This window comes from Boleophthalmus pectinirostris, unplaced genomic scaffold, assembly GCF_026225935.1.
Source record: "Boleophthalmus pectinirostris isolate CB_2022bp ecotype Guang Dong unplaced genomic scaffold, ASM2622593v1 HiC_scaffold_13, whole genome shotgun sequence".
In the NCBI taxonomy this organism is placed as follows: Eukaryota; Metazoa; Chordata; class Actinopteri; order Gobiiformes; family Gobiidae; genus Boleophthalmus; species Boleophthalmus pectinirostris.
This window is the reverse complement of record NW_026571036.1, coordinates 25,655,317-25,777,212: the sequence shown is the minus strand read 5'-3', so window position 1 is coordinate 25,777,212 and position 121,896 is coordinate 25,655,317. Positions and strand designations below refer to the sequence as shown.

General features: G+C 38.8%; 3 protein-coding genes across 4 annotated transcripts; 2 read left to right on the top strand and 1 right to left on the bottom strand.

The window, feature by feature from the left end:
- Positions 1 to 1,039: 1,039 nt before the first annotated feature.
- phip (pleckstrin homology domain interacting protein) lies at positions 1,040 to 95,931 on the top strand. Of its 2 annotated transcripts, none has more exons than XM_020939928.2 (40): positions 1,040 to 1,174; positions 1,287 to 1,345; positions 1,431 to 1,460; positions 1,604 to 1,663; positions 9,071 to 9,221; positions 11,078 to 11,176; positions 12,150 to 12,310; positions 28,148 to 28,369; positions 31,458 to 31,558; positions 33,372 to 33,442; positions 34,063 to 34,163; positions 35,030 to 35,070; positions 38,887 to 38,985; positions 41,831 to 41,987; positions 42,680 to 42,814; positions 45,596 to 45,724; positions 47,337 to 47,562; positions 48,242 to 48,415; positions 49,905 to 50,088; positions 51,239 to 51,341; positions 53,532 to 53,660; positions 55,154 to 55,251; positions 55,875 to 56,082; positions 57,977 to 58,090; positions 59,468 to 59,575; positions 61,483 to 61,607; positions 66,153 to 66,235; positions 66,776 to 66,887; positions 72,392 to 72,453; positions 75,196 to 75,351; positions 81,168 to 81,288; positions 83,049 to 83,174; positions 83,380 to 83,455; positions 83,544 to 83,600; positions 85,443 to 85,595; positions 86,870 to 87,022; positions 88,987 to 89,195; positions 91,126 to 91,379; positions 93,081 to 93,224; positions 94,304 to 95,931. In XM_020939928.2, exons 1-40 carry the CDS (start codon positions 1,135 to 1,137, stop codon positions 94,960 to 94,962), a joined length of 5,490 nt encoding a protein of 1,829 aa, XP_020795587.2. In that variant the 5' UTR covers positions 1,040 to 1,134; the 3' UTR covers positions 94,963 to 95,931. The 2 variants fall into 2 exon arrangements, with proteins under 2 accessions (XP_020795587.2, XP_020795586.2); XM_020939927.2 differs by having other exon boundaries at positions 53,532 to 53,717.
- Positions 95,932 to 104,931: 9,000 nt separating this feature from the next.
- On the top strand, positions 104,932 to 112,050 carry si:dkey-261l7.2 (uncharacterized protein LOC569751 homolog). Its single transcript, XM_020939966.2, has 7 exons — positions 104,932 to 105,114; positions 105,252 to 105,423; positions 106,948 to 107,037; positions 107,120 to 107,214; positions 108,383 to 108,543; positions 109,236 to 109,352; positions 111,498 to 112,050. Exons 2-7 carry the CDS (start codon positions 105,299 to 105,301, stop codon positions 111,618 to 111,620), a joined length of 711 nt encoding a protein of 236 aa, XP_020795625.1. The 5' UTR covers positions 104,932 to 105,114; positions 105,252 to 105,298; the 3' UTR covers positions 111,621 to 112,050.
- Positions 112,051 to 114,658: 2,608 nt separating this feature from the next.
- irak1bp1 (interleukin-1 receptor-associated kinase 1 binding protein 1) lies at positions 114,659 to 119,367 on the bottom strand. Its single transcript, XM_020939971.2, has 4 exons — positions 119,079 to 119,367; positions 118,297 to 118,378; positions 117,393 to 117,523; positions 114,659 to 115,826 (listed from the first exon to the last, which is right to left on the bottom strand). Exons 1-4 carry the CDS (start codon positions 119,336 to 119,338, stop codon positions 115,580 to 115,582), a joined length of 720 nt encoding a protein of 239 aa, XP_020795630.2. The 5' UTR covers positions 119,339 to 119,367; the 3' UTR covers positions 114,659 to 115,579.
- Between the last annotated feature and the right edge of the window lie 2,529 nt (positions 119,368 to 121,896).

The window sequence follows — 121,896 nt, the reverse complement described above, 5'->3', positions numbered from 1 at the left end:
ATTTTGGACAACTTTGTACTTTGAACTGGGGACATGAGGCCTACAGGTGTGTTTAGCAAAAATGAAACAGGTTTTGCTCATAACATCAAGATAACGTACTTTCTCTAATCCTTTTACGCACGGGACGCAGCACTTAAATCTAATTCCGAACGACCTTTATGTACACTGTTTACACTTTAAATATCTTTGCTTCCCTCGTGGGCCAGAGTGCACACAGGATGCTTGGTGTCACTTCTTTGATAATGTCTGTGATAGCGTGTATCTACGCCCGATCTCCGTTATATTCCTGTAACTCACGAGGTTTCATTCATTAGGCCGCATTCCCCTCTGTCCCGAGCCCTTCCCCCATTTTACTGCCTGCCTGCCTGCCACTATTTGGAAGAGAGAAATGGACGACTTCCCCACCAAACGGCTTCCAGAGAAAGTGGGTGTGTTTGCCTGACGTCTTGTTACACAATAACGACACCGTTGTAGCGACCGTAGCCAAGAAGGACGCGCAAAACGGGGCACATATGTTATTTTCTGGGACTAAAAACGCGCAGAGGTTCGTCGTAGCCAATCCTTCTGCAAAGCGAATCTTGTTTTGACTCCGAACATAAAATAAAGAATTATTTTTGCGCAGTGGCCGAGCGAGTTTATCAATCTCTGCGCACGAAAAGCGAAAAATATCGGGTTTTAACGCCTGTTTCTGATGGAAAAACACATTCTTGCAATAAAGTTTTAGTAATTCTGCAGCAGTGTGTCCTCTTCCAGTAAGCTGCCATTTCTACCTCCCTCCCCGAGTGGACTTGTATTCGTAGTCCTCCGCAGAGGGCTTGCGTTTTAGAGGGGGAGGGGATTAACGCAAACGCGGTTCCAAAGCTATCCAACCCGCATAGAAAAACGCAACACTCGCCATCACGGTAAATTAGCTCAAAAAGTGTTCGTTATTCGCGTGGTTAAAGCGGGTAAATCTTCCTCGAGGACGCGCACTAGTTGTCGTAGCGCGGAGGAGGACGTGGTTACGCAGGCGGGGCTTTACGCGAGCGCTGGGTGAATGGAGGCGCCTCTTCCTGGTGGAGAAACAGTGACAGCTACAGGGCAGCCACACAGACCCAGCACCCAGGCTCCGCTGCCCTGCCAAAACACCCCAAAATGGCTTCGGATAGCACGCACATCGCGCAGTTGACTTCGGGTAAGTAAATACACGTCTGGAAATGCGTCACGTTTGTTTAAATCCCCCCCTGTTTTCTCCGCGTCCGCTTCTAACGCAGCTCCCGTGCTCCTCTCCCCCTTCTCTTCACCAGAACTGTACTTCCTAATCGCCCGTTTTTTAGAGGCAGGACCGTGTCAAGATTCGGCACAGGTTTGTTTTTTGGTATTATAAGACATTAATAAACACATCCGAACAATTCACGAGGTCTGATTTTGCCTTTTTATGCTATTTTCAGAGCCTGATACGGGAGGTGGAGGAGAAGGAGGTAAGCACTCAGCAGCACTATGATGCTTCCCTGTGCACTGTATTCCAGTTACTACGCTTTAAATCTCCTATTACTGTTTCTAAATAACACTTTTGGCATTTATGGGCTTGATCATGACAACACACATTATTTTTTCCATTCAGCTGCTGCCCAGAAGAGTAGATTGGACGGGGCAAGAACACCCTGGGACATACGAGAATTTGGTAAGCCTGCACTATAACTGAGGAAAAAGTTTGTACAGAGCAAAATAAGAATTGAATTTCCCGCAATTTTTAAATCAGGTGGCAAAGTTAAAAGGTTGTAAGGGTTCGTGGGGGGCTTTGGCTGCTACTTAGTGAAGGTTTGGGGCACCAAGGGGTTGTGTGCCACCCTTCTGTGCACTTTGGGTACATTTTAGACCATGCACGTCCTGATGGTTTTAATAGTTGATGGTAAAATGTGAGAGAAAAGTTGATACGTCATGAGTGTTGTGGTGTAGCAGCGCGAGGATCCGGAGGAGGGACTCCCTGCGCCACAAGGCTGAGAATGGAGGCGCTCTTGTCCTGCCATAATATGAGTGCATGAAAACACAGGGGGCAAAGAGTTACAAAACAGGACTTTTGGGAAGAAATATAAACATTAAATCGACTAAAGGAGCTCTGGCAGATTCCTGGTTGTGCTACGGTCGCTGCTAGGTTTTTGGTTGTTTTTTTGTCGGACTGCTTCCCACTTTGCTCGCATCTCAACACGGATTCCTACTTTTTGGAAAGATGAGAGGTAACACTATGCTCATATCTGATTATCGCTACATTAATTGACATGCTAATTGTGATGTAAACAAACGGGCTCGTCTCTAAGCGTCTTTTACGCATGGGGGCGTGGAAGGAATTCATCATGGCTTTCTCTTTCGTGTTTTCGAGTATTCTATTCAATCGCTCTGCATCCCAAATGTTGAACTATTATTATTATTTTTAAACGAAGCAATTATTTAATGAATAATAAATAAATACTAAAACACCAAGCAGGAAGAGCCCGGTTTTTGGCACAGGGCTGTTTTACGCACAGATCGTGACAGTTGCATCGAGCTTGATATGAAGCATGCTTTGACCGCGTAGTAAAAGTACACGTTTAAGATATTATTGACAGAGGCGGGCGGTGTGTGTGTGTATTTTTTCTCTCTCTTTCTGCGTGGCTGTAGCACGCCGCGCCTCCTCCTCCTCCCAGCTCATGTCGTTCAGACTGCATGCTATCTTTTGTGCATGAAATTCGCGTATTTAAAAACACCACGGATGGCTGTATTTTTAATTACTCCAGACGAATTCAGACACATCCTCCTGACCGCTGGCTGCATTTAGCTGCATTCTTTTAAGTCTGTGTTTTTTAGAGACAAGGCTTTGGACTGCAGTGGGATCTACGTTGCTTCCTCTAATCATTTTGTGATACTTAATTGTATTAATTGCGATTAGTTAATTAAGACGCGTAATTACGCACGTTGTTTTTTGCTTCATAAACACAGAAGCATTTAACCATTAACATCACATTACATTTTTCAACAGAAATCAAACTGAAATCTTTGTGTTTACACCAAATTTTTATATAGTTTGGATTTTTTTCAGAATACAGCAACTCTAAAAACATCATATGGTCAAGTCCAGATTTCTGGGCCTTTTTACAGCTGTGTTTCAAATCTAATATTTTGTAACGTGTCCGTTCCACTAATACAAATCAGTTGGAGGGTTGTCGTTGGTTAAGGCTCTGACTCAAATGGTGTGTTATCCATTACACTCACAGCGTTGCAAATTGAAGCCAGTTGTTATTACGCATGACTTTGTTTTTCACACAGCGCTGTTCGCCCCTGATAAACCGCCTTATAGGAACACTGATCACGTCTCGGATCCAGTGGTGTTGAAAGCAATTAATGCTTCGTTAATTGTGTACGTGCGCGCGCGTGGGTAAGTGACAGGTAAAGACACAGAGGCTGCGCGCGTGTGTGAGTGTGTGTGTGTGTGTGTGAGTGTGTGTGCGTCTACGTCCTCTCGTTTCGGGCATATTTGAACGTGTTGAGACGTTTAATAACCTGGAGATGATACTAAGCAGATTCCCCCTCAAAGCGCGCGTCCCAAAATACTCTTACGCATTTTCATTTGTCAGCTGGCGGTGCGTGTCTGTTCGCGATGCTCCACTTCTCTTTATTTATTTATTTGTTGGTTTGGTGTGTTGAAGTAGGCCAGCGCTCGCGTGTTGGCTCTGGCGGAGTGTCAGCGGACCGGGCGACATGCGGTTCGCTCGGAGCAGCGTGGGTTTTTGGTGCGTCGCTGCCACGCCCCCCTCCGCAGCTCCTCTGTCTGATCCACATGAACGTGACAGGCTCTTTGTCGCGTTTGGCCCGTTTTCTCTCCAAGATGTAATTTGTCAACTATAATAGGGAGGTTTAGGAGAGGATGTTTGATGCGGATTTTGTCTATAACGGTGTAATTAGTGCTGAGAGGTAATCAGAGAACGTGCTTTATTCTAGGGCTAATTATGTCAAATGAGAACAGATCATATAGAGAAATACCAGAAAATGTCAGTCTAGACACATTCTGTTCTTTATGGTGAAAGAACTAATTTCTACAATCTTAATTAAAAAGTGGATTAGTGTGAATAGTGTTTGTACTTAGGTCTATAGGTTAAGTGTAGAGGTTAAGTGATTCATTGAGTTGATTAATTTAATTGTGAATATTAAAAATAATATACCAAACGAATATTTCTGTACACACAATTAAGTAACTGTTATGTGCAGCTCGCTGGAGTCAGGGAAGTCACAAAAAACCAAGGTGGAAAATGGTATAAATTAAGTCATGTTTAATTAACACGAATGTAAAAGGGTAAATTAACAAACATGCTAAAATATGTACATAAAATAACCTAAACTAAGAAACAAAATAACAGGATTAACATGTGAGTCATGTAGTGCCAAAAACGAGTCACGTAGGCTTATACAAAAATGAGTGACTAAACTTGTGACTTGTTTTATACATTGTACAGTTACATAATTGTAGCCTGTATTTATTTTTAATTTGAAAGTAAAAAAAAAAAAGATCAATAATAAAGTGTTTTTCTTTTTAGAGAGAAGTGCGGAATAAATGCATCATTTTACTAAAAAAATAATTGTGATTTCAATAATGATCGAGCTGCCCTAACAATGAAGCAATAATTTTCAAGTTAACAGCTCCTTTTATGTTACAGGGGAGCTGCGGGGTCTTAAAAGTCTTAAAAAGGTCTTAAATTTCATGTTCCTAAATTAAGGCCTTAAAAAGTCTTAAATTCTGTTGTCCAAGTGTTTTTTTTTTTCACAAAGGTCTTAAATTTCATTAGTATTAGTATATTACTACTTTTTTGTTTACTCAACCAGGCTGCAGTGCAAAGTTAAACGGAGGGAGGAAAAAAAAAACAACGTGAAATAACGTAACGTGAATGAATGTTTAATTTGGAGTATGTGCAAACAATACTTTGGTTTCTGGCGCTGGCGGAAATGAGTAAAATCGGTAGAGTGGAGGAAGACGCTGGATGGATCATGGTGATGTGTAGGTTTAATCCACAGTGGGTCTTAGATTCTAGATACAGTATTTGGTTGGTCATTATTCGAATTGGATCTGGTGTTTTTCACTGCATAGTAGGTGCAATGTTGGTCTTAATTTTCATTTAAGTGTCTTAAAAAGGTCTTTAAAAAGTCTTAAATGTGGGGTAGTCAAACCTGGGGATACTCTGTGTTAAATTCAGTAGAGATTGACAATTCCAGAGCTGAAATGATCCAAATGATTCTAATGAAGCTGTTTGGAGTTTAAAAACACAGTGATGCACTTCTTGTATTATCACATGACATCACAAGGTGGAACAGAGTGTTTGTGAGTTAAACATGGTTGAATGAAACAAAACACAAATCCAGGTCTGTTTGTGATGAAGAAACTACATTATACCTTACTCTAAATCAGAAAATGATGTAATATGGGCCCTTTAATGCAGGTCACGAGTCACGTAGGCTTATACAAAAATTTGTGACTAAACTAAGGGACTCACAACAAAACAAAATCACAAATGTCCCAAAGTAAAATCACATAAACCTACAAACAGGATTGACTAATTAAGTAATTAACTAGTTTAATTAGTTTAGCGTAAAAATTTGTAACTGATCCATAATTCCAAGTTGTTGCCCATTCGTACAGTTCACCACATTGAATAGATAGACTTCGTATTCTCTGTAGGTTTCAGATTAATAAAAAAAAAGAGCTCAGTTGACATAGTAATTAACAATTGATAATGAAAGTAGTAGGTGTGTAACGATATCCAAGTCTCGCATCACAATATCGTCACCGTATGAACCTCACTGTACGATATTTATTGCGATATCATGGGAAAGTTCACGATATGGAGGTGAGGCTCACGATTAGAGATGTAACAATATCCAAATCTCTCTGTATGATATTTTCATGATATACATCTCACTGTACGATATTTATTGCGATATTTTGTGGAAGCTGAACTGAAAATGCTACTTTTTCTTCTTAAAATGCCTCGACAAAACCCAAAGAACAAAGACTTAATTAAAAATGCTTGTCTACACTGAATTGGAGCAAAGGATCATGGTCTATGTAGTTCCCTCTGTGTTTTTTTTTTTTATTTATTGCTGCACCATAACTTTTCATTTTAGCAAATAAACTTGTAATTCGATATATTGTGATGGTCCATGATATTATTGTGAGAACTTTGACGATACGATAGCACGATATTTTGGTTATTGTTACATCCCTAGAAATTTGTCTATATTTTGAATATATACTGAAGTGCTCAAAATGGCACTTATAAACTCACACAGTTCACCACATTAAATAGATAATATAAAAGCTATTAATGGGTTTCAGAGTAATTAAAAATGTGCACTGTTGCCATAGCAATTAACAATTCAAAACAACATTTTCGATCTTTTGAATGATGGAAAGTGCTCAAAATGGCGCCTATAAACTCATACAATTCACCCAAAGATAATATAAAAGCATATCTATAGATTTGAAGGCGATTAAACATGTGCAGTGTTGCCATAGAAATTAACAATTCAAAATAAAGTAGTCAAGCTTTTGAATGATGAAAAGTGAAAATGGCGCCTAAAACAGGTCTCACTGAAACTATAAAACTACTGAATTAAATGTGAATATTTCTGAAAGTGACAGTGCGAGAGAGAGCGTCAGCATCTGGAACGAGGAGGAGGAGTTTCCGCTTGTTTCTGCTGCTCCTTTTTCAGCTCAAATCTACTACTGCATCATTATGTATGTACATATGTTTGTAGTATTGGGAGGTAACTGAATATATGTACTGACAATACACATTCTGAATATTTATTTTAGTTTAGTTTAGTCTTTATTTGAATGCACAATGTACAGCAACATTATGCTCATAAAAACAGATGTTCCACACCAGATTAGAGCTGAGCAGCTAGTTTCCATCTGCAGGCCCAGATTTACAGAAATAAATTATACAATGCAATTATAGTCAACAATAAGAACAATACACTCAGACATGCACACAAATCACACTCACACCATATCACACACTAACAGAGCAAAACATTAGATATTTACAACGTCACAAATTCCATCTTATAAAATACATATTATCCTACTATTTCTAATCATCTATATATACACACCTATATCATCCAAAAATATTGTAACTATTTTCAGGTATAGTTGATTTTTTATTTGGTGATATTCAGAATATAGTTACTTTTCTAAAATCTTAGGAATACATTACATTATTTGCTCAAACTGCACACAATGAATGAGAAAAACCGAAACTTAAGCAGCTCTTGTGGTGAGGCATGTGTGATTTTTGCATCAGAAATTTGTGACAGGAAATGCTTTAAAAATAGTGAAACAAATACAACTGTTTCTTTGTCGCGTTTCTAGACAATAATTGAAACGCAACTCGATGTAAAATATTCCAAGTGTTCAGAATCCAGTACTCTGATTGGACCACGTATCAGAATATATTTCAGAATACATTTTAAAGGCCGTGTATTACGCACAATTGACTCTTGTTCTAATGTTGTTGTCTCATCAAAAACACACTTGGAGTTGTGTTTTGTTTCATTCACACATGCTTGAGTAATCCTGCATTATTAGTCTGTCTACATCTCCAAAGCTCAAAATGTCACCCAAGCAATTTGTTTGTTTGAACTGGAATTTTGTAGTATTGCACTAAAGCTTAACGAAGTTTATTTTGGGATATTCCTTATATAAATAAGGATATTGTTCTAATATTTGAATATAGAGATTGTAGAACAGCTGGATATATAGTTTATTTTTATATAGTTAATGTTGATGTTCAAAGTATATTTTATTCATTTTATGTTTTATACATCATACAGGTACATATTTGTAGCCTATATTTATTTTCATTTTGAAAGTTTTAAAAAATGATCAATAACAAAGTGTTTTTCTTTTGAGAGAGAAATGCGAAATAAATGCATCATGTTCCTAAAAAAATATTGTTCTAATAATTGTGATTTCAATATTGACCAAAATAATTGTGATTTTTTTTTTTTCCATAATCAAGCAGCTCTAATCATGAAGCAATAGTTTTCAAGTTTACAGCTCCTTTTATATTAAATTCAGTAAAGATTGACAATTCCAAGGCTGAAATTATTCAAATGATTCTAGTGAAGGAGTTTGGAGTTTAAAAACGCAGTGGAGCGCTTCTTGTATAACCACAATATCACAAAGAGGAACAGAGTTTTCTGTTTGAGAGAAGAACTCGGCCTAAATGTGCAGGTTTGTGTGTTAAACATGTGAATGAAACAAAACACAACTGCAGGTCTGTTTGTGATGAGGAAACAACATTAGAACATATGGCATCAGAAAATTGTGCAATTGCAAATGCACATATTTAGTATTGTGTAACTATATAAATTTGCATTTTTTCATTTCATTATTACATTATATCATTCTATATCATTATCATACATTATATCAAAATTGCTGGATTTCAGGTGACATCACAACATTCTATAGGCCAATATTATTTAATACAAATGGGGTCTTGGGTCTAGTCAGTAATAGAAATAATGAGGTTCAACATTTGGGAATTTACCTTTTGGATATTTCATGTTAAAGTACAGTGTAATTAGGAGGTGGGATAAGACACAGTTTCCACAAAACAAGATGAGATATGAGATTGAGTCCAGGAGAATGAGACAAGGCGAGATTTTAACATAATTCCTAATATATAAATTTTGCGATTCAGTTTCAAATTATGGCCATTTATTTTTTTAGTTAAATTTTTTTGTTTCCTTTCTAGCTGTTTTTTGGAACTGTAAGAGATGTAACTCAACTAATATGTAACCCCTTTTTGTCCAATCCAAATGTAAACATTGACTAAAAACTCTCACGAGATAATTTTTTTCATGTGTGCACCATCTTAAAGCAGTTTTGTCTCTTAAGATCTTGCGGCCCGAGATCTTGTCCCATCCCTAAATGTTATCGATCGGGAAAACTGTCCCTTGCCCCCCATCTGGGAGTATGACCTTATCACATTGTAGAATCTGAAAACCCCAAATTGAAGTGAGCTGATGTTGTTTGTTTGTTGTTATTGTCCAGGTGAAGCTTTACCGTCACATCCGCTCGGACCACCTGCTCCAGATCTGCTCCAGAGTGTGTCCTCTTCTGGAGAAGGAGGTACCAGCCAGTGTCCCGGGGCTCTGCAGTCTGCTCGGGGCCGGGAGACAGAACCTACTGCGCACAGACAAGAGTGAGTGACCATTGTATAAGACTGTGTGTGTGTGTGAGAGCCGTGCAGTGAATCGAGATTGAGACTTGAGAATCATTTCTAATTGTCAATAATGAGCGAGGGTTTTTTGAAAGGAGAGGTTCACAGCAGGAGACTTCATATAGATGGTACGGATGTAACGATATTTAAATCACATGGTACGAAACAATTACAATTCTGATTTCACAACACAATATTTATTGCGATATTGTGATGCCAACAGATTTGAAGAAAACTACTTTTTCCCTTTAAAAAACCTTTGACTTGGGGCTGTATTAATGCCTTATAGTCCAAAAAATTACTGTGTTTTGTGGACTATAATTCTTGAATTTTCTCAAAAATCACCTTATAATCCGGTGCACCTTATGTATTAATTCTGGTTGTGCTTACTGACCTCAAACTGATTTAATGTGGTACACGGCATTCCAAAAATCTGTCAAAATGTTTAGTACGACTTTGGTAACCTACAAAGCCGCACTGCTTGATGGATAGTCGGGGCATTACAGCTGCTGTAGTCAGGAGCCTCCCGGAGTAAAAGGCAAAGTATAGTTCTGCGTCGACTCAATGAACACAGCCGCCATGCTGTCGTTTTTGATTTATGGATCTATGTCGAGGTCTGTGCGCCGCGAAATAATTCATCGCCACAACGCAGGAGGCGAGGATTTAAACCTGGGGTTCTTGTATACCAGGGGTCGGCAACCTTAAATACTCAAAGAGCCATTTGGACTGACTAACCCTAACCCCCTTTTGACATCTAAAATGAGGATAACACTGCTTATATTTTTTTTTACCTGTCTGCTCTGTATAAAAGACGAGTGTGTTGCATTCATAAAATCAATGAAATACTACGGATAATATCTGTCCAGTCATATATACACTCTGTGTGTATGACCGGCAGACGTATAATCTCTGAAAAGTTTCACATGAACCATCTCAAAGATAGAAAAGCTCTTTATAACACTTATTTCTTCATGTTTTCTACATTGAAATGGAATTAAAAGATCACAGTCTGTGTAGTGTAGTAGTTTCCTCCATTTTTTTTAGCTGTTACTGCAAGAATACAATGCATTTTAAGCAAGGAGCTCATAATTTGATATATTGTGACAGCACATGATATTATTGTGAGAACTTTGATGGTACAATATCACGATATTGTCACATCCCGTAAATGGATGTATACACACACGCACACACACCCACACGCACTACGGAAACAACAACATGATCCTCTTCCTTGAAACAAAACAAAGTCATAAACAAGACTTTTGTTACTTCACTTTTTTATTTTTAGTTGTGTGGGGGATTTTTCTGTCTGTCACTATGCACCAAGTAAATACTGCGATACATAGATTTACATGCAGTGCTGTTTTACTGTACCATTATCTGACTTTGCAGCCGATGTCAATAACACTCTCCGGGGGGTGATGCTATCTGTAGGCTCTGCTCTGTCTCAAGCTCTTTTATTCAAGCTAGACTTTAATCTGAGTTTTGTTTCAACACAATGTGACCAAAAAGAGCTGACTTAACCAGAACTACAACAGGTGAAGATTTGTGCTGTTAAATCTCTCACACATACACAATTTTCAGTTCGTCACTCTCACCTTTTTGTTGAAAATCAAACTCCCGTATCGATCATAAGCTCCTGAAAATGTGCTTTTTCTTGAGTTTTCCGACAATCTTCAAACTTTTTTGGCAGTCTTTACTACCGTGTGCAGTGTTTGTGTGGTAACTGCTGAACATAGGCATACAGGCAGAACACCCCCAGTACGGTGTCACCACAAAGTCTCAAGAGTTTGTGTAGATAAATTATGTTAAAATTAAAATGTGACGTTTTCCAGGTTGCAAGCATGTGGTGTGGAAGGGCTCGGCTCTGGCTGCGCTTCACTGTGGGAGACCCCCAGAGCCCCCCATTATCTTTGGGAGCCCCCCTAATATCGGTAAGATACTATATACTTTACACTTTACACACATTTATACTGTAGATAATGTTTTAAATCTACATGTTGAGATCTGTTCCTCCATGTAAGTCTTGCTTTCACCTCTGCCATATTAAACACAATGAAGTACAATAGTTATTAATAGTTTCTTTTTTTACTTTGTGGGGATTCTGAAATGAATATCTGGTTTGTTTTTGCACCTTTTGTGGCAGTGGGTGAACTTTCCTCAGCTTGTTATATTATTAGCACAAAACAAGTTCATGTCAAACTGTATTATGTGTTATGTGCTAATTAAAAATGTTCTATATATAATTTTTCTCATGTTAAGATGACGCCTGTAATGCCCCACAGTATGGCATTAAATAGATCTTAAATATTTTTTTCATTCACAGCATTAAAACCACAGTAAACATGTATTATTACAGTGTCACATATTTGACGTTTTACTTGGCTCAACTCAAAACGCTCTAATTTGGTGTTTAAGGTGCAGTTGTTTTTCAGGGGTTGCTATGACTACCATATTGCTGTATTGTCTCTATTGTAATTGTGGGTTTTTTATGCGTTTTAACTTGTTGTTGTGAAGATCGTGGTGACTTCCTTGTCTGTGAGAGGTGTTATATAAATAAATTATACTTGCTTGCTGTTAGTGCTATCTGCTTTTCTCCATGTAGATAACTTAAGTACCATTTTGTGCAAAATTACACCTCAATGGAGACATAAAAATAATGCATTTAATTTGTAAGCGCCTTTCACAACACCAAGGACACCGTACAGTTTTTGAGTTGGAAAAAAAAGTAAAAACAGGCGAATAAAACATAAAACATATACAATACAAACCTGAAGGACTGTATGGAGAGACAAGTGTAGACTACCTTCCACCAGAAAAGCTCCTCACTGCACCTTTAAGCAGAAACTCCCCTCACACCTGTCTTTATCTTTACGCGTCCCCTCTCCGTCTCTGTCCTGTGTCCAGTGGAGACGAGCCACAGCAGACGTCTGAACGGATCTTACCGCCTGAAGCAGCTGGTGCCCACAGCGGTGTACCAGCACATGAAGATGCACAAGAGGATTCTGGGACACCTGTCATCAGTCTACTGTGTGACGTTTGACAGGACCGGCAGGCGCGTCTTCACGGTAAAGTCCCGCTCATCTGTAATCTGCATGCTCTGGTACAGCAGGAGGAGGGGCTTCGTTTTAAGGGGAGAGTTGTAGTTCAGAAAAGAGTTGTGTTCTAATCTGGAGCGTGGTGGTTAAAGGTGGACTATATAACAGTAATTTACAGTATTTGTTTGGACTATAAACCGCACAGGAGTATAAGGCACAATATCAATTAAAACCGCAAGCGATGTCAAATGGCCCTCGCCCAATGCACGCCGCGCCCACAAATGTCGCACCTGCAAATGAAAAAATGACATAGTGCACTTTTAAATGTTCTTTGCTCCCCCTGCTGGCCAACCATGAAAAATACTCAAGTCAGTAATAAATGTTTTTGCTTCTAGTCAGTACAAATCCAATAATGTTGGAGTTGCGTTCCAGGTGGCGCAGTGTCACCATTTTTTAATGCCCATGCATGAAACCTATATTTTATCAAATTTTTCGCTACTTCTGAATATTCGGCGAAGTTTGGTGAGTTTTTGAACGTGTTTAGGGGGTCAAATTAGAGCTCGTTGTTGCCCATTCACTCTTCGTAGCGAAAGCAATAGGCCCTACGCCCTGTTGGGGCTCGGGCCTAATAATGTTGAATTGTCTTGTCTGTTTTCATACATAAGGCGCATTAAGTGAAACAAAACAGTCAGATAATTCAAACTTTATTCAACTCATTCACAATAACTCAGCCCAGGCTAGAGTGTGGATCGGGCCGAGTTTTTCTGTCCGAGCCCGGCCCGCGTCCGACAGAACAGCGATCGAATCCGACCTGAGACCGACAGACAGACATTGTTTGTGTGACCTCTAACGGACACAGAAGCGCAAAATACAAACTCAGGATGTAGCGAAAATAGTGAGAAGACTTTATTATTCACCTCTCGTAAAGTGGTAAATTTAAACTGCAGCATCTCATCCACATTATCCATAGAATTTGTCCTCTGCAAATAATGACCCCAGTCCACAAAACGGCACTGTGAATCCAGTTTGAGGTGTTCTTCAAAAGTAAAAAGGCGAAAATAGTTCCACGTGTGTCTGTTTACATCCACACAGAGCACGGATCGAGGTGAAGCTGCAGATTAGTGACAGTGACTCTACTTCCTGTGGATTTTATCTCCAATCTTTTATGCTTTAAAAATCCTATATCTGAAGTTTTGCACCACATTTCACAAATAATAATCACACAGTTTTGACTTTTTGACTTGAATAGAAGTGCAGAGCTCTGATCTTTTGAACACTTCAGAATCTCAAAGCGAGTGGTTTTACTGTAGACAGGAAACAGCTGACGCCATCATGTGCCCGAGTCCGACCCGAGCCTGAACATACTGTAATAATAATGCATTGTGTGTGTATTAAGGGTGGGATGAGACAGAATTTTGAAATAATTTGCAATAATGGGTCACATGAATTTTATTTGGTTCTTTTTTATATATTGTGTTGTAAATACATTTTATGTGTTTATATAGTTCATTTACTTCATTTTTATTATTTAAATCGCTCCATCTCCTCCCTCCTTTCCCTGCCCTAACATGTACGGTGCAGAGGGACACAGACAGAGGAGGAGCACTTCTCTCTCCTTTCTCATTTTAAACTAAATTGTGGATGAAGAGGGCCTAAATATGTCTTCCTGGATCTTCTTCAAATAATGTTTATGTGTGAAAAATGCTGCATGTGTTTTTCACGCACAGTCCCATATTTGATCACATGATTTCGTGATGTCTTCTAACTAATTTTAGCACTGATTATCTGCATTAATATTGGTCTTTTAGCTACAGCTGCTTAAAGACATGCAACTTTCCAGAGCTTGAGCGAGACTAAGATGATACAGTCTCGCGCGTGAGAGTTTTTCCATGTGCCCACGGACTCATGGCAGTTTGATCTTGCACAAGTTCTCCTCACATCCGTAGTTTGTATGAGGCCTATCAAGACATCAACATCGCTTTCGTTATTGATAGTTTGCAGTGACACAGCGCTGGGGGTGTTCTACATGTATCTCTATTTGCAGAATGTTCAACAGCTACCATAGATATAGCTGAAAATGTTTTAATATAACCTGAAAATAGATTTGAACAGCATTTTCAGGAGGCTATGTACAAACAAGCGTTCACGGTCCTGTTTGTTTGATTTTTGACAAAAGGGCTAACTAAAACTAAATGAAAAACTGTAAAGAACAGCTCGTCTGTAATCTCCAAGCTCTGATACAGCAGGAGAAGTGTTTTGTAGAGCTTCACAGTATTGGAAAAAAGTATTGCAATTGAGAATAAATTTGAAACATGTGTTTAAAAAGTAGAATTATGTTCGGATTGCATATCGTTATCAACTCCAGGAGCATTAAAGGTCACTTATTGCGCAAAATTTAGTCACGGTGGAATGTCGTTCCCTCCTAAAACATATCTAGAGTTCTGTTTTGTTTCATTCACACATGCTTGAGTAACTTTTTATTATTAGTCTGGGTACATCTCCAAAGCTCAAAAGGCTCCGTTCCACCTTGTGATGTCATGACACTGTAGTTTTCAAGTTAACGGCTCCTTTCACCTTTAGTTGAAGTTGTTTAGGCTGAAATGATCCAAATGATTCTAGTGAAGTTGTGTGGAGTTTAAAACACAGTGAAGCACAAATTTGAGAGAAGAATTCAGCCTAAATTTAGAGGGTTTGTGTGTTAAACATGTGTGAATGAAACAAAACACAACTGCAGGTGTGTTTGTGCTGAGGAAATGACATTAGAACAGATCAGAACACAGTGTATTAATATGGGCTGTTAAACATTTGAGAGACTGAAACATGAACTGCAAAACTACAAGAACAAGAACAAGAAATACAGGCATTTGAGAACACTTTTGTAGAGGTGATATGGATTTTTTTTTTGCTGTTACCGATACCTGACATTTGGCGTACTGCTGTGGTCGATATCCAACATGTGCAGATACTGATATTTCACTTTTAGAATCCACAGTAAGACAAATCTGATGCACTGAGGACAAACTGGGGATGGATGACACATCGGGGGCAGATGTCGATACCGGCTGATACCGCTATAGACAAACAACAAATGATATCGGCCAAAACAGATACTGATGTCCGATATATTGATATAGCTGTCTGTTATTTGTGAATGTTATTGTATCCTCTAGAACAGGGGTGGGCAAACTCCTATCGATTTAATCCGGCCCGCCAAACTTGAATAATAATAATAATAATCATCTTCAGTCATTTCAATAAACAGTAAATACCTTGGGATTTGAAAGACAGATATTTTGTTGTGATGCTTCGTAATGATTTAACAAGAACATGGGATATGTTTTCTACATATTATTTTCTATATTTTTTTCTCTTATGAGGTGGATTACCAAAAAACTCCACCCATCTGCTCCTGGTCCGGCCCTTCTGTCAAATTTTAGAACCCTTTGTGGCCCCCAAGTCCAAAAGTTTGCCCACCCCTGCTCAAGAATGTACAGTGCCTATAGTCAATGTGTGTTTACCTCTTCACTGGCCTCTTAAAAGGTGCACTGCGTAACATTTCTCGTGGAGGGTGCACCACTCTGCCACTCGCTTGTGTCTGTGAAAATGTTTTTGCTTTGTATAGAATGTTCCACAGTATAGATTAAACCTGTCTGTCACAGCAGACATGCAGGTTACAGCACTACGCTACATTACAGGTGAGATCTGTGGAGAGGCGCCCCTATTCACAAGAGTAAATATTGTATTTTTGAGCAATAGAAACTAGGGCCCGACTGATATGGATTTTGCGGCTGGTATGATACCGATAAAATGGGAGCTGGACCTGCCGATAGTCGATATAAAAGCTGATATATTTAGTGAAATTCACTGTAAATCTTCGGTTGATTATAAAACTTAGGTCTGGCTCTACTGGATTTTAAATGGGGTTTATTTAGGCGACATTTATTGTTATTCTGCCACTTTACGTCATATTTAAAGACAGGAGGTCGACCTAATGGTATTTTTGCATCAGATTCTAGCCTGTAAACAAAGTAAACTAAGTAAACTACTGCTATCAGCCTTTAGCAGTAAATGCTTGTGTGCTCTGGTAATTATTTATATGTGTAAATTTGGATCATTCACACTTCTATTCACAGCTCATTTACATATCAGTGCAGGTCCAGTAATTTATACAGACGCTGTAGTCACTTTACACTAGAACAATGGAAGAAAACAGACTGTTTATGTGGGAGCTACAGCAGCTAAGAGCTAAACAATGAGAAAGAACCAGAAGTATCTTAAAAACCAACACATTTGTAACAGTCACCTCTCACGCAGGCTCCTCTCAGATCAGAAGTCTGCACTAACAAGTGTCCTTTTAATTCTGACTCAAAACGAACGTCCGTAAAAAGAATATAATCCAGCATGTTGACATCAGCTGTGTGTGTGTCCCGTCTGTGGGACAGTCCTCCGTCTGCGGGACAGTCCTCCGTCTGCGGGACAGTCCTCCGTCTGTGGGACTCGCACTTTGATAAAAACAGCAGTAGTTTGTTTCTGGTCTAAACTGAGCTGAAGTTCACTTTTATTTCTCTTCAGTGTCATGGATCAGACACAAGAGAGTTTAAAGCAGAGCCTCAGTGTTGTTTACGTGGATCTATGGCTGTGCACGTGTGTAAACAAAAACAAATCAAAACTCAAATCAAATTTAAACCGATAGCCAATATGTCTCCAAGTGTCCATATCGGGTCCTAATAGAAACACCTGTAATGAATAAATGCTAGATGGAAATGTTGAATGTCATACCATGGAACATTCCAGGGAACGTAGTAACATCTCCATGGAGACAAGCAGGTGACGGACCTTCCACCACAAAATTTGCGTAGTGCAGCTTTAAAGACAACAGTATTTTCTCTAGATTCATTGAATATTGACTGAGCAGTCCCATCAGGCCACTTTACCGCTTTAGTGTAATTCATCTATTGTCAGTATTATTATCTCTGGCATTTCTTTCTTTTGAAATGTCACTCATGTTTACACACACACGTTTACTCTCTAAAACGAAATGATTAAGAAAATACTAAGTCTGTCTGTTGAAATATGAACTTAAAAAAACTGGTTGACCTTTGGCCCCGGGGGTCCTGTGTTAGCGCCGTTGCCGTGGCGATTGTAAAATGACATGATTGTTTTGATGTCGTGTCCTGTTTATAATTCTGCGCGTAACTGTGCTGCCTGCTGCTCTACACCATTTTCACTATTCACTTCTTAAATCGCAAAAAATGGCTGTCGTGGGGAGCAGATTTACTCTCTCTCTCTCTCTTTCACTCTCTCACTCTTCTTCTTTCTCCCTCCCTCCCTCCTTCTGTCTGTGTCTGTCCTCCACTGTCACTCCGCTCTTCCTCCTTCCTCTCCCTCTCTCTCTCTCTGTCTCCTCTCCCTTTCGTTTTCTCTTTCCCTTTCCTCTCTCTCTTTAGGTCTCTTCCCCTCAGTCTATCTCTCTCTATCTCCCTGTCTGTCACTCTTCCCCTCTCTCTCTCTTTCCCTCACTCTCTTCCCTCCTCTCTCCTTCTTCTATCCTCTCTCTTTCTCTCCCTCCTTCCCTCCCTCCCTTCCTCTCTCTCTCTCTCTTTCTGCTCCTTTCTCCTCTGTCTCCTCTCCTCTCTGCCTCTCTCTCTCCTTCTCTCTTCTCTTTTCTTCTCTCTCTCTCTCTTTCTCTCTCTCCTTTCTCTGTGCACCTACCTCCCTTTCTCCCTCTGCTCTCTCTCTCTCTCTCTCTTTCTCCTGTCTCTATCTCTCTCTCTTTCTCCATCTCCTCTCTCTCTGTGTCTGCTTCCTTCTCTTTCTCCCTCTTCTCTCTCTCTCTCTCTCTCCTCTCTCTCCTCTTATCTCTCCCTTCACCCTGCGCCCCTCCTTTGTTCCTTCCGTCCTCTCCTCTGTCTATCCCTCATCATAACACAAGAAAACGTTTTCCTCCGAGGCTCTGGCTAAGTGCCAAAATTAAAATTCACCATCACTTCTCCTCCTCTACCCCTCCGCAGTGTCCCTCTCTCCTTTTTTTTTTTTTTTTTTCCCCCCCGCTTTCTCCGTCTCTCCTTTCATCACAAGATCATTCTTATTTATATATTTGTTATTTTGGGATTTTGCTGCAGTGGTGAGTGCCAACTGTTTTGTAATGGCTAAGTACATTCCAACATGGCGCCTTTGATTGTTGGCGATCTATATTCAAGTTTGTGAAGGTTTATGTGGGCCATTGATTCAGCAGTTACTCCATTGATTTGTATTCTATAGCCTTGAAATGCTCATTATCAGCGGCCAGGAAGCTCAAACTACACCGCGAGTATGGACTTTGGCATTACAGAGTTTAAATACATGAACTGACAGCTTAGTTAAAGAGCCATATCACACTACCGTATTTTCCGGGCTGTTAGGCGCTCTGGATTATAAGACGCGCTGTCATTAAATGGTCTATTTTCAAACTTTTTTCACAAATAAACCGTACTGTGTCACGTAGAAACAGAAGGAGGACCCAAAACGCTGGACTGCTTCAAAGTATTTAATGACCAATCCCAAAAAAAAAATCCAAAACTTGAAATAAACTGCCATGACACGAGACAAGGAGAAACTTTGACAGAGACAATGGACCAACCACAGGGTATAAATGCACACAGACACAGGTGAAACACATTAGGGCGGGGCAAACAATCAAGACAGGAAGTAAAACTCAAAACTACAAGCTGACGGGACAAATGTCAAAATAAAACACTAAAGGCACACTACACTACAGGAAAAAGATATCAAAATAAGCAAAAACAGCGACTACAAGACAAGAACCATGACACACCGGACTTTAAACGAAACACAACATTTGTGGGTCAGTGGTAGGGACGGGCATTCGATTAAATTTTCTTAATCGATCGTCGGGAGAATTAAGGATCGATTATCAATTAATCGTTAACGTTTTTTATATTAAAATGTATCATCATTATTCTATCTGCACTACTAATCTGCATAAAATAAATTCAACTTTACGACATATAAACCGTAACCACTCTAGAGCCACATCAGCCCTGTTTGACATTATAAGCTTTGTGCAAGTCTCACAGAAACGAAACTTAAACCACATGGCTAATTTGCATAAACTAAGCGAAAGAAAAAAAAACAGCTCTTGTGTCGCTGATGTGGTCAACTTCTGTTGGATTGAAGGACACGACTCAGTGGAATACAGGTTAGTGTGACCGTATTTGTGTTTGTCAAAACCAGGACACCAGACGGGGGGTGGGAGGTGGGGACTCGTCATCGATATTGAGCGACTCTCACCTGGCAAAGCTTTTTCATGTTTTCGGTGTCCTGGTGAGCTTTTTTCCAACTGGACACCGAAACAAACATATCTGCCTGCTTTGTACACTGTGCACATGGCCTCACACTTGTCCCAACCGGAACGGAAAGCGTGGAATGTTTTGTACAAGTCATCGTTAAGTACGCGTTTGTGCTTCGGCGTGTTGCAGACTGACCAACTGTTTGTGTCTTGCTCCTTCCGAGTGCAGAGATCTACATGTACGGACCCCCCGTTTGGTCACGCTACACTACGCACAGCAACCTGCATTCAGTTTGTCAATGAAAATGAACGTAATCGATGAAATTCTTAATGATCAATTATCGATTAATCGACTAATCATGCCCATCCCTAGTCAGTGGGACTTTGTTTGTGGCGTTCACGGTGACTTTGGGCTTTGTTCAGTTGTGGCGTGTAGGCGCTCTGGATTGTGGGGCGCGTGGTCGTTTTTTGATGGGGTTGGAGGTGTAAGAGCGCGTCCTGTAGTGCGGAAAAAATGGTAATTCTTGATCTATGCTATAATGTAGTTTCCTCATCACAAACACATTGTACCTGGAGTTGTGTTTTGTTTCATTCACACATGTTTAACTCAAAAACCCTCTTCTCTCAAACTGAAAACACTCATACAGGATAATACAGGAAGTGCTCCACTGTGTTTTTAGACTCCACATACCTTCATTAGAGTCATTTGGATGATTTCAGTCCTGGAATTGCCAATCTCTACGAGGGCTGGGTATCATTAAGAAGTTGCCGATACATCGACACATACCTCGATACACAAGTCAGGATACGATATATATCTCAATACAGTGAGCTTTTGATTTGATACGGTTTAATAAAAAATGATGGCTGTGATACTAAAAGTCTTTGTTAAACCACTTCTTGTGTAAAGTTCATATGAAACACAAACATTTTAATCCTCAAAACAGTGAAAATGTCAAATGTGTCACATAAACAGGTTTCCTTCCACTAAACAAGCAACAAAACTGTAGCTGTAACAAAAGAATTTAGTAAAATAAACCAAAATATACTCTTGGCGATATATCGATACAGCAGCTCATGATATCAATACTGTATCATCACATTAAACAATATGATATATCGATATTTTGATAATTTTGCACATCCCTAATCTCTACTGAACTGAAGGTAAAAGATAGTTTCTTTCTACTTTACTTTCTAAGTAAAAGTTAGTTAATTTGAAAACTACATTATGACATCACAAGGTGGAACAGAGCATTTGGAGCTTTGGAGATGTAGACAGACTAATAGTAATAAAGAATTGCCCAAACATGTATGAATGAAACAAAACACAACTCCAGTTCTGTTTTTGAGGAGGGAACAACATTATAACACGACTTACAGCAGGGGTCGACTCTGGCCCCCGAGCCCCTCTGCCCCTCTGCTCCCCACCACCTAAACTGACCCTGTGAGGAAACCCTCAAAAATTGCCATGGATTGTTTTTTTAAACTACTTCTTGGCAAATAATAATACGTCTTTATCTTGTATTTTGTTGATTTTTTTGTGCCAATAAAAACTGATATTTATATGAAGTATTTATGTTTATTATATAACATTTAAATTTGTTGCTGAATTTTCATCACCCGACAAGCTCAAGACCAAACAGTGACCGTCAGCGCACGCACAGAGTTCTGTAGTGCAGTTAAATAGTAGTTAAGGACCATTAGTAACGATAAACAAATATTTGCCAGGAATAATGAGTGCTGACATACTCTACCGGTCTGAAGTTTTAGAACACCATGCTTTACCATTTTTTAACTGTTTACTTTTTCCTGTTGACCAAAACATATTCTAAACTTTTGATTGATGTGTGTGTTTACCTTTGTCAGATAGAACAGCTGAACACACTCGTGGCTCATTCTTTTTACAACAGAAATCAAATATTGTTGAGAAAGTTCTTCCCAAGTCTGTTGCAGAAGTTTCCATAAATGTGTGGCACTTGTCGGCTACTTCACTCTTCTGTCCAGTTCATCCCAAACCAGCTCCATGGGGTTTAAGTCTGGACACTGTGCTGCTGCTGGACACTCCAGGTTTTCAAGTTTACCATCTTGTTCTTTTTTCCTGAGAGAGTTTTGGCAGAGCTTGGACTTGTGTTTTGTTCTTTTATCTCTTTTTTTAACCTCTGTCTGTTCAGTTTTTACCTTTGTACCATTTCAAGCGACTCATTGGACTTGCACGACTTGAATTGCAATAAATAAGTGGAAAAATAGTGTGTTCTAAAGCTTTCAAGCAATCCACGATACTTTGGACCGGTAGTATCGTGGATTGCTGTGCCAGACTGGTCATTTCTACTACACACGGAGTCCTGCTGGTGATCATTTTGGTCTGGGTCATACAATTCTGTTCAACAAAACTGACAAAGTTAAGCGACCCCTGGCTTAAAGAGTCCATTTTGCGTATTTCCATATTTCTTCTTACACAAGGAATCCAATTGTGTTATATAACTTATTTATTCTTCACATAACAGAGCAGCTTTGTATAAATAAAAATTCAAACATTAGGAGACATTTTAGGCCAAAATCAGCCTGAAAATAGTTTTATTACATCCAGTAAAAGACCTTCCAATATTGTGAAACGATTCCTGATTCAGATAATTCTTCAGTATTGGTATCGGTGCATCCCTACTTATACTAGTCAAATAATTGTAATTCTTGTGATTTGCTAATTGTGACTATTCAGATTGAGATTTTGTTTTGATTGCGATAGAGTTTATAGGCAGCTCGAACACAAGGAAATTTTAAGTTTAGTTATACAAATGCCCATATTACACTGTTTTCTGATCTGTTCTAATTTAGTTTTATCATCACAAACAGACCTGGAGCTGTGTTTTGTTGCAGTCACACATTTTTAACACACAAACCCTGCAGATTTAGGCTGAGTTCTCTTTGCGATTACGATAGTTTCAGTTTTTTTTTAAGATAATAATTTTATATAGTTAATAACATGGCACACACTAGAGTAAATACTTAAAAGGTCCATATTATGCTTTACACTACAGGCCTGGAGTTGTGTTTTTCTTACAATCACACATTTTTAACACAAAAACCTTCTCTCAAACTGAAAACACTCCTTCCTCCTTGTGATGTCATGTGGTAATACAGGAAGTACTTCGGTGTGTTTTTAAACTCCACACACCTTCAGTAGAATCATTCGAGTAATGAGCCCTGGAATGTCTAATCTCTAAGGAACTAAAGGTAAAAAAAAAAAATTATGTTAACTTGGTGGACCATTTTGAGCTTTGGAGATGCAAACAGAACTAATAATAAAGTGTTACTCAAACATGTGAAGGAAAAAAAAAAAACTCCGCGTCTGTTTTATGAGGAGGAAAGGGCATTATAACATGATTTAAAGCTCACAAGAGTCCATTTTGCCTAATATAGGACCTTTTAAAACAAATAATATTGATAATCCAAAATGAAAAAACAGTTAGACAATGTGAATGTATTTAATAAAGAAATAGAAATGAACAAATACATGTTGCTACTTGTTGTTAAAATCACAATATTTGCTCTCACATTGCAGCTTTGAGTTTCGACACGGTGACATGTCTATTCAAAGGGGATAGTGGAGAATTCTCACAGTTCTCTTCATTTACACTGCAGCTCAGAACAGGCTCAGTCTCACTAAAGCTCCACGCATAAAAAGGACACAAGATTTTCTCCCATGTTCAGCCTCTGTCTGCTGTCTCCCCTCTGCCTCTTTTTAAACACACACTCACAACACGAGGGCTGTTTCTTACATTACACTGACTTCACTCCTCAACCCCAGTCACTTTTAGTGTGAAGTAATCTGAGCTCTTAGCTCTGTTGCTTTTTATTATTTAAAGGGCCCATATGACGCTATTTGCTGATCTGTGTTATAATGTTGTTTCCTCATCACAAACAGAACTGGAGTTAGGGCTGGACCATATGGGAAAAAATATTTCTCAGTTTCTATTTTCAATTCCATTTTCCATCTTATTGAAAACATAGACATGTGGACTTCAGGCATAGAGGCCAGAGTGTCAGAATCACAACAGTTTTTATTTCGTGTTGAAAGGACCAATAATTCCTGAGAAATTCACATTTAAACTGTGTGATGAGTTTGTACAATATATGAAACCTAAAAGTGTGTACATTATCTTTAACAGCAGAAACACGAGCGCGTGTGCACTGCTGCTATCAACAGAAACATGTGCGATGTCCGTGCACTAACTGTGGTCTTAAGTTTCACTCATAAATTGTGAGAAAATAGTCATTTAATTTCGTAACTTAGATGATAAAGATGAGCAGCACCAGAGGAGAGGAAGAGGAGAAAAGGTGAGGGGCTGCAGCTGGAACAGAGAGAGGGAGGAGGAGAGAGAGGCAGAGACGGAGACACTGGACTTTTAGTCACATTGTGCAGATGTATCCCCCTAGGACCTGGCGTCCATGTATGTGTGGACATACATGTCCAACACATTTTGGGTTGTTCAGACACTTAATTTGCAAATCATGATTCAGTTGTGACTTTATTCTGTTCCATTAAAATGATTAAAATATAAAATTTATATTTTATATATCATATGTGGACTTTTAAATATTAAAATATAAATATATTATAACAATATAATTCTTTATTATTGCACTCATCAGATCCCAATCAGCTCAAATAACAAAGAGAAATCAATAAACCATGCAAGAGATTGGGTCCTAGGAGGTTAAGTTAAAACTTGTGAACACGTAAGGAAACAAAGAAGAGTTGTGGCACAAGGGCACATGAATCCTCATCAGCACCACGTGCTCTTACTGCCAAAATTATTCTTACTGCCACATGATTGGATGTAGAAATGATTAAAATACACATGTCATATCATCAAGATCGACCTAAAGTAGAGCTCATGATCTATCGACCTTTCAATTCTTGGCACAGCCGTACTACGCTATTTCCTGTCCTCAGCAAAAACAGACTTAGAGTTGTGGTTAGTTTCATTCACACATGTTTGAGTAACACTTTATTATTAGTCTGTCTACATCTGCAAAACTCAAAATGCTCTGCTCCACCTTCTGATGTCGTGTAGTGGTAGAAGTTACCTTTTACCTCAGTAGAGATCAACAAATTCAGAGCTGAAATCATCAAAATGATTCTAGTGAAGGTGTGTGGAGTTTAAAAACACAGTGGAGCACATCCTGTATTACCACATGACATCACAAAGTGGAACACAGTGTTCAGTCTGAGAGAAGAACTCAACCTAAATATTCCGGGTTTGTGTGTTAAAAATGTGTGAATGAAACAAAACACAACTCCAGGTTGTTTTTTGCTGAATTAAACTGAATTGTCTGGTTTGGTCTCCATGACGATAATGCCATACTGTGAAACATTCCAGACAAAGCAATAACATCTCCATTGAAAAAAGCATTTGAAGGACCCTCCACCAGAAAGCATTCACCAACAGTGACTAACTGTGACTCTAGAAAGTGATTTTGTTGTGTCCATACTGGAAACTGGCAAATATTCTTTCAGTATAAACACACGTGTGACATCTTTTCCACTAAAGTCAAATCAGCATAAATACAAAACTGGTCACGGTGCAGGGTATACAGTACACAGTACACAGTACGCAGTACACAGTACACAGTGCGTCATTATAAGAAAATATGGGACAGAGTGTTAGGGCTGTGAGCTCTGCCAAGACACAACCCAAGAGTTTGTCCACAAGCAGAGATGAGTTCATTTGTACTGAATCTACAGCTGCTGGGCTCAGTTTAGAAGAGACAGAGACCGAGAGAGAGGAGGAGGAGAAAGAGGGAGGAGGAGAGAGACTGAGAGAGAGAAAAAGGAGAGGGGGGGTGATGGGGAGAGAGACAGGGAACAGGGTGAGAAAGCAATAGAGAGAGAAAGATGGAAGAAGAGAGAGAGGAAGAGAGTAGGAGGGAGTGAGGAGGAGAAAGTGAGGAAAATAGAAGGGAGAGAGGAGGAGAGGATGGAGAGAGAGGAGAGAAAGAGGAGAGAAAAAGAGAAAAGAAGGGGTGAGAGAGAGAGAGAGAGAGGAAGAGTAAGACTGGAAGAGAGGGAGAGAGAAGAGAGAGAAACGGGGGGTGTCAGGGGAGTGAGAGGAGGCAGACGGAGAGAGAGAAAGGAGAGAGGGGAGGGAGGAGAGCGAGAGAGGAGAGAAAGAAGAGAGAAGATAGAAGAGAAAGAGAGAAAAAGAAGAGAGGGAGTGAAAGGCAGACATGGAGAGAGAGAGAGATTTTGTGTTTTTATGCTTGTTCTGTGTGATGTCTTGACTTTGTCTTTTGTAATTGTCTGATTGGACTTTTTTTTTTCTGTCGCTAATGGAGATCCAAATAAATTCAATCATAAAGCATAATAAACATGAGAAGAGAGAGAAAACAAGAGATGAGGAGAGTGGATAGTAAGAGAGAGAGAGAAAGAGAAATCAGCACATGAGGAGAGGATGAGTGAGAGAAAGAGAGGTACTTGTATAGCAGAGGCGACTGTCTCAGTGCTGGGAAAATCTGTTGAGATCCTGAGTGAGGCTGAGAGTCGCTTCATTAAATCCAGTGAATAATGTGTAAAAATAACTCTGCTCAGGCTCCATCACATGTTCCACTTGTCTTCCTCTGCACTGTTCTCTCCACACGAGCCTGACACTCCAACACACCATGTACACTTCATCCATTTCTAAACAACACCCCATATTTTCTCATGTGCATTCATTTATTTACAACTGAGTGATTTGAAGTAGCTGGAAAAATCACACTTAAGCTGCTCGTGAGACAGACAGGATTATGAAAATATTAAAGGGAACATATGACTCTGTTTTCTGATCTGTGTTCCAATGTTGTTTCCTCATCACAAACAGAGCTGGAGTTGTGTTTTTGTTTCATTCACACATGTTTAACACACATCATTGAATCTAACACAGTTAAACGTTAACGTTTGTATTTGTGTTACCTGCACAAAGAGGACAGATTTAGTCCTTATGCAGTTAACTCCAAATAAAAACAGTGAGAGATGAGAAAGAGGTGCACGGTGTCCTGTGTGCACGAAGCAGACACTTTATGAATATTTTTATAACTATAGACAATGATGCCCCAGTGTGAACAAGACAGCTCACGAATCATACACACAAATCAAACACAGAGGACAGAGACATCCAGAGCATCCAGAGCACGTACACGCTGCTGTGTCAGGTGCTCCTCGCTCCATGGTCCAGGTGCTTTAGTCCCAAACTCCACTAAAAGCTTTTATGTGTGTTTTGTCCAATAAGTACCTAGGTTATTTCAAACATCTCCTAAACCCTGCACTTTAGTGTCAATAGTAACATAAAGGGTCATTTTAACACAATGTGCAAACAAAACCTCATGTTCACAAGGTGCTCCCCCGCAGATACCACGGCCAGCTGCAGTGACGCACCACACATTAGCCTTAATGTGCACAGGTTCAGGTCCCAGTATTTGAACCATTTGCTCAGAGCCACGTCAACATGAATTTGTTCATAGTAGAACAGTAATATTCTGCCGGGCATGTGCATGGAGCCTCATTAACATGCAAAATACAGCTACCATGGTCACATGGACCCTCATATGGTGTGACTGATCATACGGTGGTATTGCAATTGCTGTTACCACGACAGCGCTGCACACACCTTCACTAGAATCATTTGGATCATTTCAGCCCTGGATTTGCCAATCTCTACTGAACAAAAGGGAAAAGGAGCTGTTAACATGAAAACTATAACTACATGACATCACAAGGTGGAACGGAGCATTTTGAGCTTTGAAGATGTAGACTAACTAATACAGAATTACTCAAACATTTGCGAATGAAACAAACCACAACTCCGGGTGTGTTTTTAAGGAGGGAACAGCATTCTAACGTGACTAAAAGCTCAAAGAGTACACTTTGCATAATATAAGGACCTTTAACTGTGTAGCTATTTCTTTCCAGAACAATTAATCTCTTATAGTTATATAGTCCACCACCCTCATCTTAAAGCTGCACTGCGTAACTTTTCTGGGTGCGCTACCTGCTTACCTCCATGGAGATGTTATTGCTTTCTGTGGCATTTTCCATGTAGCATTTATTCATTACAAGTGTTTGTATTGCTCAAAAATACAATAATTCCTTCTGTCAATAGCGGCGCCTCTCCACAGATCTGACCTGTAATGTAATGCCGTCAAATACTTTTCTTTTTCTTTTTTTTTTTTGAGATGTTATTGCTTTGTCTGGAATGTTTCACAGTATGGCATTAAACCTTTCTGTTTTCATGGAGACCAAACCAGACCAAGTCACAGGTCACATCTGTGGAGAGGCGACCCCTCTCACAGTCAGAATGCTTGTTCTTCTAAGTATTTTTGAGCTCTAAATCTACTTGTGATTGAATAAATGTAAAGTAGATCTGTTTAATGTCACAGTGTGGAACATTCCAGACAGAGCAATGACATCTCCATGGAAATAAGAAGATGATTGATCCTCACCAAAACATTAGATGATGCACCTTTTGAATGATGTCATGAGTTTGTCCAGAGTCATAACTCCAGCGTGTCCTGTGTGTGTCTGTGTGTATTTCGCTCAGGGTTCAGACGACTGCCTGGTGAAGATCTGGGCCACAGACGACGGGCGTCTCCTGGCCACTCTCCGGGGTCACGCGGCCGAGATCTCGGACATGGCCGTGAGTCATGAGAACACTATGATCGCCGCCGGATCCTGCGATAAAACCATCCGAGTCTGGTGTCTGCAGACGTGCGCTCCCCTGGCCGTGCTGGAGGGACACGCCGCCTCCATCACATCACTACAGGTCAGAGAGGCGCCCGCTTTGTTTACGGTCTCTAGGGAGATGTTTTATTTATTTATTTATTGTATTTTTGTGGTGGATTTGATCTAGTCCATAAAAAGGATTACATCAGGTTAGGAAGAACGTTTTAAATGGCCCGTGTTACGCTGTTAGATTTAGGGAGTGAGGACAGAGGAGAAGAGAGAAAAAGAGAAGAGGGAGATTGAGAAGGAGGGGAGGTGGTGGAGAGAGAAGGAGGTGGAAGTGTGAGAGAGAAAAGGAAGGAGGAAAAGAGAGAGAAGAGAGAAGGAGGAGAGGGGAAGAGAAAGAGGGGAGGTGGCGGGGAGAGGAGAGAGAGAAGAAGGGGAGAGGGTGAGAGAAAAAAGGAGGGAGGACAAGAGAGAGAGGAAGAGCAAGAGGCAGAGAGAGAGAGTGAAGAGAGAAAGAGTAGAGGGAAAGAGAAAGAGCAGAAGTGGCAGGGAGAGAAGAGAGAGAGAGGAGGGAGGAAAAGAGAGAGAGGAAGAGCAAGAGGGGGAGAGAGAGGAAGGTGTGGAAGAGAGAGAGAGAGAGGGGAGAGAGAGGAAAAGCAAGAGGGAGAGGAAAGAGGTGAGGGACAGAGAGAAGGAGGGAGAAAAAAGGAGAAGAAGAGCATGAGGTGGAGAGAGAGAGAGGAGGAGAAAGGGGGAGAGAAGAGAAAAAGACGAGAGGGAAAGAGAGAGAGGGGAGAGAAGGAGGGGAGAGGGAGAATGAGAGGCAAGGGTGAGAGAAAGAGATCAAGAGAAGTAGGGAGGGGGAGAGAGAAAAGAAGAGCAAGAGGGGGTATGAGAAAAAAGGAGAGAGGGGGAGAGGAAAGAGAAGGAGGAGAGGGAGAGAAAGGGGGTGGCAGGGAGAGACGAGAGAGAGGAGGGGAGGGGGTGAGAGAAAGAGAGAAGGAGGGAGGACGAGAGAGAGAAAGAGCAAGAGGCAGAGAGAGAGTGAAGAGAGAAAGAGGAGAGGGAAAGAGAAAGAGAGGAGGTGGCGGGGAGGGGATGAGAGAGAGAGAGAGAAGGCGGGAGAAAAAGAGAGAAGAAGAGCAAGGGGTGGAGAGAGAGGTCGAGAGAAGAGAGAAAGAGGGGAGGTGGCTGGGAGAGAGGATAGAGAGAAGGAGGGGAGAGGGTGAGGGAGAGAGAGAAGGTGGGAGAAAAAGAAGAAGAGCAAGAGGTGGAGAGAGAGCGGGAGAGAAGAGAAAAAGAGAGGGAAAGAGAAAGAGGGGAGGTGGCTGGGAGAGAGGAGAGAGAGAAGGAGGGGAGAGGGTGAGAGAAAGAGATCAAGAGAAGTAGGGAGGGGGAGAGAGAGAGGAAGAGCAAGAGGGGTGTGAGAAAGAGGAGGAGAGAGGAAGAGAGGAAAAGAGAAGGAGGAGAGGGAGTGAAAGCCAGATACGAGAGAGAGGATTTTTTGTTTTCTAATCTCTGTTCTAATATAGTTTCTTCATCACAAACAGACCTGGAGTTGTGTTTTTGTTTCATTCACACATGTTTAACACACAAACTCTGCACATTGAGACTCTGTTCCACCTTGCGATGTCACGTGATAAAACAGGAAGTGCTCCACATTGTTCTTAAAGTCCAAACACCTTCACTAGAATCATGTGGATAATTTCAGCCCTCGAAGTAAAAGTTTACCTCCGGCCCTGCAGCCTGGTGTTTGAATCAGAAACACCTGGTTGTGATCAGGGTCAGTCTTGTGTAATGTCACATAGAACTTGAAATTGCCAAATTGGACTTAGAACAGTAGAAAATGCTCTTAACACACCATACACATTTTAGTAGCGAAAAAGTTGATTCAGCGTTTAGTTCCATTTTAGCTAATGGTAATAAACACATACTGCAGTTAGATTTTTGTTCATGCTTCTTTATTTTTCATGGTTTATTCTGCATGACTGCATTCAGCAACTATTTAACCATTAACATTTTTTTCCTCCCTTAATCGTTTTTTGTATCATATGGATGTTATTAGAAATGATCAGAACACGGTCAGTCCCTCCGCAGTAACTACTTCCTCTGATTTCAACAGTCTGTGAAACTATTAACTGCTGTGCTGGAATGTGGCAAAGTAAACGCAGTTAAACATAAAAAAAAAAAGGTATCTGTACATTTTAAAGGTGATACTTTTTACCCTTGCTTAACTACATTTGAGAGCAGGTATCTGTACTTTCTACTCCACTACATTTTTGAACAGGACTGGAAAGTATTTTGAAAAAGCCGAGGGTTTATTTATTTTTTATCAAGGTCATAGTTTGAGCAAATTAAATAATTAAATATACAAATACAAATGTATCTGTTGAACAAAATTCAGCACAAATCTGTATGAAAAGCTTTATTAGACCTCATACTTTACACTACGCACCTTACTTTTGACTCTTTAAATACATTTTTAAACAGGTACTTTAATACTTTTGCTTAAAGGTGCATTGTGTAACTTTTCTGGTGGAGGGTCCGCAACCTGCTTTTCTCCATGGAGATGTTATTGCTTTGTCAAAAATGTTTCAGTGTGTGCTTTAAACCTTTCTATCGTCACTGACACCAAGCCACGGCAGGTTACAGGTCAGATCTGTGGAGAGGCGACCCTGCTCACAGTTAGAATGTTTGTTTTTCTAGGTATTTTTAAGCTGTAAAACCACCTGGAATTGAATAAATGTTTAACGTCACACTGTGGAACATTCCAGGCAGAGGAATGACATCTCCATAGAAACAAGAAGCTGACGGACTGCAAACCAAAAAGTTGCATAGTTACACCTTTTAAGTAGATTTTTTTCAAGCAATACTTTTACTTTTATTTGAGTATTTTTTTTGCTTTGGTATCTGTACTTTAAATTAACAAAATTGAATACTTCTTCCACCTCTGATGTATTATAAAATCTGTAAAAGCGCTCGAGATGAATTATGGTTGGCCTATTTGTACAATATTTTTTGACAGAAGTAGGTTTCGAACGGAGGTGATCTTGACCCATTTAACTTGACCACAAAGTGAACAGCGGCCAAACTAAGAATCAATATCCTTTCTATAATCCTGATACTCTTACACATGATCCACACATGCAAACACAGAACAGCTCTTTGTGTTTGTGTTTCAGTTTTCTCCCCTGTGCAGCGGCTCAAAGCGCTTTCTCTCCTCCACCGGAGCAGACGGCACCATCTGTTTTTGGCAGTGGGACTCTCGCTCGCTCAAGTTTGGGTGAGGCTCAGTCCATTCCTCTCCTCTCTCTTCTCTCTGTTCATACTTCTGACACTGCGCACTAGGGAGGTAACAATAACCAAAATATCCTATCGTCAAATGTCTCAATAATATCGGAGGACATTTCTTTACTTATTTAATTAATACTTATCATGATTCTATTGTCTTCCTTTGTTATTCTAATGTATTTTTTATTCTGTAAAGCACAGAATCACTTTGTGTGTACTTTGTCTTGCCATGGTGCAGCAGTACTGTATTTTCTGGAGTATAAGTCGCACAATCCAAAAAATGCGCAATGAAGAAGAAAAAAACATATATAAGTCACACTGGACTATAAGACGCTCTTTTTGGGGAAATGTATTTTATAAAATCAGAGACCAGGAACCGACATTTTATCATGAAAGGTGAGTTATAGTAAAAACAATAAAATAAAGAACAACAGACTGAATAGGCTTTAATATGTTAACGTAACATATTAACAGTTATTCAGATAATTATACCATAAACAACAGAACATAAGTTTACCAAACTCACAATCTCACTCCAAATCGCTAAATCCATTCAATTCTTCATTGTCTGTGTCGCTTCTGCGCGACCTCCAGAGATAAACCATAGATCCATGATGTAAACAGAGCGTCGCTTCCTCTTCTGTGTCGCTGTCGTCAGACTCAGCATCAGTTCCAGTTAGAATTTTTTGGGCCTTTCTGAATCCCGACAGGATGGTTTCGATTGTCATTGAAGTTCAGGCTTTGTGGATTCATCCAGTGGCTGTCTTCTTATCCCCTGCTTTCCGCCAGTCCCTCACAAGTTTCTCGCTCACTCCAAACTTTCTGCTGCTTGATTACTGTTTTCAGCTGCAGATTTCACTATTTGCAGCAAGACAGCGGCTTTTTCTACAGGTGTCAGGCCCAGTAGAGTGTGAAGTGACAGTGGTACAGGAGTAATAGTAGTACTAGATACTGACACACGAGCCTAGAGCCTCTCGCGGCTGTCAGTCTGAAAATGTTAATATATAAGTCACACCGGAGTATAAGTCGCAGGAAACACCCAAACCATGAAAAAAAGTGCGACTTATAGGCCGAAAAATACGGTATCTAAAAAACAGAGGGAACTACATAGACCATGATCCTTTGCTGTTGTCAGTGCAGAGTTCATGAAGAAATAACTTTTAATAAGCACTTTTAAATCTTAATTCTTCATTTGAAAACAGGACCAAAGGCTTTTCCAAGGCTTTTAAAAAGAAAAAAGTAGTATTCACTATTTTGTAAACCTGCACAAAATATCTCAATAATATATCTATATCGTGAAAATATTGTTTTTTGATATTGTTACATCCCTACTGCGCATGTTTTATATGAATGTGTGTTGATAAAAATACAAATGATGCAGTATTTCCCTAAGATTTCTACTAACACTATGTGCTCCATATTTGAGTTGTTTTGATTTAATGTAACACATAAAATATTGGTGTGTAAATGTTGCTGAAGTTTGGGTGAGACTCAGTCCATTCCTCTCCTCTCCCTCCTCTGTTCACACCTCTGACTCGGTGCATCTGTTTTGGATGGATATGTGTGGATAAAGATACAAACAGATGATGTCTTGATGCCTCTGCTGTCATATGTGATTCTCATGTAAACCAGGGATTAGAGATAGACGGATGTACCGGCCAACATTAAATCTCCAGCACAAGCCAATATTCTGTTTTGCCCTACCGAAAAAATACACATAAAGCTTTATTTTAACACTTTAAGCTAAGTTTTTGCATAATATAAGACCTTTGAAGTAATGTTTATGTCCGTTTTATATTTTGCAGTCAGAGGCCCAGTAAGTTCACAGAGCGCTCCAGACCTGGAGTCCAGATGATCTGCTCCTCCTTCAGCGCAGGTAACGTCTGAGAACTGGAATAGTCAGTGTTTGATTGTACAAGGGCTTGTAGAGAGAAAGATCCTGCACACCGTCCTGCTTGTAAATCATGAATTTTATTGGGACTTCAATGACACTTCGGCACTAGGTCTTCATCAGTGTGACGGATGATGTCCGAGTTTTGTTTGGCCTTGTCTCCACCCACCTCAGATCCTCCCCTCTGTTCAGCCTCACCTGGCTCCCTTGATCAGCGGGGGTATAAAAGCCACAAGAAGAGTGACCAGTGGGTCCACCGCTGCAGCTATCTTAGTTGTTTGTTTTTATGTTATTGTTATATGATTTTTGTACATCTTTTTTAGCACTTTTGTTTTGTAATAAATATTCTTCCTTTTATTCACCTCGCCACACTTCCAGTTTTTGTTCCATACCCGGTTTATTTTAACATCTTTTTCAGTTACCGTGCCACCCCCTAACACCTGTGGCACGTAACAATCAGGCAAATGAGACCTGTTTGCCTGATGAAGATCTAGTGCCAAAATATTATTGATAGTTATTGCCCAAAACTATAGAGACCTCAGCCCTGGACCCCCATATGACCCTCATAGGACCCCACTGTAACTGGATTATGTGTGTGTGTTCAGGTGGGATGTTTCTGGCGACTGGGAGCACAGACCACATCATCAGAGTGTATTACTTTGGCTCAGGGCAGCCCGAGAAGATCTCTGAGCTGGAATCACACACAGTAAGTTTGATACTTTTTTATTTATGTTGACAAATAACAAAAGTATTCATATATGTTTTAGGGTATCCATTTGTTTCCAAGATTTTCTGAAATGGCAACAGTTTTTTTTTTAATCTATTCTTATAAATCATGACTTTTATTTTGTAGTCTATTTCAGTTTGTGAAACATAAGAGCAAAATGAATGAAAGTGGTGAATTAATAATTATTCAGATCACAAACCGTTTTAAGAACTAAAACATAATTATTGTGTCCATTTTAGAGAAAAAAATAAAACATCTCAAGGCAATCCATAGTCAAAAAAGTACCTAAAAAAAAAAAAAACAACCAAAACCTAAAGTCACAATAACTTTATTTATCACCAAATCAGATTTCTTGAAGCTGGTCACTTACTAGAGGACTGACAACCTATTGGAACTGTGAATGTAAGGATTTCACTGTTGCCAGGTCAATAATAGTGAATAATTATTAAATCATGACTGCACTTATTTTTTATAACATGTTGAATTTAAAACTGCATTGTGTAACTTTTCTGGTGGAGGGTCTGTCGAATGCTTTTCTCCATGGAGACGTTATTGCTTTATCTGGAATGTTTCACAGTATGGCATTAAAGCCTTCTATCTTCATGAACACCAAACCAGACCAAGTTACAGGTCAGATCTGTGGAGAGGCGACCCCGCTCACAGTCTGAATGTTTTTCTGGGTATTTTTGAGTTATAAAATTGAATAAATGTAAAGTAGATCTGTTTAATGTCACACTGTGGAACACTGAGCAATAACATCTCCATAGAAACAAACAGGTGACAGCACCCATCCAAAAAGTTACATGGTGCAACTTTAAAGTAATAATTTGTTTGTAATTTTCCAGGACAAGGTCGACAGCATCCAGTTCTCCCACTGCAGTGACAGGTGAGTTTTATGTTTGATAGTGTCATCATTACTTTTCAGGATGCACTGATCTGTTACTGGTGTTGGATATCGGCATAGATACTGAAAAATTAGCTGGATCAGATATCGGCTTCCTAATATCGGTTCAGACGATATCCTATAGTAGTTGGACCTGAACGTGTCATTTTTCATGTATACAAAGCCGCTCTGTGGTGCTCTGTGAGAGATAAGTAACAGCTACATAACACATTTTAATCAGCTTTGTCCTATTTAATTTTAGTTTTAAAGGCTCTTATTAAGTATGTGCAATTAATTAAGTTTTGATTGCGATTTCAATTTGTGTGTCAAACAATCTCCAAACTCGTATAAACGAGTTGAAACAGTTTAAAGCTTAACAAAGTTTATGTTAGGATATTTTTATATAAATAAGTATTTTATGTTTTAAATATAGAGATTGTAGAACAGCTGGATATATAGTTTACTTTGGATACATTTGTTTTTGGATACATTTGTTTTTATGCCTTATTTCATGTTTATTTTATTCATTTTATGCTTTATACATCGCAAAACTGCTCTAAGGTTCATATTTGTAGCCTATATTTATTTTTAATTTGAAAGTTTTGCATAAATTATTAAAAGTGTTTTTTGAGAGAGAGAATAAATGCATCGTGTGACAAAAAAATAATCGTTTGAATAATCGTGATTTCAATATTGACTAAAATAATCGTGATAATGATTTTGTCCATAATTGAGCAGCCCTCGCCCATATTACACTATTTTCTGATCTGTTACAATGTTGTTTCTTCATCACAAACATGGAAGTCGTATTTTGTTTCATTCACACAAGTTTAACACACAAACCCTGTATATTTAGTTCACACACCTTCACTAGAATCATTATTTGGATGATTTCAGCCCTGGAACTGTCAATCTCTTCTGAACTAAAGGTAAAAAGGTACTGTAGCTGTCAACTCGAAGACTACTGCTTCATGACATCAAAGCTATGTGAAAGAAACAAAACACAACTCCAGGTCTGTTTTTGATAAAGTAACAACATTATAACCTGGTTTAAAGCTCACAAGACTCAATTTTGTATGTACCGTATTGTCCGGGCTATAGGGCGCGCTCTTAAGCCTCCAACCCCATCAAAAAACGATTGAATCCAGAGCGCCCTATACACGAATCCACTCTGGTGTCCCTGCACGACTTCAGTAAACTACAAAGCCGCAGCACCCGCAGAACACGCAAACACACACGGAGCAGACAGCGACCGCACAGCCAAAAACACCCACAGACACACTCATCACTCCACGCCGACGAGGAACGGAACGGAGGAACGAACCGAAAAAGCGAGCGCAATGTGCCGCTTCTAGACACAACTGAACAACTGAGTCACTGCGAACACACCGACAATCCGTTGGTCCCAGACAGCACCCTCCCTACACGCCACAACTGAACAAAGCCCAGAGTCACCGTGAACGCCACAAACAAACAAAACCACTCACCCATCCAACTGCTGTGTTTCCTTTAAAGTCCAGTGCGGTTTATTTGTGAAAAAAAGTTAGAAAATAGACCATTTAATGACAGTGCGTCTTATAATCCAGAGCGCCTAATAGCCCGGAAAATACAGTAATAGTTTCAATAATCGTTATAATGATTTTGTCCATAACTGAGCAGCCCTGGCCCATATTATACTACTATTATACTATATACAATTTTCTGATATGTTACAACCTGTTTCCTCATCGCATACATGGAGTCGTGTTTTGTTTCTTTCACACAAACCCTGCATATTTAGTCCACACACCTTCACTAGAAACATTTGGATGATTTCAACCCTGGAACTGTCCATTTCTACGGAACTAAAGGTAAATGTACTGTAGCTGTCAACTCGAAAAATACTGCTTCGTGACATCACAAGGTGGAACAGAACATTTAGAGATTTGGAGATGTAGACAGACTAATAATAAAGGGTTACTCAAACGTGTGAAAGAAACAAAACACAACTCCAGTTCTGTTTTTGAAGAGGTAACAACATTAGAACACGGCTTAAAGCTCACGAGAGTCAGTTTAAAGTTCTAGTATCAGTATCTGTATCCTAACTGAAAAAGCTCGATCAGTGCATCCTTATAATTCTCTATATCTTAATGTGTTTGCTACATGATAATTGTTGTTTTAATTATGTAGATTGGCTCAGCTGTTTGTGTGGCGATAACCTCAGGGTGCTGTGTATCTGTGGAGTCATTCCGTTCACACACACTCTCTGTGCACCATAGTGTCTGTCTCTGTAGACTCAATACGAGCTCCGAGTTTGCACAAAAACATCCGTGTAAAGTCCCCAGGGAGAGACCGTGTGAGGTGGTATCCAGGCAATTATACTCCACGTTATCCTAGAAAATGTCACGCAGAACTACAATGTAAAATGTAGATAATGTGTTATGCAAAAAGCCCATAATAAGCGGGTAATATTAACATTACGTTTCTGAAATTCATATTGTTAAGGTCATCCAGGCAATACTGGCAGACTCAAAATGTGCTCACATACTTTTGAGAACACTGTCATTATATAATCATTTTTAAGTACAGTAGCTTTTTATTTAGTTTACTTTTTTTTTTAAAGGTGCACTATGTAACTTTTTGTTAGAGGGTTCGTCACCTTCATTGTATCTATGGATATATCATCCCTCTGTGTGGAATGTACCGCACACTTACACTTTACATTTATTCAATTAGAAGTGGTTTTATAGCTCAAAAATACCTAGAAAAACAGACATTGTGACTGTGAGCGGGGTTGCCTCTCCACAGATCTGACCTGTAACTTGGTCTGGCTTGGTCTCCATTAAGATAGAAAGGTTTAATGCCATACTGTGGAACATTCCAGACAAACCAATAACATCTCCATGAGTCAAAGCATTTGACGGACCCTGGACCAGAAAAGTCAATACAGCTTTAATGTTTTAATGTTTATTTTATTTTATTATAATTTTTTTTTAACACATGATTCAATCATTTTCATTTCCCTTAAATTCATAGTCCTACTTTAAATAATATAAAAGCTTTTTATTGTGGTTTGGATGTAGTAATTATCTTAACTCCTCATATTTAAGCCACAGTTTGGTCGTGGTTTATTCTTTAAAATTGACTGGAAAAAAAGACTTCACATTGTTATTTTCATCTAAATCAGAGGTGCACAGAGTTTTTTCCTCTGTGTCCCAAAATGAATGCACATCTTTGGGTCGAGGGACATACCTAATGACACTTTGCACGTAAAAATGTTCTTCTGCAGAGAAATGTATGATTAAATTGACTAAGATATTAGGAAATAGGACTGGCCCCGTTCCATCTCCTGACAGTCTTTGCAATACAAAACAGAATTAAAATACATTCTTCTTAAAACCTCAGAGCCCCACATTGGGCACCCCTGATCTAAATTAACTTCAGTTTTTTTCAAAATTCTAGTATGGCAACATTAATCATAGTTATCGTCTCCTTACAACATAAAAAAAAAAAGTTGATCTGTGTCCCTTTAAGGAGCACAAAGTGTGGACTCTGAAGCTCTGTGTGGGACTGTGCTATTAATCAAGATTTAATCAAGAGCCAGATTCAGACAAAGGCAAAGATTAAAACTGTGAATTGTTTAATGTTCAAGAAATCAATGCTGAAAGCCATTTTAATTTGTTTCATAAGACAAATAAACATCAAATTTGAAATAAAGATCGATCAATACACGGCAAAATACCTCCCCTCCCTCCCCTCTCTCTCTGCACATGAGTTTTCTTAGCAAATATGTCTTTATTTTGTTTTTATTTTAATAGTTTCTGTTTTGTGTGGCTGCAGGTTCGTCAGTGGCAGCAGAGACGGGACAGCTCGGATCTGGCAGCTGCAACCACAGGGCTGGAAGAGCATCCTGCTGGACATGCAAACCAAACTGCCCGGGTATGTGTGTGTGTAGGGGTGTATGTGTGTGTATGTATGTATGTGTGTGTATGTGTATGTATGCGTATGTATGCGTGTGTGTGTGTGCGCATCTATATGTGCGTGTGTGTATGTGTATGTGTGCGTGTGTATATGTGTGTATGCATGTGTGCATCTATATGTGCATGTGTGTGCATCTATATGTGCGTGTGTGTATGCATGTGTGTGTGTGTATGCATGCGTGTGTGTATGCGTGTGTGTATATGTATGCATGTGTGTGTATGTATGCGTGTGTGTGTGTGTATGTATGCATGTGTGTATGTATGCGTGTGTGTGTGTGTGTATGTATGCATGTATGTGTGTATGCGTGTGTGTGTGTATATGTGCGTGTGTTATGCATGTGTGTGTGTGTATGCATGTGTGTGTGCGTGTGTGTGTATTTCCGTATGCGTGTGTGTGTATGTGCTGTGTGTGTATGTGTATCTGTATGTATGCGTGTGTGTGTGTGTGCTTGTGTGTGTGTGTATGTATGCGTGTGTGTGTGTGTATGTATGTGTATGTGTGTATGCGTGTGTGTGTATGTATGTGCGTGTGTATGCATGTGTGTGTGTGTATGTATGCGTGTGTGTGTGTATGTATGTGTGCGTGTGTGTATGCATGGTGTGTGTGTATGCGTGTGCGTGTATATGTATGCGTGTGTGTATGTTTGCGTGTGGGTGTATGTGTGTGTGTATGTATGCGTGTGTGTATGTATGCGTGTGTGTGTGTATATGTATGCATGTGTGTGTATGTATGCGTGTGTGTGTATGTATGTATGCGTGTGTGTGTGTGTATGTATGCGTGTGTGTGTATGTATGCATGTGTGTGTATGTATGCGTGTGTGTGCGTCTATATGTGTATGTGTGTATGTGTATGTATGCGTATGTATGTGTGTATGTGTATGTATGCGTGTATGTGTATGTATGCGTGTGTGTGTGTGTGCGTCTATATGTGTGTGTGTGTGTGTGTGTATGAGACAGGGTTAAAGGTGCACTGTGGAACATTTCTAGTGAATTGTACACCGCCAACTGCTTGTCTCCATTGAAATATTACTGCTTTGTCTAGAATGTTCCACAGTATAAATTAAACCTATGCTATCTATCACGAGGAAGACGAGCAAGTTACATTACAGGTCAGATCTGTGGAGAGTCGCCCCTGTTCACAGGAGGAATTATTGTATTTTTAGCAACAGAAACACATGTAATTAATAAATATTAGGCATATATATGTTTAAAGTCATACCATGGAACATTCCAGGCAAAGCAATAACATCTCCAGGGAGACAAGTAGATAGAGGACCCTCTACTAGAAAAGATGCTCAAAATGCTCTGTTCCTCCTTGTGATGTCATGTAGTGGTAGTTTTCAAGTTAACTCCTTTTACCTTTAATGCATTGGAGATCGACAATTCTAGTGAAGGTGTGTGGAGTTTAAAAACACGGTGGAGCACCTCCTGAGTGTTTTCTGTTTGAGAACTCAGCCTGAGTACAAAGAAACACAACTCCAGCTCTGTTTGTGATGAGGAAGCAACATTAGAACAGAGATCAGAAAATAATGTGATATGGGCCTTTTAACTTACATTTAAAGGTTTATGTTGCTTTACAAGACACTTGAGTTTTATTTTGTTCACTCACCCCTGTCCTGGGGGGGGCACTGTCATTAAAGTCAGCTACAAACTCTCCACTCTCTGTGCAGGTATGACAAGACAAAAGATTCATTACACATAGTTTTAAATAAGCAGACTTTTATTACAACTTCCTACAACTTAGCAGATGTTCTATACACCTACCTCTGTACAGCTGTATGAATGTAGAATAAACATAAGGCAAGTTTCATAAATAATGTATGGAAAAGCACCACTTTAACACCTGTGACTGTGATGGAGTCAGTGTTAGACTTCTCATCTCTCTCTCTGAATTGTTTTACACATAGAGTTGATAAGACATAATTATCCAAAGCAACAGTAGGTAACTTTTTGCCTCAAACAGTAGAGTATAGATTCATTTTTGTTGTTATTTGTTATGATTATTGTGCTGGAAAACATGCGTCCATACTGTGAGCGGGCTTGCATCTCCACAAACCTGACCTAACCAGAAAGTTACACACTGAACCATCACAGGGCCTACTCTATATTATGATATTTTCTGATCTGTGTTATAAAACAGTTGTTTTGTTTCATTTACACGTTTAACACACAAACCCTGCAGATTTAGATGTTCTTTTTCACAAACAAAACACTCCAACACCACCTTGTGATGTCATCTGGTAATACAGGAAGTTCTCCACTGTGTTTTTTAAGATCTGTACACCTTCACTAGAATAATATGGATGATTTCAGTCCTGGAACTGCCAATGAACTACTGAACTCAAGGTAAAAGGAGCTGTTAACATGACAACTACCACTACATGACATCACAAGGTGGAACAGAGCATTTGGAGCCTCAGAGATTTACACAGACTAATAATAGAAGGTTACTCTAACATGTGTGAATGAAACAAAACACAACTCCAGGTCTGTTTTTGATGAGGTAACAACATTAGAACACGACTTGAATCTCAAGAGTCAATTTTGTGAAACGTACTTTAAAGTCTAAAATCTATGGAGTAGATCAGATTATGCTTTTGTAATCCTTTAGAAATAAACAATAATTGCCCTGCAAATGTTTTATTGTAGATTTTATATGTACATTTGATTTTGCAATAAAAGGCAAAGTATTTTCCAACCTAATTCAGTGACTTTGAAAACCTGTGCGTGATTAAAAAAGAAAGAAAACAAAAAATTAATGAAAATATCTTAATCTCAAATTCATTTGTGTTTATCTTTTTCAGGAAGTACAACCCACCACCACTTGAGGATAAAGTTACCAAATTAAAGGTTACCATGGTAGCCTGGGATCGTCATGACAGCACCGTAATCACCGCCGCCAACAACCTGACTCTCAAAGTGTGGAACTCCACCAACGGAAACCTGGTGCATGTTCTGATGGTATGGAAGATTTAATTCTACACATAAAATGCACAATATCATAATAAACTACTGTAATACTGTATAATTTTTGAACATTATAGTATCGATAAGGTCCATATAGTATATAGAATCTGTGTAATCATATTATTTTAGTCCAGGTTTTTCCTCTCATAGCATGTGTTTCATTAAAGCCCCAGTAAATACTTTTTGAGACTAAAAACAGGCTAAAATAAATGCATGTTTCTATTTCAGTTTGGTTGTTTTTATTGCACAAAAAACCCCCAAAAACAAACAAACAAAAACTTTAATCTTAAGGATTGGAAGTGTTGTTTTCATCTAGTTATACTTAAAAATATGACTATAGCAATATTCAGCATACAGTAGTTATTATTATATATTTTTTGGTACTTTGAAGCTGATGTCATCAACATTCGCTGGGGGTGTGATGCTAATTGGAAGCACTACTCTGTCTGATCACAGGCTCCTGAAAATGTGTTGTTTAAATCCATTTCATAAAAAAAAAGTCTTGATTTTTCAAACAATCTCAGAATGTATTTGCTTATATGTGCATTAACTGGTCAACATATTGCCCATACACATACATGTAGAACATCATCACTGCAAAGGATCAGTATTATGCAGCCCACCAACAAGTTTATTTTTGTAGCATCTCTTTCTGAGTTTAAGTATTTTCTGTGATACTTCGTCAGGGTCATGAAGACGAGGTGTTTGTCCTGGAGCCACACCCCTTTGATCCCAGAATCCTTTTCTCCGCTGGACACGACGGGAACTGCATCGTGTGGGACCTGGCGCGAGGAGTGAAGATACGCTCCTACTTCAACATGGTGAGTTCACTCTCTGCTCTCAGTCTGCTTCAGCTACTCTTATCTAGACTAGTGTGTTTATTCATCGTCTGTATGACCTTTATCTAATCTATTCTGTGGTAGCTTATCTGTGGATTTTGTAGGATATTTGTACCTTAAAAGGGCAGTATTTTCTATGCTATAATATTTTTCCTCATCACAAACATTACCTCCTGAAAAACAGACCTGGAGTTGTGTTTTGTTTTATTTTTACACACGTTTAAACACACAAACCTGCACATTTAGGCTGAGTTTTTCTCTCAAACTGAAAACTGTGATGTCATGTGTTAATACAGGAAGCTCCACCAGACTTTTTTAGAATCATCTGGAAAATTTCAGCCACAGAATTGCCAGTCACTACTAAACAAAAGGGAAAAGGAGCTGTTAATTTGAAAACTATTGCTTCAGGACATCACACGGTGGAACAGAGGATTCAGAGATGGAGACAGACGAATAATGCAGGATTACTCAAATATGTGAATGAAACAAAACACAACTCCAGGTCTGTTTTTGAGGAGGGAACAATATTAGAACATGATTTAAAGTTCACAAGAGTCGGTTTTGTGTAATATTAACAGAAAAATGCATTGTGTCGCTACTTTATTGACTAATGTGACAACAAGCTGATATAATTTATTCTTTTTACATTTCAAAACATGAATACAACCTTCTGTATCATACATTTCTCGTCTCCATGGAAACGCATATTAAAAGTCTAGGTTGTCCGTTTTGTATCGAGTCTTATGTGGCAGCGAGCGCGGCGCTTATTAACAATGCAAAAGGTGTAGTGTAGAGCTTCTGGTGAAGAAAGAGAAATCTGCCTGAAACGGAGAGATCGTCCAGGAACAAAAAACAGCAGCAGCCCACGTACGCCATAATTGACTTTCCTCCGTCACTTTGAACCCTCCTTTTGTGAACGATTGTGCCTATATTTCATCATTTGTTCCGCAATGAAAGGAGAATGGTACAACAGAAAGAGATATGACTTTCTTTGTCTCCTGTGAAGTCATTTGGTTTGTGTGTTTTGCTTTCAGATGCCCTCTTTTCATTAGCTCTTGACTCACACAATCTGTTTACATTGCGTGCACTGTATGTTACAATTAAAATATAGAACAAAAATAGAGAATTGGCTCACTACAATTTTAGACATTCTTTACTTCCTCTGAATTAAAATCCTGTTTTGGTGTTTTGTAAAAATAAAAATGACAAGTGGGTAATTTAGTTCCTTGTTTTAGAAAATCTGTTACATAACTATATGTTTCTTAGCAGATGTTGTAGTTGGTCTTATGTTATTTTTCAAAAACAACTGGAAAGCATTTAGTTTAAACACTGTTAAAATATAAAATAAGAGTACAGCTGTGCAAAAGATCCACATTTTTACATTAAAATGGCCCATATTATGATATTGTCTGGTCTGTTTTATAATGTTGTTTCTTCACCAAAACCAAACGTGGAGTTGTGTTTTGTTTCATTCACATGTTTATCATATTTAGGCATGACATCACAAGGTGGAACAGAGCATCTTGAGCTTGATGTAGACAAATAATAAAGGGTTACTAAAACGTCTGTGAATGAAACAAAACACAACTCCAGTTCTTTTTTGAAGAGGTAACAGTGTCATAACATGACTTAAAGCTCACAAGAGTCAATTTTGTGTAATATAGGACCTTTAATTGAATCAAAAACAATGTAGGTAAATACAGGTAATACTGGGTACATTATATATATTTTTTCCTGACTGTACAGCTAAGCCTTTTTGAAGCTATTCTTTATTTGTTGTGAACATTCTTTGTTTAGACGTCATTTCGAAGTGGTTTATTTTACTGTCTATGTAACAGTTCTGGCCTTGAGTTAGATTTTTTTTCGCAGCTTGCTTGTCTTGGTTTTGTCCAGTTTTGTACAAGTGAAGAAGTTGTTCTACAGATGATGTGATGCTACCGCTTCAGAATTTGGGAAAAAATATTGAAACAATTTTTCTGATCAACATTGTGATTGTGATTAGATTTGCAGTGTTTTAGAATTCTGTTCAAAGTTCAAATTATAAACACATCCAGAAGAGGGTACATTTCAGAGCATGTTTGTACAGATCTAAACTACGGGTAGTTAGTTAGTAGTTTTATGCAGAATAAGTCAGGGTAGTTACTGTTTGTGTAAAATATTTTATTCACAAAGTGGTGTTAAAGGTCCTATATTACACAAAACTGACTCTTGTGAGCATTTAGTCATGTTATAACTTGTCAAAAATATAACCAGAGTTGTGTTTTTGTTGATTCACACGTTTTATTAACCCTTTATTATTAGACTGTCTACATCTCCTACACTCAAAATGCTCTGTTCCACCTTGTGATGTCATGAAACCATAGTTTGCTAAATAAAAACTACCCTTTACCTTTAGTTCAGTAGAGATTGGCTGAAATTATTCAAATTATCCAAGTGAAAGTGTATAAAGTTTAAAAACAGTGGAGCACTTCCTGTGTTACCACATGACATCACAATGTGGAACAGCGTGTTTTCTGCTTGAGCAAAAAACTCATCCTAAATAGGCAACATTTGTGTGTTAGACGTGTGTAAATGAAACAAAACACAACTCCAGGTTTGTGATGAGGAAACAACATTCGAACATAGATCAGAAAAGCGTGTAATATGGCTCGTGTAAATGATCTGTGCTCGCTCACATCTGTTTATTCCAAGTCTATTCACATGTGCTGAGAATCATTTCTGTGTTTATTCTCATGTCTCTCACACTCTGTTGTGTTTGTGCAGATCGAGGGCCAGGGCCACGGCGCTCTCTTTGACTGTAAGTGCAGTCCAGACGGGCAGCACTTTGCAGCCACAGACTCTCACGGACACCTGCTCATCTTCGGCTTCGGCTCCAGCAGCAAATACGACAAGGTGAACCAGATCTCAGTGTCTGCAGCCCAAAGCAGTGTGACTGTTCATGTGTATTTTTACTACTTTCTTAAATAGTTATTATTGTGTTCTTTATTGTTTATTCAATACGAAAAAATATATAATAATTGTAAAAAGTAAAAAGAAAGTACTTGGAATTAAAAATGTAAAAATAACTCTTTCTTAGTAAACTTATGACTGTATTAGTTTCTAGAAACGCCCACACAGGCTGTTGTTGGAAATGAAAAAAAAAAAAAAAAAACACTTCATGCTTAAGACACAGTGGTGTAATGATACGAAAATAGCAAACTTTGATTTCATGGTACTATTTTTATTTATATTTTTGATGATACTGTGGTAACAAACAGACTTACCTAAAAACATGCACCAGGGACTTGAGGTGGAAATGAGCTCTAGTGCTACAACCTGGCACAAAACATCTCTCCTGTTAAGGTTAATGTATATTGTGCACGGTCCCTGTCTCATAAATAAATAAAATAAATAAATAAACTTCGGTATATTTTAGCATCAGTACAGACTGTTTAGAAGGTAAGATCTTTGTGCATTTGTGAACAGGGGAGATGCTTTTTTTCTCAACTGGATTTAACTAAAGTTTGATTTTTCCGCTTGCTCTGCTGTTGTGACGCTTCGACCAGTCAGATTTGTCATTTCCGCCTTCAGTGAGAGCCGTCCCAGATTGATAATGTGTAGAACTCACTTCAGAGTGACTACATAAAAAGTACTATTCTGTGTCTTATTTCAGTTCAAATTGATTGTATGTATGGTAACTTTGTCGAGGTAGAAAGTCAACTGCGTGATTCCATGATTTTGTAGTGTATGGATAAATAGTTTTGGCACAGAATCTTATTTATACTTTTGCAATGAGATTTTATTTTTTTTTTAAGATATTCAAACAAATTCAATTATTTCCTCATAAAATATTATTCATCTTTAAAAGTCCATTGTGTAATTTTTCTGGTGGACGGTTTGTCAAATTGTTTTATTCATGGAGATGTTGCTTTGTCCAGAATGTTCCACAGTATGGCATTAAACCTTTTCATCTTCATGGAAACCAAACCAGACCAAGTTACAGGTCAGATCTGTGGAGAGGCAACCCACTCACAGTCAGAATGCCTGTTTTTGTGGGTATTTTTGAGCTATAAAACCACCTGTAATCAAATAAATATAAGGTAGAGCTGTTTAATGTCACACTGTGGGACATTCCATATAAAGCAATGACATCTCCATAGAAACAAGCAAGTGACAGACCCCCAATTAAAAAAGTTACACAGTGCACGTTTAACTGACTTTTTCTACTAATAATACCCTTTGAACACAAAATATCCAGCTTTTACCGACTTACATGAAGTGGATACAAAAGTCAATAATTTTACTTAAGTTTAAATTTGACATTTCTTTGATATGGAAAACTATTGTACAGCTACTCTTTTTTAAACACAAATAGCACTGCCAGTTGATAAAAGCACATACACAAACACACACACACACACACACACACTTTTGAAATCTGATTATCTTTGCCCTTCCTAATTAAAAACAAAGTGTACCTGAGTGAGTGTAGCTCATTACTTCCCCTCGTGTGTTGTGTCTTCAGATCGCAGACCAGATGTTCTTCCACACAGACTACAGGCCTCTGATCCGAGACGCCAACAACTACGTGCTGGACGAGCAGACGCAGCAGGCCCCTCACCTCATGCCCCCTCCCTTCCTGGTGGACGTGGACGGTAACCCCCACCCGCCCCGTTACCAGAGGCTTGTCCCCGGACGAGAGGGCTGCAGGGAGGAGCAGCTCATCCCGCAGATGGGGGTCACATCCTCAGGTATTCAAAACAGGCATTGAAGGAAGTTTTACTACATTATGTACATACTTTTGAATCATTACAGCATATAAGCAATAATAACAACTGCTTATATTTTTATTTTTAACCATCTAGAAGTACTGAGTTGTGTTTAAAGGTTCTATATTATGCAACATTGACACTTGTGAGCTTTTAGCCATGTTATAATGTTGTTACCTCCTCAAAAACAGACCTGGAGTTGTGTTTTGTTTCATTCACCCATGTTTGAGTAACTCTTTATTATTAGTTTGCTCTGTTCCACCTTGTGATGTCATGAAGCGGTAGTTTTCAAGTTACAGCTACCTTTTACCTTTAGTTCAGTAGACTTTGGCAAGTTCAGTAATTATCCAAATCCAAATGATTCTAGTGAAATTGTGCAGAGTTTAAAAACACAGTGGAACACTTCCTGTATTACATCAGAGAAGAACTCAACCTAATAATACAGAATTTGTGTTAAACATGTGAATGAAACAAAACACAACTCCAGGTCTGTTTGTGATGAGCAAACTAAAATAATACCTAAAATGTTTACATCCCAGTTCAATTACACAGCACATTTTGAAACTTAAACCTCAGTTATTCCTGGTTATATATAAATAGCCATTAAATAAATAATATACTGTGACATTGTATTTAAGCTGGTCCTTCCTGTGATGGTCAGGTTTGAACCAGGTGGTGAGTGAGCAGGCTGTAGACGGACCTTCTCCTCTGGACACGATGATCCAGAGGCTGCAGCAGGAGCAGGACCAGAGACGAGGAGCCAACGATCCAGTGAACTCTGCAGCTTCTACTTCTGCAAACACAGCCGCCCCCATCAACACCAGGTCCAGCAGAGGTGGGCTTCAGTTTATTCTACTGCGCTGAATCTCTGTCCCACTCTTCACCCCCATTTCACACTCAATATCTTGTCTGAAAAAAAAAAAAAAAAAGTCCATGAGCAAAAAACAAAGCCATAGTTGTGTCTTAAAGGTACTCTATGTAACTTTTGGTAACAGATCCATAAATAATCTATAAATGTGTTAATGCTTTGCCTGGAATGTTCCACAGTACGGCATTAAACTATATCTAGCATTTAATTCATTAGGGGTGTTATCTTGAAAAATTCTAATCTTACTTAGAATCAAGCGGTTTCGACTCCCATCTAAGCATCATTTTCACTTTTTTTCTTCGACATGAATGTAAACAACGGTGTTTAAAGGTCCTATATTACGCAAAATATACTCTTGTGTCTTGTGCCATGTTGTTACCTCTTCAAAAACAGACCTGGAGTTTGTTTTGTTTCATTCACACATGTTTGAATAACCTTTTATTATAAAGCCGCTTTCAGACCGCGGCGTCAAAAATGTGCTGGACGCCTCTAGTTGGACGCCTTTGCATTTGAATTCAGACGCCCCCGGTTCACTATTTGGACGCCGTGGACGAACAGAAGAAAAATACTTGACGCGTGTCCAGGACATCCGCTGCTGTCGGCGAGTCCCTTGTTTTCCCAGTCTCTCGACCAGGAAAACAAGGGACTCTCAGGGGTCTTTAGAATATTTATTACATAAAACCAGTGGAGATGATTGGTTCGGCGCTTGCGGCGTATATATATTTCTACTCTGCTAATGACACGGTGTAGATTTCTTGTTATGGTGTTTGTGGCGCGTGAGTCTTTCTCTTTCTTCTTTTCTTCTTTCTTCTGGGTAATAACGTCGCTACATCACTGGAAAGTCGTCTCTGATTAGTTGACGTGGCGCCGAAAGTTGAGCTTTTTCAGCTTCTGACGCCAGAGTCTTGCCACTCTGACGCCTGAAGACACGCAGCAAAAACACAGGATGCCCTAGACGTGCATCCACATAATCTTTTCATGTAAACTGGACGCCTTGACACGCGGTCTGAACGCAGCTTTAGTCTGTCTACATCTCCAAAGCTCAAAATGCTCTGTTCTGCCTTGTGATGTCATGCAGTGGTAGTTCTAAGATTAACAGAGCTACTTTTACCTTTTGTCCAGTAAAGGCAATTCTAGGTCTGAAATTATCCAAATGATTCTAGTGAAGGTGTATGGAGTTTCAAAACACAGTGGAGCACTTCCTGTATTGCCACATACATACATACATACATACATACATACATACATACATAGCACATCACAAGGTGGAACAGAGTGTTTTCTTTTGAAGAGAACTCAGTCTAAATGTGCAGGTTTGTGTGTTAAACATGTGAATGAAACAAAACACAACTCCAGATCTGTTTGTGATGAAGAAATGACTTTAGAACGCAGATCAGAAAATAGAGTTACACAGTTTTACCTGTTTCAAGAGTTTAAATCCGTCTCTCGTCCCCAGGCTCAGTTGGTTCCCCCACAGAGGTTCACTCTCCTCCAAACGTGGGCCTTCGTCGCAGCGGGCAGATCGAGGGCGTGCGGCAGATGCACAGTAACGCCCCCCGCAGTCAGATGGCGACGGAGGGAGACCTGGTCGCCTGGAGCCGCAGGGTCCTGGTGCCCGAGTTAGAGGACGCCACTGTCAGGTAGAGCACACTGTTTTTTTTTTGTTTTGTTTTTTTTATCTTTACGCAGGCACATGACAAGACACATCACAGGGGCCACCTCTAATATAAATGAATAAGAAGAGGGTCAAATTCCCCCTTCCCTAAGACCCTGGGGCCCCGGTCAACAGACCCCTTTGCCCCCTCCCTGTCAACGCCCCTGTCTTTAGGTCTATATTTATTTAGTTATTTGAAATAGAACCGTGCGTCTTACTTTGTTTCTGTCTTCTTCATCTTTCTTCTTCCCACTCCTTTTGAGAAATGTGCTTTTCTGTTGTTTACAATGTGTATATTGTATGTATATGATTATTGTTTCTCTCTGGGCACAAACTTGAAATAAAAAACGAATCAATCTGCAAACTGTCAGCTAGAAGATTCAACATAGTTAAGCCGGAGTTCAATTTCACAACGGATACATTTCATCTTTTCTAAGTAGGATTGTCAAAAAAAGGGCTCAGATGACACCGTTTTCTGATCTATGTTATAATGTTTCTTCATCACAAACAGATCTGGAGTTGTGTTTTGTTTCATTCACACGTTGCTGAATTCTTTCTCAAATGGAAAACCACCTTGTGATGTCACGTGGTAATGCAAGAAGTGCTCCACTGTGTTTTTAAACTCCACACACCTTCACTAGAATCATGATTTCAGCTCTGGAACTTCCAATCTCTACTGAACAAAAGTTAAAAGATAAATACTAACATGACAACTACCACTTCATGACATCACAAGGTGGAACAGAGCATTTGGAGCTTTGGAGATGTAGACAGACTAATAATACAGAATTACTCAAACATGTGTAAATGAAACAAAACACAACTCCTGGTCTGTTTTTGACGAGATAACAACATTTTAACATGGCTTAAATCTCCGTAAGAATCAATTTAGTGTAATATAGGACATTTAAATACTAATTAATACTAACATTTGTACCAAAACTGAAAAAAAAAAACAAAAAAATCACTTAAACAAGAACAAAACTTGACGTCTTCTGAATAGCTACAAAATGTTCAGACTTACTAACTCTTTGTACATCAAATGTGTTTAACTCGGCTGCAGTCCCTTATCTGTATCGTATTGATGTGACGGTGTATTTGTTTAAACCTCGTTATTATATTTCCTCATTGTGCAGACGGCAGGTGAACTGGAGAGAGGCGAAAGGAGACGAAGAGATCAATATCTATCAGTCCGAACGCAGGAGACGTACAGTCCACTCAGCGCCCAAAGAAAACAAAGTAAGTCACTCAAACTCAGGTCCACGGAGCGAAATTTGGCGAGAAAAATCTGAAACTAAAACTTATGACTCAGCCTTTTCATACTTACATTGAAAAGGAGCAGTGTTTTTTCCACAGTCACTGATGATTCACTTTACAATTTGCAACACCCAGATTTGCAGCATTTTATTCTACATATATACAAAAAATAACATATTCATTTTTGCATTTTAAGGTCCTATATTACATAGAATTGACTCTTTAAAAATTGAGCTTTAAGCCATGTTATTATGTTTTTACCTCCTCAAAAACACACCTGGACTTGTTTTGTTTCATTCACACATATTAGAGTAACTATTTATTATTAGTTTTTCTACATCTCCAAAGCTCAAAATGCTCTATTCCACCTTGTGATGTCATGATGCGGTAGTTGTCCAGTTAACAGCTATATTTTACTTTTTGTTGAGTAGAGATTGGCAATTCCAGGACTGAAATTATCCAAATGATTCTAGTCAAAGTGTATGGAACACAAAAGGAGCACTTCTTGTATTAATAAAAAAATATAAAAATGAGCAGATCAGCCAATTTAAGAATTAGTAATAAATAAAAAGACTATGTCAAACAAGCAGATGACCTAGAGAATCACAGACTAATAAAAATGTACCCAGGCGTTATTTAAAATATTCTGCTCAAGGAAAAGACGTTGAAAACATCCTAAGAAATCACTGGTACATCGTGAACACAGATCCATCACTGCAAAATGTGTTCAAGGAGCCTCCTCAAGTCGTGCACAAACGTCCTCCAAACTTCAGACAAACGCTGGTTACGTCTGATCTGATTCCAACCAGAAGCAGAACATTTTTAGACCCTCCACCAGCAAACGATCGCTCCAGGTCATGTACACAGTGTCATTTTACTTATTAACTTACACACACCCCACCACAGGGAAGATTATGAAAATCAAAGGGACAATTACATGCTACCAAAAATGTAATTTAGATGTTTTTCCTATATAACCAAGACTTGAAAAGCCGAACATAGGAGCAACTTTAGAATTGGAGACTTAAGAAACCCCGTATCTGTTCATTTTACTGAAGAACAGCCCCATCTCCTCCCTTAAATATACTGGGATAGAGCAGGTGAAACTCCCAAGAAGAGGAGGGGATATTAACAGGCTGCTCCTACCAAGAGAACGTTTTGATATTTATTCCTTTAAAACGCTTGCCCCGGTGTCCTGAATCAAGAATATGAAATTAAACACTTCATATAATTTAATATTTATATATCTAATGTAATTTACTTGACCGATGATGATTGATGGACTCAGGTAATGGCTTATGTTATATGATGTACAGTGTATATTGGATTATGTGGGCATCTCCTGTGTCACTTTTGGACTGAACCAATCAGTAGGCAGAAGGTGTATATGAGTAGAGCTGCTTGACTATGGAAAAAATAATTATCACAGTTATTTTGGTCAATATTGAAATCACTATTACTCAAGAGATTATTTTTACACAATGCATTTATTCAGCATTTCTCTCTCAAAACAAAACAAAAAAAATGTTATTGATAATTTATGCAAAACTTTCAAATTGAAAATAAATATAGGCTACAAATATGAGCCTTAGAGCAGTTTTGTGATGTGTAAAACATAAAATGAATAAAATGTCCTTAACATATAATAACATGAAATGAAGCAGAAAAACATACATGTATCCAAAATAAACTGTATGTCCAGCTGTTCTACAATCTCTAGATTTCAAAAATAAAATAAATATACTTTGAAATCGTGATCAAAATTCGATTAATTGCACAGACTTGTATATGAGAGTTGCACACAGAGAGAACCATGAGCTGACGAAGATATTCTGATCCAAACAATGTTATTTAAAGCAGTTTGGGAGTGCGTATGCAGCTTTGTCTCACTTCTATGTTCACTGCAGTAGCCTTGCACCAGTGTTGTGCATGTACATACAGTATATCTTTTATGAGCTCTTCCTCTGTTATCACATGACATCACAAGGTGGAACAGGTGGAACCCCGCCCAAAACTGCAGGGTGTGTGTGTTAAACATGTGTGAATAAAACAAAACACAACTCCAGGTAAGTTTTTGATGATGATAGTTCATAAAACAGTGTAAAAGGGGCCCAAATGCCTGATACAGTTTACAGGGAAAAAGTTGAAATTAAAAGTAAATATCTTGTGCAGGTCCATCCTCCTGAGTGTGTGCCTGACGAGGGGAGGCGGAGTCAGGGTAACCACGGCTACCAAACCCGCGCCGCCATGGAGGAGACGAGCCGACAGAGCGCCAACGACGATGATGACAGCACGTCTGAGGTAACCCCGCTCCCACCAACGCGTACAGTCCAGGAAACAAAGAATTCTGCTTCAGTGGTTGGTTTCAGTATTTTAGTTTATTTTCTATATGTACTTCACACACGTTTAATTGTGATAGGCCTAGTAATAGCTCCAGGTTGAGACTATACTACTGTACTATATTTCAGGCAGTCAATACTATGTAAAGTATGAATCCAAGCTATTATTTATTTTATTGTATTTGTGTTATTATTATTAGCTTTTAACTTAAAGGTTGTATAGAGGATTTTCCAAGGAACGAGAAATCCAGCGACTGTTTGTCCTTTTTCAAATGTTGCGCATGCGTGAAACCACCCCCCCCCCCCCTCCCCTACAGCTCCTACGTAGAAACGCCTCCTCCCGCCTCCTCTTTACGCCAGAAACAGGTTTGTTTACAGCCGGTGCGCTGCACATGACTTGTAAACAACGAACTACAGTGTTGGTTAGGCAAGACGGAGAAGTGAGGAGCAGGGAGAAGAGCGGAGCAGGGAGAGGAGAGAGGAGAGGGAGCGGAGATTCCGTGCCCGGAGAAGTGAGGAGCAGGGAGAAGAGCGGAGCAGGGAGCAGGGAGAGGAGAGAGGAGAGGAGAGAGGAGAGGGGAGCGGAGATTCCGTGCCCGGAGAAGTGAGGAGCAGGGGGAAGAGCGGAACGGGCAGCGGGGAGAGGAGCAGGAAAGGGGTGCAGAGAAGAGTGCGCGGAGATTCAGTGCGAATGAACTAGCTACAACACGCAGCAGCAGCAAGCGGACTCTTTCTTTGCCTTGAAAATTACGTTTTCAGACATAGGATATCGCTTTCGTGTCCTGAAAAACGTTTGTGTAGCTCTTGGAAATAAAGTACGTTTTCATAATAAGCAGAAGTGACCTGTCCAGGAGTAATTTGGCGACCAGTGCGTCAGTCTTTAGACCCTGCGTCTGCTTCAGTCGCGCCATCGCTGGAATGAATCTATAAGAATCACCTTAGTTTGGCTTCGCTGCTTTTCCCCTTGTCTTCTTCTTTCAGCGACCTCAAAAACTGACTTTCTTTTGCGGCTAACTGCTCCTGGATTCTTGTCGCCATTGCAACAAACTTTGTGTGAACTGCGAGGAAGATATAGGTCAAAAAAAGCCGCTAAGAACTGTTGCGTTGGTGGAGTAAACAGCGTCTGTGCGGCTTGCGTCTGTGGACTGTGTGACAGTCGTACGTAAACCACGTACAGGCGGCGCGCAGGCAAGTCAGTTACGCTAGAAACGTAGGGAGATTGATTGACAGCCTGTCAGCTAACAGATAACGAGGCAGTGTCGTTATCTATTGGCAAATGTTTAGCCCCACCACGTCCAGAGTTGATGAATTTTTATTCTCTTTTTTTTGGTCATCATAATTACAAGGCTACTGCATCTCTATAATGCTATCATTGACAACTTGAAACAAAAAAAAATCCTCCATACAACCTTTAAAAGGATGTTATGTTTTAACAATAAGATGTTCTGTTTTCAGGCTGAAGTAGATGTCCGACAGGTGAACGGTCACTCCTCTGAAGACGAGAAGGAAGAAGAGTCAAAGGAGCCATGGCCTGATGACCACAGCAGCTCAAGGTGAACATTCACTATATGTATATATATATTTTTAATCAGTTAACTGCTCTGACTTAAAGGTCCTATATTAAACAAAATTTACTCTTGTGAACTTTTGTCATAATGTTATAGTTGTTATAATGTTGTTGCTTCCTCAAAAACAGACCTGGAGTTGTGGTTTGTTTCATTCACATGTTTGAGTAATCCTTTATGATTATTAGTCTGTCTTCATCTCCAAAGCTCAAAAAAAAAAAGTTCAAAAGAAATTATGTCATTTTGTGGTTAACGTTTTGTTCACGAGAGAAAGGCACTTCCTGTTTCAGCATATGACATCACAGGGTGAAACAGATTGCTGTCAGTTTGAGAGAAGAACTCAGCCTAAATATGCAGAGTTTGTGTGTTTAAGATGTTTAAAGCTCAAGTAAAGTTGCTTAATCACTATCTACATATTCATTGAGTTCTTAACTCTTCATCCAATCAGAATACGGTGCCATTTTATATCTTTGTGGGTTCAGAAAGGAGCAGAGTACCAGTTTAATGCCGTACTATAAAACATTCCAGACAAAACAATAACATAACCACAGTAAAGTTCTGTGGTGCATCTTTAACGGACACTTTATCCTTTTTGATCCTGTTTTGCTCAGTGAATGCTCCAGTGATTACTCAGACTGGACGGCCGACGCAGGGATCAACCTTGAACCTCCCAAAAAGAGCGTCAAAGTGAAGAAGAAGAGCTCTGAGGAGGAACGAGAGAAGAAGAAAGAGGAGAGAAAGAAAGAGAAGAAGAAGGAGAAGGCGGACAAAGACGGCACTTTACCAAAGAAGAGCAAACCCCCCAAGGAGAAGACCAAGGTCTGAGCACACACTGTTTCTTTGGGAGGGATTATACTGGAGCACTTATAGAAATGTTGTGTAACAGAAACAACACTATCGCAATACTGTTTAGATAAGAAAAAACAAACAAAAAAAATAGCACTAATCATAGAATTGTACACATATATTTGTCTTATTTGGTGCACTGTATAACTTTTCTCGTGAAGGGTCAGTTACCATACCTACGTGTCTCCATGGAGATGTTATTGCTTTGCCTAGAATGTTCCGCAGTGAACACTAAACTCCTGTATCTCCTTGAAGATAATCAAAAACAAAACTAGGCCAAGTCACAGGTCAGATCTATGGAGAGGCAGCTCAGTGTATCGTAAGAATAGAAACACCTGTAATGGAATAAATGCAAAATAGACAAGTTTAAAACTGTATTGTGGAACATTCCAGGAAAAACAACCACATCCCCATGGAGACAAGCAGGTGGTGAGCCCTCTAAAGGAAAAGTTACACAATGTACATTTAAGTTATAGATGTTTTGGATTTGGCAGTTTTACAATAGATTGGATCTAGTTCCGTATGAGCAATGTGTGTGCTGGTGTTGTAAAATATGTTTCATTCACTTAAGCCATCCTAATTAAAAGTATAATCGACTTATTATGATTATTGCTTAATACATTTATTAGTATTAATTATAAGAGATGGACCGATCTGTGTATTTCCATGGCCGATGCTGATACCAGTTGTTTAGAATCCAGAGCAACTGATGACTGATAAACTCTGCTGACATTTTTGCTTCGATATGTAGCACCAATTTAGATTTTACACAAATTTGGTCATTTATATTTATGACAAACTCACTTTTTTACCATAAAACTTTAAGAGAGCTGTGTAGTCACATTCTGTGCAGCTGTCTCTTTGTATTAAAGTGTTCAAATAAAGCTTTGTGTGTATTTGTATTCAGCAGATCGACCAAAACAAAACTAAAAAGTCCAAATATCGCCCCGATATGTAGGCCAAACTATATATCACTCTATCTCTATTAATTATTATTAAGCAGTAGGCCTAGTAGTAGTAGTAGTAACACCATTCTTTTTTTATCTATTTGCTTATTTATTGTTAATAGCTAAACTCTATCTTTATTTGAGTGCTTACACATTTTATTGTGTATTCAGAGCATAGACTGTATAGATCGGGGTGGGCAAACTGCGGCCCAGGGACCGTATGCGGCCCTTTAATCTTTTTAACCTGGCCCGCCAAACTTTAATATATTATAATATTTTATGGTACGGCCTGATATGCAAAGAGACTGTAGCGGTTTTTAAAGAATATAATATCAACCGTCACTTTGCCACAAAACACGCTGACTATGCTGGCAGGCAGTCAGAGAAAGTCATATCCCATGTTATTATGTCTCTTATGAGGTAGATTACCAAAAAAAACTCCATCCATCTGCTCCTGGTCCGGCCCTTCTGTCAAATTTTAGAACTCTTTGTGGCCCACGAGTCAAAAAGTTTGCCCAGCCCTGGTATAGATAAATGGTCATAGTTAACCCACTCGTCACTGCATTCTCAAGAGGAAGTGAGCATCGGGGCGCTTCCAATTGGTTCCAATTGACTTTACATTGAAAAATGACTCTCCCTCTCTCTGTAACTGCTGCTGATCTTGCTGCTGACACTATGATCTTGGTGTTTTTATTTCTTTATTTTGTATGTTAATAAATTCCTGTTCCTATGAAACTCTGCTCCATATTCGCCCCTATAATTTATAGCTCCTGTGAGCTTCATTTGACTGGAGCCAAAAGCTATGAGTGACAGCCCAGTCCCTTAGTCCTCTTCTTTATACAGTCTGTGGTTCTGAGCTGCTTTAATGGGTACGTGTCTTCACTGTGTAACGTCTCATCTTGTCTCTTGTTGTTTAAAAGCAAAGGGCCCAGTTGCAGGAGCAGGGCCTGACTCTGGAGGAGTGGCTGCCCTCGGCCTGGATCACAGACACCGTCCCGCGCAGGTGTCCCTACATCCCCCAGATGGGAGACGAGGTACGCCCCCCCCACCCGTGGCCTCGGTGACCTCTGCACGTGTTTACATGTGTGAATAATAATCAGCACCAGAGAAGTTACATAGTTCACCTTCAGTTCATGTTTATGTCAAGGAACGTTCACAATACACTGACCAAAAAAACAGAAGGTTAAAGGGCCCATATTATGCTTTTTTTCAATCTTTGTTATCATGTAGTTTCCTTATCACAAACAGACATGGAGTTTTGTTTTGTTTCATTCACACATGTGCAGTGTTGGGAAGGTGACTTTTAAAATCCCCTACAGATTACAGATTACACACCCCAAAATATAGTTTGTAACGTAATCCATTAAATTACTTAAAGTGAGTAATGTAATCTGAATACTTTGGATTACTTGATTTGCTGTAGAGAAGCAAAGACGAGGAAATCTTCACATAAAATGTTTTGTTTCCTAAAAGACAATAAAAAAGCCCAGACTTTACTGAACTGTATTAAAAATATTATTGATAGAAGAGGAGGAGACACGTCCACGCAGCATTATTTAGTCTTCTTAAATCCTATTTTAGACCTGGTTTAGAACTGGTTTTAGACCTGGTTTAATCCTGATTTACTCCTGGTTTAGTCCTGATTTAGTCCTGGTTTAGTCCTGGTTTAGTCCTGATTTAGACCTGGTTTAGACCTGGTTTAGTCCTGATTTAGTCCTTGTTTAGACCTGGTTTGGACCTGCTTTAGTCCTGGTTTGGACCTGCTTTAGACCTGGTTTTAGACCTGGTTTTAGACCTGGCTTTAGACCTAGTTTTAGACCTGGTTTTAGACCTGGTTTTAGACCTGGTTTTGGACCTGGTTTAGACCTGGTTTGGACCTGGTTTAGTGTCCGGCAATGAGTGGAATTACCGAGGGGGGAAAAAAAAAAAAGGCTATAGCCCGAAATATGAAAACAGGAAAATACCGCCATGTAATCCATTTACTTCAACAAAGTAACTGTAATCCAATTACCACTCATTAAAACAGTAACTGTAACCGGATACAGTTACTCATAATTTGTACTCTGATTACGTAACTCTGTTATTCTGTTACTCCCCAACACTGCACATGTGAGCTTTGGAAATGTAGACAGGGTAATAAACTAGGATTACTCAAACATGTGTGAATGAAACAAAAACACAACTCCAGGACTATTTTTGAGGAGGTAACACTCACAAGTTAGTTTTCTGTAATATAGGACCTTTAAACTAAAAATAAAGAGACTGTACCAGGTTATAACTAGTTGCTAGATCAAAGTTTTTACCTGAATGTGGGCAGGGTAATTGGGTGCATTTTCTATTTCTGTTATATTCTATTTTCTATAAGCTGTACTATTTAAATGCATTTACTATGTTTAAATCTTGTTTTGCAGGTGTATTACTTCAGACAGGGCCATGAGGCGTATGTGGAAATGGCAAAACAAAAGAAGATTTTCAGCATCAATCCTAAGAAGCAGCCCTGGCACAAGATGGAGCTGAGGGTAAAGACAAATAGACTATATAAACTATACTGAAAGATTGTATTGAATTTCAGACTGTAACATGTATTATTGATTTGAACTGGGCCACACAATGTTGTTTATCATGTTGTGGGGACTAAAGTCTCTATACACACTCAATTCATGTGGCTGTAATTTAAAAGATATTGGTTAAATAGGGTAAAGTTTGGGTTTAGGTTAGGGCTAGGTGATACAGGGAAAAAATAATCACAATTTTGATCATATATTGATCGATCTCTATTTTTGAATCGATCTTCTTCCATTTTATTGAAAATATAGACATATGTACTTCAGGTATAGATTGTAGGATGTCAGGATCACTACTTTTATTTATTTTGTGTTGATAGGACCAGTCATTCTGGAGAAATCCACTTTTAAAAACCAAATGTTTGAAATGCTTAAATAATATATTGAGCCTAAAAGCATGTGCATGTTACCATAAACGGCAGAAACTCGTGATGTCTGTGCTCTAAATGACGTTTCACTCATAAACTGTGAGAAAATAGTTGTTTGCTTTCTGTAACTTGGATTATAAAGATGAAAAACACAGGAGGAGAGAAGAAGGAGAAAAACTGCGGAGCTGCGGCTGCATCAGAGAAAGGGAGGGCGGATAGAGGGTAGATGCACAGTATAGACTGTATAAGCAAGTGGACTAAGCGAGTGTGGCGTCACCCACAGCTTCAGCTCCAGTCAAATGAAGCTCGCGATGCTCACGGTTACAGGGCCGAATATGGAGTCAGGCTCTTGTATTATGAATAGGATTTTCTAATGGAGAAAATAGCAGAAAAAAATACCAAGGTCATGTAGAGTGGGTTATTACGAGCATTTTAAGACCAGAATAACCAGTCTCACTGCAGCAGTCATTCCAATGTAAGTCAATGGGAGCCAGGATCAGTAGGAGCCCGAAGAACTTCCTATTTGGAACTCTGCAGCTAGTGGGTTAGCAGACGGACACACACAGAGACAGAGGGAGAGAGAGACTGGACTTTTAGTGAAATTGTGAAGATTTAAGTCAAAACTTGTGAAATGTGAGAACACGTGAGGAGACATAAAGAGACGTACTGTGGCTTTAATCTAAACAAGAGAGCAGTGCACCACTGCTCTTCCTGACTAGGTGTGTGCAAAAATATTGAAATATCGATATATTGTATCATTTAATGTGATGATACAGTATCAATATCGTGGGCTGCTGTATCGATATATTCCCGATAGTATTTTTTGATTTATTACTGAATTATTTTGTTACAGCACCAGAGTTTTGTTGCTTGTTTAGTGGAAGGAAACTCTTTCGACATTTTCACTGTTTTGATGATTAAAATGTTTGTGTTTCATATGAACTTTGCACAAGAAGTGGTTTAACAAAGACTTTTAGTATCACAGCCATGATTTAACCTTTATCTTTTATTGAACTGTATTGAATCCATTTGAAATATATTGTATCGAATTGAAAGTGCATATGTATCGCATCGTGGCCTATGTATCGAGGTATGTATCATATGGGCAACTTCTTAATGATACCCAGCCCTATTCCTGACACATGATTGGCCGTAGAGCTGTCGATTAAAAAGCGCTTGCCTTATCATTGAATTATCGTTTATATTGCAGTCGACTGATCTTTGGCACAGCCCTCGTTCAGGTTATGCTTAAACCAACTAGTGACTATAGTTAAGGTTAAGATCAGTGTTCAGTAAATAAATATTACTCAATATAATGCCACCAAAAAGCATGAAAACCTGTATGTGCTTTTGCTTCTAATCTACTATTCTAACTTGACAAAAGAATCAAACCTAGGCCCTACTGTATGTGAAACATGTCTGAACTCAAAGTGGTCAGTAAAAACACACACGCTCCTCCACATATTTAAATCCAGTGTGTTATTTTGTTTCCAGGAGCAGGAGCTGATGAAGATCGTTGGACTGAAGTATGAAGTCGGTTTACCCACATTGTGCTGTCTCAAACTGGCCTTTTTGGATCCAGACACCGGAAAACTCACCGGAGGATCCTTTTCTATGAAGTACGTGCTCAACATTTCACCAATATTGCTGGGTTTTAGATGACATCACAGCGTCCTATAGGCCAATATTATTGAACACAGATGGGGACAGCTAAAAAACTAAATAATCTTCAACTGCAGATTTTGGGTCAGTTCAATAATAGAAATGATCATTTTCCAGATTCGGGAATTTATATTTCCAATATTTTGCGGCAAAGTACAATGTAATTAACAGGAAAAAAAAACATCTTATTTCCATCAAATTTATTGCATATATACTGGATTTTCCGGGCTATTAGATGCGCTCTTAAGTCTCTAACCCCATCAAAAAACGACCGCGTGCCCCACAATCCAGAGCGCCCTATACACGAATCCACTCGGGTGTCCCAGCACGACTTCAGTAAACTAAAAAGCTGCACCACCTGCAGCGCACGCAAACACACACGGAGCAGACAGCAACCGCACAGCGAAACACACCTGCAGACACACTCATCACTCCACGTCGACGAGGAACGGAACGGAGGAATGAACCGAAAAAGCGAGTGCAATGTGCCACTTCTAGACACAACTGAACAACTGAGTCACTGCGAACACGTCGACAATCCGACTATTGTGTTTCCTTTAAAGTCCGGTGCGGTTTATTTGTGAAAAAAGTTTGAACATTCTGTGACAGTGCGCCTTATAATCCAGAGCCCTATAGCCTGGAAAAATACGGTAAATACAAATTTTTATGAACATATATAGAAGAAAACAGATAAACAATATACACAAAGATTATGAGGCATAGTTCTAGTTAAATGATTCAGATTGATCATTTCAGTTCATTATAAATTGATAACGTGTAGTAAGTTTGTTTATTTGGAAGCTTTTCTAATGATTTAAAATAATATTATAAATTGTATTAATAGGAAAAACTGGCTCTTGCCCCCCATCTGGAAATATGACATCATCACATTCTTATTAAGATTTTAAAATCCATAACTGCAAACAATTTTATTCTGGGAGTTGATTTCACTGTCGGATGGTACAAAATGAAAAGGCCGTTTGTGCAGAGGCAGAAGACACACAAGTCATATTTTTTGCCTAATTGCTCTATTACCATTTTTAGTCTGTTCAAAAATAAGAAATCGGATGCACTGAGTGTCACGATTTAAAAGGATAGGACCCAAAACGCAGGACTTGCACTGCACAGTTGTTTAATGTAACGAGAACAAAAACCAGGAGAAACCAAAATAGAAACTTACAGCAGACATGACGCTGACAATGGACCAACAAAGGGCAGAGGAGAACGAACACAGGGTTTATATGCACTCAGGAGACTCAGGTGACACACATAAAACTCATAAACATTAGGAAGTAAAACTCAAAAACTAAAGTTGGATGGGACAAATGTCAAAATAAAACACCAAGGGCATAAAACACTAAAGGAATAAGACATCAGTATATGGAAAAACAATGAAGACAAAGCATGAACTATGATATTGAGGACAAAGTAGTAATGTCACATGGGCACACAGAGACTGAGGAAGAATATTGATGCCAAATATCCGTTAAATTTTCAGCTGACACCAATATCTGGGGAGACTGATTAGTCCTGGTTTATCACCCGTCCCTAAGGCTGGGCAATTAATACAATAAGCTCTATTCACGCATACCGGAAGAGGTTAGGAAGCTTGTGGATGAGATGGTGTAGTTCCCGGCACTGGGCATGTGATGATAAAACCATAGATTCAGCAGCAGCATCTTCACGACCTGCCAGAACTTTCCATGGACGTGACTCTAATCACATCGATGTCACTTACAGACGGCTGGATGTAACTGTTGATCTGCAGAACATAACAGAACTTTTTAAAATAGTATTATTAAGTTCGACAAATTATAATACACAAATTAATCGGCAATTTATAAAAGGAAAATAAGAATACAATGACATCTAGATGAAGAAAACCCGGGGCATTTTTCCAGTTTTCCCAGATTTTGTCAGAGTTACTATCGCCAACAGAGCCCAAAGGAAGTCATCATCCACATGTTTACAAATGTCTTCTGGGTTTGTGACATCACTGTGAATAGAGCCCATTATAAAACAGTTTTACTCCTGACTTTCTTACTTGCAAAGCCGCGTTATTGTGCAATTGATGCTATTACTGCTACTGTTTCATTGTTTAATGTTTTGAGTGTTTGTTTTATTGGAAAGAGTTTTGTAAAGGGCTCTATAAATAAAGTTTGATAACACTATTAACAAAAAGTCCCATTCAAATTTAAAGTATTAAAATTTTATTAGGTATCTATATAAATGTAATTGAAGACAGTCTATATTTTCTTAAATAATAGGAGATGATAAGAATGAAAATGTAAAGAAAGACTAGCTTTTCTCTGACTATGATTAAAATCAATCATAATCGTGTGTGGGGGAAAAAAAAAGAGAGATTATCTTTTGGCCATATCTCCCAGCTCTACCCATCCCTACAAGAAAATTATCTCCAGAACCATAACTGACCCAATAGTGAATGAATAAGTTATGAAGGGCTAAAACGTAGACTTGGCAAATAGGTCAAGTCATTAAACTACTACTAGGGATGTAACAATAACTGAAATATCATAATATCGTATCATCGAAAGTGTCACAATAATATCGTGGGCCATCACAATATATAACAAGATAGCAGCGGGGTCTTAAAAGTCTTCAAAAGGTCTTAAATTTCATGTTTCTAAAGGCCTTAAAAAGTCTTAAATTCCGTCTACACTGCCCAAGATGCAAAACTCTGGTCAGATACATCACCACCTTGAGTCACCACCGAGCCGCCTGACATGCATAACCAATCCAGTTCCACACACTTTTGCGTCATCCTATGGGTCACCCGAAAACGCTTGTCTAAACGCGGAATAAAAAGTGAAGACGGGACGCCAATTTTGTGTCTTCTGTTAGGACCGTCATCATATAAACGTAGCCTTAGATTCTAGATATACTGTAGTACCGTTATTTGGTTGGTCATTATTAGAATTAGTCTTGGTGTTTTTTGCCCGCATATGGGTGCGATGTTGGTCTTAATTTTCATTTAAGTGGTCTTCAAAGGTCTTTAAAAAGTCTTTAATTTGGGGTAGTCAAACCTGGGGATACCCTGTATAATGAATAGTTATAGTGCAGCAATAGCTAAAAAAAAAAAAAAGGGTACTGCATAGACCATGATCTTTTGCTTTGTTTCAGTCCAATTTACACAATGAAATCACTTTTTAAGCATTTTAAATCTTAACTCTTTGGTTTATGGCAGAACCAAAGGCATGTTAAGGCATTTTAAAGGAAAAAAGCAGTATTTCATAATTTTGTTAGCCTCTACAAAATATTGTAGCGTGAGATGCATATCTTGAAAATATCTTAGAGAAATTTGGATATCATTACATCTCTAGTACTGCATAGACCATGATCCTTTGCTCTGTTTCAGTGCAGACTAATTAGGCACTTTAGGCACTCTTAATTCTTTGGATCATGACAGAACCAAAGTATTGTCAAAGAATTTTAAAAGGTTATAGCAGCATATTCACAATTCTGTTATGTAGCAGGGTCCGGTCAAGTGGTAACGGAGGGAAACGGGCAGATTTTTTACATTCAAATGTCTCTTATTCAGAAACTAGAGGAACTATTGAAATAAGTAAAGTATCAGAATGTAGGAAAGAGTTACACTCCAACAGGGTAAAGTTAAACCTGTGATATTCTTTCAAGTTGTTGACAAAAAATTTAAAAACTCATGTTGGTAACGGAGGGAATGAAATATGCAGCAGTTTTTGGGCAATAAATCCAAACAGTGATAACTCTTGGTTCTCACTTACATATCCTTAACAAACTGGTTTGAATATTTGCTTCATATAGTTTTCTACCATATGGTACAAGATTAGGTTGAAAAACCTCTTACTTTTTGAGATTTTTTTTTATTAAGAAAGGTCATGGTAACGGAGGGAAAAGTAACGGAGGGAAAATTGTGCAAAGCAAGTAGAAGGTGCATGATTTTACATAATATGTCAACTTTTTTCTTCTGAATACTTTAATATTACTTCAAAATGAAAAGTAACTATTTCTATAAAATAAGTCAGTCCTTCCAAGAAAATTTTTATCATTTTAAATACATTTTTTTTGAAAAATCATGTACCTTCATCAACAGTTCAAAGATGGAATAACACAAGATATGATGAAATACATCCATTTATTGACATGATTTGCAGGTCTTTGAAATTTGGAAAACAATTTTTGTTCCATGTTTCATACATGGTCTGTTTAAAACGTATGGAACTTTAGAACCAAAAATGGTGCAGAAAAAAGGTCAACAGTTTCATAAACTAGAGTACATATGTATCTGTTGAATACATGTTTATATCAGATGCATTAACTTGAATTTTTGGCCTTGTGTTTACTTCTGCTTGACCGGGCCCAAATACTGTACAGTGAGATGTATATCGTGAAAATATCATACAGAGATTTGGGCATAGTTACATCTCTAACTACTAATATAAAAAATATCACACAAAGTTACTTCGTTCTTCTTCAAGTTGTATTTATTCTGTATCCTGTTTCAGATACCACGACATGCCTGATGTGATCGACTTCCTGGTTTTGCGACAGCAGTTTGAAAACGCCCGACGAAGACAGTGGAGTATAGGTTTGTTTACAACTGATTCTAAAAGTCCTTTATTACACAAAATTGACTCTTTTGAGCTTTGAGACGTGTTATGATTTTGTTACCTCATCAAAAACAGACCTGACTTTGTTTTGTTTCATTCACACGTTTGAGTAATTCTTTATTATGAGTCTGTCTACATCTCCAAAGCTCAAAATGCTCTGTTCCACCTTGTGATGTCATGAAGCGACAGTTTTCACGTTAGCAGCTACTTTTTATTCTTTGTTCAGTAGAGATTAGGAATTCCAGGTCTGAAATCATCCAGTTGTTTTATGTATCATGTATTACCACATGACATCACAAGGTGGAACAGGGTGTTTTCAGTTTGAGAGATGAAAGAAGAAGAAGAATCTGCAGGCTTTGTGTGGTAAACATGTGTGATTGAAACAAAACACAACTCCAGCCATGTTTGTGATGAGGAAACAACATTATAACAGAGATCAGCAAACAGAGTAATATGGGCCCTGAAAGACGCGGCGATCTGTTTATTTGGTCTGAACTTGAGTTGTGGTGTTTTTACAGGAGACAGGTTTCGGTCGGTGATTGATGACGCCTGGTGGTTTGGGACCATAGAGAGTCAGGAGCCGTACCAGCCCCAGTATCCTGACAGCCTGTTCCTCTGCTACAGCGTCTGGTAGGTTTTCAACAGATACTTTGCAGAGTGCTGATAATAATCACGTTAAAGTTGGTAGTAATAATAATAATATTAATAGTAATAATAATGATGTTTCTGTTTTCTTATTTTTTTCTTATTGTTTATTTATTTATTTAGATTTTTTTTCCATTTTCCATTTTTTATTCTTTTTTTTTTTTTTTCATTTTCTGTAAATTTTTTATTAGATTTATTATTACCGTATTTTCCGCACTATAGGGCGCTGGATTATAAGGCGTCATTGAATGTTCTATTTTCGAACTTTTTTCACAAATAAACTGCACCGGACTTTAAAGGAAACCCAACAGTGTGATGGGTGAGTGGTTTTGTTTGTGGTTTTGTTTGTTTGTGGCGTTCACGGTGACTCTGGGCTTTGTTCAGTTGTGGCGTGTAGGGAGGGTGCTGTCTGGGACCGCTGGATTGTCGGCGTGTTTGCAGTGACTCAGTTGTTCAGTTGTGTCTAGAAGTGGCACATTGCACTCGCTTTTTCGGTTCGTTCCTCCGTTCCGTTCCTCGTCGACGTGGAGTGATGAGTGTGTCTGTGGGTGTTTTTGTCTGCTCCGTGTGTGTTTGCGTGTTCTGCGGGTGGTGCAGCTTTGTAGTTTACTGAAGTCGTGCTGAGACACCCGAGTGGATTGCAGTCATTTTTTGATGAGGTTTGAGGCTTATGAGTGCACCCAATAGCCCGGAAAATATGGTATTTATTTATTTTTATTTTATTTGTTTATTGTAAATGAAGAGCACTATGCACATTGGTTCAGGGTGCATCTGTGTGTGTATGTATGTGTGTGTGCGTGTGTGTGTTTGTGTGTGGCTGAGTGGGTGTGAATGGAAGAGAGTGGGTGTGTGTGTGCTTTGTTTTAATATAGCTCATTTTTATTTTCCCACTGGAAGTCGGCATCCAAAATATGAATAAATAAACTTTGCAGCTGATGTCATCAACATTCATCAACATTCTAACAGAAGACACTGCTCTGTCTGAGGCTTTATTACTCAAGTTATATTTTAATCTGAGCTATTTCTGTCTCTCTCTCTCTCTGTTACTTGGCTTGGTAGTGCCACCCTCTTGTGCGCATAAAGATGGATACATTTAATGCTGTATGATATTCTTAGTTGTTTAATCCGCTTATACCACGCTCCCACCAACTGAAAATCGTTCACTTTTAAATCTAACAACCGTTTGACTGTCCATGAATGTTCAGGGGAAAAGATGGTGAGTCTGTTTTAGTTGAAGTTGAGTAGTTCATTTGTGTACCTGTTGCTATGGTGATAAAGAACAGTGACTAACTGTGGCCGGAACTACCTGTGCAGTTATACAAAAATAATGAACGTTAGAATTCTCTTGACTGTGGTTTTCAGATTCTAGAATGTCATGATGTCTTACTGCCATGGACAGTTTTCTCGATTGAATACTTTGTACTTTGCCAGAAAATATAATAATAATAATAATAATCATAATTTCACAAATGTTGAAGCAGATTATTTATATTTGTGACTAGGCCCAAGAACTCACTGTTATCACCACATTAATTTTAGCTGCCCCATCTGTATTAAACATGTTTGACTTGTGAATGTTGTGATGTCATTTGAAACCCGGCATTTGATACTGTGCAGTGACTTCACGATGGGCAGTGATATCACACCGGGAGTGTCCTTCATGTATCTGTCTCTGATGGAATGTTACCATGGTGACACAATGTGTACATTAGCAGACACTGGCCAAAAAAATCACCTGTTGTAGTTGTATTTCTTTGTGGTCAGAATTGCCATGTTTACACGAAAGCTTTAATAATAAAATAAGAATAAAAACAATTTAAGTCTGAATAAAAATTAATCCCGCTTTAAAAGTATCATGTAAATACTAGGGGTGGCACAATTCACAAAATTCACGGTTCGGTTCGTATTGCGGTTTAAGGTCACGGTTTTCGGTTCTGTATGGTTCTTGTTGACATTTTTTCTTCTTAATCTTTAATATCCAGAAATATACTTCAGCATATGCTATGTTAGCTTAATTATCCACAATTTAGGATATAGCAATAATCATTATGAATTAAGTGTTTACATGGTCTTTTTAAAGCAGAATATATATATATATATTTTTTTTCGGAATTAAATTATTTTTAATCGGAATTAAAGCTCTCATGTAAACGGGGCAACTCTCCAAAAAAACACCTGGTGTAGTTGTATTTCTTTATGGTCAGAATTGCCATGTTTATATGAGAGCTTTAATAATAAAATAAGAATAAAAATAATTTTATTCTGAATAAAAAATTTTCCGCTTTAAAAATACCATGTAAATACGTACTCCCTAATGAAAATGTTTAAGTAATGATGAAGTAAATGGGTGGTTTGTTCTGATTTTAAAGTCAAATAAATTTATTTCTTGATCATGTAAACGTTTATTCTTCTTAAATATAATTTGAGTCGTTCAGCGCTTGCTTGTTGGGTCATCACTTAAAGCATGATGCGGGAATTATTATTTAATTGTTTAATTATCATCAGAATGACTGTGAAAAAGTTTGTATCATGTGTTTGTGTCTGTGGCGTAATGGTAAACCAAGGTGACAAAAAAGCTGGTACCATCTGAAGTGTGTGTTTTCTTCCAGTCGACAGAAATACATTTGTGTCCCTGTCTTATCAGAACCCTTCCCAACCCCCTGACGGAATTAAATGAAGGTGATTTATTTTGAGCTTTCTACCTTCTAAGAGTGATGTGTGGGCCTTGTATATGTCGCGCAAGTGGTTTTTAGATTGATTCTGAGTTTTTAATAAATTGCAGCGTATTTCTGCCACCCTCCCACGTGACAACGAACTAAAGCTGCTACAACGATGACGCGGCAGCTACACCTATGACGCGTTTGACGTAGCAGAAAGTGCTTTGCACCTCCCCCACTCCACCGCCTCGGCCCCGTCTCCACCCCGCATCGTCTGACAATTCCCACATGAACACCTAAACAAAAGCGACAGCATAAGCTCATTGTTCTCCACTGCAGTGAACACAATATAAAAAGTTTATCTACTAGTGTTTATTAATACTTTACCAATCAGTAATGTTCAGTTGATGTGGACGCGGTGCTTGTGCTTCGTGCTCCTCAAAGTCCTCGTCCGATTCCGGGTCCAACACATGCGGTTGAACGCGCTGTATCTCCATGATGAATAAAAGTTTATTCCTACCACTATCAGGGTGCACACCTGTCTCCCCCTCCCTCCCTGAGATGGCGGAGGAAGGGCGGCTCACTCGTCGCCTACGTCACGTTTGGAGGGTGGAGCCTGTGCTTTCTCAGGACGGGCGGGGGGGATGAGCAATAGTCGGCCTTTCGTAGTTCCTGGTCTGTGATTGTGTCCAAGAAATTTCATAACTATTGTGTAATGGATGTTCCAAAACCCAAATTGTGCTTGTTTCTGTGCAGAAGATACAATGTGAAAAGAGTGATTTTGCATCAGATGAACCCTTTAACACGTTTTCCATGTAAAACTCAGTTCGGAATTATTATTTCTATGTAAACTTGAAGGATTCCAAAGTATTTCATTCAGAACAAATAATTCAGAATTAAGAGAACATAATGTAATAGTGGCCAATGAGTTAAAATAAGGATCAAATTTCTAACTTGAGTAACAGAGCTTGTAACAGAGCAGTGCTTACAGTTAGCTTCACGCCTCCAGAGAATGTGGACACCAACACCATCACCTGCAAAGTGTCAATACATTTTGTTCATTAAGGTGTGATTCACTGTGGTTCAATTGGCTTAGATTACATTGATACTGAGCCTTGATTTTCATTTGTGTCTAAACGGCATTGATGTGAGCCACCAGCCACTCTCTCCATTCACTGGACATTAATTGAGTCATATTTGAATGTTAAATTGCCTCGGAAACAAGATGGACCATAATTCTACAAAGCGTTTGAAGAAATGTTTTCCTCACAATTTTCAAGCCATTTAAATCAGGTACAAGAAGGTCAGCAACGGAAAATAGAGCAAATGTGATCGTGCAAATGAGTCATAACACTTTAATCCAGGCTCAGAATCTCTTCAGTATCTATTCAGACTTTCAGAGTGACTTTCAGCGCTCAGGAATGCAGTAATACTACCCACACTATATTACACTATTTCCTGATCTGTTTTGATGTTTCCTCATCACAAACAGACCCAGAGTTGCATTCACCGTATTTTCCGCACTATAGGGCACTCTGGATTATAAGACGCACTGTCATAGAATGGTCTATTTTCAAACTTTTTTAACAAATAAACCGCACGGGACTTTAAAGTAAACACAACAGTGTGATGGGTGAGTGGTTTTGTTTGTTTGTGGCGTTCACGGTGACTCTGGGCTTTGTTCAGTTGTGGCGTGTAGGGAGGGTGCTGTCTGGGACCGCTGGGATTGTCAGCGTGTTCGCAGTGACTCAGTTGTTCAGTTGTGTCTAGAAGTGGCACATTGCACTCGCTTTTTTGATTCATTCCTCCGTTCCGTTCCTCGTCGGCGTGGAGTGATGAGTGTGTCTGTGGGTGTTTTTGGCTGTGCGGTCGCTGTCTGCTCCGTGTGTGTTTGCGTGTTCTGCGGGTGCTGCGGCTTTGTAGTTTACTGAAGTCGTGCTGGGACACCCGAGTGGATTCGTGTATGGGGCGCTCTGGATTGTGGGGTGCACGGTCGTTTTTTGATGGGGTTGGTAAGAGCGCGCCCTATAACCCGGAAAATACGGTAGTTCCATTCCCATATGTTTAACCTCTGTTTTACGCTCGAACAGAAAACACTGTTCCACTTTGTGATGTCATGTACAAGAATTGCTCCACAGTGTATTTAAACTCTGTACAACTTAACTAGGGATGATTTCAGCCCTGGAATTGTCAATCTCTACTGAACAAAAAGTAAAAGGAGCTGTTCACTTGAAAACTACTGCTTCATGACATCACAAGGTGGAACAGAGTTGTAAACAGACTAATAATAAAGGATTACTCAAACACGTGTGAAAGAAACAAAGCACAGCTCCAGTCATATTTTCTATGTTACTTTATTAATGTTCTAACATTACTTAAAACTCAGTGACAATGACATCTCCATAGAAACAAGAAAATAATCAAAACGTTATGCCTGTTTTTATAGACTTAGACTTAGACAAACTTTATTGATCCACAAGGGAAATCATCTGGACACTGTAGCTCATCACAGTATAATTCTAAATAAGTAGCAAAAAAGAGCAAGAGACAAGTGCCAAATAAGACTTAATTATATAAATGTAAATGTACAAGTCAAAATAAAATGGAAATATAAGTCATAAAATCTCAACTTTATACAAGAGCTCATAGGAAGAACAAGCAACAATGATATGATGACTGACATGACACAGGGTTATCTATTACATAAGGGTGTAGGGAGTATTATCTGTCACATAAGGGTGAGTTATATTGATATATTGTGCACTTTGGTCACCTTGTGTGTTGTAAAGGGTTGTATAAAAAAGTCTGAATGTCTGATTGAACTGTTTTCAGCTGGGACAATGGAGACACAGAGAGGATGAGCCCCTGGGACATGGAGCCAGTGCCCGACGATGGTGAGTACTTTGAACACATTTTTAAGCGTTATTTGGAGCACCTGCTGTTAGGTTTTATTCCCAAACTTATTTATGTTTATTTCCAAATTTCCTCTCCTGTGTACTAGGTCCTTGGTTTAATGGTTTTTAACATAGCCCACTTCTTCATACAGTCTAAGGGAGTGTGACATCACCCACAGTGTTCAGCTCTAGTCAAATGAAGCTCACAAGGCCAGCAGTTATATATGCATCACGAATTTCAGATTTCTGGTCATTGCACAATGCATACTGGGAAGGATTTTCTGGAAAAGTGAGCATCAAAACAGCCATGTTTGTTTTCCCAGGGACACGTCTATTGACAAAAACGATCTTTTCAAGTCTTTTGAACCATATCACTTTTGTTTCTGGTTCTGATATTGTCATATTTTAGTTTTGGGATTCGGGCATCGTAATTGTGTGGTTGTTGGATCCTAACAGCGGAAAACGGCTCGAGAAATTTGTTCGCGAACTCCATGAATGCAAAAGGGAATCAGATGTGTGTGACTGCAAACCTCTGTTCAAACTGTTTCCCTTCCCAACGAAATTGCAGTTATGGAATTCGCAAACTTCCGAAGGCCATTTCTCGAGCCGTTTTCCGCTGTTAGGATCTAACAAAAACACAATTACGATGCCCGAATCCCAAAACTAAAATATGACAATATCAGAACCAGATACAGAAGTGATATGGTTCAAAGACTTGAAAAGATCGACTTTGTCAATAGACACATCCCACTGGGAAAACAAACATGGCAGTTTGATGCTCACTTTTTCGGAAAATCCCTCCCAGTATGCATTGCGCAATGACCAGAAGTCTGAAATTCATGATGCATGTATTGGTGGTTTTCAGACTCTAAAATGTGATGATGTTATACTCCCAGTTGGCAAGATCCAGAGTTCCCTATTGATTACATTTCACTTTATTATTAAATATCTAAAAAGCAAATTTACAAATGTTGAACCTGATCATTTCTATTATTTACTAAACCCGAGAACTCACTGTTTTACAAGACAAATCTGCATTTTAACAATGAACATTTTAGCTGCTCCCAGGTCTGTATTAAAAATTATTGTCCAGGGCATGAAAACTCACATGGGTCCCTCTCTAATATTAATTAATAAGAAGCAGGTCTACACTGTGTACACAATTATTAGGCAAGTGGGTATTTTGACCATTTTTATGCAAATTCTTCAACTCCAACCTGTATAAACTTGAATTCTTATTGGATTTAAGCATATCTGGTGACGTGTATTTGTCTAATGAGGGAGGGTGTGGCTTAAGGAGATCAACCCCCTATATCAAGGTGTGCAGAAGTATTAGGCAGCTTCTTTTCCTCAGGCAAAATTGGCCAAAAAATAGATTTAACTGACTCTAAACAGTCAAAAATTGCTAAAAGTCTTTCAGAAGGATGGCACACTCTTGAAACTGCAAAGATATTGGGCGTGATCACAGAACCATCAAACATTTTGTTACTAATAGTCAACAGTGTCACAAGAAACGTGTTGAGAAAAAAAGACGCAAATTAACTGCAAGAGATTTGAGAAGAATCAAACATGAAGTTATCAGGAACCCGTTGTCCTCCAGAGCTGTCATAATCCAGAAGTGCAACCTACCTGGAGAGCCCAGAAGTACAAGGTGTTCAGAGGTCAGAGACGGGGCCAAAGTGAGGAAGACTGAAACCCGACCATTACTGAACATGAAACATGAGCTGAAACATCAAGACTGGGCCAAGAAATATCTTAAGACAGATTTTTCAAAGGTTTTATGGACTGATGAGATGAGAGTGAGTCTTGACAGAGCAGATGGATGGACTCGTGTCTGGATCAGTAATGGGCAAGGTGGATGCGGGGTACTGTTATGGGCTGGTATTAATAAAGATGAGCTTGTTGGACCTTTTTGGGTTGAAGATGAACTCAAAATGAACTCCAAAACCTACTGCTATTTTTAGAAGACACTTTGTTCAAATAGTGGTACAAGGAAAAAGTCTCCATCTTTCAAGAGGACCATGATTTTTAGGCAGGACAATACTCCATCACATGCATTGAAGTACTCCACTGTGTCTGCCAGTAAAGGCTTTAAAGATGAAAAAATAATGACATGGCCCTCTTCCTCACCCAAACTAAACCCTATTGAGAACTTGGTGGCCCTTCTTAAACAGGAGATTTACAGTGAAGGAAAACAGTCCACCTCTCTGAACAGCGTCTGGAGACTGTGGTTGCTGCTGCACAAAAAGTTGATCGTCAACAGATCAAGAAACTGACAGACTCCATGAATAGAAGGTTTATAACCATTATTGAGAAGAAGGGTGACTATCTTGGTCACTTTTGTTTTTTTTAATGTCAGAAATGTTTATTTGCACGGTTTGAGTTGTTTATTATTTTGGCAGGTGAAAAGAAACAAGTGAGAATGGAAAATGTTCATTTTTCATGTAGTTGCGTAATAATTCTGCACATTAATAGTTTCTCAATAATAGAGCACACAGAGATTTTCCAAAACTTCACTTTTACTTTCTTAAATATTCAGGTTTGCGGTTTATTAACATTTTGGATAGACCCAGAGCACTGTAGTTGTTCAATTATAAAATGAATCCTCAGAAATATAACTTTAATTATGCACACAGTGTAATTCTAGGCCTCTAAAACCCTGCGGCCCGGGACAGCAGAGCCCTTTGTGCCCCCGTCTACTGCCCTGAGTAGTATTAATAAATGCGTAATGTTTCTCCTCAGCGTCCTTCCCTGATGAGCTGGGTCTGAGTGTGCCTCTGTCGGAGGACGAGCACCGGGAGCTGCTCTACGTGCCTGTGGAGGGAGAGTGGGGCTGCAGACCACGAGCTGAAGAGTGTGATCGAATTATTAAAGCCATCGACCAGCTCTGCACTCTGGGTATGAACACAACAAACTACTCGCTCTTATATGCTAGCTGTAAGCACTGCTCTGTCTGAGGCTTATTAAGACTGTAATCTGAGTTAAGTGAACTGATTTCTCCTGTTAAACAACTCTCAAATAACTTTACAATCACAAGTAGGGATGTAACTATAACCCAAATATCGTGATATTGTAACGTCAAAAGTCTCACAATAATATCATGGGCTGGAGCAATATACCAAATCACAAGTTTCTTTGCTTAAGTGCATGGTTTTACAGTAGAAATAGCAAATTAACATCTGGAACTACATATCGCATGAGTCATTTCAGTGCAGACAACATGAAGGAATATGTTTTTAGGTGAATTCTTGGGATTCTGACAAGAATAATTCACACAAAAATCTTGTCAAGGTATTTTAAAAGCAAAAAGGCATCTTATCTAAAATTATATCAGCCTCTCTAAAATATCGCAGTAAATATCGTACCATGAGATGCATATCGTGATAATATCATACTGAGAGATAAGTAAGCATAAGCTTTCTAGCATTAGCCAACAGTTTCTCAGTTAGTATCTCATATTTTTGGTTAAAAATCAGACACCTAAACAGGACTTATTGCAATATTTCGTGGAATCTAAAAAAACTGTGAATATGCTACTTTTTCCTCTTAAAATGTTTTGACAAGACTTAACCCAAAGAACTAAGACTTAAAAGTGCTTATAAAAGTTATTTTCATGTAGTCTGCACTGAAACAGAGCAAAGCATCATGGTCTATGTAGTTCCCTATGTTTTTAGCTATAGTTGCACCAAAACAATTCATTTGAATGAATGAATGAATGAACATTTATTCGGACAGTAATACATAGAACATGCGTAGAGAACATAAATACGTAGATATAACACATAAAGTAAATATTTCTTTTCTGTAATAATAAGCGAAAATAAATGTCAGGCAGATTTTACTTGTGTCCGAAAAAGGAGTGGGATTTAAGTGAAGACACTTGCCATTTGATATATTGTGATGGCCCACGATATTATTGTGAGACCTCTGATGATACGATATTACAATATTTCTGTTATTGTTAAATCCCTAGTAATTGATGAACATACACACACACGTAGAACACCCCGAGCATGACGTCACCACAGACTTTTAATTTGTCAACTCTGCATTGAACACTCTGGGTATGAAGTAGAACTGAACTCAGCAATATTGTCAAAATGTGATTAAATATGTGATTCAGGGTTTAATTGTAGGTTCTAGTCAAAGGGCACCTTTTAAAACTGTGAAAATATGAAGTGTAAAACTCAAAATAAAAGTCCCATGTGTTTTAGAACATAGATACACAATAAAGATACACAAAGTTACACAGTGCACTGTGTAACTTTGTGGTTGGGGGTCTGTCTCTGGCTTGTTTCTATGGAGATGCCATTGTTCTGCCTGGAATATTCCACAGTATGACATTAAACAGCTCTATCTTACTTTTTTTTTTAATTACAGATGGTTTTATAGCTCAAAAATCCCTGCAAAAAGAGATCTGTTCTGTAACTTGGTCTGGTTTGGTCTTCACGAAGATAGAAAGGTTTAATGCCATAAAGTGAAACATTCCAGACAAAGCAATAACATCTCCAGGGGGGAAAAGCATTTGACGGACCCTCGACCAGAAAAGTTAGACAATGTACCTTTAAGGGTTAGCTAGTTTTATTTCATACCTTTTGTTCCTTTTAAACCTTGCAGCTACAGAATGTACCGAACTCTTGTGATCTTTATGTTAGTCACCAAAGTAATCTTACTGAACAGGTGAATGAAGTCAGTTGTTTCCTGTACAAAGCTCTGACTCACTGCTCTGCTGTTATGAGTCAGACCTTGCTTAGTCCTGAATTGGTTCTGGTTTAGACCTGGTTTAGTCTTGGAAAAGGGTTTTGTTATGGTTTAGTGTAGACCTGCTTTAATCTTGGTTCAGAATCTGTTGAATCTTAATATAGTAATTTAGTAAAGATGCACAATTTTGAAAAAAACCCCAAAAAGAATAATTGCATTTTTTTCTGATAATTATTACGGTTGCAATTTGATTTGTAATACATGTTTAAAAAGTAGGATTCTGTGCACATTGTAAACAACTCAAGGGGCATTAAAGGTGCACTGTGTAAGTTTTCTGGTGTAGGGTCCTCTACCAGTTTGTCTCCATGGAAATGTAATTTTTTTGCCCGAAATGTTCCACACTCTGTCCGTCTGAAGTGACCCAAATCCGATTTTTTGGCTTCTACGTGACCTGTATCTGATCTTTTAATGACAGTCTGAACAACACAGATCCGATTTTTTCAAATGCGACCCAGGACACTTCGAAATGTGCTCCTGAAACCGATACATATCTGATCTTTTGACATGCGACTTCAATGTGAACGGTCAAAGCGCATTCATCTGACCTACGCATTATCAGCAAGCCACAAACGTCACTATTCTGCGCTGAAGTAGGCGAAAATTGTTAATAAACTCCGTGTCACTGAAGTGAAGCACATCACCACTCACCACTCTTGGCTACGTCTCCACATCCACACGTTCCTTTCAACGGACGTCGCTGCCGCTGCCCCACAAAACACCACGGCCAAAAACCTCGTCCTTCTCAATCTCCTCCTTAAAACAAGTAAGTTGTTCATGTTCTGTCTCCGGTACGAGAGGATCTTTAAAATCTCCAGGTGCTCAATGCTCGCGTCCATGTTTGGACAACTTCCGTAACACAGAGCACGCTCGCTGTTGACATCGTTGTGTCTCCAGTGCACATGTGGGACACTTTTGGGCCATTTAATGTTCACACTGGAGTCACATACAAGTCACATTTAATTGGAAATGTGAACGACCTCGCAAAAATATCGGATTTCATAAAAAAATCGGAATTGAGCGTTAAGCCCTGCAGTCTGAACGTAGCCTTAGTCTTGCATTTATACAATTACAGGTGTTTTTATTGTTTAAACCTTGAAAAAAAAAAAAAAAACATGCATTCTTGTTATGGGGAGGTCACTTCTCCACATATCTGACCTGCAACTTGACCTGACAGTTGTCTCTGACTGTGGAACTAACCAGGCAAAGCAATAGCATCTCCATGGAGACAAGCAGGTGACAGATCCTCTACCAGAAAAGTTCCTCGTTGCACCTTGAACATACGAGAGAATACAAGACTCCGATACATTTCCGAACATGTTTAAAGGACTGGTACAACATTTTCTATAACAAGACAAGTGTTTTCTTTGTCTATTATCTAAATAATTGCTGCCTTTTACAATTTTATAATTGCCCCATCATTTAGTTTTGTTTTAGTCCTGGTTTAGATCAGGTTTAGAACTGGTTTGTGTTTAGTCATGAGTTCATCCATGTTCAGTAGGGGTGTAACGATATCCAAGTCTCACGATACGATATCATCACGGTATGATCATGGGAAAGCTCACGATATGGTGGGGAGGCTCACGATTAGAGATGCAACAATATCCAAATCTCTCGGTACGATATTATCATGATATACATCTCACAGTACAATGTTTATTGTGATATTTTGTGGAGGCTAATATGCCACTTTTTCCTCTTAAAATCCATCCATCCATCCATTTTCTTCCGCTTATCCAAGGTCGGGTCGCGGGGGCAACAGTCTGAGGAGGGCCTCCCAGACTTCCCTCTCCACACACACTTCCTCCAGCTCTTCCAGGGGGATCCCGAGACGTTCCCAGGCCAGCTGAGAGACATAGTCCCTCCAGCGTGTCCTGGGTCTTCCCCGTGTCCTCCTCCCAGTGGGACATGCCCAGAACACCTCCCAAGGGAGGCGTCCAGGAGGCATCCGAAACAGATGCCCGAGCCACCTCAACTGGCTCCTCCCAACGTGGAGGAGCAGCGGCTCTACTCCAAGCTCCTCCCGCGTGACTGAGCTCCTCACCCTATCTCTAAGGGAGCGCCCAGCCACCCTGCGGAGGAAACTCATTTCGACCGCTTGTATCCGCGATCTTGTCCTTTCGGTCATTACCCAGAGCTCATGACCATAGGTGAGGGGAGGAACGTAGATTGACCGGTAAATCGAGAGCTTCGCCTTTCGACTCAGCTCTCTCTTCACCACAACGGTCCGATACAGCGACCGCATCACTGCCGACGCTGCACCGATCCGCCTGTCAATCTCACGCTCCATCCTCCCCTCACCCGTGAACAAGACTCCGAGATACTTGAACTCCTCCACTTGAGGCAAGGACTCTCCACCCACCCGGACAGGACAAGCCACCTTTTTCTGGTCGAGGACCATGGCCTCTTAAAATGCCTTAACAAAACTTAATCCAAAGAACTAAAACTTAAAAGTGTTAGAACAGTTATTTCTTCTTGTAGTCTGTACTGAAATGGAGCAAAGGATCATGGTCGATGTAGTTCCCTTTGTCTTTTTTAGCTATTGCTGCACCATAACTTTTAATTTAAGCAAAGACACTTGTAATTCAATATATTGTGATGGTCCACGATATTATTGTGAGAACTGATGATACAATATCATGATATTTTGGTTATTGTTACATCCCTAATGTTTAGTGGTGGATCAGTGGGCAGAGCAGAAGGTTCACTAATCAACTTGGCTGTTCAAAGACTGCTGTTATTGTGTCCTTGGGCAGCACACTTCCTTCCATTCACCTTTGTATTGCTTGTAAAGTGCATTGTAAACTTCAATATATAGTCTAAGAGTTGGTGTAAAAGATTTGAGAGTTGTCGTGCTTAAAGGTGCGTTTTTCTGGTGGAGAGTTTGTCACTTGCTTTTTCTCCATGGTGATGTTATTGCTTTGTCTGGAATGTTTCACAGTATGGCTTTAAACCTTTCTGTCTTCATGGAGACCAGACCAAACCAAGCTACAGGTCAGATCTGTGGAGAGGTGACCCCGCTCACAGTCAGAACGTCTAGTAGAGCTGTTAAATGTCACACTGTGGAACATTCCAGGCAGAGCAATGACCTCTCCATAGAAAGGAGCAGGTGACGGACACAGTGCACCTTTTACGCTGCAGACGCACTGAGCCAAAGATGGAGACGCTTGTTCAAATTCCTGTTAAAAATGATGTCATTGTCACAACAAATTCAGACATAGGATCTGCAACGTGCTGTGGAAAGACGGGCAGGAGCTCCCTCTAGTGACAGCACAGGGTCTTGTCACGTGTTAAAGTAAATAAGCACTCAAGTCTTTTTTAACCTAACATTACTCCCACACATATGCTTCACTGGATTTTAGCTGAACTCTTTGTGACTGTGGTACACTGAAATGCTGTAGCTATAGAGATTCAAGAAAAATTATAGATGATAATGCAAGGAACACAGGTTTTGTCAAAATTAGAGGTCCAAAAAAGCAATAATTACTCCTGTGAGCTTTAAGCCATTTTCTAATACTGTTACCTCCTCGAAAACAAACCCAGAGTTGTGTTTTGTTTTATTCACACATGTTTAACACACTAACATGATTTCTTCTCTCAAATATGATAACTCTCTGTTCCACCTTGTGATGTCATGTGCTAATACAGGAAGCGCTCCACTGTGTTTTTAAACTCTATACACCTTCACGAGAATCATTTGGATGATTTCAGACCTGGAATTGCCAATCTCTACAACACAAAAGGTTAAAGGAGCTGTTAACTTGAAAACTACTACATGACATCACAATTTTGAACTTTGGAGATGTAAGACTAAAAATAAAGGGTTACTCATACAAAACATAGCTTTGGGTATGTTTTTGAGTAACATGAGTTATAATTTCCATTTTGTGTAATACTGAATATTTTTGTATATATTTTAAGATGTTTATTTTCTTTTTTCCATCTTTAATCTCCAGATGTAGCAGCTCCGTTTGCCTTTCCCGTGGACCTCCAAGCTTATCCCACGTACTGCACAGTGGTGGCTTATGTCACGGACCTCAGCACCATACGCCAAAGGCTGGTCAACCGCTTCTACAGGTAAAACTCCACTGCATTTGAATTTTAAGTTACACAAAATGTACACTTACAAGCTTGAAGTCATGTTATAATTAGTGCTGTCATGCGATTAAAAAAAATTGAGAGATTAATTAATTATGATCTGTAATTAATTAATCTAATTAATCTCTTTTTCATCTCACCTAAAAATTGTTGAGAAAAGCTTCAACTTGAGGTATTTTCATTTAAATTCATTATTACATTATTGTGGCAGATCAAAAGACTGATATAGAACAAAAAAAAGTGACTTTATAAAGTCATTTATTGTTTAACAAATCTCTCCAAATTGTCTGTTGAGCCCAAGTCTCCATGAATAAGAAACTGTTTGCTGTAAAGTAGCAAAGACGAGGAAATCTGAACATAATAACTTTTGTCGACTTAAAGACAATAAAAAGTCCAGTCTTTCCTTAACCATATTAAAAATATTATTGACAGAGAAATGCTTTATATATGAGATCACTGGTTTTAGTCCTTGTTTTAGTCCTGGTTTAGACCTGCTTTAGTCCTACTTTAGTCCTAGTTTAGTCCTGGAATGGGTTAGTCTTGGTTTTAGTCCTGGTGTAGATCTGGTTTAGACCTGGTTTTAGTTCTAGTTTTAGTTCTGGTTTAGTCCTGGTTTAGTCCTGGTTTAGACCTGGTTTTAGTCCTGGTTTAGTCCTGGTTTAGTCCTGGACTGGGTTAGTCCCGGTTTTAGTCTTGGTGTTAGTTCTGGTTTAGAGGCGCACAGAAGGAAGCGCGGTTTACGCAGCGTACGCGAGAAAACGTAAGCGCCACACGGGAGCACGTCGGTGTCCGCGCAGTAACTACGGAAAGAAACGTGGTCCGCGCATTCTCAGGTTAATGACGATGATGAAGGTGTATGTTTGTGTTTGTGTGTGTTTGTGTTTGTGTGTGTTTGTGTGCGTGTCCCCTCATGTGGCAGGTCACTATAGGACAGTAGTGCAGACATCATGAGTCTATGCAGGTTGTTTTCACCAGTGACATTTAAGTTGTAGGCGATTTTATATTTGTTATTTTCTTTTATATTTCACGTCGGGAGAATAATTTCCAAGACACGAATGTGTTTTTACCTGTGCACTGCTGCCTCTGTTCTACTGGCTGTTCGACCTCGTCCATTGTGCGACTGACGCCGTAAACGTTAACATGACGTTTACATCGCTCTTACTGCGCGCGTTCTGTGTGGGTTTCCGGCAATGAGTGGAATTACCGAAATAAAAAAAATATATAAATGTGTTTTTTTGTGTGTGTGTTGTTGTCCCAACAACACATAAAAACAGATTTTATAATAAAGCAACTCGCATACAGAAACAGTAAAGTTATAGATTAAAAATGAGATTAACGCGATTAAAAAACATAACGCGCTAAATATGACTGTAATTAATTAATCGCAATTAACGCGATAATGTGACACCCCTAGTTATAATGTTGTTACCTCCTCAACAACAGACCTGGAGTTGTGTTTTGTTTCATTCATACATGTTTGAGTAACTCTTTATTATAAGTCTGTCTATATCTCCAAAGCTCCAAATGCTCTGTTCCACCTTGAGATGTCAAGAAGCGGTAGTTTTCAAGTGAACAGCTCGTTTTACCTTTAGTTCACTAGAGATTGGCATTTCCAGGTCTGAAATCAACCCATGAGAGAAGAACTCAGTCTAGATATACAGGGTTTGTGTGTTGAACATGTGTGAATGAAAAAAAACACAACTCTAGGTCTGTTTGGATGATGTAATCGTTTCTTTCAGGCGGCTGTCTTCTCTGATGTGGGAGGTGCGTTACATTGAACACAACGCACAAACCTTCAATGAACCGGGGGCTTTTATAGTGACCACTGCCAAGTTTGTCTCCGACCTCATGCTTCAGTTTATCAAGTAAGTCAAAGAAACAGAAAAAATAACATTAAACACTCGTATTTGTCCTATATTCATTAAGGATAGTTCCAGTCCTTATATTTACACAAACGGCTGAATGCAGTGCACCTTTAACCTTCAATATAATGTTCATATACGTACAAACATTTCAGACTTGGCTATAGGAGTGTTTTTTTCTGATTTCTGCATTTCTTTCTTCTTTCAGAGACCAAAGTTTGACAGACCTCATGCCTCTTTACAAAACTATGAAGAAGGCGACTTTCTCTGACTCTGAAGATTCTGTACGTTCATCTCTGCATTTTTAAAACACTGTTACCAGATCATTTTTTACACAAAATCGTTGCATTTATTTATCTTTTTTCTTTTTAGGATGATGAGGAGGAAGATGAAGACACTAATACACCTGGAACATCCACAAGAAACCAGGTGAGTGTTTGTCCACTGATCCGAAGGTTTGTGGTTCCAATCCCGCTCTCAGCATACACACCATGGGTCAAGCAGTCAAATCCACTGACCCACAGGTTGGCGGTGCAATTCCAGCCCCCACAGCTGTCATTGTGTCCTCGGGCAAGTGGTTCCTAGATGTTTTGATTGCCTTGAAGGTGGAAGCGATATATAAACTAGGGATGGGCATGATTAATCGATTAATAGATAATTGATCATTAAGAATTTCATCGATTACGTTAATTTTAATCGACAAACCGAATGTAGGTTGCTGTGCGTAGCGTGACCAAACAGGGTCTGTACATGTGTCTCTCTGCACTCAGAAGGAGCGAGCAAACACAAACATTCGGTCAGTCTGCAGCGTACCGAAGCACAAATGTGTATTTAACGATGATTTGTACAAGAAATTCTACGCTTTCCGTTGCGTTCGGGACAAGTGGGAGTCCATGTGCACAGTGTATAAAGCAGGAACATATGTTTCGGTGTCCAGTGGGAAAAAGCTTTGCCAGGTGAGAGTCGCGCAATGTCGATGACGAGTCCCCACCTTCCACCCCCTGTACGGTGTCCTGGTTTTGACAAACGCAAATATGGTCACACTAACCTGTATTCCACTGAGTCATGTCTTTTAATCCAACAGAAATTGAACCACATCAGCGACACAAGAGCTGTAGTTTTATCTTCGCCGAGTTTATGCAAATTAGCGATGCGGTTTTAAGTTTCGTTTCTGTGAGAGTTGCACAAAACTGCATTAAACACATTATAATGTCAAACGGCTGATGTGACTCTAGAGTCATTATGGTTTATATGTCGTAAAGTTGAATTTATTTATGCAGATTAGTAGTGCAGATAGTAATAATAATGATGATCATTTTAATATAAAAACGTTAATGATTAATCGATAATCGACCGTTAATTCTTCCGACGACGATCGATTAAGAAAATTTCATCGAATGCCCATCCCTAATATAAACATGTGACCATTTACCATGTAATGTGTTAGAAAGGCATTCAGTATGTACAGTGTAGGATTACAGTTGAAGTAGTCAAAGCAGCAGTGGTAGTTGTAATAACAGTAGAACTAAGGGCTGCACCATGTGGGAAAGCAATTAGCAATTTGATTTGTGATTTCAAATCGTAGGAGTTCACGTAAGTTTTACGTACATTTAAAATTTGGAGAAGAATTGTCAGAAAAAAAAGAAATTTGACAAACTAATCCAAGAATCAGTAGCAGCTGTAGTAGTAGTAGTAGGAGTAGAAGTAGGAGTAAGAGTAGTAGGAGGAGAAGGAGGAGGAATAGAAGTAACAGCAGTAGGAGGAGTTGTAGTAGTAGAAGTAACAGCAGTAGGAGGAGTTTAGTAGTAGTAGAAGTAACAGCAGTAGGAGGAGGAATTGTAGTAGTAGTAGTAGTAGAAGTAACAGCAGCAGTAGGAGGAGGAGTTGTAATAGTAGTTGTAGTATTTGTAGCAACTGTAGTAGTAGCAGTATTTGTAGTAGTTGCAGCTACAGCAGTAGTAGTGGCAGTAGCAGCAGTAGTAGTACCAGGTTTGCTAGACTTTTACTCTGAGCAGTAGTAGTAGTAGCAGAAGTAGTAGTAGTAGTAGTAGTACCAGGGTTGCTAGACTTTTACTCCGAGCAGTAGTAGTAGTAGTAGTAGTAGTAGTAGTAGTAGTAGTAGTAGTAGTAGTAGTAGTAGTAGTAGTAGTAGTAGTAGTAGTAGTACCAGGGTTGCTCGACTTTTACTCTGAGCAGTAGTAGTAGTAGCAGCAGTAGTAATAGTAGTAGTAGTAGTAGCAGTATTATCATGTGTTTTTGTATATGTCTCAGGGTCGCCGGGCAACACAAAGGCAGCTTCGAAACAGGAACTCGTCGTATGACCCTCACTCATGGAAGAGCCGCTGTAAAGAGCTGCTGGACCTGATCTTCCAGTGTGAAGACTCGGAGCCCTTCAGAGAACCAGTGGACCTGCAGGAGTACCCGGTAACACTGCAAAACTCACACATTCTATACTATTCTATACATCTAATTTAAAGGTGCACTGTGTAACCTTTCTGGTGAAGGGTCTGTCAGATGCTTTTCTCCATGGAGATGTTATTGCTTTGTCTGGAATGTATTACAGTGTGACATTAAACCTTTCTATCTTCATGGAGACCAAACCAGACCAAGTTACAGGTCAGATCTGTGGAGATGTGACTCCACTCACGGTCAGAATGCTGCTATTTCTGGGTATTTTTTTATTACATGTAATAGAATAAATCGGGTTCCCATGGTTCTGGAATAGTCATGGAAATTGAAACTGTAATTTTCTAGGCATGGAAAAGTTATGGATTTTTGTAAATTCAATGGAAGTTTTAGAAAAGTCATGAAATTTTAGTATTACTTTCATGCAACTCCAGTGTTCTGTTAAATTCTCATGAGTCTATTCTGATTATTTCTGAACGTCTGCACCTTTTGTTTAAAAGAGACGAGAATAAATGCACTGATAGGATTTTGAATGTTCAAAAACTATAATGAGTGAGTGAAAGAGTTCACATTTCATATGTAGCCCTAAAAGTCTGATGAATTATACACATGTAGGTGCTGTAAAGTCATGGAAAATTCAATTTAGGTCATGAAAAAGTCATGGAAAAGTTTAGAAATTTTGTCAGTGAAAAAGAGTGGGAACCCTGAACTGTAAGGAAGAACTGTTTAATGTCACACTGTGGAACATTCCAGGCAGAGCAATGCCGTATCCATAGAAACGAGCAGGTGACGGACCCCCAACAAATACGTTACATAGTGCACCCTTTAATACGTTTCGGGGGATTTTGCATTTTAAAAACAATAAAAGGTAACATGAGGATCTAAATATGTTACGTGTTTGCAGTTAATAAACTCCTTAAAAGTAAAATACTGCCTCTTTTAAAGCTGCTTTTTCCAGTATTATTGAAATATGTAACTTACACTACAAACTATACAGAAAATATTACAGTTGTTTATGTATAATATTCGTCTTATCAATTAATAGAAATGCTAGAGGTTGAGGAGGCTGATGGTTTTACTGCTGCGAGGTAAATGATAAACGGTTGAGAGGCAAAGATATTGAGCTGTGATTGGCTGATTACTACAGACGGATGACACTGAAAGTAAATACACAGTCTTCAAATAAAGGCTCTGTTTGATTATTTGGATAGTATATTGGAAGATCAAATGTGTAGTCTTCCAGGTTTTATGCTTCAGCTTGATTGCATAGAGGATTTGTTTGGTTTTTTTAGGATTATCTGGAAATCGTAGACTCACCCATGGACTTTGGCACAGTCCTGAAAACACTGACGGAGGGGAAATACCAGTCTCCCATTGAACTGTGCAAAGACGTACGACAGATCTTCAGCAACTCCAAAGCCTACACTCCCAGCAAAAAGTCCAGGGTAAGTCAACGACAACCACACATTTCAAATAACGCTTTTATTCTTTTTTTAAAGGTGCTGTACTTGATTTTTAAAACACGAAAAACAGAACTAGTTCATTTTAAGTGGTTTGTCAGAGTCCAAACTTACTCTTCATTTCCAAATTATTCACTGCTATGAGTTTATATGAATTCTTGACAACTTTTAAAGACCAAGTTTTGTCGTCATGGTTATACTAGAACAACTAGCATTACTTCCTAGTTTTTTATTTTACTTAAATGGCCCAGATTATACTGTTTTCTGATCTATGTTCTAATGTTGTTTCCTCATCACAAACAAACCTAGAGTTGTGTTTTGTTTCATTCACACAAACACACACACAAACCATGCAAATTTAGTTCTTAGTTCTAGTTAAAGTTCTTCTCAAACTGAAAATACTCTGTTCCACCTTGTGATGTCATGTGGTAATACAGGAAGTATTTGACTGTGTTTTTAAACTGCACACACCTTCACTAGAATCATCTGGATGACTTCAGCCCTGGAATTGTTCTCTACTGAACTAAATACAGTGTTGTGGAGTAACAGATTACATGTACCGGAGTTACATAATCAGAGTACAAATGTAACTGTATTCAGTTACAGTTACTGTTTCAGTGAGTGGTAATTGGATTACAGTTACTTTGTTAAAATAAGTGGATTACACGGTGGTATTTTCCTGTTTTTACATTTTATTCTTTATCCCCCCCCCTTTTTTTCCCCCCGTAATTCCACTCATTGCCGGACACTAAACCAGGTCTAAACCCGGACTAAAACCAGGTCTAAACCAGGTCTAAACCAGGACTTAAACCAGGTCTAAACCAGGTCTAAACCAGGACTTAAACCAGGTCTAAACCCAGGTCTAAACTAGGGCTAAACTAGGACTAAAACCAGGACTAAAACCAGGACTAAAACCAGGACTAAAAACCAGGTCTAAACCCTAAACCAGGTCTAAAACCAGGTCTAAAACCAGGTCTAAACCAGGACTAAACCCAGGACTAAACCCAGGACTAAACCAGGTCTAAAACCAGGTCTAAAACCAGGACTAAAACCAGGACTAAACCCAGGACTAAACCCAGGACTAAATCAGGTCTAAACCAGGACTAAAACCAGGACTAAAACCAGGTCTAAAACCAGGTCTAAACCAGGAATAAATCAGGTCTAAACTAGGTCTAAACTCAGGTCTAAACCAGGACTAAAACGAGGTCTAAACCAGGTCTAAACCAGGTCTAAAACCAGGTCTAAAACCAGGTCTAAAACAGGATTCAACAGGACTAAATGCTGCGTGGACGTGTCTCCTCTTCTTCTATCAATAATATTTTTAATTTGGTTCAGTAAAGTCTGGGCTTTTTATTTTCTTTTATCAGACAAAACATTTTATGTGAAGATTTCCTCAGCTTTGCTTCTCTACAACAAATCAAGTAATCCAAAGTATTCAGATTACGTTACACCCCTTAAGTAATTTAATGGATTATGTTACAAACTACATTTTGGGGTATGTAATCTGTAATCTGTAGGGGAATACATTTTAAAAGTCACCTTCCCAACACTGACTAAAGATAGAAGGAACTGTTAACAAACACTTTGACATCACAAGGTGGAACAGAGCATTTTGAGCTTTGGAAATGTAGACAGACTAATAATAAAGAGTTACTCAAACATGTGGGAATAAAACAAAACACAACTCCCAGGTCTGTTTTTGAGGACAACAACATTTTAACATGACTTAAAAACTAGAGTAAATTTTGCCTAATCTAGAAATAAATTACAGGAATAAAACTGGTACAGCCCTTTTAATGTTTTATTCACTGTGTTCCCATATTATTTGGTTATTGCTTTTTGTCAGTTTTAATATCAGTTCTATAAAGCATCTTTGATTGTTCTGAAAAGCGCTATATAAATAAAAAGTATTATTTTGTTATAATATTGTATTGTTGTTGTGTTTGCAGATCTACAGCATGAGTTTGAGACTGTCTGCTCTGTTCGAGGAGCACATCAGTCCCATCCTGGCAGATTATAAAGCCATCCACGGTCTGACGGACAGGTTAACGAGACAAGGCTCAGACCGCCAAACCAGACTCAACTCGGACCGCCAAACTCGCCACGCCATGAAGAGGAGGAGGAGGAGGAGCGACTCTGCCAGCTCCACGGCCTCCAGGTAAACTGCACTTTTGATTTTTGATTTTTTTTATTAAGGACAATAGAATAAAACAACAACAACAATATAACATAGATTAGAACATAGCGTAATATTGGCCCTTTAACAGTTAATTGTAAAGTTGATCCTACGTTTCTAATCGTGTCAGTGGGTGAAAGTTGAGCATCTTCAAAATTTGATGAGTGTTAAATCTAAAACTTATTAAAACTGTATGGTAATGGTGTTATGACTCAGCTAGTTGGGGTCAGGGAAGTAACAAAAAACCAAGATGGATAAAATGGAATAAACTAAATAATGTTTAACAGGGATGTAAAAGGTAAAATAACAAAACAGACTAAAACATATACAGAAAATAACCTAAACTAAGAAACGAAACAACGGAATTAACATACACAAGTTTTGTTATTGTGCCACAAAATGGGTCATGCAGGCTTACACAAACACACAAAACAAGTGCCCCAAAGTAAAACCACATAAACCCACAAACAGAATTGAGTGACCTAATTTAAAAAGCACAAAACAGAACTAAACTACAGAACTCAACACATACAAACTCAAAATAGCAGACTGGCCACGAAGACCAGCAGCCCCAAACCGGTGCTGGTGATCTCCTTAAATAGGAGGAGGAGGCTGCAGGTGAGGCAGGATTGGCCAGGTGAAGATGTGCTCCACCAATCACAGAGCAGGGCTCCCACAGCAGGATTCAGGACAGACAGCAAACTCATTTAAAGCACACAGAACAAATTACAACTGAAGGCATATTCACGTATTTTAAAGGTGCGTTGTGTAACTTTACTGTTGGAGGGTTTATCAAATGCTTTTCTCCATGGAGATGTTTTTACTTTGTCTGGAATGTTTCACAGTATGGCATTAACAGGGCAGCCGCGGGGTCTTAAAAGTCTTAAAAAGGTCTTAAATTTCACGTTCCAAAATTAAGGCCTTAAAAAGTCTTAAATTATGTTTTCCAAGTCTTATTTTTTCACAAAGGTCTTAAATTTCATTAACCTATTTTTTTGTTTACTCATCCGGGCTGCAGTGCAAATGTTAAATGGAGGGAGGAAAGAAAACAACAACGTGAAGCTGAAGTTGTGTAATAAAAGTACAAAAATGCATCTGTATTTGTCACAATGTGCGATTGGTAAATGTGCAGAGGCTAAATCCCACTGCAAAACCAGCAAGAACATGTAACTCCAGTTTGGAATTTGAAAAAAAAAAAAAAAAAAAAAACAGGTTTAAAAATCCTACCCACTGTCTTCACTTTTTTCACAGTTTTGTGCAAAGTGCCAGGGGAAATTCTCTTAAAGAAGAGCTTCTCAAACTGTGGGTGAGGGTCCAAAACAGAGGTTCAGTGTGTTTCAGTGCAGCACAGTTTACTTGGCTTTGCAGTCAATAGATTATTTTGACTTTTATTTTATATATTTCATTTTATAAGTAGCTCACATGCTGAAAAAGTGTGGGCAAACCTGTTCTAGATACAGTAGTTTGTTGGTCTTTATTATTCAAATTGGATCAGGTGTTTTTCGCCCACATAATGGGTGCGATGTTGGTCTTAATTTTCATTTAAATGGTCTTAAAAAGGTCTTTAAAACGTCTTACATTTAGGGCAGTCAAACCTGGGGATACCCTGATTAAACCTTTCTATTATCATGGAGACCAAATCAGGCCACGTTACAGGTCAGATCTGTGGAGAGGCGACCCTGCTCACGGTTAGAATGTCTGTTTTTCTTTGTATTTTTGAGTTATAAAACCACATGTAATGGAACAGTTGTAAAGTAGAGCAGTTTAATGTCACACTGTGGAACATTCAAAGCAGAGCAATGACGTATATCCATAGAAACCCCCAACCGAAAAATCACAACAACTTTTAATACACCTTATACTTTTAACATCAGCATTTTTATTACATTTCAACTCTTATTTCTGTCTTTAGTCCGGAGAGGAAGAGACGTGTTTCCACCCGGGTTGTTGCCAAACGAGAGCCATCGCCGCCGCACACCAGACCTCCCTTTTTGAGACAGAACATCCCTCCCAAACAGCCCCCCACGGTGGTGAAACAGCCCCCCCCTCTGGTCAACGGGAAAACAGAGGCAGTGACTCCAGGCCGGACTCGCAGCTCTGCACGGCACCCAGCCCACTCCCCTCCTCCCTCCACGAACGTCACCAACAACTCACAAAGCACTCCAGGTGAGAAGAATACACACTGTCACTACGAGAAAAAGTCAAAAATATAAACTGCAACAATGCACTTTTTAAACAAGTCTAGATATTTGAGGAAGACTGAAATTAGAACTAGTACAACAGCAGGTTATTTTCAGGCGACAGGTTGTTTTGTTGCAGTTAGCAGTTGTAGAGTTTTTTTAATACTGTACTTTTTTTTTTTTTTTTTTTTTTGGATCATGGTCACATTTTTATACAGCGCTTTTCCACTTTCAAGGCAACAAGGAACCACTCACCCACTCACACACGCACATTCATACACTAGTGCACACAGACACTGGGGATGAGGTGGGTTCAGTGTCTTGCCCAAGGACACAACGCTCTACCAAATGAGCTACTGCCGCCCCACTCTATGGACATGGAATTTACTGTAAAATGCAAAGATCTAGACAAGTTTGGGATCAGATACTTGCACTCAGACCAATGGCACGTGCTGGTTCTGTGAATTTGTTTGACCAACATGCCGGACATCTGTACAATACTCTATCTCTCTCTTTATCTTTCTATCTCTCTATCTCTCTCTCTCTATTTATCTATTTATCTATCTCTCTATCTATCGATCTTCTAAATAAATACAAGACTCCAGCGCATCTGAGAACATGTTTGCAAAGGTCTAAACTAGGGATGGGCATTTGATGAAATTTTATTAATCGATCATTGGGAGAATTAATGATGGATTTCCGGTTAATCATCATTGTTTTTCTATAATAAGTATCATCATTATTATTACTTTTATTAATCTGCATAAACTCAAGTTTACAACATATAAACCATCACCACTCTAGAGCCACATCAGCCTCTTTGACATTAGAGTGTGTTTAATGCAGCTTTGCACAAGTCTCACAGAAATGAAACTTAAAACCGCATGGCTCATTTGCATAAACTAAACGAAGGGGGGGAAAAACACAGCTCTTGTGCGCTGATGCGGTTCAACTTCTGTCAGACTAAAGGACACGAGTCAGTGGAATATGAGTGTTTTTCTGTGACAGAGGATGTTGATGCTGAAAGTGAGTCAGTTCTGTGTGTGTGTCGTGATGTTTTCAAAGATCGTACGTGTGCAGGTTTAGTGCAGCTCTTTATGTTGCAGTAACCGGGATACTGCGTTTACATGCACCATGATGAAACCGAGACACTGATGTGCATGTAAACACACTCACTGTGTGGTACAGTGATCTCCAAGGAGGTGCCAGAGCCCAAACGTGGGACTGTGATGCCGCAACTCCAGTGTTTGCGCTGTCAGACGCAGCTTCGTATCTACGCACAGAAACCTACATTCAGTTTGTCGATTAGAAATGAACATAACTGACGAAAGTCTTAATGATCAATTATCGATTAGTTGACTGATCATGCCCATCCTTAGTCTAAACTACAGTGTCTTGACATAATTAGACCAGATATTATGTTGAGGACATTTTATTCATGTGTGTCACTTTTCTGATATGTTAATAATGAACATAACATTTGTAATTTCAACTCAATTTGTTTTAGTTATGACACTGGTACAAACAAGGACACTTTTTTCTTACAGAATAAGAAAAAGTTATTAAAATCATAATCAAAAACTAAATTACCATTTACAAATTGATTTTAAAATAGCAGATAGAAGATACAATCACAACTGAACAGAAATGAGGACATAGTTTTCTCATTAAATATGTGTGTTTTCAGAGTCCACCAGATCCACTCGCGCTCACACCGCCTCATCCTCATCCACTCCAGCCGTGAACGACAGAGTCACACCTTCACCTGCCGCCGAGAACAGCGGAGGAAGCACCCGGCGCAAACTCAGGACCCCCGTGAAACACAATCCAGGTAAAATCATAAAACTTAAATAATTCCTTAATAATAAATAGCCTAACTTTGCAACACTCACAAACTGTATCTCAGATGTGCCTGTCCTTCTTGGGACTCATCTAGAACTTGGAGTAGACTTTGGCAGCAGCTTGACTTGTTACACTAAAGTCCTCTCCCAACCTGTACTCTATATTCTTTGTTTGTTTAAGTCCAGTGATGAGACGAATACTTGAAAATGTATTTAGTTATAAAATACTGAATATATTTTATAACATATTCTGATCCCTGGTCCAATCAGAGTTCTGTGTTCTGAATACTTTTACACTGAGTTGCATTTAAATTATTGTGTGATAAACATGATAAATAATTATAAATGTAGTTACAGCTTTTTTTTTGTTGTTTTGCATTAACTTATGTCTAATTAGAGAAGGAAAAAGTCACACGTACACATCACAAAAGCTATGTTTTCGTTTTTTTCTCACCTATACCATGCAAGTCTAAAGCCAAAATTGCATGATCAATTATAGGGGTGTGCAAAAATATCAAAATACAGTATCAATATCGTGGGCTGCTGTATCGATATATCACCAGGAGTTGTTTTTTTTTATATTTTACTAAATTATTTTGTTACAGTGCTACAGTTTTATTGTTTGTTGTGAACTTTGCACAAGAAGTGGTTTAACAAGACTTTTAGTATCGACATGATTTAGCCTTTATTTTTATTGAACCGTATCGAATCGAAAGTGCACTGTATCGAGGTCTGTATCGTATCGACAAATTCTTAATGATACCCAGCCGTAATTAATTATGTATTCCTTGTATGCATGTATTCCTTTTTATTTATAAGACCACCAAATAAAAAAGTAACTGTACCGAAATACAGTTTTCAGAACATGTATTCTCATTATATTAGTATGTATCAAATTACTCCCAACACAGTTTGAGTCAAGTTTTAACAACAACACTACTTTATTTTCATGACTTGAACTTGTTCATCAAGGATTTGACTCGGACAGAGAAGGAGAGGGGGAAAAACACTTTTAAAAGCTTCCATACTTAAAAATGGCTAACCCTATTGTAATGCATTTCTCTCATAGAAACTCCTACCAATGCGTCCACTCCCAACACCGCTCACCTGAACGGCCACAACAGTCATGTGACTCTGGGCGTGGGGAGGCGGAGTCGCAGGACGGGGGCGGAGCCTCCAGTTACCCCACCAGAGGACACGCCCACCACTCCAGAGAGCCCCTCCAGAACCCGCGGAAGACCTCCTGCTTCAGCCAAGAAGAAAGGCAAAACCAAACAGGAGACGGAGGAGGAGATCAACCAATCACCCGGCGACGAGGGCGGGGCTGCCCCTGCTCTGCCCGATTCTGTTGTGTCAACACCACGGCGACGAGGAAGACCAAAAGCAACAATTAAAGATAAAGAGGACACGCCTCCTCCGAAAGACTCGCAAACAGAGCCTTTAAGAAGAAGCAGCAGACACACGGCCGAGGAGACCACGCCCCCTCCTCAAACAACATCACAGCGGACCAATCGGAAAGAGCCTCCCGTAGAGAGCCCTGACGACGGGGCGGGGTCGATGCGCACGCGTAACCAAGGGCGACGGTCAGCCTGGTACATGGAAGAGGACTCGGAGGAGGAGCAGAGACAGCTACTTTTCGAAGACTCCTCCATCACTTTTGGCACTTCGTCAAAGGGCCGAGTGAGGAAGCTGACGGAGAAGGCCAAAGCCAATCTCATAGGCTGGTAGTAGACTTTTTTTGTTTTTTTTAAATCGATGAACCGATGCATAAAATGGTTCAGAGGAGTGAAGCAAGGCAATATGCGTATATATTATTGGTCCATGTTGGATCTTCACAGAATGGAGTTAATGTCCAAACCCCATCACTTTATATGACTTTAAACATCTGAGCGAAACAGCAAGGGCGAGCATGGAGGAAGTACTGCAGAAGAACTGGTAGATAGGTCCAAGTAGTCTGATCCAGTCCCTGCAGATAGAGCTCATGTTTGGTCTTTGATGGACTACAGACCACTGGCCTGGAACCATCTTTTTTTACCCCTCTGCTTTTGTAAGATTTGTACATGTGACTGGCTCTATCACTAAAACATATATGTGTCCGTGTGCTACAAACCAAATGGCGTACCTCCTGCGGGTACTGTAGATACCAGTTCTGTTTACGATTCAAGTGAGTGGGTGAGATTTACTGCATGTTGCTGAGTAGGAAGTTATAATGTTTTAAATCCTTTTACTTTGAGTGAGCGCGAGGTGACGAATGAGTGGAAGAATATATGTTGATATGAATTCGAAAACATACACGGACACTGTAAAGGTAAACACAAAGACGCATTGATTTGCAAAGTCTTTTCTGTGTTAGACTTGGACTTAGACAAACTTTATTGATCCACAAGGGAAATTATTTGGACACAGCAGCTCACACGTCGTAATATAATATAATAACGAAGAGCAAAAATATAAATGGTGATAATAAATTCTAAATCTGTAGCAAAAATAGCAAGAGACTTGTGTTAAATAAGTCATCGCTATATACAAAAGTAATAGAAATTGTAAGATATTTACAAGGGTTAAATTATTACATTATTACAAAACTGCCAATCAAGGACTTAAATTAATTTCTTGGACTAGTAAAGTCTCTTAAAGCTCTACACTGTGGTTTTTATTCCATCACGTCACAGGTAGTGGCATAGACTGTATAGATAAATGGACCCGGTAGCCATGGCGTTCCAAACAGGAAGTGAGGATGGAGGCGCTTCCGGCTCCATCGACTCTGGCTCCAAATGACTTTAAATTGAAAAATTCTCACGTCTCTTTCTGTAATTGCTACAGTGAGCCTCGTTATTTTGGTCTTGAATCCTGGTGTTTTTATTTCACTATTTTGTCCTTGAATAAATTTCTATTCCCAATATCAAACTCTGCTCCAAATTCGTCCTTATAACTGATAGCCTCGTGAGCTTCATTTGACAGGAGCCAAACGCAATGGCTGACGTCACACTCCCTTAAATCGGGCGTACACTGTGCAATTTTTGGCACCTTTTGAAGGCCGTTTAAAAAATTTTCACTCATGCAACTGTTTTTGGGATTGGGCCAACTTTTGGCTTAATGGTGTCGTGCTTTGTGTAGTAAAGATGGGGTAACGAGAACAGATTAATGCATCATGACCAACTCCTGATCAGCAATCATCGGTCGCAAGAATATCAAACCTGTTTGAAATCCAGTCGCCTCTCGTGAGGCTTTTGCACTGTTGAAGTAGTTCCACAAACTGTGAACTTTTAAATCCAGCAATTTGGTCGTACAGTTTGAGCTGAGTGAAACGATCTAAAATATGGCACAGTGTATGTCTGGCATTAGTCCACTTGTTTATACAGTCTATGGGTGTTTGTGAGCCACTGTAGCCACAGCTGCCCTGGGGTAGACTGACAGAAGCCAGAATGCCCATTGGCCCATCATGCCACACTAGGAAAAGTGGGTCAAGTGTCTTGCCTAAGGACACAACCAAATGGAACTGGGAATCGATTCTCAGATTAACAATGGTCTAACTTAAAAAAATTAAATAAAAAACCTAAATTGCTTTTTTGTAGCATGAGAAGAGGATTAAACTTACCTATACTATATTTAATAAAGAAGTACAACAGTAGAACATAGACACAAATAAAATGAAGACATTTATGATTGAACACTCTGAGAAGAAATTAGTTTTGGGGATTTTCCAGATCAATGCTCATTTATTACACATTTACAGTGTCACAATTTTAATGAAAACAAACGTATTCTATTTCAGTGCGTCCGTCATTAGCAACACCTTGTGCCTTTTGTGTGTGCATTCTGCAAAGTACATGTGCCTGTCTGGGTGTGTGTGTTTTTATAACTGTGTATGAATGAGGTTTAAAGGTACACTGTAACTTTTCTGATGAGAGACTTGCTGCCGCTACCTGGAATGTTCCACACTATGGCATTAAAGGTCCGATATTACGCAAAATTGATTGTCTGACCAGCCAGTCCCTTCTACATTCTGTCTGAATCCAAAAGCGTCTGGAATTGAGCCATAGAACGTGAAAAACTTGAGATGATCCAACCACAGCTGCTAATGTGTCTCTCAAAGCCAGAAAACATCTCCTCTTGAAAGTTCCCATAACATTCAGAACACAAAAAAAAAAAACCTTCTTTTGTGTTTCTCAGTCCTTTATGTAGTTTTCTCATTCGTTCTTTACTTCTAAGCAGTCATGTTTGTTTGACGCAAACAGAGCATACTTCTCTCTGATTGGTTAACCCACCTGTCAATCACACCCTCTGAAATCAGGGATATGGGCCATAGCTCCAGATCCACTCGTGTTTGTAAAGTCTTGTCCAAGCGTGCAATTCTGGCTGGACAGGTGACTATACCGACCTTTGTGAGATGGATCGGTTTAATGCCATACTGTGGAACATTCTAGGCTAAGCAGTAGCACCTCCATGGAGAAATCGGAAAAGTTACGTAGCGCACCTAGAACTTTCAGCGTATCAACAGTGGCAGAGACTTGATCATTGTGAAATCTCCGGAACAAAACGATTTCAAAAGGATTTAGTTGTTGTTGATCTACCATACCATCACTTATGTCATAGCTAGAGATCGATCGATATGGGGTTATTTTTAGAGCCGATACCGATACCAACTGAATAAAATACAGTGCAACCGACGGCTGATAAGCTCTGCCGATATTTTGGACTGATTTTTGATTATTTTCTCCAAATTATGTCATTTAAATTTCAACAAACTCCTCAAAAGCCTTTACGAGAGTTATGAAACAGTTATCTCTTTGTATTAAAGTGTTAATATAAAGGTTTGTGTGGTTTTTTTAGACATCACATTGACCAAAACAAAAGATCGATCTGTGCTGGAGAATTAAAACCTATAGCTGATACGCAAAAAAGTCCAAATATCTGCACCAAATATCTCGACCAACCCATATATCGGTCAATCTCTAGTCATAACTATTGTCGATTACGCAGTTCATGTAATAATAACTTTAGGTACAGGTTTGGAGCTTTGGGTGACTAGCTTTCAAATGCACTTACCACAGACACGCTTTCAATGCAGTGAAATCTTCAAATATATACAGTTCTTCTTCTATACAGTCGTGTGTCGCATGTTAAAGCACTTTCTCAACCCGGACTTTGCATCATAATCAAATCATGTTTCTGATCGCGTGCCTTGGCTGCTCTGGCATTTTACACTGCACAAAGTCCAGAGTTTCCAGGTTAAAATAACTTTAATTAAGAAAATGTTAGTTTGATGAGAGGAGATTTCACTAGACAAGAAAAACTACTAATGGAATGACTTTTTTGTGCTTAAAATATAAAAACTCATCACTATTTTCTGATCATCTGTTCTAATGTTGTTTCCTCATCACAAACAGACCTGGAGTTGTGTTTTCTTTTATTTGTTTCACACGTTTAACACCCTGCGAGTTCTTCTCTCAAACTGAAAACACTACAGGTCATACAGGAAATGCTCCACTGTGTTTTTAAACTCTACACACCTTCACTAGAATCATTTGGATGATTTCTACTGAAGGTAAAAGGTACCTGTTCACTTGAAAACTACCACTACATGACATCACGAGGTGGATCTGAGCATTTTGAGCTTTGGAGAAGTAGACAGACTAATAATAAAGGGTTACTAAAACATATGAATGAAACAAAACACAACTCCAGGTCTGTTTGTGATGAAGTAAATACATTAAAACACGACTTAAAGCTCACAAGAGACAATTTTGCGTAACATAGAACCTTTAAAAATAAGAAAAACAACACTTAAAATAAGAAACTAAATCTTATGTTTGAATCGAGAAAGAAATAGTCCATTTGTAGATCATGTCACTTAGTCAAATCTACTCAAATCAAGTTAAATGTTCTTAATCCGAGTAATGGAAATGCACCTAGATGTGACTTTTTGCAGTGTAAGTCCTCATTTCTCCCATTTGGGGCCTTTTAAACAGAACAAACCTTTTGTCAGTTAAAAAAAAAAAGCTGGACAGTTGAAAATACAAGGCTGTGTTGAAGGTAACTGGATGACGGATACAATAAGCTCTGTGCAAAAACGCTGTTAGCATCACGATTTCTATGTTGTTTTTTTTGCTAAATTTAATACATATTTAAACATAAAGTAGTGGACAAGGAGCTGTGGGTGGATATAACTGACAACATGTTAAAAAGTACACAAATAAAATGAATACTTGAGCGGAGAATACTTCTGTGTTTAGATAGAAATGTTTATGTCTCAATGCTAACGCTAATGCTAATTTTGAGACATAAAATCAATATTAAAACAAACTGAATTAGTCTACATATACAAATAACTGGGTAGCCTTTAGTTTCTTTAATTTTATATGTATTTTTAATAGTCTTTTTAGTTTATACTTCGCAATTTTAATAAAAGCGACCGTTAGCTTCCAAACACAGTGAGCTAACTAGCATGCTTCAGTGCACAGAGCCTATTGACAAAGTTGTTTTTTACTCCACATAACTTTAAAATAACTTTAAACAATGGGAATTACGAGACTATTTCTTCACAGATGATCATGTTTAGGATATTTCTGGTTGTCAGTTGGATATAAATGTCTTTTAATTGTAACTGTCAATGCCAAAATTCTGTCCCGGGGCACTGAAGTTTGGGTTGATCGATTTTGAATGTTTTTATTTTTCATGTCCAAGTTTTTGTCTGTGAAAAATACATACACCTGTTTTTGTGAATCTGCCATAAAGGACAATATATATGTGGGGTTAGCATTTCTGTTAGTTTTTAATGTTTTTTAGTGTTTCATATAATAGTTCTCAAAGATTTTTTTCGCAAGAGCCGGAAGTGTCTCGCCGTAGGTTTGCGGAACTTTCGGTTAATGGTTTTCTTTGGCAAAATGTGTGTGTAAATGTCTCACGTATTCTCCAGCAGCTTCATAAATCTGCCCCATCACCAAATCTTCAACCAACATTCTTCCATGAACAATTTATCAACAACTATCAAGGGAAGAAAGATGAACGCTTAAAGTAGAACAAAGACAACTAGAGATGTCTCGCATTCGAATCACACAAATCTATCTATCTATCTGTGCTAATATTTGTTTGTTTATTTCGTTCATAAAGTATAAAAAGACTTTAACGGTGTCACATCATCAAGCAGACAAGAAATGAATGAAAAGGAGCAGAAAGAAAAGTACGATAATCTTCTGTTTTCTGCCCCTTTTTCCCTTTTGCAGACAAAACATCAACACTTACTTTTCCTTTGTTTCATTCATAAATAAAACAACTCAACACAAGCTCATCTTTGCATTAACTCTGTTATCCAGACCATAACCATGAGCTCCTTTAGCTCAGGATGTTCCTTATTTCAATAGATTCATGTTATTATCCAGCAGTAAGGAGCTCTGAGGTTTCCCACAATCCACTGCAGATCAAACCCAACGTTTCCAAACACTTTTGTACAAGTTACACTGCAACAGATTATTCATTAAAATCTTCTGCATAAATAGAATTTACATTACTATACTTTATAAGATATATAGCATAACGACTCAAGAGCCACATCAGCCCGTTTGAGATTATAGTGTTAATTTTTTTATTTTTATTTTTTTGCAGCTTTGCGCAGACTTGTTTATGTTTTACAGAAACGAAACTTAAAAAGCGCATGGCTAATTTGCATAAACAGCGCACTCCACGTGCCGCTCATGCGGTTCAACTTCTTTTGGACTAAAGGACACGACTCGGTGGAATATGAGGATGTGCTGCTGATAGCCTTGGCTGTAAATGGTGGAAAAGTTTCGTGGTGCTTGAAGCTTTTCACTGGCAGCAACTTTCGGCGTTCACGGCGATAGTGACGAGTGAAGGAGACACGAGCGAACAAAATCAGGGAGGCGGGGGCGCGCGGGCGGCGACAGAGAAGACAAACAAGTGAAGAGGCGAAATCAAAATTGAATATAAGCATTATATCGATATATACGATATGTCAGAATTCATATCGAGTTTTTAAAAAATCTCGATATATTAAAAATATCGAGATATCGCCCACCCCTAATCATGCTATCATTGTATTTGATTCTTTTATATCTTTGTCAAGACTATTCCATAAACTAACTCTAAATTAAATTTGTATCAACATCATTAAATCGATTTTTAATTTGAGTTGTTGAATCAGTCTGAGTGAAAAAGTTACTCATATTTTATTCATGACAGTAACATTAGTTTTGTTCAGTATTTCACTAATGCATCGTCATTGTTCGCCTTTAAGCTTTCATCTTTCTTTCTTTTCTCTCTGTGGACCTTGTTGGTTGAAGATTTGGTGATGGAGCAGATTTATGAAGCTGGTGAAGAATACGCCAGACATTTCCAGACATTTTACCACAGAAAACCATTAACCAGACTAGTAAAAGGCAGGACTTCGGGCCATTGTGAAAAAGTTCTATGGCAACAGAAGGATTGTGTACTTTATAATTGAAAACAAATGATATAACATTTTAACACTATTAGAATATAGGCAAATCTAGGCAATATCGGAGCTTCAAAGAAAATAGGAACTTATCAGCATGAGAATTATACATAATATTATTAATATATGAACCAATATAAAACTATATACACCAAAACTACCTTTGGAAAAATAGTCAACCATATACAGAGATCACATTTATTTATGATTGTCTTTTCAATATTAGTTCAATTTTAAAGGTGCACTGCGCAACTTTTCTTGTGGAAGACCTGTCACCCGCTTGTTTCCACGGAGATGTTATTGATTTGGCTAGAATGTTCCACGGTATGACTTTAAACATTACGGGTGTTTCTGTTGCTCAAAAACACAATAATTCCTTCTGTGAATAGGGGCGACTCTCCACAGATCTGACCTGTAATGTAGCGTAGTGTTGCTTATCTCTTTTGTGGCAGGTTTAATCTATACTGTGGAACATTCTAGACAAAGCAATAACATCGCCATGGAGACAAGCAGGTGGCAGTGTACCCTCCACTAGAAATATTACGCAGTGCACCTTTAAGTCAGTTCCAGCGTTTCAAAAGTCAAATGTTTTTAGTCAGACTTTTCAAACATGAGTCCATGAAGATGTCGTTTACTCAGAATCATGTATTGTGTTTTTTGTGATCTGAGATTTCTCCGAGCTGTGCCAAAGGGTGGGAGAGTTGTGCACGTGGGTCTGAGGAGTTTGGAAGATTGAAATGGGAAAACTGCACGATCTGATGAGGAGCTGTGTTTGTTCGTTTGGATACTTTTATATACTGTACAAAGGAAATAATGCAAAAAGAAGCTTCATGCTAGAATGTGTAGGGGTGTACTGCTGTCCTGTTAGTTCATACCAATATTTTAAATAAAATGTTGTGTTTTCATATTTGGGATCGTTCTGGTCTTTGGGTCAATTCTGAATAAAAGTTGTCGGAAAAGTGTGGCTGCAAATCTGAGCAACACCAAATCACTCAGACATTTGACTCAGACAGTCTGGAGCTCATTTTGAGGGTTTGTTCACTAATCTGAAAGTCTGTGGTTCAAATCCTGCAAAAACAGAACAAAGAAAACTAAAAATAAAAGTAGTATCTACACTACCAGTCAAAAGTTTTAGAACACCCTAATTTTTCCAGTTATTTTTTACAATTCAAGTCGTGCAAGTCCAATGAAGAGCTTGAAATGGTACAAAGGTAAAAACTGAACAGACAGAGGTTAAAAAAAAAAGTCCAAGCTTTGCCAAAACTAGCTCAGGAAAAAAGAACAAGATGGTAAAATGTGAAAACCTGGAGTGTCCAGCAGCAGCACAGTGTCCAGACTTAAACCTTATGGAGCTGGTTTGGGATGAACTGGACAGAAGAGTGAAGCAACCTACAAGTGCCACACATTTATGGAAACTTCTGCAACAGACTTGGGAAGAACTTTCTAAAGAATATTTGATTTGTATTGTAAAAAAGAACGAGCCACGAGTGTGTTCAACTGTTCTATCTGCCAAAGGTGAACACACACGTCAATCAGAAGTTTAGAATATGTTTTGGTCAAACAGGAAACAGAAAAAAAAATGGAAAAAGTGTGGTGTTGTTAAACATTAGACCTGTAATGTATATATATATATATATAGACATATACACACATATACATATATACATACACACACACACAAATACATACATACACATACATACACACACACACATACATACATACACACACACACAAATACATACATACACATACATACACACACACATACATACATACATACAAACATACATACACGCACACACACATACATACACATACATACATACATACATACACATACATACATACATACACACATACACACACACACACACACACACACATACATACATACATATGGGAGGACAACTAATATTATCAACAGACTGTGCATTCAAATCAAATCAAACTTTATTTCATACAAAAATGTAACACAAAGTGCTTTACAGTGATTAAAAACAAGCCCATATTTCCTTCCACCAACCCACCCATCCCCCACACCGGCCCGACCCCACACAACCAAACAACCCAGACACGCACACACATGAACACACACACTAACACGCTAAAATACATAAAACCACACATAGTAAACTGTGAGGCTGAATCCAGGCAAACCAGTTGAGAAAGCACCATCAGAGGAGCCGTCTACACCAGGAGCAGAGAGACGTCCACCACCACCACCAGGAACCACCACAGGGTCCAGGGGAGAGATGAAGCCCAAAGCACCACCACCTCCACCAGGAGCCCACGGGACAGACCCGACAGCCACAGCCGACCTCTGCTCCTGATGCAGAGGCTCCTACAGAGGAAACACTGCATATCCTAAAAATATGCCTAAAATAAATAAATATAATAAAATGTGTACAATAGAAACAAGTAAAAGTATAAGATTTCATTCAAAAGTTAAGCTAAACAGGTGAGTCATGGGGCATTATCTACCATTCTTTTTTTTTAAACTCCTTTTCTTCTTTTTCTTTCCTTTTCACTTGTACTACGGCACTTATAGTTTATAAACTATATATTGCTCTTTTTCTTTTTTCTTTTCAAATCCTGTTCTCAATATAAACATCATTGGTAGATCCACAGATTCCAGCTTCCATAGATGAGAGCTGATGTGGTGTCCTTGGGCAAGACACACACACAGGCACTGGGGATGAGGTGAGTTAAGTGTGTGTGTGTGTGCATGCGTGTGTGTGTGTGACCATTTACCATTTGACCACACATGGGCAAGGTAGGTGAAGTGTATTGCCCAAGGACACAACAACAATATGCACAGGTTGGAAATGAAACTGGACAGACTGTTTCAACTAAGATTCTTCCTTTTGGAACAAGAACATATCTGATTTGATCTAACCACCGCAATACAGGATGTTGGAACACGAGTGGTTGAAAGTGTACTACTGAAATAAAAATACAGTTACATGGGTAAAAAAGTACTCCAAACTACTTCAATTATCAAACAGATCTACTCAGTTATAGTACCACGAGTAATTAGTTATACGTTTTTCCCTTTTTCTTTTTTTTAAATCGATCACAAACGCAGAGACTTGCTTTAAATGAAAAAGGTACGAGTATATTTATTATCGTAAGTGCGTAAGGGCGCCCCCTGGTGGTGACTCGGTGTACGCTCGGCCCCAGTCCCGGATCACGCTTGTCCCTGACGTGGCGCGCCGCTAAAGGTGCGCTGCCTCCTCGTGGGGCGTCACGATTGGGCAGATTAAACAAGTTTGACGAGTTCGCTCCAAATCCATGTAAATTTAAAGCTGGTTGCGGCATGGACAAAAACAGCGCGGACACTGCTCTGTGGAAATAACACCAGATTTACTTCGCTTCACACGAGTTTGAACTAATGCTTGTGTGATAAAAGAGAAGATCTGAACACGGTGAGTTTCACGCAACAGATTTCACTTTGAGCAAACGAATGACGCAATGCAACTAAACATTATAACATAATATTTATGTGTTTTGTGCCTGTGCGTTTCTGTGCGTCTCAAACTTTTTCCTGTGTCCTCATGGGTAGTCGTGGGTGCACCTGACGCACGTCTACAGGTGCGAGCGCGCGCGGACATGCCTCGGGTGTCGGCCACGGCGCTGCTGCAGCTCGCGCTCATCCTGTCCGCCGTGCCCGCGCAGTACGTCATCTCCCGCTGGTACGGCTCCACGGCCGCGCAGCGCTTCCACGCGACCACCAGGTACCGGACATGCAACCATACAGACACTTGACTGACAGGTGCACTTTGGCATAAGATATATACATGTTTGCAGTTTGGCAAGTTCTAAACGATTATAATAGGCCTATAGACAAATAAAGGATTGTCTGTTTACATTTATTGAATTACTAAATTAATAATAACATATAATAACAAAGAACAAAAATATAAATGGAATAATAAGTCCAAAATAAGTAACAAAAAAGAGCAAAAAGAGCAAGAGACGTGTGTGAAATAAGACATAATTATAAGGAAAACGGAAAAAGGAAAGCAGTACAAAAATTATGATTGACAGGACACACGGTTATCTTACATAAGGGTGAGTTGTTGTACAGTTGTAGGGAGTATTATCTGTTACATTAAACTGAGTTATTGTGCAGTTGTAGGGAGTATTATCTGTTCCATAAAGGTGAGTTATACAGTTGTAGGGAGTATTATCTGTTCCATAAAGGTGAGTTATACAGTTGTAGGGAGTATTATCTGTTCCATAAGGGTGAGTTGTTGTACAGTTGTAGGGAGTATTATCTGTTACATTAAAGTGAGTTGTTGTACAGTTGTAGGGAGTATTATCTGTTACAGTAAAGTGAGTTGTTGTACTGTTGTAGGGAGTATTATCTGTTACAGTAAAGTGAGTTGTTGTACTGTTGTAGGGAGTATTATCTGTTACATTAAAGTGAGTTGTTGTACAGTTGTAGGGAGTATTATCTGTTACAGTAAAGTGAGTTGTTGTACAGTTGTAGGGAGTATTATCTGTTACATTAAAGTGAGTTGTTGTACAGTTGTAGGGAGTATTATCTTATAAACCTTTAAAATATTGTGATTGTAGGATGAGGCTGAATGAGACAGATACTAACGTCACTGTCACAGAGGATGATTCCAAACGCTCTTTTTTAGTTTATTTTATAATGATCAGCACAGCGCAGTAGGTGTTTCAAAGAAAACCATTTGTCTCAGGTTTTGATACAGATCAGAGAGTCAGACCATAACAAAATCAGGAAATGTAAAAGTTCTCTATTCAAATGAGGATCTAGTTTCAGTAGCAGTTTTTTTCTGTAGCGTACTAGTATTGACAAAAGCAAAAGTATTAAAGTACCTGTTTGCAAATGTATGTAAGGAGTAAAAAGTCAAAGTATTTCACACTAATTTTGAGATCTAATAAAGCTTCAAATCTAGTCATTTTGAGACAGATTTGTGCTGATTTTTATTTTTTTGTAGCTGCTTTTATTTGTATATTTGCGGTTGGTAAAACTCTGATCCTGACAAAAACATATAAACCCTCAGATTTTTCAGCAGGTCTCAAACTATCATAAAAAGCACTTTTATTTTCAGAGCAATTCAAACATGTAGTGAAGTAAAAGTAATGTACAGACACCTTTTTTTTTTAAGTACAGTACTTTATTACTCTCACTTCGTTACGTTCCACTGCTGGCTAGTATCAGAGTATCAGTACTACTGGAAGCTCTGCAGTACAATACAGAAGAGGCTGATGTTGCTGTTTGGAGACAGGTTGCTCCGGATCTGGAGAGACTGGAGGTCCTCGTACCTGAACAGCACGGCGTGGATGGAGTGGAGCAGTGAGCAGGTCTCCAAAGTGATGTGAGAACAAGTTCAGAAGAGAAATGAAATTAGCTTCAGCTTTAAGACTTTTCTACAGCTCAACAGTTTTGATTTTCTTCAGGTCTTATTTGGGTTCTGAAACAGCGACAGAAGAAACTCCAAAGGAAATGCCAATGGAACAAATGCTGTTCGACAATGACCAAGGATATTTTGGAGGTATGTTTGTGTGCTCATTTTATAAAAACATTATAGATGTTTATAGGTACACGGTGCTACTTTTCTGATGGAGGGTCCATCACCTGCTTGTCTCCATGGAGATGATATTGCTTTGCCTGGAATGTTCCATGGTATGACTTTAAACACATCCATGTAGCATTTATTTATTTATTCAGGTGTTTCTGTTGCTCAAAAATACAATAATTCTGTGAATAGGAGCGCCTCTCCACAGATCTGAACTGTAATGTATTGTAGTGCTGTTACCTGCTCGTCTCACTTGTGATAGACGGGTTTAATTTATACTGTGGAACATTCTAGACAAAGCAGTAACATTACTAGATGAAAGAAGAGATCTGGGTCACTCCGATATGCTCAGCTATAATTTAATTTCATGTCAAACACCAACACGTTTTGACATGTGTCTTGCTCAGGGCACATGAACTCCACAGGTGCATACATGACGACACTGTCATGTGACAAAGCTCCCACACAATAATATATACATATTTTATAAAGAAAAAGTGATGCATCACATCAGAGCATGTACCAGTCTGGACACAGATCACTGTGGGCATGGCCTGTGCTGCATGTTCATTTACAGAAAATCTGTCAGGACACATCTGCACATGAACAGCTCTACACAAGTGAATATGAAATAAACAAAGGCAGAGACACAAATATGAAAACAAGCAACCCAGATGTTACAGATAATAGAAGAGATCCATTTCCTCCTGGATAAGTTGTGGCTCTTAGTTCATGGATCCAGTGAGACTCATGTTGTAAAAGGTGCTTAAGTTGATCTCCTCTAAGCTTGTGTGGTACATACTCAGTCACCATTAATCACCATTGTCTTTCATCATAATGTCTGTATGTTTTTGTGTGGGTGCTTTGTCACATGACAGTGTTGTCATGTGACTTGTACATTTAAATACAATCTGTATAAACCTGTGAATTTTACATGCCCTGATGAAGACACAAGTCAAAATGTGTTGGCGTTTAACATGAAATAAGTAAATAAATCATGTGATTGTTACTTGACTTAGCGGTGATTCAGCGAGCGCTCCAACCACAGATTCATTGCAAAGCAATAAGATTTCTGGAAAAGCACTACATGAGACTAATGTATTATTTTTACAATTATTGAATGTCCTGTTGCTCATAACCACAGCCTCAAAGACAGTCCGTAAACCACGGCCTCCGTATGTGTTCCTGCGCGTGGGAGAGGTCGTCATAGAGACCAGGGGTCACATGGTCGGGGTGGTGGTCAGCTGGGACCCTGAGCTCCGAGCCCCTGCAGAATGGGTGGACCGCATGTACTCTGACTTTGAGGTAAAGACTCATAACTTTTTACAACAGATGCAGTTTATATACGGCATGTTAAATAATATTCAAATCTCAAAGTAGCATATTTTAATGGGATAAAATAAAGTTTGAATTTTGTAACTTTTCTGGTGGAGGGTCTGTCAAACACTTTTCTCTGTGATGTTACCACTTTGTCTAGAATGTTCCGCAGTATGGTATTAGACATTTCTATTTTCATGGAGACCAAACCAGACCAAGTTACAGGTCAGATCTGTGGAAAGACGACTCCGCTCACAGTCAGAATGTCTGTTTTTCTAGGTATTTTTGAGCAATAAAACTACCTACAATTGATTAAATGTAAATTAGAGCAGTTTAATGTCACGCTGTGGAACATTGCAGGCAGAGCAGTGACATCTCCGTAGAAACAAGGAGATGACAGACCCCCAACTAAAAAGTTACACAGTGCACCTTTAGAATAGACTGAAACAGAACCAGTTTGAGATTGGTTCTGATGTAGATTTGGTTTGGTCCTGGTCTGATCCAGGTTTAATATCAGCTTTAATATCAGGTGTAATATCAGGTTTAATATCAGGTTTAATATCAGGTTTAGTCCCAGTTTAGATGTGGTGCCTGTGAATGTTCCTGAAAATTCACTGTCAACTGTGACTGTTGAGAAATCTAAATATCTAACCTCACTGATTGTTTTGACTCTTGTCCAGGGCATTAAAGCAGAGAAGACTCCTCATTACAAAGTGTTATTTAACGGCCCTGCAGGCTCGTCTCTGCTGGTGGCCTACCTCCCCCAGACTCAACTGGAGAGAATCACAGGCCTGAGGGTGAGTCTCTGTGTTTTTATCACATTTTCATCACGTGTAATTAACCTGCTTCCACATTCTCATCATTTTTGCTTCTAACTAATGGTTGGTGTTTCTATTTCAATATTTCCATGGGGGCACTGCTTCCTGGGCACAAAACTAAAAAGAAAAATCCATAATCTGTCAAATTTACACAGTAACTAATTCAGGTGCTCACTAATATGGACCATTACTATTGAATAAAAAACAATTACCATATTTTTCAGACTATTAGTCACTCCTGAGTATAAGTTGCACCAACCAAAAATGCAGAATGAAGAAGAAAAAAACATGTATAAGTCGCACTTTTGGGGAAAATTTATTTTATAAAATCAGAAACCAGGAACTGACATTTCCTGTTGAAAGTCAAGTTGTAGTAATAACAATGGAATAGAGAACAACAGACTGTTAACGTCACATATGAACAGTTCTTCAGATAAACTATAACATAAACAACAGAACAAGTTTAACCAAACTCTCCATCTCACTCCAAATCACTAAATCCATTCAATTCTTCATCCTCTGTGTCACTTCTGAGCGACTCGGCCTCGACCTCCGGAGGTAAACTGAGACACAGCATCGGTTCCAGTTAGGATTCAGAAAGACCGAAATAATTCTGACAGGATGGTTTCGATGTCATTGAAGTCCAGGCTTTGTCCATCCATCCAGTGACTTCAGGAAAGTTTCATGGTGCATCCTCCCGGTGTCATAAGTTTCTCTCTCACTCCAAACTTTCTTTCTGCTGCTCGATTATCATTTTCAGCTGCAGATTTTCACAACTTGCAGTTTGTAATCTGCAAAATCTGATTTTCTTTTTGGGGCCATTTGTGTTCCATCGCCTTTATAAGTTTATTTAAATTGGTACAGAAGTAATGGTGCGATCGACTGACATGATACTGACAGGACAGAGGCTCTTTCTGCAGGAGACATGTGCAGTAGAGTGAAGTGACAGTGGTACAGGAGGAACAGGAGCAGCAGATACTGACACACAAGACTAGAGCCTCTCACCGCTTCAATGAGTGTGTATACATGCACATGAGTGTCCCGGTTATGATCAGGTTTTTTGAGTATCCCGGTTTCTTGATCGTGCATGTATACACAGTAACCCGGTTTCAGTATCCTGTTATTAGAAACCAGGTTACTGTAGCTGGTTTATTCTGATAGTAACTGGGATACTTGTGGCATGTAAACACAGTATCCCAGTTACTGCAACATAAAGTTGAGTGCGCATGCGTCCAAAAGACACTTTCACCACAACAGTAGTGACATAAATAAATTGACCAACATAAATAAATTGACCAACATAAATAAATTGACCAACATAAATAAAGTGACCACACGAGTAAAATGACTGTAAAATTAAATTAAGAGCTGCGCTAAACCGTACCGTAAACTGTACTGCACAAGTACAGTCTGCACTTGTGTGACCTGCACTCGTGTGATCGCTGAAAAAGTTAAAACATGAACTATCTCCTATACTGTATACACACAGAACAGACTCACCATCATCAGAACCTCTTCTGTCACAAAAAGAACACACATAATCCACAGAGTCGTGTTCTTTAGTCCAAAAGAAGCTGATCGCATCAGCGGCACAAGGAGCGAGCAGTTTTTTATCACCACTAACAGTTTGTGCTGATTAGCCATGTGGTCTTAAGTTTTGTTTCTGTAAAACGTAAACAAATGTGATCAGAGCTGAATTATATTATCAAACGGGCTCATGTGGTTCACTTAATATATAAGTCGCAGGAAACACTCAAACCATGAAAAAAAGTGACTTATAGTCTGAAAAATACAGTAATTTAATAAAGGGCTGTACCTATAAAATTGTGTCTGAACCTTTGCATTTGAGACTACAGTGTTGTTCGACTTTTAAAGGCCAGTTTATAGTTCTGTGTTGGGCCCCGCTCAGCTGAGAGCTCACATGTTGACACACCCGCACCATATGAGCTATTTCATTTGAATTATTATATTTTCATTCACTGTGACAATAAACAAATCTTATTAGGCTCAGATGCAAACATTTCTGTGCCAAACTTTTTAATCAGTCGTTGGGAAGACCAAAAGTATCTCACTGGACTAACAAAGCGTGTAAGTGTAATTTATTTTATTTTTTTACATTTCCAGCCGAACATTCCCACTTTGGACAACTATTTCACTCATTTTGACGGAGAGCGGTTTGTGATGCAGCCATGGCTCAGAGCGATCTTTCCTGAAGACGAGGAAACTGACAAAGATTTTATAGAATGAATCTATCGCTGAAGAGGTCAAAATGAAGAACAATCAAACAATCAAAGACTCACGAGGCTGCAGTTACAGGAGCGAATTTGGAGCCGGGTTACCTTTGGAACAGGAATTTATTTACGGACAAAACAGTGAAATAAAAACAGCAGCATCATCTAGAGCGGGATAATATGAACATTTTAAGACCAAAATGACAAGGCTCACAGCAGCAGTTACAGAGAGTGGGGAGATAATTTTTAAATGTAAAGTCAATCGAATCCAGAGTCAGTGAAACCGGAAGTGCCCCCATGCTCACTTCCTTACCGGGTTAGCTATTTCAATTTATATAATACAGCCAAACAATAAATGAAACTAATCTGTAATGTGTCTCTCTGTAATTTAAGATTTATTTGTCCTTTGTGCAAAACTGTGACAATAAATGCACTTTAATTCTTAAGGAGTCCTTTTTATTTTTATTTTGTTGTGATTACAGTTGATTAGGCCTGTTACAATAATCACGATATCGACTTTAGCGTTCAATATATGAAAGCTGGAGCTGGGGCAATTTTTCTGGGGCCATTGCTGCAATAGGTACGTGTCTGGAAGATCATTTGGTTCATCAGATTTAAAAAATTTTAACTCTGAAAAAACATGTTTGAATTATTTTTGTTATGAATTTTACCTTCTGAAATTTTAAGTGTACATTTTCAAAGTGTATGAAAACCTTTTAAATATTCAGCACAAATATTTCCAAGCCCTCAAATTCAACAGTCAAAATTCAGAGTGTAAAATTCGCAGTGAAAAAAATTCACAGTAAAGAGCCAAGATGCCAAGGCAGAAGCAATCGATCCAAAGTGATCCGATCTAACTTAGTAACAAACAGGAAATGGTGCAGTGAAGTGATCTCATTGGTCAGAATTAGCCTCATTAAAACATCATTGCTTTGATTTGTTAAGCGTAAACCCCGCCCACAGATGAGAACAGCCAATAGGAAACAGCCTCGGTCCTCCTCTGTCACATGATCGATTGCTTCTGCCTTGGCATCTTGGATCTTTGCTGTCTAATTTTTCACTGCGAATTTTACATTCTGAATTTCTACAGTTTAATTTAAGGGCTTGAAAATATGTGATTTTTTTTGTTTATTGAAAGTACACTTCAAATTTCAGTCACTAAAATTCAAAATAAAAATTATTCAAACATCTTTTTTCAGAGTTAAAAAAAGTCAAAGTGAGAAATTCAGTGATGTTTAAAATTCAAAATCATATACGTGCACAACAGCGCCTGACAACCACACTTTTCGCCTCACTACTTCCTTTTCAATTCTGAAACTATGGGGTTTTTGCCGAGTCGAGCTAAAATGAATAAATATTTAAAGATCTGGCAAAGAACAGGGAGTTGTGTGTGGATATGACTGACAACAAGTTAAAAAGTACACAAATAAAAATGAATAGTTGAGCGGAGGACACTTCTGCGTTTAGAACGAGAAGTTTGTGTTTCAATTTTGAGGCATCGTAAATATTAAAACAAAGCTACAACCTCAAGTATTTTACACATAAAAACAATTGAGTATGCAAGACCTTAAATAATTTGAATTTGAATGCAATTTTAATAAAAGTGATTGTTTGCTTTGAGACAGTGAGCGAGCGTCAAGCTTAGACTTAGACAAACGTTATTGATCCACAAGGGAAATTATTTGGCTCACACATCACAATATAAAAAGGTAAAACATATAGAAATGGTAATAATACATTCTAAATAAGTAGCAGTAAAAATAGCCTTATCCTTAGCTTGGTTCTATCAGCTTCCATGCCAGAGTAATAAGAGGTTTCAACTTTTTATACTCGGAAAATGGTGTCAAATAAGGCATAATTCTATAAATATATATATTTAACTACCGTTCAAAAGTTTGGGGTCACCCAGACAATTTTGTGTTTTCCATGAAAAGTCACACTTTTATTTACCACCATGAATTGTAAAATGAATAGAAAATATATATATAGAAATAATGATTTGTATTTGAAATAATTTTTTTCCTTCAAACTTTCCTTTCGTCGAAGAATCCTCAATTTGCAGCAATAACAGCATTTCAGACCTTTGACATTCTAGCTGTTCATTTGTTGAGGTAATCTGGAGAAATTTCACCCCACGCTTCAAGAATCCCCTCCCACAAGTTGGATTGGCTGGATGGGCACTTGTTGCGTACCGTACGGTCAAGCTGCCCACTTTTCTTTCTACTCTGCTTAGAGCCTTTTTGTGCTGTTCTCTGAAGGGAGTAGTTCACACCGTTGTAGGAAATCTTCAGTTTCTTGGCAATTTCTCGTATGGAATAGCCTTCATTTCTAAGACCAAGAATAGACTGTCGAGTTTCACATGAAAGTTCTCTTTTTCTGGCCATTTTGAGCGTTTAATTGACCCCACAAATATGATGCTCCAGATACTCAACCTGCTCAAAGAAAGGTCAGTTTTATAGCTTCTCTAACCAGCTCAACTGTTTTCACCTGTTCTAATATGATGCACAAAGGTTTTCTAATCATCCATTAGCCTTCTGACACAATGAGCAAACACACTGTACCATTAAAACACTGGAGTGACAGTTGCTGGAAATGGGCCTCTATACACCTATGTAGATATTGAATGAAAAACCAGACATTTGCAGCTAGAATAGTCATTTACCACATTAGCAATGTATAGAGTGTATTTCTGATTAGTTTAAAGTTATATTCATTGAAAAAAACAGTGCTTTTCTTTCAAAAATAAGGAAATTTCTAAGTGACCCCAAACTTTTGAACGGTAGTGTATATGTACAAGTAAGTCAAAAACAAAAATATAGTAGTATAAATACAGTATATCAGCAAGACGTCGTAAGGAAAATGCTGTTGTGCACAGGGCTAACACTGAGGCGGTTTCTGCTATTTTTTATTTTTTTTTGCAATACAGTGAGATTTGAGCTGTAAAAGGATGAAAAAGTAGCTTCCAGGACAAACTCTTGATTCTTTCTGCTATTTGTTTGTTGTAGCTCATGCTTTTATAAAGATACTGTATTTCAAAAAAATGGTGTACTGGGATTATCCTGGTTTACTTTTTATTGTGTCAGTGGTATAAAGCTCTTTCAATTAGGGCCCAACCGATATATCGGTTAGCGATCTTGCCGAAAATCTTGCCGATATTTCACGTGGGCATATTATACGTCGTTATAAAGCTTAGACTCTCTACATTATGTTCATTTAATCCAATTTACAGACAGATAAATGTTCTAATATGTGGCTCTACATGTGGAGTCATTTCGTCTGTGTGTGTCCGTACTGTCCCTGAACACACTTTCACTGACATCACGCCACGTCACTCACGTGCTCTTGTTTACACCTACAGGCACAGATCCAAACACTTAGATTATATTCTTTTTACAGACAATCGGTTTGAGTTTGGATTAAAAGGACATTTATTAGTGCAGACTTGTGATGTGAGGAGGAGTCTGTGTGAGCAGTGAGTGTTGGAAATACGTCGACTTTGAAGCTAGTTTTGGTTATTTGTTATTGATTAGTGATTATCTGCTGTAGGTCCCACACATACACAGACTGTTTTCTGTTGGTCTATTGTAAAGTGACTATACTGGTCATATATTTGTTACTGAACCAGCATTAATATGTAAATGAGCTGTGAATAGAGGTGTGAATGATCCACATTTACGCATATAATTATTACTGTCTGTAAATATGACACAAAGAGTCAGAATAACAATAAATGTAGACTAAATAAACCCAATTTAAAATCCACTAGAGCCAAACCTAAGTTTTTTAAACAATTCAAGATTTACAGTGAATTTTTACATCACTAAATATATCGGTGATTATATCGGCAGCTCCAACTCCCATTTGATCAGTATCATATCAGCCACAGCACAATCCATATCAGTCGGGCCCTAGTTTCAATATTATCTTTTATATCTCTAGTAATATACGGTGTTTCATTTTGTTATGGTGACAGGCCTAGAGTGTCTTTCCAGTTCTGTCTCTGATGTTGAAAGTGATGGACACACGTGAAAAAGCAGTGCTAGAGGGAATCGAGGGGAGAGGTGTTAAAGATCCATGTTCACTTGCGTTGTTTTCGTTGTGGACTTCTCTCATCTCTTCTTCCACGATCAGAAGAGGAGATCCAAGCGTCTGTCCCAAGATCTGACCCATGTCACTGGCCTTCTGTTTAGCGTTCTCCACCGCAGAGGCACAAACACGTCTCCTGGACACACAAAGGGACAGTGACAGTACAGGTGAAATGTCTTTATTTAGTTATAATTACACAATATTGATACTTTGCTCTAGTTAGACTTGAATCTGCGCTTTATTTTAAAAGTGCAACTTTGCTGGTGGAAAAAAAAAATGGAAATGGAAAAAAACTTGCTGGTGGAGGATCCATGGAGGTGTTATTGCTTTTCCTAGAATGTTCCATTATATGTTCCATGACCTTAAACACATCCATCCAGCATTTATTCATGGTGTTTCTGTTGCTCAAAAATAAAATCATTCTCTCAGTGAATAGGGTTGCCTCTCCACAGATGTGACTGGTAATGTAGCCTATACTGCCATACAAAGGCAAAAGACCTTAACTTGAGTGTGAAACTGAGGAAAATTACTTCCAAATTTCTGCTTTCTCCAAACAAAAGTAGAATTGGTAGTTATGAAGAAATATTTGTATGTGAAAAATAAACTATCACAAACAAAAAAATACTGTTACTGCTTTTTGTCTTTGCATGACTCCTTATTTTTAGCTCTTGATACAAAGACAGAGAACAGGAACTGACAAATAAGGGTCCAAGGTCAATTTTGAGCTCAATATTTTTCATATTTATTCACATAAAGGAGGTCTCAAAATGACATGAACTCATTTTTGGCCAAACATGATGTTACGGCGTTCTGCCTTTGTAGGAGAGTATAGGTGTCTCCCTTGAGATACACAGGTTTAATCTCTATCATAGAACATTCCAGACAAAGAAGTAACATCTCCATGGAGACGAGCATGTGACAGACCCTCCTTTAACACAACCTGACCACAAAGAGCTGACCTAGTTGGAACTACAACAAGTGAGCTGACTTGTGCACTTCGAGAAGCCTCTCAAACATAAATTCAGTCTCTAGGAGGGGTGTGCCAAATTCTAAAAATATCGATATATTGAATTTTTGAATGTGATGATACAGTATCAATATCGTGGGCTGCTGTATCCCTACATTGCTAAGAGTATTTTTTGGTTTATTTTACAAAATTATTTTGTTCCAGCTACAGTTTTGTTGTTTGTTTAGAGGAAGGAAACTTGTTTGTGCAACACATTTGACATTTTCACTGTTTTGATGATTAAAATGTTTGTGTTTCATATGAACTTTGCACAAGAAGTGGTTTAACAAAGACTTTTAGTGTCACAATCATGATTTAGCTTTTATATTTTATTGGAATTGTATCAAATCAATTTGAAATATATAGTTTTGAATTGTATCAAATAGAAAGCTCACTGTATTGAGGTCTGTATCGAATCTGCAACTTCTTAATGATACCCAGTCTTAGTCTCAAATTAGCTAGATGTTTGTGTTGAGAGTGGGATTCAAACTGGCAACCTTCTTATCAGTGGGCACACAACCTACTGAGCCACTGTCGCCTCAATAACATCTCCATGGAGACAGGCAGGTGGCAGCCCTCCCATTCCCAGAATATAAACAGTGCAGCTTTATATCAATGACAGTTTTGTCCTCTGGTATTTGAATATACTGTGATAAAGTTCAACCCAGACAACAGCACGTTCTGACAGTGGTTTACCTGAGATGGTTGAGGCATTCTGGGCTGTAGAAGTATTGAGGTAATCCAACTATGACGCTCTTATCCAGTTTCTCCAGCAGCAGTCTACAAACCAGCTCCATCTTTGTGAAGTCAGAGAACGTCACTGTCACCTGCACAAACAAACACAACAACAGCTTAAAGGTCCTACATTACACAACACGGACTCTTATGAGCTTGAAGCCATGTTAGAATGTTGTTCCCTCTTCAAAAAAATATCTGGAGTTGTGTTTTGTTTCATTTACATGTTTGAGTAACACTTTATTATTAGTCTGTGTGTATCTGTAGTATCTGTAGTAATCTGTAGTTTTACAGAGGCAATTCCAGGTCTGAAATTATGCAAATGAAGGTGTATGGCAGGGATGTCCAAACTTTTTTCATCAAGGGCCACATATCTAAACACACGGCTGATCGAGGGCCATAGACTGGTGCTCAGAACAGTGAATAATTGAAATATGTGCATGTTGAACACGTTAGAATGAGCCAACAGTCTTTATTCATGCTAAGATCCTTAAAACCACACACTAAATATTCAATATTAGCTTTATCAAGGTAGATTTTCAAAAACCTTGCAGTAGAAAGTTAATTTTTAATTGATACCAGGTAATTTGGGCCAATTCACCTGGAAGCCTGAGGGCCAAAAAATATTTGTCTGAGGGCCACATTTGGCTCACAACACATAGCTCTCTCATAGTTTGGACGTGCCTAGTGTACGGAGTTTAAAGACACACAGAGAGAAGCACTCAGTGTAAAAAGGTTTGTTTATTAAACATGTATGAATGAAACAAAACACAATTCCAGGTCTGTTTGTGATGAGGAAACTACATTAGAACATAAAATGTAATATGAGACCTTAAAATGTAAATATAATTGGTCATAAACTTACCTCTGCGTTCATATGATACTGGTCCTCTTCTCTGTGGAGGAACTTGCGCACCAATACGTCTTCATTATTAATTCCATGTGTCCTGGAAATAAAGAGTTTAATTTTAATATATTAATATATATTTTTACTCTTTGTTATTATATTATATTGTCATGTGTGAGCTACTATATCTAAATAATTTCACTTGTGCATCAATAAAGTTTGTCTAAGTTAAGGTGACCAAATTTTCAAAATAAAAAACTGGGACAGCCCCAGTTTTTGGTGGTTGGTATGTATAAAATAATAATTAATAAAATTGTGAAAGGAGTGTGTAACTAAGGAGAAATTTTATGGACTTAGTCCATTCATGACTAACATGTGAGCAAGTTTAGTCACATTTTCTTTATGTTTTGGTCATTTTAAAGCAGCTTTTCTGTATTTTACCTAAACAAATGATAATTTATGTCTTTTTACTGTTGGCAAGGATCAGATTGGTCAAAAATAGGGACACGTGGGACATTTCTTGTATAAAACTGGAACAAATCACTGGTTTTATATAAATCTGCTGGGACAGAGGACACAGGGCTCAAAACTGGGACTGTTCCGAGTAAATAGAGACGTCTGGTCACACTAGTCTAAGTCTAACTCTAAGTCCCATTGAAAAATAAAAAGTTTAAAAACACTGGAACTCGAGGCTTCCGTAATGCAGTGTTTGTTTTTAGCACAGTGGCTAACAGCAGGTTAGCTACATGTATCTTGTACAACATAAACTTTGAGTAAACCACATGAATTCTCTTAAATACCTGACACATTGTAAAATATAATCAATCCTCCGTGAGACGCTGTCGGTCGCCTCGTTTACAGACTCTTTGCTGCTGCTCACACAGACCCGCACAGAGGCTCGGTCCGCCGGGGACCGGAGCTCCGCGGTGCCCGTCACCTGGAGCTCTCTGGCCCGGGGAGCGACGTGAGGAGTCCGCCGGTCGGTCACCAGGCGCTTCTCCTTCAGGTCGGGGTCTGGAGCCGGTAAAACAGTGGCAAAAACACAGGTCGGCTGGTCCATGGCGGCGGCACAAACGAACTTCCCGCAGCTATGGTGATGCAGGGCGCAATGCATGTCGGGATTTGCAGTCCACGTGATTTGAAGTGGACAACTTTTTTTGTTCTTTCCATCAGGCATCAACAAGTCAGTACACACAGAGAAAGACAAGATAAGCGAACTAAAACAAAGAAAATAAGAATAACATCATTTTAAAGCAAATAATAAATTAACATAAATAAATAAAACTGAACTGAATTAGCGTGAGCATCATCTCTTTTTGTGGGACTACTTCTTATTTTTATTTTTTTATTGATTTCAACATATTTTAAATTTGCACATAGTACCAGTGTTGCTGTTGTTGAAAGCCAAATTCAGCCATTCATTCTTGAAATAATTTACATTCATTATCTTTAAATAAGTCGTCCTGTGTTAAGATGCCTTTTTTCAGCCATTCACCCCAACAAAAGTGCTTTTTGCCCATGCACCAAGAACTGGCTGATGTAATTGAATTGGCCATCTTGACTTTTTCAGACAGTTCAGATTGAAAATGTTGAAAATATATCCTGTTATTTTATTATATAATACTTACAAGAGTTGGCATACTCAAAGTATAAAATGAAGTTCAGCAAGTGGATTAGTAAATTGTTTATTTCATGCTGATCCTAAATTAAGGGTGGGCTATAAGGCAAAAATAATAGGCCTATCTTCTACAAGCCAGATCAGGGTTTTGATCACAATCATCCGTTTACAAAATGTACTTTTGTATTCTCTTTTAATTTAAACTCCTCTGAAAGTTCACACTTCTCTGTGATTGGTTTAATGAACCAATCACTCGCTAGCTAGAGTGACCCAACACCCCCCGGGACAGTCCCAGTTTTGAGCCTGTGTCTCTGGTCCCAGCAGATTTATACAAAACCACTGAACCCAGTTTTATTTTTAAAAAAATCTCCCAGGTGTCCCTATTTTGACCAAGTATGATCCCTGCAACAGTAAAGAAGGGAATATATTGCCATTTATGTAGCTAAAATACAGAAAACCAGGTTTGAAAATGAGAATAAGGGAAAAGGAAGCACTGACAAAAGTCCCTCAGATTATGACTGACACAAATGTATGGAGAATGAATAATGTTACGTGCGTTTTTAACAATTTTATTTAAACCAACCATCCCAGGTTTGCCCCAGTTTTGAATTCTGAAAATCTGTTCACACTAATCACAATTTATTTACACATTGTTTTTCTGTAATACCTTGTAACACTTCGCTGTGGTTGGTTAAATGAAGCTGTCACTCACTCAGAGCTGTAGAGGTGAATCTACTGAAGAAGTGTGTGAGGAAAAAGTGTCTGTGTTTGAGCACAGAGAAGAGCTGCATTACCTTGAGAAGAGTGAATCATGAAAGAACACGTCACAGTTCAGTTTTTATCTCCATATTCCCAAAGCCTACCCTATAGGATTTATTTGCGAGCAGACATATTTCATATTTATGCATTTTAGAATGTTGTTGTGTAGTTTTGCTTTTATTTATGATTCAAGATTCAGGAAATGTATTTACCATCTGTGCACATATAAAAGTTTGGGACACACATTGGAATTAGACTTAGACAAACTTTATTGATCCACAAGGGAAATGACTTGGACACAGGAGCTCACACATCACAATATATTCTGTAATAACAAAGAGTAAGAACATATTTAAAAAAGGTAATAAACTTCTAAATAAATAGAAAAAAATAAAATAAAATAAATTGCAAGAGACTGGTATCAATAAGACATAAACAAATGTTTGTGCAGGGCTCTTGGGCCGAAACAGAACAGGTAAAACAAGGATCTCCAACCTTTAGCCTCTGGTGAGTTACCTTTACAAAACGAAAATGTCAGAGAGCTCCTAATTTTCGCAGTTGCAAGAAATGGAGAGGGTAAGCCTTAGATGGTGTACAGTTAGATGTCTATAAAACATGAAAGTTAGATGCCTATAACACAGTGTTTCATATTCTTTTTTTTCTGGGAACCATATTTTAAAAGTCACAAACCTTCATGACCCAAGTCAATAGACATTATTCATGAATCACAAAATAAAGGTGGATTTGAGCATTATTGAACATTAATGAGGATATTTTATTGTTGACTGAGTGATTGTGTCTCTGAACTATAAGTATTACTCAAGTTTAAACAATGAAAAACAGTCACTGAAGCAACAATAAAAGGATCCAGAAGTTGCCTATTTGGACATTAAATGTAGAACTTTTTTTTTTTTTTTTCAGCATTCAGTGGAACCAGCAATAGCAATGGAACAAAATAGTCAATAAAATAAAAACAAAAAGATTAGAAATTATACAAAACATGTTTTAACATTTCTGGTGAGATAGTTTGGCCTGTGTGTGTTTTTGTAGTGTGTTTGTTCAGTCCGGGTGCAGGAGGAGACGCAGCAGCAGATCAGGAGCAGTGTTCAGTCTGTTTCTGTGTTTTGTCTTCATTTTTGTGAACACAGAAAATCCCAATTCACACAAATATGTAGAAGTGGAAAGAATAAACACTGAAATACTGGTCCTACTGAGGACAGGAGATTCTGAACAAATGTTGA

Coding starts and splice junctions, on each gene's coding strand:
- irak1bp1 (XM_020939971.2), bottom strand. CDS start 119,338: ATGGACCAGCCGACCTGTGTTTTTGCCACTGTTTTACCGGCTCCAGAC. Junction 117,524..118,296: donor AGTATCATATGAACGCAGAG/GTAAGTTTATGA, acceptor TTGTTTGTGCAG/GTGACAGTGACGTTCTCTGA. Junction 115,827..117,392: donor GAATGCCTCAACCATCTCAG/GTAAACCACTGT, acceptor TTGTGTGTCCAG/GAGACGTGTTTGTGCCTCTG.
- phip (XM_020939927.2), top strand. CDS start 1,135: ATGGCTTCGGATAGCACGCACATCGCGCAGTTGACTTCGG. Junction 9,222..11,077: donor CCTACTGCGCACAGACAAGA/GTGAGTGACCAT, acceptor GACGTTTTCCAG/GTTGCAAGCATGTGGTGTGG. Junction 56,083..57,976: donor CCCCCAAGGAGAAGACCAAG/GTCTGAGCACAC, acceptor GTTGTTTAAAAG/CAAAGGGCCCAGTTGCAGGA.
- si:dkey-261l7.2 (XM_020939966.2), top strand. CDS start 105,299: ATGCCTCGGGTGTCGGCCACGGCGCTGCTGCAGCTCGCGCTCATCCTG. Junction 107,038..107,119: donor GAGCAGGTCTCCAAAGTGAT/GTGAGAACAAGT, acceptor GATTTTCTTCAG/GTCTTATTTGGGTTCTGAAA. Junction 107,215..108,382: donor TGACCAAGGATATTTTGGAG/GTATGTTTGTGT, acceptor TCATAACCACAG/CCTCAAAGACAGTCCGTAAA.